The 123,656-nt window shown below is 39.7% G+C and overlaps 2 protein-coding genes across 5 annotated transcripts; one reads left to right on the top strand and one right to left on the bottom strand.

The window, feature by feature from the left end:
* Positions 1–4,958: 4,958 nt before the first annotated feature.
* Positions 4,959–39,458, top strand: LOC126184821 (uncharacterized protein C9orf85 homolog). Its single transcript, XM_049927399.1, has 4 exons — positions 4,959–5,072; positions 18,105–18,250; positions 37,811–38,261; positions 38,690–39,458. Exons 3-4 carry the CDS (start codon positions 37,811–37,813, stop codon positions 38,824–38,826), a joined length of 588 nt encoding a protein of 195 aa, XP_049783356.1. The 5' UTR covers positions 4,959–5,072; positions 18,105–18,250; the 3' UTR covers positions 38,827–39,458.
* A 10,330-nt stretch (positions 39,459–49,788) lies between these two features.
* LOC126183670 (thioredoxin-like protein 1) lies at positions 49,789–112,857 on the bottom strand. Of its 4 annotated transcripts, none has more exons than XM_049925826.1 (5): positions 112,755–112,857; positions 93,892–94,002; positions 88,191–88,313; positions 87,871–88,031; positions 49,789–50,288 (listed from the first exon to the last, which is right to left on the bottom strand). In XM_049925826.1, the coding sequence occupies exons 2-5, from the start codon at positions 93,925–93,927 to the stop codon at positions 50,078–50,080; spliced, it is 531 nt and encodes a 176-aa protein (XP_049781783.1). In that variant the 5' UTR covers positions 93,928–94,002; positions 112,755–112,857; the 3' UTR covers positions 49,789–50,077. The 4 variants fall into 4 exon arrangements, with proteins under 4 accessions (XP_049781783.1, XP_049781781.1, XP_049781782.1 ...); XM_049925824.1 differs by lacking the exon at positions 112,755–112,857 and adding an exon at positions 112,580–112,748; XM_049925825.1 differs by lacking the exon at positions 112,755–112,857 and adding an exon at positions 112,584–112,748.
* Between the last annotated feature and the right edge of the window lie 10,799 nt (positions 112,858–123,656).

Genomic DNA, 123,656 nt, shown 5'->3' with positions numbered 1-123,656 from the left:
GAATGGCCCAGGGAAGAAAAGTGTAGTACAAAAAGTATTGGATAAAATAAAAAGGCACCAGCAAACACCTGCAGCACCATCAACGACAGTAACAGTAACACCACAAAAATCAATAACAGCAGGTTCATCACAAGTAGCAACAACAACAGAAGCAACAGCAACAACAAAATCATCACCATTAGCAGCAGTAAAATTACCACAAATGGTTAAACCACAATCAGTAACTGCAACTAAACCTTCGGCGGAAACAACAGCAAAACCAACAGATACTACAACAACAGATCCACCATCAACAGAAATAGTGCCAATAAAAGAATCAAAGGCAGCAACAGCACGAAGAATCCTGTCAGCACCACCACGACAACCACTATCACTACCACCACCACCACCTCCGGCCACAGAAACAGCAGCAGCAACAACAGCAGCAGCAACTGAACCAACAACAACAGTAGCAGCAGCAATAAAACCATCAACAACAGTTGCAGCAACTCAACACTGCCTAAGGAGGAGTCAAAGACAAGGTACATCTACATCATTAAATAAGGATTTTTTATGGCTTCAGACAAAGAAAAGGAAAAGATTGTGACAAATCAGCAAGAAAATTTGCAGATAAGTCACAACTACTATGGAAAAAGCAGCACATTACCAGGTAATGACAAAAGAAAAAATACTTGCAAAACAGTCAGGATAATATGTTAGAATATTCAATGCCTCAGAAACAAAGTACTAGATCTAGAAGTAGCTTTAAATAATCTTGCTGATGTCTCTTGTATTCGTTTATCTGAACACTGGTGCAAGGCTAGTGAATTAAGTCTCATAAATATAAGCAAGTTTAATTTAGCATCACATTATTGCTGAAGTGTTTTTAAAAATGGTGGGGTATGCATTTACTCTAGAGTAGGACTGCAGTTCAAAGTGAAAACAGAATTGGACCATCTAAATATAGAAAAACATTTTGAATCATGTGCCATAGAGTTAAAAACTAAGGAGAAGAGTGAAAAACTAGTTGTCATTACAATATATAGAGCTCCACTGGATGACAAAAACATATTCTTAAAAAAAATAGAAACAGCACTAAATACTTTTTATAGTAATTATTTTTATGTGGAGATTGTAATATTAACCTGTTAATTGAAAGTGATGAAAAAAGACAACTTTTGAGTATACTCAGCAGCTTCCACATGAAACCACTCTTTACAGATGCCACCAGAATAACAGAACTGTCATCTTCTCTTTTAGACAATATTTTCACAAATATGGAGAATGGTATCACTGAGCGACTAAATGTAAACTTAGGTCTTTCGGATCACAATACACTATTAACATACATAAATTACTCTATCCCCAAGGCAGTAAAATATAAGTGGGGATACAAAAGGCACTTCTATACAGAAAAAGTGAATACTTTCATCCGGTTGTTAGCTAATGAAACCTGGGAAGATGTCTTTGCACAAACAACAACCGAGGAATCTTTCAATGCTTTTTCTAGTACATTCATGTCCCTATTTGAGATGTGTTTCCCAAAAAAGCTCACAAAGATCAATGTCATGCCTAGGAACACAAGCCAGTGGATAACACCTGCTATTAGAGTATCTAGTCAAACACTAAAACATATCAGTCAACTCAAAAAAGATAACAAAGATGAACACTTCACAGATTATGTTAAGACATACAAGAAAATTTACAGGAAGGTGATCAAAAAAGCCAAGACAATGCACAATGATAGTGTAATTGCTGGGTGAGCAAACAAATCGAAAGCTATATGGAATGTAGTAAAAAAGGAAATAGGCCCAAGCAAAAATGTTAGAAATCCAGATGACTTTGTTTTAAAAGATGATCAAGGTGTGCTAGTCAGAAATCTTACTTTAGCAAATTACATTAATGACTACTTCATAAATAGTCCAATCAATCTGAGTAAAATTGTTCTAAGATTAGTAGAACATCAATCCCAGAAGAACAAAGTGTTAATTCATTATTGATACCTCCCACGAACAAATTGGAAGTTAATCGAATAATAAAAACAATGAAGAATAAAATGTCCTCAGGGATTGACGAGATACCTTGCTCAGTCATGATGAGATGTGCTAGTGTCATATCAGACCCACTCTCACACATCATAAACATATCATTTTCAGAAGGTGTCTTTCCACAACGATTAAAAATTGCAAAAGTAAAACCATTGTATAAAAAGGGCAATATACATGTAGTGGGAAACTATAGACCAACAGCTTTATTATCGATATTTTCAAAAGTAATAGAGACAGTCATGAAAAACAGAATTACAAATTACCTCGAGAAATTCAATCTATTGTCTGTAAACCAACACGGCTTTCGCAAAGGAATGAGTACAGAGTCAGCCATCACCCAATTCACTGAAAATATTGCAACGGGGCTAGATAAGAACAACAGTACAATAGGAATAAATTTGGACCTCTCAAAGGCATTTGATACTGTCCAACATGATATCCTGCTAGACAAATTAGAATATGTCGGTATACGAGGAGTAGCCAAAAAGTGGTTTCAGTCATATCTCCATAATAGGAAACAGGTAGTAGAAATTGCAACAACAAACAGTAAAAATCAAAGTATTGTTTACAGATCGGATATTCAGACTGTGCCAATTGGGGTACCACAGGGGAGTGTTCTAGGACCTCTCCTATTTCTTCTTTACATAAATGATATCAAGATTCGAGTAAATGGTACTCACATAACCCTGTTTGCGGATGACACAAACATTGTAGTAACTGAAACTTCCTGGCAGATTAAAACTGTGTGCCCAACCGAGACTCGAACTGGGGACCTTTGCCTTTCGCGGGCAAGTGCTCTACCATCTGAGCTACCAAAGCACGACTCACGCCCAGTACTCACAGCTTTACTTCTGCCAGTATCTCGTCTCCTACCTTCCAAACTTTACAGAAGCTCTCCTGCGAACCTTGCAGAGCTAGCACTCCTGAAAGAAAGGATATAGCGGAGACATGGCTTAGCCACAGCCTGGGGGATGTTTCGGGGTTATTGTAGTAACTGACATAAACCGGGTATTGCCAACATCTACAACCAGAGTTATAGAATATTTGCAAAATTGGTTTGAAGTGAACAAATTAACCATAAATATATCTAAAACTAATTATATCCATTACAGGAAAGCAAAGTCACACTCTGATCTAGATCTCAGAATACAAAATAAAAAAAATTGTGAGAGTTGCTACCACAGAATTCTTAGGTGTACATATGGACGAAAATTTAGACTGGAAATCCCATATCCTGTATCTCTCATATAAGTTAAGCTCTGCTTGCTTTGCTTTACGTATTATTAGCTTTGTATGTAGTAGGGAATGTAACAGAGCTGTTTACTTTGCTTATATACATTCTGCTATTACCTATGGCCTCACCTTCTGGGGTCATAGTAAGAAAAATCTCAAAACCATCTTCACTCTACAAAAACGAGCTGTTAGAATTATTACCAACAGTTCAAGGCTAACTCCTTCAAAGCAATTATTTAAACAGCTGAATATTCTACTCCTACCGTGCCTCTATATACAGAAAAGTGTAATTAATGTAAAAAGAAATATTAACAATTTCCAATCCAACTCGGATCTACATACTTACAACACAAGAAAGTGCTGTGACATTCATATAAAAAGAGTTAACAAGGCTTTGGCGCAGAAACAAACAAACATACAAGGAAGCAGATTGTATAACAAACTACCAGTAAAGATAAAAGAAATAAAAAAAATTGTCTTCATTTAAAGAAGCAGTATTCAAATTTTTAATGACCAACTGCTATTATAGTGTAAAAGAATACCTGGAATAGCTTCATACTAAACAATTCTATTTATGTACTCTGTGCCAATAGTAATTTTTATCTGACTGTTGCTATGATCTAAATAAATAATATGTACAAAAGTACTAGAATTGTATGTGTTATATCTAAATATCAACTGTGTATTCCATGTAAAAAGTCTTTCTCATACATCAATGTATATAATCAAAGTTGTACATGCTATTTCAATGTGGTCTGCTGTTATGTAGTCTACTATGCACATCTGTATTTTGTATATATTGTATTTTTTGACGAAATCCATGCAATGTACATTGTCTCTGGATGAATAAACTACTACTACTACTACTACTACTACTACTACTATTTCGAACTGGAGAAATTTGTGGAAATGAAGGCTAAAGGTTCACAGATAAAAAAGAATAGTTGTCTTGATAATGTAGATTCGCTGCTCAAAAACGCTCTCGGCTTGCTTAAGCCACAAATCTGGGCTCGTCGTCCAGAACGGCGACAACTTTACTTGGCTGAGGTTCCTGTCTTGTGCTGTTGTGGGTAAATTCCCAGCGGTCAGTGCAAGAGTGCTGCGTAGTTGCGGGAGACATGTGGACCTTCTTACTTAATTGTGAAGTCGAAGTTAACGTTATCTATTGTACCAGTTCAGATAATGTTTACTGTTTGTGGGGTCACAACTATAAGACTTTATGAGTAGCTAGGAATGTGAGAGGTAATCCAAACTGAAATCCCCTGATTCAGAAAACACATGTTTGTTTTACATATAAAAGCACCTCCTACAACGAACTATTTACACGAGCAGAGCATAAGATCAAACAAGTGTATTTAGATATCGTGTCCTCTTTGTCTCGCAGATCGATAACCGCCGTGGCTGCAGAACAGTTACTAAATAAAACCGATTCTTCGTTCCATTTTTACTTTAGTGTGAAAAATACAGTAAGGTTATTAAACATTGTGAATTTACATGTAACATTTAAGATAAAGTATCTATAGAGAGCGAGATGTATCTCGTAGTTGATCTGTTGGTAAATTGATTCTGTCCGAAACTTCTTTCAGTTTCCTTTACAGTTCTTGTCTTTGTCCCCTCTGTTATAATAATACTAAATGAAAAATTCATTTAATAAAGACGGTGTCACGAAATGTGGGGAAAGGTATATTTTTCTTTTCAGATTGTTCAGTGATGCTTCTTTGGATTCCCTGTCAACATACCAAAGATGAAATGTCAACGACAGTGTAAATTGTTTAGGCTGGGTTGTGTGTATAGTTCAATTATTGTGGTGTGGTAAGTATTTCTTTATTTGCTTCCTTAAACGGAACAGAAATTCTTGTGATGTCCGATTTTCTAGTAACTGCATGCATCACACTGTTGTAAAACAACGTGCTATTGTTTGTAAGCTACCTAAACGGAAAGGAAAAGAGAAATCTGCCGATGTTTCATGGACAGACGCCAGGCACTAAGTAATGGGGAGTTTTGGAAAATTTGCGGCATCAAATCAAGTGGGGCGAAGAAATAAAACGTTAATGAGCTGAAAACGTGACTTACATTGTGTATATGGCTGTAATTGCTTCAAGTTGGTGGTATTGATTTTATTTCTTTTACTTTGTTGTGCAAGTGAGATGCCATTATTCGGTGAGCGAGTACTGTAATTTCCTGCATTCTGCTTATGAGTATCGGTTTAGCCAATTTGCGTAGGAACTCCTAGTAAGCAGAGATTACTAATAACGAAAATTAAATACGTGTAGTCTTGCGTGTTTTCATTAGTGTTGACTTGCAGTGAGACTTGAACAGTTTTAATTTTCGCATTGTTTTCAGTGTAGTAAATGTTGCATCTCGCGCTGCTGATAACTTTGGAAATTTGGTACAAACATTAATGCAAACCTACATCTTTTACCAGATGTTGGCCTTGTGCCGAGGCATAATAGTGTATCGTGTGGAGTCGTACAAGTACAAACAAATAGAACAGAATGCAGAAACTTTGTATTTTGCTTCCAAATTATTTTCTGACATATATCGTAGGTAGTGCTGACATACTACCCTCAACTTCTCCCCCCACCCCCCTGTTCGCCCATAAATCTTAGGCGTGGTGACAGACTGATCTGTAACGTAGCGCTTGGCTTAGGCACAAAGGTGATGATAAAGTTGGGAGTTGACCGAAGTCAACGAATATGTTCGTGATAACAATTTAATCTGTGCCGCGACATGTTTAAACTCACTTTTCGTCATAAAAACTACTGCTGTAATGTAGAGCGAGAAAACTAATATATATTATTATGGACAAGTATTATGCGAGCACTTTGATGCTCCCGCTAGTATTTCGATGCTTATTATTCATATATCGTACCTAAACCACGGAAGATGGAGAGGGATGACCACTACGTAACTTTTACTCTACTTTGGTTGCGATTGGGCGAAGTAAACAAGATAACAAGAATTCTATAATTCTTGTAATGGCTTGAAGTTACACCTATTGGATTTTAATGGGCGTTATTTCTGGTTTAATTGCAGGTGGCTACACAGCTATCATGAGTAAGATGCCTGGAAAATTCAGAGAATTATTCTGTTGCTCCCCATTTGTATGTAACTTTAAAAGATTTTTTTTTGTTATTGTTGACTGCTTCTTGTCAATTCTGAAGCATTTGGTGGAACTGATGAGCCTCCCTGTTCCGTTGTTTCACCTACTCCTATTACCATAAGGAATAAGATGTCACTGTTTTTTTTTAAGGTACTTGATATATATATATATATATATATATATATATATATATATATATATATATATATATATATATATATATATATATTAAATGGACTTCACTTACTTTTGCTTTTCCTGTAGAGTAGTGTGTAATGCTCCATTCATTAGTGATTTCTGTTCTGTGAGCAAGTCCTTGTTGCTTGCAGCTTCCTTATTTGGGTGTTTGTCAACGGGCGCTGATAACCTCGCTGTTGTGCGCCCTAAAACACTAATCATCATCTTGGGTGTTTGTAACACTATCCATTGAGCATATTTATCAGTATCTGAGTCCCCTTCCATCCAAGTTTTCTCTTTCCCCTTGCATGCCCTTCTAAAACTGTTTCAATAATACCTCAGTATACAGTATGTAATAAATCAAATTTCTTGTTTGACATTCACCAATGTCTAGTAATTGCCATTCATCCCCATCCTCCTCAGCATCTCTTTGTTTGTCTAGCCATTTAATTTTTTCTGTTCTCTGCCATGACAACATTTCAGAAGCTCCCAGCCTCTTCCTGCACTCCCTCATTGTGTTTCATGTTTTAGTGCTGTACAGTGCATTAGGCCTACTTGATTAATATGTAACTTTTAGGATATGCAGCATTCCACTTCATGATATGTTCTGAGACATTTAAGACCCAAGCTGAGTCTTCATAATTGTACTTTACATTTGTGTTTCTATATAAAGTGATAATTTTCCAGTCCTTTTATAATTGGCGGAAAAGGGGGGCAGATTGGTTCAGTAATGGATGGAAAGATTTTTTAACTGAATTTTACCTAATTTTCCCACCCCCCACCACCATGGACCTTGCCGTTGGTGCAGTGGCGTGCGTGTCTCAGTGATACAGGTAGCTGTACCAAAGGTGCAACCACACTGGAGGGCTATCTGTGGAGGGGCTAGACAAACACGTAGTTCTTCCTGAAGAGGGGCAGCACCCTTTTCAGCTGTTGCAAGTGCGACAGTGGATGATCTGGCCTTGTAAGATGAACCATAGTGTTCTTGCGGTGCTGGTACTGTGAATGACTGAAAGCAAAGGGAAACTACAACACTAATTTTTCCTGAGGGCATGCAGCTTTACTGTGTGGTTAAATAATGATGGCATCCTCTTGAGTAAAATATTGTTCCCCATTCAGATCTCCAAGCAGGGACTTCTCATGAGGATGTCGTCATCAGTAGAAACAAAACAGGCATTCTCCATAAGAAAATAGAAATACAGGTGAGCTACTATGAACGGCAGAGTGAACACATTCTCGGAGCCAAGAGAGATGTGAAGCCCACAGGTACCACAGTAGTACAAATTTATATGCCAACTAATTCTGCAGGTGAGGAAGAGATTGAATGAATTTTCTCATTTTGAGAGAACTGAAGGGCCATCTGTTTCATTGTCATAAACCATTCACCAGCCAAGATCACATAAAGTAACGTTTTTATTTAAGACAATTGGTTTCATCACACTATACTGTCATCTTTGGGTTGTAAGAAGGTGCATATACATGGAATATGTCTCAAAATTAAGATGTAACATTTGATGTAAAAGTTTTAGATTGGTTTTATAAAAAACTGGGAGTGGGCCTGTACATTTACATACCTTAAAATCTTTTGTTGTTAAACATGTTTTATTTTACACTGACCTCGTGCACAAGACATCAAGTGGATAGAAATAGGACATTATAAAAGGTTTGTCATCACTAAAATATTTAAAAACATAAAGCATCTTGTGCAGTAGGCTATGTCCATAAATATATTGCTCACAGTTCCTTGTTGCATCACACAAACACAGCACATAATAGCACAACTGTTTACATATGCTGGACATCTTCTAAACTGTGTGAATGGGTTGACAGAAGCGTCCGATCCCACGCGTCGGCTTTGACCCTTGACGTAAGGGTGTTGTGTGTGACGTCATGACGGCGCGGAGTTTGGTTTGAGTGTGGCTGTCTCCAGTTCTGTTTTATCTTATTTTATTTACTTTTCTGATCTGTTCGTTCTATCTCGTGAGATTTTTTTTAAAATTTAAAAACACTTATTACTTATTTTAATTGTCTGTTTCCTCCAATTTCTGTTTTAGTTTATTATATTTATCTTTCTGATCTGTTTGTTCTATCCCGTGAGATTTTTTTTTTTGAGAAAGACAAAAAACACTAATCGGCTACTGAAGCATCTTTATCTTTTATGGGTTGCAGGGGTTACGACCCTTGGGGAGGTGGGTGGGTATTCATGCATGGCTGTCTTCACTTACACGTTGTAGCTACGCAAGGCGTCTAAATTTATTTATATTTAGTTTTCCCCCACCCAAAACACCCCATTTCCCGCGCTTGTCCCGTTAGTGTCATTAGGCTTCTTGTGGAAAGTGTGTGTTTTTGTTTCCGCCATATTTGTGACGTCATGGGTCAAAGCAGACGGGCGGGATCGGACGCTTCCGTATTTCCGTGTGAATCTACTTTAAATGGTGTGTAAGGTACTAAATTAACTACTTGAGTGAGTGGTCTTTAAGAATAGTAAAGAGTACAAAATTGTACTTTACGAACAACTGAAACACATTTAATTCTGACAGTCGCCTTTACATATTCTTATTATTACATGCCTAATAGGAAAATTACAGTATTTACTCTGCAATAGTTTACAACATTGTTGTTGTGGCACTTACCCGCCGCAAACTCGACAGGCACACAAGCGCACCACTTCAGGGAGTAGGGAGGCCCCAGAGAACCCGCACCCCAGACAACAAAAGAGTAAAACTTAGAGTGCCAACCCTCAGCAGACACCAACATACCGTAAAGCTCACAGAACCTATCCCAAGCATTTCGTACCAATATGCAACTGCAGCAGCCTTTGTAAAGCATTTTAACTTTCTAAATTAGCCTTGTAGGTACATTTTTCTTTGTTAGGTATTCCTGTATGGACTTCCATGGAACACTATCAAACACTTTTGTGAGATCTATGTCTGCCTTTCTTCCATTGCTTTTCCAGCTGCATTCTAAGTGTAGATATGAAATATATAGTTGCGCAGGGTTCCCTGAATCTGTACTGCTCTTTCTGTAGTTGTGGTTCTGATATTTACCTTAGTCTTTATCAAGTATTTCCTCAAATATTTTCCAAGCATGAGACAGTGGGGTGATTCCTCTATAATTGCTCCATTTCTTTCAGCTTCCTTCATTGAAGAGGTGCTACCTTTCCATTTTTCCAATCAACTGTAATATTGAATGTGATACTCGTTGAAGCTACAGTATTCTTAGTAGATCAGCTGCTTTGATCATGTCTCCACCAACTTAATAAAATTGATAGTGAAATATGCCATTGTTAAACTACTCTATAAGATAGGTGATAGGAGAAATGCCAATAATTGCTGACCTGTTTCAGTGCTGACATTTTCCAAAATTTTTGAGGTGGTGATGTATACTTGATTAATATCCCACCAGAGCAACAGTAACAATCACAGTTTGGATTTCAGAAGAGTTCCTTTTCTGAGAATACCATTTACACACACACTCCAAATTTTACAATTATTTAGTAACAAAATAGTGCCAGTTGTTATTTTCTGTGACCTGTCTAAGGTATTTAACTGTATGAATCACATTATGCTCCTAGATAGATAAACTGAGGTTTATGAAATTGATGGTATAGCCAACCAGTGGGCGGGGGGGGGGGGGGGGGGGGGGGGGGAGAATGTCACGTGTAACCAAAAGAATGCAGGAAGTTGTACTTAGTGATTCAATCAATGTAATCAGGTGAGATTCTTCTGACTGGTGACAAGTCACACATGGGGTTCCTAAAGGCTCTATCTTGGTCCACCATTGTTCCTCATGTGTAAATAATTGTGTGTATAATATACAACTATCAGAATTAGTTTCTTTTGCAGATGACACTAATACTATAATCAATCCAAGCATATATACTATGCAACCATGATGTTATTGCACTTGGCCTCCTGCAGCCAATATCAGAAACATGGGGGCATTATGTTAAACAAGTACAGATGAGTAAGGAAAGTGCATCACATTGTCAGTGATTTAAAGACAGTTGTGCATATATTGTCAAGTGGTTCAGCTTGTCCAAGTTCTCTCTCCCAGGTGCAATAACATTGTGGTCAAGTAATACAACAGTGGGAGAAATGGTAAAAAAAATTCTTAACAGTGTCATTGACTGATTTTCTGTGAATGGTGTCTCTCCTTCAGTTTTATAAGAGACAACATATTCAGTTCTGCACATCTAGAGGTACTACACCAGTGATAAGTGTAACATATGGAGAAGGAATAATAAATAGGGTGAAAACTTCAAAATTTTCATATGTCTGTATTGATAAAAATTTAAATTGGAAAAGGCACATTTTGAAACTCCTAAAATTTTTTAGTTAAACCATATTTGCACTTAGAATCATTGGAAATCTCAGGGAGAGAGAAGTCAGTTCCATTTAGTGATGTCATATGGATTAATTTTTCTGTGGTAACTCATCTTTAAGAAGGGTAGTCTTCATTGCTGTAAAAAGTACAGTAAGAATAATATGTAGTGCCCACCCATGCTCATCTTGTAGACATCTGTTTCAGAAGTTGGGCATTTCGAATACTGCTTCATAGTGTATTTAGTCTCTCATGTAGTTCGTTGTAAGTAATCTACTGCAGTTCAAACGGAATGTTGATATACCGGGTGATCAAAAAGTCAGTATAAATTTGAAAACTGAATAAATCATGGAATAAGGCAGATAGAGAGGTACAAATTGACACACGTGCTTGGAATGACATGAGGTTTTATTAGAACCAAAAAAAAAAAAATACAAAAGTTAAAAAAATGTCCGACAGATGGTGCTTCATTTGATCAGAATAGCAATGATTAGCATAACAAACTAAGACAAAGCAAAGATGATGTTCTTTACAGGAAATGCTCAATATGTCCACCATCATTGCTCAACAATATCTGTAGTTGAGGAATAATGTTGTTAACAGCACTGTAAAGCATGTCCGGAGTTATGGTGAGGCATTGGCGTCGGATGTTGTCTTTCAGCATCCCTAGAGATGTCGGTCGATCACGATACACTTGCAACTTCAGGTAACCCCAAAGCCAATAATCACACGGGCTGAGGTCTGGGGACCTGGGAGGCCAAGCATGACGAAAGTGGCGGCTGAGCACACAATCATCACCAAACGAAGTGCGCAAGAGATCTTTCACGCATCTAGCAATATGGGGTGGAGCACCATCCTAATAAAACCCCATGTCATTCCAAGCATGTATGTCAATTTTTACCTCTCTATCTACATTAGTCCGTGGTTTATTAAGTTTTCAAATTTATACTGACTTTTCGATCACACGGTACATAATTACAATGGCAAAATAAAAAAAAAATGACATTTATTACTCTACATCATTAAGGTTGTTTTTAGCACAAAAGGGGTACACAATGCTGCAACGAAAATTTTTGATCACTTACCCAGTGATGTTAAATGTCTTGACAGACAGCAAACTAAAGTTTGAGAACAAACTGAAAAAAATTTTCCTTTGCAACTCCTTAGATCTTCCATAGAAGAATTTCTGTTTAAGAAACACCTTATAACTGTTCAGCATGTTGCCATATTTACAAATTAATTTGCTATGTGAATGGAAAATGGCTTGTTCCACATCATTGTGATTCATTGTCCAAATGATCCATGGAACATGTAACTAACTCTTGTTTTGTTGATATTTCTTTGGGCATGCTGTTAAAGGCCCTTTTCTACTTTCTTCCATATTGGTGGACACTCTTGATCAGGCTCACCACTACCGTACTATTTGGGGGTCGACAAAAGCGTCCGATCCCACGTGTCGGCTTTGACCCGTGACGTAAGGGTGTTGTCGTGTGTGACGTCATGACGGCGCGGAGTTTGGTTTGAGTGTGGCTGTCTCCAGTTCTGTTTTATCTTATTTTGTTTACTTTTCTGATCTGTTCGTTCTATCTCGTGAGATTTTTTTTTAAATTTAAAAACGCTTATTACTTATTTTAATAATCTGTTTCCTCCTATTTCTGTTTTAGTTTATTATATTTATCTTTCTGATCTGTTCGTTCTATCCCGTGAGATTTTTTTTAAAAAAAGACAAAAAACACTAATCAGCTACTGAAGCATCTTTATCTTCTATGGGTTGCAGGGGTTACGACCCCTGGGGAGGTGGGTGGGTATTCATGCATGGCTGTCTTCACTTACACGTTGTAGCTACGCAAGGCGTCTAAATTTGTTTATATTTAGTTTGCCCCCCACCCCAAAACACCCCATTTCCCGCGCTTGTCCCGTTAGTGTCATTAGGCTTCTTGTGGAAAGTGTGTGTGTTTGTTTTTGTTTCCGCCATATTTGTGACGTCATGGGTCAAAGCAGACAGGCGGGATCGGACGCTTCCGTATTTCCCTATTTGGTACAGTAGCTTAGAATTATCTTTGTTGTACTGTTCAGGTATATCTGTGAAACCTATTTAGTATACCTACATTTATATTCTGCAAATCACTCTGAAGTGTATAGCAGAGGCTATTTCCTATTGTATCACATGTAAGTGTTTCTTTTCAGTCCAGTCACATATGGAGTACGAGTAGAATAATTGCTTAAATACCTGTGTGCTTGCTGCGATTAGTTAATCTTGTATTCATGGTGCCTATGGGAGCAATATGTAGGATGTTGTAGTATATTTCTAGATTCCTCACTTAATGCTGGTGCTTGAAACCTAGTAAGCAGGGTTGTTGGTGTTTATCTTAAAATGTGTGCCATTTTAGGTTTTTCGGTATCTCCATGACACACTCCCATGGCTCAAACAAACGAATGACCATACTTGCTGCCTTTCTTTGTATACAGGGTGAAGTGAAATTCGCGCACTCGAGCTTTGCAGCACGACTCCTCACATGCCAGCGATAAAAAAATGTCTGTCACAAGATTTTGTCCAGCGAGAACATCCGGCAGAAAAAGGATGTTAAAGAGTGGCAATCTGGCAACACTGTAACCACATGTATAGTAACTAGCTCTGTCAACATGTTGTAGTTGTGCTGTACAGTTGGTGCAGTGGATAGAGTTTTTGGTTAGCATGCAGGAGGCTGAGGATTTGATCCTGGGTTCAAGCATATGTTTTTTATTTGGTAAATGTAGTCCAAGTGGTACAGTATCTGACATCTTAATCATCAATAGTGATAGCAGCGGGTCCTCTGGAAAACATTTGCACTTACATACAACAATTGTAGAAATGGAACAGTGGTCAGCTTTGAAAGATGCCCTTTCCACGTCATGGGCTCGAATTTATTCGCACCACTTCCTCCACTAGAAGCAAAACTTCTTTTCTTAGTACCCTCCTTTAATGTTAACATAGATTAGTACCAACTATTATTCTTGCCTCGTTCAGGTCCACTACATTTCGTTAGGGCCTTACGTTATCAGTAGGACTAGCAACGTGCTTTGCGAATAACGTCCAAACTCTGTTACTATTTGTATGTGTTATCACCATGGTTTGATTAATTGTTTCAACTGGCTATTTCTTATTTGTCTAACCACGTATTTGTTATGTTCAGCATTACAAAATGTTGTAAATTTAGGGTACATGTGACATAAGAAATGGTGTATATTACAGTATCAAATGTCAGGATGAAATTAGCAAATAAAAAAAAATAAAAAAAAATGCACCCCAACCCAGGATAGAACCCTCGACCTCCTGCATGGTAACCCAAAACTCTATCCACTGTGCAGCAAGATTAAAATGTCCTGTCAGATGTAGTTACCATATGTGTTGTTACAGTGTTGCCAGATTGTCACTCTGTAATGTCCTTTTTCTGCCAGATATACTCACCAGATGAAATTTGGGAACAGACATTTTTTTATCGCATGCATGTGAGGAGTTGTGCTGCGAAGCCCGAGTGTGCGATTTTTGCTGCATCCTGTATAGTGTATGTAGTCCTATTTGGAATGGGTTCCACATGCTTGAGTAATATTCTAAGAGTTGCACAATTGTTTTGCAATCAATCTTCTTTGTAGCCTGATTAAGTGTTTCCAGTATCTACAGATGAACTGAAGTCTGTCACCTTCTTTACCTGTGACTGAGTGTATATGATCATTCTCTTTAATATATCTACAGAGTGTATCTGCGTGTGAACTTCATGGCAAGTTATGATGGATGCTGTTCCTTGCACAAAATTCATCAGTAAAGCTTATTGTCATCGCTTGGATATTATGTTCCTTGCACAAAATTCATCAGTAAAGCTTATTGTCATCGCTTGGATATTATGGTATATCCACTACTCATTTCCTGGACTGAATTGGAAGTGCCATGTTTGCTGTACTCTAATCATCCCATGGGATTATACAAGCAATGCTGATGCTTCACTTTAGGCATGTTACTGAATGTTAAATGGCATGAAGTTTATTGACAGTTGTGAATATGAACCACCTCCAGCTGTATAATGGAATGACAACAATGAAAATTTGTGCCGAATTGTGACTCAAACCTGTATTTCTCACTTTATGCAAGCAGTTGTCTTTACTGCTTTGGCTATCTGAGCATGACTCAAGGCCAGATCCAAACTTCCATATGTCATCATTCATGTGCCACACCTGTACTTTTACATCCCATTAATGTTATTCCCGTACGGGGGAGACATCTTATTTGTAAGTCACAGGCCCAGTATGACTTTTAAATGGTTTATCATGTACCACATGAACTCCAATTGCCTTGGAAGTGCTATTGGATCTGATACAAAATTTTCAGTACACTTCTTTGACCTGGATTCTGACATAGGCCATGCACTGGTACAAAATTTTATTAAATAAACACTTTTTGAAGTGATGCAAATTTCAACAAAGTACCTAGCTTGAAAAATTTATATTACATACTCGCATACTGTGCTTCATATTTTATTGTGAATTCTGTTGGCTTTGTTGACAAATCACATTAATATAGTAGTGTCCAATCCTTAAATAACATACAGTTTCATTGTCATATATTTTTAAAATGGCAGCTGGGAGGTAGGAGGGGCAGTGCTGACACTTAGTCCCTGATCACCAAGTTCTATAGCATGCCCAGATCTAAATTTGAAACCTCTCCACTATATCTGAAAAAGTGAGATTATTAAATATGTGCTGTAACGTTTACATTCTCCAACTTAACACCACACCATTACCAAAACTGCTCACATGTATGTAACTATCATTCAGTTCAGTGGTAAAGTCAGATAAAAAGACTGTTACCAGTGTACAAATTAAATTTTTCTCTCCACTTCCTCATGTAAGTACCATCCGAAGGAACATTTGCATGTGTTCCAGTTTCATGGTACTGTTGGATCTTTTTTATGGTTGTACATGTTTATACTTTGTTGCCTACCCACAACCAATCTGTTACTTTCCAATCTAATATAGACCTTCAGCTATGAAACAGGTCTGTGTGTTACGGCAAGCTTATTCTAAGAAAGTAGTGAAAAAATATTGAAACTAACCTATCATCATCCACTCTAATCAAAAATACTCTGTGAAGAATATTGAATAGTTTCGATTCGCAAAATACATAATCTCTTTTCTCACCTCCCACTAATTACATGGAATTATTAGGTCAAGACAAATGTTCAGTACGAGTGATTGGCATTGGCCAGTGATATAATGTTAATGGTTACCGTCACATCACCTTTTGGTGAATATAGTCACAGTTTTGTTGTTGGCAAAGACAATAAACTGGTTGTGGTGATACAATGATCTGCAGCTTAGCCTGAGGTATAGGCTAGGTTGGAAGATAGCAGTTTGGTTGTGAGTTGACGAAGCCAACGAAGGTGATACTAAAAAAAAACTTGGTTTCTCTTGACAGACTCACTGGTCACAGCACAATTCACATTGAACATTCCTCTGTATCCAAATTATCGTCCCATCGTCTATGAAACTGATTTGCTGTTTAACTATACACTGGTCAGCCAGAACATTATGACCACCTGCCTAATAGCCGATAAGTCCACCTTTGGCATGGATAACAGCTGTGGCACATCATGACATGGCAGCAGAGAGGCCTTGGTAGGTCGCTGGAGGGAATTTGTACGTGGTCTGCAACCAGTGTACGATACTCCTTGGCCGTCATGGTGCCTTGCACGAACTCCACTGGACACTGGATGCCCATGTGAATGTTCCCCAGACCATAATGGAGCTGCCTCCAGCTTGTCTCTGTCTCGCAGTACAGGTGTCGAGGAGCTGTTTTCCTGGAAGAGGACAGATTCTCACCCTCGCATGGGCATGATGAAGAAGGTATCCAGATTTATCAGACCATGTAATGCTCTGTCTCTGCACCAACATCAGCGCCTAGGGTCACGTGCCCATTTCAGTCATAGATGCCAATGTCATGGCATTATCATGGCACATTCACAGGTCTTTGTCTGCAGAGGCCCATTGTTAGGAGTGTTCAGTGTTCACACACATTTGTACTTTGCTCAGCATTGAGGTCTGATGTTAGTTCTAACGTTTGTCCTGTTGTTTTACCAGTATGCCCAGCCTACAACGCCGACATCTGTAATAAAGGGTAGCTGCCCAACTCCACGATGTCAGTATGTGGTTTCACCTTTGTTTTGCCACATGTTGAACACACTTGCCCCAGCATGTCTTGAACACCCAACAAGTCGTGCAGTTTCGAAAATGCTCGTGCGGAGCATGTGGGCCTTCACAATCTACCCTCAGTCAAAGTTAGGTAGATCAGGAGCCTTTCCCATTCTGCACACGGAAGCACTCTCACTGATACTACATACACTGTGCGTGTGTGTGACTAGCAGTCATTCCCTGCCAGGTGACTCTGCTATCGCCTGGACGGGTTAATATCGACGGTAGGTTGGTGGTCATAATGTTTGGCTGATCAGTGTATATCGTATGGGGTGAGTGGCGGGCACTGCCCCTATAGTAAACTTTGACTTCTTATGATAGTGATTTTTATCAATATTTTGCAATATTTACGTTTCATCTGGTTGCTAAATTCTTTTATTCAACTATCACAATTTATTTGTCGTATATATATGCACCTTATAGATGAAATAAGCATTATTTCTGCATTACTCCAGTAAGTGACACTATTGATTTAGACCATATAATTTATTCTATTCTCAGTTTTACACATTGCTTAAAATTGTGTTCACAGTGGCAGTTAACTCTTTGATCCTCACAGTTGTGAAGTTAATATCTTCAGTAGCAGTAAATGTCTTTGCATCACAATCTGTCTCCAAAAACTGGTTTGGTACACTACATTTTAACTGAAATTGATTTTATAGCTGAATCTTTGATTATAAAATGAGTTGCTTCATTTAATTTTAATAAGCACCACCAAACCATTACAGTAACATTGCAAAACAAATACCAATGTGAGATGGATATAAAAGACTTACCAGAGGAGATTTTTAAGCTTTGGAAAGAAGCTTATATTATAACATGAGACTGGGTTCTGTAGAATCAATTTTTTTATCCATATTCTTCACATTGAGTCTTGTCAGTGTCCTTTTCTTTCCTCTTACAAAAATGTCATAATAGCAAATAAAAGGCATGGGTAACAAAAAGGACAGTAACAAGTGGTAGGTACACATTCAAACTTTTGTCTACATTATTGCAGTTAATATTACTTTATGTTTCAGATTATACTGGCAGCCCTCATATTTTGATCGTGTTGATCACTGTAGTAGTGGTGAAGTATATCAGCTGGAAAGCAAGTTTCTAATGTGTGCATAGCTGCCAACATAGCATCTGTCTGGAGCTATCTCATCAAGGTTTTTGTGTGAAGGTAAACATTATTGTTGGACATTTATTCAGGAATTCTAAAGTTAGTTTTAGAATTTTATTGAAAAGCTGTGTGGGAATGTACATTATCATTGTGTGTATAGATGTGAGGAATGTCAATGGGAAATATAAAGAGATGTGGCTGAAAAATCATGATTATTCTTCCTCTGTGCTGTCTCCATGCTCTTCAGAAATGCCATCCTGTTCCCAGGGATCTTTAGACTTTCTTGTGAGCATGTGCTTCCAAGCCTAGGACCCTGATCCACTGTAGGATTTCTTTTTTTCCATTGCTGCAATCCTAGTCTCAGACTTACAATTTAATCCTAGATCATGAAAGAAACAGATTGATCATCCTTACGGCAGAACAGGCAAATAGTTTTTTACACTGGACAGCAGATGTCACAGGCAATGCTATGATGCTCGTTGACTTACACATGCCATGGAATTGGCAGTTCTGTTTCTTCAGTGAAATGTGTGAGGGTAGGTAGGTTTGCTACTGATTAGCAGAAGGCCAGAGCGCTAGACACCATGTGTGTTTGCCCCACAGCTGACTGCAGCTGGAGGTCATACACTGATTAATTCCTGTAATTTTATAAATGAAACAAATGAAAAGTAACCTTTGTAAACATTCCTCATGACTTAGAGTTTGAATACAAACTGTACTGTCATAAAAGCTTTGTGATAAATTGTCGGGTTTATGCAGTCGCATAGTTAAAAATTCATTGCCCTCCATGGTCTCTTTCCTGCAGCTTGTTTGATATAGATGACGCGGGTACAAAAAATCTCCACATGCATATATAGCACTAGGAAGCATTCAAATTCTTGCCAGTGTCACTGAATTTTATCAATTAGTTTACTGACAAATGTTGCAAGAATGCAACTATAAACAAACAATTGTGAACTGTCGGAAGCTTTTTGTTTTAGAGAGGGAAGTCTTATAGAAAATTCAACTACCGCTGTCTCAGTGATTTGTTTCCTGCTTTGCTCTTTACAGTTTCCAATAAGATTATGGTGATTGTCTGTAGTTCCTGATTATCAGACAGTAGCAACAATATGAATAAATGTATCCAAATGTAAGAAATCACCTGTGAGCTCCAGTGATACACAATAGTTGTGGATGGCACAAGTAGACAAGCAGCTACTACTCTTTCATTTACTGTTATTCTTAAATCTGACTACTCTGGCTTGACATTAAAATGAACATGTACAATAAAACACACAGATTTCACTGCAGCAAATAAAAACTTAACTGGTGGATAACGGGTGTAGAAAGTTCATTACAACCACTGATCAAGTAAATGATTTGATCAGAGTTCCTGTTACATATTTGGGCTTCTTTTGTGAGTATTTCTGTAGGCATTCGTAACCAGAACCCCAACCATATTTTGCATCTGATTACAGTTAGTTGTAAGTGAATGTCATTTCACCTATGCACTGAACAACTATATATTCAAGAATGTTATTAAAAAAAAAAATTGTGAGACTGTAAAAATCTCCAAAATGCTGTCAGCACATCTACCACTGCCACAAACAGTACTGTTTTGCTCAGATTTAAATGGTACAAAGTGATGAAGGAAAGACAAATCAATTAGTGTAACAGATTTTTTAATTCATCATTCAGCACAGTATAAATAAACTACATATTTTTAGTAGCTTAAGTTTTGGGAGAGTTTTACAAAACTTATCTTCGAATATAGTTCTGCAACTATAACATAATTTGCCTTTAGCATGGTGATTTAAAATATAAAATCTACCTGCTCTACATTCCTCATAATCCATACAGTGAAAATTTTCAGTTATGGATTTCATGTAAGGATCCTAAACGTACGAAACAGGACCAGTCTGCATGGAACGACATTTCAATAACATTGCTGAACTAAATGGTTGGAGCGCTGAGCCCAGCTGAAGAGTCACAGAGGGACCAGAAATGTTAGGGATTACCATGTTTCCAAAGATCTCCAACAGCTGAGGTTCATTGTCTTCCTTTTGCAACTCTCAGTTGTTCATTAACAGCATCGTATCAGTATCCTCTTCACAGTTCGAAATGTCACTAGGTTTCATTAGTGAATTAATAGTGCTGTTTCAGAACAAGCACCATAGTGTTCTTGCTGTGGGGTTCCAGTTGTTGCAGCCTTTCTTATGGCCACTGAAAGTAAATATTCTAGGGCATCTTGAGTCAGTCTGCTAGTCAGTAAAAACTTAATGCTAACAATTTGTTCCTCTACAGAAATAGAACAATAACATTAACAGTCCTTGTAATACATGGCAATTTGTGATTTTACCTGTCTGTTTGTCAGTTTTATGTACAGTACGTAAAATTTCTTTTGCAGTGGAAAATGTTGTCCTACTATTCAAAATGTCAAACAGTTGTTCATAAATTCTATAAGACAAGCTGTGTTTGCAGCTGTATCACTCTGCAATTCTGTAGTTGCTGTACAAGTTCTGACAGTTGCAGCAGTAGAATGGCTGAGGACCTCAACTGCTGTTTTTACATTCATTATAGGGAATGAATCAGGTTCTAAATGAGTGTTGTTTCAACAACATTCTACTTTTTTTGTGCTCCTTGTCAAATCGTATGTCATCCTAACATCTTCAAATCACAGATAACTTGCAAATTTCAATACGTTTATATGTGTGTTCTGCTGCTGCTGCTGCTGCTTGCTGTGTAGATCTATCCAATTACAATAGGTCAGAAAAAATGTGATAGATACAGGGTGAGCAATGTGAGATATACAGGGTGTATACAAACCGGGACAACCGGGAGATCCGGGAAAAACCTGGGAATTTTTTCATCTGGGAGAAAACCCGGAAAAACCTGGGATATTTTGAGAATTCCGGGAATTATTCATTGTTTTAGTTTTCAGTTAAATTTTTGTAGTTTTGACTGGTAAGAACTGATACTCTAACAAAGGATATTACTGTATCCCGCTACTGCAATATAATACTCAAACAATAAAACATAAACGAGAGAAAAAACGAAAATAAGGAAATGCGCCATATACAACAACGACACACAGTGCTCATGCAAGCATCTGCCAATTGAAAATGTGTCAAAGCTTTAGGAACACTATGCAGTGCTTCATAACAAGTTGCCTCCAATGAGTGTGAAGTCGCAATGTTTACATTCGATTTGTTTTAGCAGTTACGCGTGGGCTCATGCGCATGCACAGTTGAGTCACGTTTGAGTAGTAGATTCTCCCACTTCTGGCAATAGGAATGTGGCTGTTGGCTGTGCAAGCAGTCGCAGCAAGCAGCTAGATGCTACCGGGAAAAGGGAGCGCCAAATTCATATTCTTGAGGGGAAAAAAAACTTGTTTCACAAAGCACCTAGCATCCAGCGCACGTTTGTTTATTGATTATTCATATGATTTTGAAACACTTCCCTGTTGGTTTTTGAAGATTTTTGAACACATTTTAAGTTGATTTCAGAATGAGCCGTAAGTTGACTTTTGAATGCATGCATAGTGTGCGCGATATCTCTGTCAGGAGAATCCTCATCCCATCTAGAAATATACTTTCCGCAGACAAAAGGGGACGGGACTATACGAGCTGAGGGAGTAAAGCAGAACGGATGAGTGCCAATCGCTGTCTGATTATTTGGTTGATTGGGTTTGCAAATGATCAGCATTGTTATAATTACTAGCAAAATCCACAGATTCAGACTACCAGAATGGAAATAAACGACTGACAGGAATAACAGGTGAGAAAGATTACGTATTATCTTCTTGGTGTATCCAAGAAAATGAAATTTTGACAGAAAATTTTTGGCCAGGTCGCTACACTAGTAAGGACCAATAGTACAGTCCCCGGCTAGCAGCCGCTTCAGTTATGTTGTGGAAGTAACACACAAAATTAACCGGAAAATATTCACTGGATAACTAAACCTGTGATTCTGGCAGGGTTAGTGAAGTTAATCGTCAAACAAATTTTGACAGTGACAGCAATAGCTACAGAATTGGTGATGACAAGATTGTTTGTTAGAATGAGGAAGGAGAAGAAATGGGGACATCACACAAATTATGGAAGAATAAGACGATTCCAAATTTATATAAAAATTTCGTAATACTACTTTTCGATCTCATGCTTGAGAAGCTGGTGCATATGAATGAAATGTGAAATTATTTCTTAACATAGAGCTTTTTGCTTGTAGTAGGCTTAATAGGCATTTGATATTGATACTTACTGGATTATATTCTGTCGTGTTATAAAAATGGCCATTTGTGCCAAAACAGTCTCGTTTATTTGGTGTGTTACAAAATTGCTGCCATATTAGAAAGGCCTGTTTTGTTTTATCTAGCAGACAGTGACAAAATAGACGTAATCGATCAAGAAACCACACCAGTCTTGGGTATTATTTGTATTAACAGCTTTTTCAGTATTAGATAACGACATTTCGATTTTTCATGTAACAAAATGTTTGACGACCTTTGATGACGTAATAGATTCTTTTGCAGAAAAGAAAGCATGCCATGTAAAGCTGTAGCGAGATTGGAGAAAAAAAAAATGCTTGGAGCTAAGAATTGAAGAAATGCATAATTTCTTGCTTATCTCTTGTCTTTATTGGTTTTATGTAGCCTATATTTAATTTTATGTCACACAAAACAGTAATTTATTAACTAATAGGCAATAAAGAGTTCAGATTTTCTGAAGAGTTCTTGTTCTCTAGATTACAGATAGTCCCATCCGCTAGAGATTTTTGCGAGATTTTTTTAAAAGAGGGGCAGGCTGTCAAACCGGCCGACTGGGAGCAGGAGAGGCACCAAAGTACATTTCAATTTCCACTCTCCTGAATATAGTTTGGACGTGCGGTAGAAAAATGCTTGATGAATAGGCGTGGCACTGCACTTTTGCATACTTATGACCAAATAATATGTCTTACTTTTCCTCGAATACATATGTTTTCTGTTTCAGACTTTTCGGAGAAATGTGCGCTGCAAGATGAACATATTTTGAAAATTCGATTTTTTTTAGTATCGACCCGGTTTGCAAATGTAGATCCGAGGCTGATGCGCAGAGCAGTCTGAGCTATAGTGAATAGTCTCCACGTGACCCGTGTTTACATTTAGTGATTTTGCTGTTTCCCCTTTGTTTACTCTCACGTCAAATGAAAACAAAACGTATATCTGTGGCTGGGAGCTATCAAGTGAATTAAAACACATTCACATAATTATGAAGGCTGAAATATGTCATTAGTTTCAGATTTTATTTTATTTTCACCTTTCTGGCAGTCAAGCATTAATCGCCTTGCAGAACAATGAAGTTATTTTTGTCTGTTTGCTAAAGAAATTTGACTTTTGTTAACCTTTTCCGCAGAGGCAGTCAATGTATTTGAAACGAAATGTTTAATTCCACAGTACTGGCTAGTTTCAACTGTTCGCTGCATTTCAAGTGCACGTTTTCATTTTCTAGCATGTATGGCATTATGCCATAATAAAGTACCAAACATGATATAATACAGTACTGGTGCTTCAAGAAAATTTACAACCCAAAAACCACACTGAAAAGCTTAATATCAGGCCGAGGTCTACTTCATTGGGAATCTGGACATACAAATGTGTCCTGTATGCACTTAAAATGTGCACATTTTAATATGGTTCACGAAATTCCGATGCTCTTGCTGTATCCTCTGATGTCTTGTTTCTTTTATGACATAATGTGTGAACTTTCAATGTTTTACACGTACGTACATAGGGGCTTCCTACGTTATGAGAGCATACATGTTGCTGCATGTCAAAGATATTTCCAAAGCGTGTCTTTTTCCCTGAGTTTCATTTTCTAAAGTGCTGGGAAATTGTACTCCCGTGTATAAAACCATAACCATTCAAAGGATTGATAAAGGAAAATTAACTGTCACTCGGGAGAAAGTGTATTTTTAACCGGGAAATCCGGGGGAAAAATCCGGAATTTTTTTCCTTGTCCACGTATACACCCTGGATATAACACCCCTTTTACTTCATAAACGATTCCAGATATTGAAACAAGGTTTTCTGCAATTGATAGTGTGTTGAGGTGCACATAATTTTTTGTAGGGATGATGTTCTGAAGTCTGGTATCAGTCGAACTACTGAAACAAATATGGTTGTTTGAGCCCATTGACTTAATGGTTTGTTAAAAATTATGTTCCAAAAAATAATTTTTATTAATGAAAAATCCTATAATGGATGACATTACATATAGGCATATAAAGCCAGCTTTTAGAACTCAAAATAATGAGTTACAAAATTTTAGAGATCACCAATAATAAAATCCCAAGTATACATGTGCACTGGACTTTGACTAAAATATTTTGAAACATGAAGTAATTTTGTAGTTTCTGTGTAGCTATAAAGTCTAACCATGTACTTCACAGTGGTTTCCTGTGAACATAAATCTTGGAGGAGCTGGCTGGAGCACAGTGGATGTATTGATATCGTAGCACTGACGAAATGTCGTCTCTTTCAGTCTCTAATGAAGTAACATCACATTTACCATCACTTTCTGAGCTGCTACATTCAGTATCAAACTCAGGATCACTGAAATCATCGCGTTTTGGAAGCATTGCCTAAACAACGATACAGGAAAGTGTTTGAAATCATGTATTTTGTTGTCAAGTATCCAAAGCTGCACACAGTAAAGACAATATCTAGTGGAAACCGCCTCAACCAAAACATGACAGCCAGGCTACAAATGTAGTACCAGGTGCTCTATAGTGGCCGAACACTTACCTATCAATGCTGAAATGGATACAAGTGAGGTTTTATTGTTTTTGAAGATCTTTCCTTGAGTTGCCCGAGTATACTTGGGATTTTAAGTTTCTGTTAAAATAATAAATATGAAATAACTCAGTGTTTTAAGTTAAGGTGTTAAGTGGAACCATATACTTTTCGCCTCCTGCAAAAGAATTGGAGAAATGTACTAAAATAGAAAAGCAGTGTAGCTTGAGTTGATACGGTGGTGGAAACGCCACAAGCCAAGCAGTGCTCTCATGGCAAGCTCCATTGCTATATGCAGCAAGACAGCGTTGGGCTACTAAGATAAAACCTCTTTCTTTTTATTTGGAACTACAGCATATGCTTGCTTCCAGCTCATCGGATGGGGCTTAGGAAAACTATTGCAGTCCCGCTCACCCTCTATCTATTGAGCGAGGACACCTTCCTGGGTGGGTTTTCCTCCACCCACTATGCATTGTCGTTTTCTGTGCCGACGAGGACCATGGAATTCTTTGCACCTCACATCCAGCATGGTAGACAGTCCATTGTGGTGGGGCCGCCATGTACTCTTTTGGTTGTAGCCTCCTGACTACACAGGGATCGCTCTGCTGATGGCTACGCCGTTAACTCCCCACGTATGCCAAGGAGGAGATGCCCGTCACCCTAGGGCATGGACTCCCGGCAATGGCCATCATGCCAGGTGGCCTTTGCTGCGGCTGGGTGGCGCCTGTGGAGAGGAACCCTGATTGGATGGAGTGGGTGGCATCAGGGCGGATGACGCGCAACACGACATCACTTGCTGGTGATCAAACGCCAGCAGTCTCTAAGCGTTCCAAGTCTCGGTACAATGCAAGGAAGTAAGATCCTAAATCGTTCCCCTCACTGGCCACACCATGGGAGGAACGCCAGGCTAAGAATGGCAGTGAGCCTTATTTGCCCCGGTACCTCGTATGTACGAGAGCTGATGGGGACTCCATCTCGACGAAGCCTCAGTTTTTAGTAGAGTATTTAGAGGACAAGTTATCATCACGGCTCGTAAGAGCTGAAATATGGTCCAGGGTATTATATTCCACAGGGACCTTCTTTTGCAGTCTGACGACGAGCTGTCTGCCAATGTTCTTAAAGATTAAAAGTGGTTCCATGACATCCTGCCACAATGTAAAACAATCAGTAAGGAATACTGCTTACAAGTTCAATGCCATTGTTTGTTGTCCTCCCAAGTTTTGTCGATATAAGAGAACTTACCGTCCTGCTCTCTTAATTTCCTTACTTGTATGAAATATTTGGATCGCTAGTCAATTACATCAGTTCCCTCTACCAGAATCTTTCTTTTATTTAGTGGTCTCTTTTATTTAAATACCTTTTATGTGGTGTCTTGTGCAAAATATCGTTCTGCCAAGGAAAATGGATATTTTGTTTTACAGCAGTAATTTGTATAATGTCAGCACTATCTTACTATCTTTTTATCTCTATAAAAGTCCTCCATTGTTTCTTGAATGACCAATTTTGGAAGGCTGATTACAACGATTAATTTCTTCTCAAAGTTCTTAGTGCTCTTTCTTGGCGATTCTAGTGAACTGTGTGGTTTATTTTTACATTCCTTTCTGATGTGTTCTATTGAGCCAAGACTGACTTTTGTATAAACTGCAGCCCTTTGATTGAGACTGGAAATATTAGCCCCCAGTTCTTTTTGTGCCAGTACCGGCTATAATTACATTAGAGATGACAGACTGCTCTTTACTCCAAAGATACCTCTCATTTGTATTTTGCACATTTCTGTTCTGAGTAACTAAATATATCAACTGATCTGACTGATGCTGGTAACTAAAATGACATGAACAGAATCAGAGTGAATTGTCACTCGATGCACTACACTGCTGGACTAGTAATGGACAACTGATTTTGGGAGTACGTGTAGTGCAGTCACAGGGTTCTTCCGGGAAGGGTCATTTTCCCCACAAAGACCGCTGCCTACTTATGGTTGTACAGACAGACTATAATGTCCAACCAAAAACATTGTATTGTATCTACTACTGTTTCAAAACATTCAGTGTTTCAGTATACAGTTTATATGTTGCACAAGAATGAATAAAAAAGCAACATCATTATTACCAACAGCTGTGCTACAGTGAGTTCAGTAGTTGGCCTATGAACACCATTAAAGTTATTCATATACGGCATAGCACACTGTCTCTCATAAGTATTTAATGCCACATTTCTAAAAATTGCTATTTAATAACACTCACAAGACAAATCATTGGTTACTAAATTCAAATAGATTCAGAACATTGTAAATAAAACAAATGAACCTTAATCTGATCAATTCCAGTTATTTTCAGAATGTCAAGAAAACTGTAGTAAAGCTAATATGTCATTGTCTGTTGTGTTTGTACATCTTACATGTTGCTGTACACTGGACTGTTTAGTGTATTCGACATTAAGTATTTAGCCATATAGGAATGGTATTAATTTTAGCCACATACCAAATAATAAGTTAAAAGTGCTGCTCTTGGGTCTCTTGTCAGATTGATACCCTGTTATAGCTGATGGGAACCTTATTTTATGATGTGATGCTACCAATTGTGCATCCCTTGCACAGTATGAAAAGACGTGGTCATCTACCTGATGATTGACCACTATCTTTATGTATAGCATTCTTTTCCCTTGCCCTATGATGGGTACTGCTCCTTTGTGACAAGTTTGACACCCCAGTGAGAATGTCAGTATAGTTCAGGGCATTATATTTCACCCAGACTTAACCTTGCACACAAAGAACTATGCAGTTAACTTGGAATGTTAGGACATTAGTTGTGTTTTCTGTATCCAAGAGGGACCAAAATATAATAGCTGATTCTGATGTCTTCATGTTGGCCTTTGTAAGAGGCATGCATCCTGAAAAGTACACTCCTATAATGTAACACTGTATGACCCACTCCCCACTTCATCCATTGCTTTAAATGTATGCATATTTATATATTTTTTGGTACTGCACACACAAATCTACCTGTGGAAATCGTGGACAGCTGCTGGACATAAGCACCCCATCAAACAAAAACTGATGTGTGTAAACTACAGTGAGTACCATTCATCCTGATCACTAGCTCATGCAGGTTTTAACAAAAAATTTAAAAGCACATCACAAAGGAGAAGTACCAATGACTACAACTCATTGAGATGCCTAAAGTTTGCTAAAACAGGGAACATCTCCTTGTCTAGTGACAGTGCTTACACTGTCAGTCCCTAAAGTCTGGCCTATGTGGCCACCTGAGTGTGTGCATTCAAATGGGATACAGATGTTCCCCTCCCACTAAATGCTGGAATGGTTTCTATGAAAAGGTCATGACCTATTTCCTTCCACAACTGGAGTATGTGTGACCGTACTGGTACATCCAATACACATATTGATAGTCCCCGCAGCAGGCTCGCCGCTCTTTGGCACATTCGTGGTTGGCTACCACGGGCCCCCAGCCTTTGCATCATCTTTTCCCTTCTGTGCTGCATGTCTATCCTCTTGTTAATCCTTTTCCCCCTCCCTTGGGGAACGTGTTCCGCATTTTCAGTAGTTGACATAAGAACAGTCTCACCACTGTTTTTTCCTTCCTTTTTTTCCTTTCCTTGTTCACCATCTCCTATCCTTCCTTTGCTTTGGCATTTGAGTCTCCTTTTTTCCATCTTCCTCCCTGTGCACTCCTGAAGGCCACACCACGCATCTGACACATAACTGGTGGCTGGTACAGACCAGGCCCAGCGAGGGGTGATTAACTGAGCTGCTACCTTCCCAAATTGCCGATTGGTCCCTCTGTCAGGTGTTTGGGAGGTGTGAACAATCACCTAAGGTGGGTGAGCCCCCCCCCCCCCCCTCTGAGGAGGGGGGGCCTCACGTCTACCACACATAAATGGAATGAAGCTTCCGATTCAAAGACCCTCCCAGCTGCACCACGGTGACTCGTGGTTTCACGTACTGAAGACCGTCTGTCCTTTGCAACGGTAAATCCATTTCTTATTTAGAAAAGTGTTGATGCAATTGCCAGCCCTGTGAAATCCTGCTCTCATTTACGCAATGGCATTTTGCTTTTGGAGACTACTTCTGATTCTCAAGCACAACAACTGCTTGTGGCGTCGCTTCGTCAAGGCCCACAGAACTCTGAATTTTTCCTGTGGTGTTACTTACACTAGGCTGCTTGATGGTCTGATTGAGGTACACTAGGCTGCTTGATGGTCTGACTGAGGCAGAAATCCAAACGTACCACTCTGATCAGGGTGACATTGCCCTCCATCAGGTGATCAAAAAGGTAGATGCATCCTTAGTGCCCACATTCACTCTTTTTCTCACCTTTGATAGAGTGGTGCTTTCGTCCAAGGTCAAAGTAGGGAATGAAGTTATCACAGTCTGACCATACATTACAAACCCGATGTGCTGCTACCAGTGTCATCATTTCAACCACACTCAAATGTCTTGTCAACACTTGGCCAAATGTGTAACCTGTGGTAGGGTTGTGCACCATGGTGACTGTCGGCCTCCTCCTCCTCCCTGCTGTATCAACTGCAGTGGCGACCATCCACCTCTTGAAATTGTCCCGTTATCTCGATGAGTGGCCTGTCCAGGAGGTCCACGTAAAGGAAAAAGTGCCTACCTGGTCCCTCACAAGTTATTGGCTAGTCACAAACCCTGCATTCTACCATTTGCCACTTACAGTACTGTTCTTGCTACATCTCACTCTGTGAAGGACACGGCCATGCAGACAAATGACCTCATATTCAGCACTGTGGTTGTAAAATTGCCCAGTGCCCAGTAGCATCGCTGTCTCCTCGTCCAGCTGTGCAACAAGCCACCGAACATTCATCTCCTGAGGCAAGTCACCTGTGACATGTCCGGCAACACGGAAGGAATACTTCCGCGAAGACTTCTTATGCCCTCCAGGCAAAAAACATTGTCGCCATGTGGTACCCTCACCCGACTGACCCCTGTGTCGCCGGTGCACACCACCGACCGTTTTTCTGCCCTGGACTCCACAGATCGACAGAGGAAAAATGCTGATGCCTCTGTCAATCTCGTGAAGCAGTATCCTCCAGCCTCTACGCCCTGTAGCAGGGAGTCTTTGGAGGCTGGCACTCGGCAGCCGCCGAGATGACACCCCTTCATTTTTTTCCTCCTCCCCTTTCCTCATTAAGACTCTCCTTCAATGGAACATTTGTGGCCTTCAATCAAACAAAGAGGATTTACGGCTGCTCTTAGAATTGTAGGGTCCACTTGTTCTCTGCCTCCAGGAAACAAAATTGCATTCTCATGACCGCTTTCAGCTCTGGCATTTCTTCCCTGTCCATTTTAGCCCTCCCCCTGAGGACAGCATTCCATCTTGTGGGGAAGTCATACGGGATGAACTTCATAGGTAACCCATCTCCCTGACTACCTGTCTTCAAGCAGTTGCAGTTCGCCTTTTCCTTCCTCACTTGACCTTTCCCCTTTGTACCGTTTACATCCCTCCATTGTTCAGTGTCACCAGAGCAGACATCCTCCAGCTTATTGGGCAGCTACCTCACGCCATTCTGCTGCTCAGTGACTTTAATACACGCCATTCACTTTGGAGTTCTCCCAGGACCTGTCCGAGAGGTGCCATCTTGGCTGATCTTTTCAGTCAACTTAACCACCTCTGCCTTAACACACGAGCACCCACATTCCTTTCAGACCCCACACACACCTATTCCCATTTGAACCTATCCTTCTGCACTGCCCAGCTTGCCCATCATCTCAAGTGATCCGTGCTCTCTGGCATATACTGGAGCGACCATTTCCCATGTGCTACCCATTTTCTGACTCTTATCCCACCTACGTTCGCACCCAAATGGCAGCTTAGAAAGGCCAACTGGAGGCTTTACTCTTCCCTGGTGACCTTCGACAAACATTTCCCCAGTTGTGATGACCAGGTAGAATATCTTACAAACATTATCCTTACAGCCGCAGACTGTTACGTTCCTCACACTTCGTCTTTGCCACACTGTGTCCTGGTCCCTTGGTGGATAGATGCATGCCGCGATACAATTCGTGTGTGACGTGCTCTTCATGTTTTTAACAGTTATCCTGTGATGATGGCAGATTGCATTCATTATAAACAGTTGCGTGCACAGTGTCATTGTGTTCTTCGGAATAGCAAAAAAAGCTAGCTGGATTTCTTTCAGTAGTTCTTTTAACAGTTCCACTCCCTCTTCTGTCATGTGGGCCAACCTCCAACAGCTCTCTGGGACCAAGATCCATTCCCAATTTCTGGCTTGACAGTAGCAGGTGAAGTCATAGTGGACCCCATTGCTATTGCCAACAGCTTGGGCTGCCATTTTTGCAGAGATTTTGAGCTCCTCCCACTATCACCCTTCCTTCCTCCATTGGTACAAAGAGGAGGGGGCTCGGGCAATACCCTTCTCTTCTCAGAATCATGGGTTCTACAGTGCCGCCTTTATTTACTATGAGGGAGCTAGATCACGCCCTTGTTTCATCCTGATCCTCTGCGCGCTTTCTGCTTCATACGTACAACCGCATCTGGGCAGAGGGCACATTTCCCAGACGCTGACATGAAGCCACTGTCATACCCCTACTTAAGCCTGGTAAGGATAAACACCCTCCTTCTAGCTACTGTCCCATTTCTCTCACCAGCTGTGTTTGCAAGGTGATGGAACGTATGATTCGTGCCCAGCTGGTATGGTGGCTTGAGTCTCGCAATTTACTAACCACTGCACAGTGTGGATTTTGAGTGTGCCGTTCTGCAGTTGACCATCTCATCACTTTGTCCACCCATGTCGTGAATGGTTTTCTGTGGATATCCCAGACTGTGGGCATGTTTTTTGATTTGGAGAAAGCCTAAGACACCTGCTGGAGGAATGGTATTCTCCGTACTCTCTACATGTGGGGCTTCCGTGGCTACATGCCTTGTTTCCCCTCAGGAATTTTTAAAAGACTGATATTCCAAGTTACGTGTTGGTTCTGCCTTGTCAGACACCTTTATTCAGGAAAACAGCATGCCTACGGTTTCTGCCCTGAGTGTTGTCTTCTTTGCTATAGCCATTAACCCTGTAATGGCCTGTCTGGCACCTCCGGCACTCCGTTTTGTTGATGATTTTGCCATCTATTGCAGTTCTCCATGTATTTGTCTCATTGTACGGTACCTTCAGCGATGTCTCGATCGTCTTGACTCGTGTGGGGCATCGACAGTGGCTTTCGTTTTTCCACTGATGAAACTGTTTAAATGAATTTCTGGTGGTACAGTTGGTTTCTTCCACCATCTTTACATCTTAGGCCTGTTCCTCTTCTGTACATTGAAACTATGAAATTCCTGGGACTCCTGCTCGATAGGAAACTTTCTTGGTCCTCCTATGTGTCTTACCTGACAGCCCGCTGTATGCAGTCCGTCAATGTCCTACGTGTCCTCAGTGGCACTTCCTGTGGAGAAGATCGAACCACCCTCCTCCGTTTGTGCCGGTTCCTTTTCCGTTCGAAACTAGACTATGGGTGCTTCGTTTATGCATCTGTACGTCTGTCCCTCTTACGCCGTCACAATACTATCCACCATTGTGGCATCCGTTTGGCTACTGGTGCCATTTACACTAGCACAGTTTACAGCCTGTATGCAGAAGCTGCTGAACTACCGCTGCCCAAAAACAGTGACTTCCTCCTCAGCAGATACACATGCTGTTTGTCTGCTATGCATGGCCACCCATCCTATGCCTCCTTCTTCAATGTCTCCTTTCATCACCAGTATGTGACGTGTCCCTCTTCTCTTCTCTGTTACCTCCTGGAGATCGCTTTTGGCTCTTGCTCTGGCAGCTTAACTTCATGCCACCTGCAACTGTCCTGGTGGGTGTGAACCGTTCACCACTTTGGTTTCGTGTGACGGCCTGTGTTCACATTGGCCTTCATTTGCTTCCAAAGGACACTACTCCAGCCTTGCTCTATCACCTTCAGTTTCATGACCTTCGCATGGAACTTCTCGATAATACCTTTGTGTACACTAATGGCTCTCAGACTGACCAAGGTGTCGTGTGTGCCGTCATCATTGGCTTCGACGTTTTTCAGTATCGGCTTCCAGAACACTGCTCACTATTTACTGCACAGATCTTTGCTCCCTGTATCAGGCCACACAGTACATCTGGTGACACAGGCTTTTTAATTACATCATCCGCTCCGACTCTCGGTGCCCTTCAAAGCCTCTGTGTACTGTACACCGTTCATCCCTTAGTGCAATGGGTCCAGGAAAGCTGTCACTTGCTCACTGTTGATGGAGCCACTGTTATGTTTATGTGGGTCCCTGGTCATGTCGGTCTGACAGAAAACGAGGCCACTGACGCTGCTGCCAAGGATGCAGTCCTTGTACCTCAGCCCGCTAGTTCTTACATTCCCCCCGATGATCTCTGAGTTGCCTTTTGTCAGTAGTTGGTGTCACTTTGGCATCACCACTGGTTCTTCCTTCATGGGGACAAACTCCAGGTTATTAAGCCTCTCCCAGCGGCTTGGATGACCATCTCTCGGCCCTCTCACCGCGAGGAGATCATTTTAACTAGGTTGCCATAGCCATTTGTTAAGTGGTGCTCCCCCACCACTTTGTGCACATTTCGCTCGACTTTTGATGGTCCACCATTTCCTGACGTAATGCCCCCCCCCCCCCCCCCCCAAATTTTTTTTGTTTCTTTAACCGCTTATGTTCTCATCATATCTGTTTGCTGTCTGGGTTATTGGGCGTTTTATTGAACAACGTGCAAACTGTCGACCACATTTTACTTTTTATCTGTCATACCAATATGGTGAAAGCCATTTAATTTTTAGTTCTGAACTCTCATTTCTCCATTACATATTTTATAGACCTTTCTCCATTTCCCTGTTTTAAGCTGTCCTCTCTTCCGTCGATTGGTGCTGACATGTAGTTGTTTTGAGGTCCTCTCTTTGTCTTTGTGTTCTACGTTTTGAGATGGGTGTATATGACCCTAGTTGTTTTTGTGCCCTAAAACAAAAGAAACAAACATGCATACATCTTGACTGTGTCTGCAATGGCATGTGTCCACATACCCATCATTTGTTTTGCTATTAACGTCATGTCACTATATTCATCAACTTGCCTTTCGATTGATGTTCCCACTAAACTGGGGGCTCTTGCCAACTTAGTAAGCTTTCAGAAGCATGAAGAGATGAAAATCAGACGGAATGAAGTCTAAAACAGCACCATATCTCAACATACAGCAGTGCTTGTTTTGGATTGCATTAAGCAGTTTTTGTACACATTAGTACTTGGGGTTGCATTTCACATCATAATGTTAATATGTGGTACAAATTGTCTCTTTATACCATGTGTTGGAGCCACCGAGTGGTCAGCACCAGTCTATCTTTGGTCTTCGGTGATTATGATGTGTACTTCCACTACAGGGACAGGGACTGCATTGTTTCCAGAAATTCATCCAGTGCCAGCATTTTGCTTCCAGTCACTGTGTGATTCAAAAAGTCATCGAGTGATTCAAATAGTTGTCACCTTCCTCATAGAATTGTGCAATAAACTAATAATCTTCATAATCACTACTTTGTGTAGCCTTCTCTTTGTAAACATAGAGTCCAACAGGCAGACAATTAGCTGAAATTTGAGTCCGTAGGAGGTAATTTCCTGCTGCAGATATCCTGTGGGAAATGACAGGACTGAGTTGTCATTTTTAATGTTTGGTTCTCTCAGTCTTCTTTTCCACAGTGTCGATCAGTTTCTGTCCCCAAAGAGAACCGTTCCGTACTTTTCAAATTATGCATGTTTGTATTACCCAACAGTGAACCATTGTTGCATTCATGAGCTGTTCACTGTGAACTTCATGAATTAAGTATTGAATGTCCATGAGACAGGTACGCAGCATTCATAAACCATATAAGAAACTGCACTTTATGTAGAATTAGCATATTCTTTTACTTGAACATTATTGTAGCCTACTAGAGCATTGCATACATGTGATGGAACTGCTTGAGCAGCACTCATTACCCACCATTTGCTTCGCATGCATTGTGGAAGAACATGCCCAGCAGTTTTCTCTATCGGTATCATGTGGCGTGCACTCACTGAGTGCTGGGCTACAGGTGCGTGGCCCTGCCACATGGATAAGGAAACATACACTCTATTCAGCTTTGCCACAATGGGCCTGGAAAATATTGCACTTAGAATTAGGATTTCTTTTTAGCTATCAATTTTGCATGTTTTCTTGGGAAAAAGTGTATGCTGTGTACCTGATATTCAACAAGTATTACCACAGTGACTGAGTATGATCACGTATAATGAATATTAAAGTGATAATGAAATATTGGATTGAATTGAAGATCATTGATTTAGCTGTGGAAATGTAAATTTGTGTGAAAGAGTAGCTGATGAACTAATGCTCATATTGCAGTGACATTGAGACACATTTTGGACAGAACAAATGGAAAAGATTTATGTTGAGGACCTTGACAACAGGTTGTAATTGTCAACTTTGTGTATAATTAACAGATAAAGCTTTTTCCATCTCCACTATAGGCTATCAAGAGTAAATTGAGAAAATGAACTAATGGGACTTATTACAGTTTATAGTATTAACTGCAAGTAATGGTAGGAGGAAGGAAGTGCAAGTTTACTAGTAAGCAGAGATGGGCATTATTTGAATAAGTATATCATTCAAAAAAAAAGTTATTCATAACGTGAATAATACAGAATGCCACTATATTTTTTTTTATATTGTTTATTTCTTGTAACAAATTCTGTGACTAGTGTTTCTTCCCTTATGTCAGTACAGTTTCTATTTTTTGTAAATAAATTATTAATGGATTGTACATAAATGCGCCTCAGTGGATTAAGTTCTGGACTAAAAAAATCTAGAGGTTTTGTATTCAATCTTCCATTGGTTTTTGTATTACTTGTCACTTCTTTTGTCTCAAACAATGAGAAAAATGCCGAGTCAAGTTGCACTGTGTTTCAGAGTACATGTTGTACTGTAGGATGTGAAAGTCAGTTCAGAGGTGGCAGGAAGTCAAGGGCGCACCACCATGCCTAGTAAAGCACTGCAGTGTCCAAACCGATCTTTGGAATGAGCACAGCTTTACAGTGTAACAAATGCAACACAAAAATACTTCATAGGCACACAGCCGTAGCAGTTGCATGGTCAACACGGCTCAATTCAGCCAACTTTTCACGTGCCAATACTTCACCCCTCTCGTTGTCAACGTGCGGAAGTATTGTAAGTAAGTAGCCAAAGATGAGAATGCAGCCAGTGGGAACTGTTGATCTGCAGTACCTTCCTTCGTTGTACCAATATAGCTAATGCCACCAGCGATGGGTGTCTCGTTAATATAATTAAGCAATTCGATCATGGCTGTTGTGCTATAGAATGAGTGCACAAGTAAGAATTCGGTTTCTAATGACTAACATAATAGACTCTAAACCTAAAGAACTCCTAAAATGTTTGTGGAATGCTGCTGGATGTCCAAAGTCATCTGAAAGTGTATTAGTATTAACACTGAGTAAGATTTCTGTTAGAATATGGAATAGTTCTTCAATCTGACGTGTCAGTGCAGTTAAATGGAGCTTTAAAATTAATTAGTTTGAGTACATAAGACATCAAAATATTGCAGCACGCTAACAACTTTTTTATCGTGAAAGTGCAAGAGACAATCTGAAGGTGTTTTTCGCCTTTCTATAACAACTGCAATTATTGCAGTAGTGTCCTGCCCACAATTTTAAAAACAAGTAGTTCACCTGTATTGCTGTCCATAACCGGTGTAGGTGTACAACAAACTGCAGACATATAATAGCCCAAGAAATCAGGTCAAGAGTTTTGAATGATGATATGATGTATAAAGAAAATTGTATTTTGAATTTGAAGCTAACATGGAATCGCAGCACAATATTTGCCAAAAACTACAGTGGGATTAATGGTTTCTCAATTTTTGTTGAAGAAAATTGAGAATTGAAAATCCTATATTGTTATCATAAAATAAAGCCAACTTCAGGAGATCGAATGCACCAATATCCTCCTTGCTTGTGTATAATGTATTTTCTTTAGCAGCCATAATGGAAAATCTTGAAAAAATAAAGTGAAGTTTCTAATGAGATGTTTGAAAAACAGTTTAAAGGCAACACACAGTACATTCATTTAATAAATGACAAATGCCATTGGATTTCAAATTTATCTTTTATGCTTAACATCTTTATTCAATGATGAAGAATAAATGATTTTATTCATGTAAGTGAATATTTTGAATACTACTTGTCATTCATGAATAATGAACAATAATGTTTATCTGTATTTATTATTTGAATAAATTTCACCCAACTCAGGTGGTAGGCAAAGTGCACACTGCAAATTCGCAGCCTGCGTGCAAGCAAATACAGGTGTGTGACATCCGCATAGCTGTGAACAATTGCTTACTCGGCTGTGTCATCCCCATGTCCGTGTACAGGTGCTCGCTCGGCTGTCATTAAGTGAGACAGCATCAGTAACCTTCAGCAAGTTCCACCAAATATGTGAAGTGTATTCACGCACACTCTCGCACACTGTAGTAATGTGAATGCCACACAGGTCAGTCACATATTTGCAGTGCTTTGTGTTCTACCATGAAGCAACTGTACAGCTATTATAACACTGATGGCCTTGCCATACAGATGAACATCCTGTAGTTGTTGGCACATATTTGTGCTCTTTGCATTGCAACACAACTTGGAATAAATAGCAAATGGAAGGTAGTCTGGCTGCATTTGTGTAATACCTATTACTGTTGAATATTACATTTCAGGAGGTGGGGAACAATGGTTATAGTGGATAGGCAGTGCATCTAACATAACTGTTGCTTATTTTGTCATATTCATACATCCCATTTTCTTTCTGTTTCACAGATGAGCACTCAACGGGGAAATACACAGAGAACCAGGCCACAGGCACACCAAAATACAAAAGCATTTAAAAATGACCTACATGATACCTCTTCTCAGACAAAGCTTATAAATAATATTGATCTGTCTGGTGTGTGTGAAAGATGCAAGAGCATCTTGGAATGGAAAATTAAATACAAAAAGTACAAGCCCCTAAAGGCTCCAAAAAAATGCGTGAAATGTGAACAGAAAAGTGTAAAAAAGGCTTACCATACAGTCTGTTTCCCTTGTGCCAAATTACTGAATGTATGCCCAAAATGTGGTAAAAATGAGAAAGTGATTGAAAAACTCATTTCTATTGAAGAACAACTGAAAAAGGATGCTGAACTCCAGAGACAAATAAAGCTGCTGTCATTGCGAAGACGACGAACACTTCTACGTTACATTGCTAGCCTTACCAAGGGTACAAATTCAGGTAATATTTACTTGATACTTTTTATGGGTAGCAATGCATTGTGTTGATTACTGTTATAAAGAAAATCAGGGAATGAATCAAACTTTATTATGTTTATTCTTTACGGACTGTAAGATAAGTGTTTTTGAGTTAGGCCTATTTGTGACAGAAAATTTATAATTTAGAGCGAGAGATTGCAGATCTTTGGGTTAAATAATTTTCCAGTCACAGTCATTACTGTGAACGTAAAATTGGAGTTCTGGAAATCTCACTTTTACATGTTCACCACATTTTCTCAGCGAAAAACCTGTAACTGTCATATTGTTATTATATTCTCATTTTGTGTGTGTGTGTGTGTGTGTGTGTGTGTGTGTGTGTTTTTTTTTTTTTATTAAACTTAATGTTTTTTAATGTATAAATGGATTATTTTGTTTTCTTGCATACTCCAGGCTTTGCTGTGGGAGAAGATGAAATGAGGAAACTGCAGGAAGAAGTTACAAAAAAACTGGAATCACTGAAAATAAACAAAGATGATGTTTTGGATGACTTATTAGATGATCTTACTGATGAAAGTGATGATGATTGATTACTCTATCTCAAAGATTTTACCAAAGAATATAACTTATTTCAGTAATATCCTTCATATATTCCCAAAACATGTAGAGTACATAATGTGTTTTCTTGCTAGTAGTGCATGTGCAGCTTTAGAATACGCTTCAGAAGGAACAAACCTATTTTTACTATTTTCTCTTACATAGAGTAGATATAGCATAGCTGTTTCTTATACTATACTTTCATGTTAACTGGAAATAAATATATTTGTCCCAAAGTTAGCTACAATTCACATGTTATCCTTATTCCTGTGTAAATTTTCCATGCAATTTAGATGTGCTCAGCAAATATTGTATCTGATTCATGCAGCTTTTGTCTTCTTTCATATAGAATTTTATGTTGTGGTGTTGTAGGGCCTGTATTGGGATGCTGAACCAGTGCTTTAACCAGTAAACGTACTTCCCAACATTTACAAATAACTATTTAGAATTTTGTCTTGCATTGTTAGACAGTATGTGAATGAAGATACCTAGCAAATGGACAAACTTGCATTTAAGTTAAAATTTAACAAGAATTCGTGCAGCACATAGTGTAATACAATGAATTTTTTTCCTCTGATGGTGACATTTTATCAAATATTACAGAAAATAAATCTTATGATTTTTTTACAACTGAACATGCTTTTCACTTTCGATGCAACACGAATCTGTAAATTCATAATAAATCTGAGGACAGTGAATTAGTTTCTGCTCATCATTATGAAGTGTCCACTATGACAACAGATCCACTGCTGTTGCACATTGACAGTGCAGTATTAGTAATACATTTTACAGATTTTTTTCTATGTTAGAAAGTAAATTTGTAGCTACACTTAATTAACAGGAGCCATTATATTAATTTCTGAAGACACCCTCACCACTGTGGCCGATAATTAGTGCTGTAATGACTGGTATTATCGGGAAGGAAACAAGTAAAAAAAAAAAGCTAGAATAGTAAATAATAGAGCAAAAGGAAACTGTTTAAAAGTCGATGCTTGGAACAGTTTTGGATTTGTATTGATTGTTATTCAGTTGAAGCCTTTGCTGTGTATGTCTTACGACCCCAGTGTTGTAACTTGCCCCAGATGCTGTGGATGTCTTCATCCATGCCAAACTGCCGTTGGCATAGAGCTGTAGACGAGCATATTCATGGTATCTGGTAGCACTCCCAAGTGCTAGAAATTCATTCAGGTGCACTTAGGCACCTGTGAAACAATGTAAAAGGTTCATTTTCCTTGTTGTGAACCTATCATTTTAATATATTTCTTCTGAAATAATGTTTTATCTATCTTCGGTGAGAAAATCTTTAGAAGCGTATGCAATAAAATGGAAACAATCCAAGATATGTCTGCTAATGCATAGGTTCCCAAGTATGCTAAGAAATCAAATAAAAATGCAAAACATGCAAACTATCATTGTGTGTTGCACTCTGCCTCGTGTCTTCCCACACAAAGAAAAATTCCTAACACCATCAGCTATACAGGACAGTAATACTTTTTCAAAACATTGTCAAAAAACACAGGTTGATGGCCCCCAACAAAAACAGAGATTGACAATACATCTGCTGTGTGTGAATATCATTCTGACAACAAAGACCTTGATTTTGAACGTTTTCACCAATAAATTCGTGCACAGAAAAACTTAGATCGGAATTTTATTAGACAGTATGGTACTTATATTTAGTAAAATACTCACGCACACATGAACAAAAAGTACTCACTTTTCGTACCTTTTAGCACTGGAACAATTTGTTGTGCTTATGCACAAAAAATATGTAGGTACACTTCTAGTAACTGTTCCAACAGACAAATGTACTGGTTTTGAAGATGGTCTGTGGGTGAATTATTGTGCTTATCACAGGAGTGGTTGGGCATTTCAGATTATACAGCAGTTTTCTTGAAAGTTATTTAAAAAAATAAAATTAAAATTCAGAACAAAATATGTTCCACATCCACGAGGATCTCCTCAACACGGATCTATGGAACGAAAAACTAATCTAATCTAATCTAATCTGCTACAGAAGCAAGCATCAGAGGGTGACATAACACGCTTTACCAACACTGCTGCATGCTGTTCATGTTTAGTGCACAATACATTATTCAAAACATAAGCTACGAAACAGGATGACAGAATCTTTGCCATAGTTATGTTATAAATAATGTTCTTATTACAGATAATTAATGTGCCCTTCTGTTACTAATTGCTCAGATTGTTACAGTGTAAGGACCATATCTTAGATGAAGTTACTAAAGAGCTCACATCCAACAAAAATGAAGCAAACTAGTTATTACTGAAGATGCAGTGATTGTCACTGTGATAGAGTGAAAGCATAAATGGTCTTTATCTCCCATTCGTTGTATAACAAAATGGGATACTTCTTGCTACATGAACACTCTAGTGTAAGCCAAGATATGGTTGTTCTCTGTCCTCTACTGGAAACATAGAGAACATTTGTTCTGGATACAGGTGTTCCAAAACTACGCAAAAGCTAAATAGAACACAAATACGTAGCTGACGAAAGATTTTTTATTTAAGGAAAAAAAAAATAAGCCCACAGACCTGCTAATAAAACTCTCCTGCGAAAGTAATGGAGATGATCATGAAAAACAGCACACAGCTTAATTTGCTCTCCATCAAATAGCGACCTATAATGAATTATCCATGTAACTGTTGACACTTTACTTTTCTGAAAGAAAAGTCACATAGCAAACAACCAATAAACATGTAATTCATAGTAAAAAATGAGTGTGTTTTTTGGCTTTTGACACTGTTCCTCACAAGGGTTTCTAATCAAATTGCTTGCCTACAGAGTATTGTCTCAGTTGTGTAACTGGATTTGTGATTTCTTGTCAGATAGATCACATTCCACAGTAACTGACAAAGTCATTGACTAGAACAAAAGTGATAATTGACACTCCCCAAAGATGGGTTACAGGCTCTGTACTGTTCCTCATCTATATAAATAATTTAGGAGACAATGTGAGCAGCCATCTTAGATTGTTTGCAGAACATTTACCATCTAATAAAGTCATCAGAGGATTGAAACCAATTGCAAAATGATTTAGACAGGACCAATTGAACCTAAATAATTAAAGTGTGAGGTCATCCAAATGAGTACTAAAAGGAATGAGTTAAATTTTGGTTACACGATAAATCACACAAAATCGAAGGCTGTCAATTCAACTAAATACCTAGGGGACAATTAAGAACAACTTAAATTGGAATTATCACATACACCAGGGGTGTACAGACTTGCGAGTACCACTGTGCAACAAACCACTTAGTGTGGCTACATAAGGGTTACAAGTTCAAAAATATTGTGCCATGAGACAAGATGTTATTCTGCATTAGGATCCCCATACCCCAGTGTCAGCTAGACAGGGCTCAAAAGAAGTTCTACAAGGGCCCCTTTCCCTTCATTTTAGGAGGCAATGAAAGATGATTAAAAAGAAAAAAACTAAAAAATTACAAGAACAAACAGTGAGGGGCCTGCAGTTCGAGGTCTGTGCATCCCTGACTGGGATAATGTTGGGGAAGGTGAACCAGAGACAGCATTTTATTGACACAATACTTAGAAGATGCAACACACCACTAAAGACAGCACCTACACCACACTTGTCCATACTTCGCTAGAGTATCGCTGTGCGGTATGGTATCCTTACCAGGTATGATTGGTGGAGGACATTGGAAAAGTACAAAGAAGAAAAGCTCATTTTGCATAATCGTGAAATAGGGGAGACTATGTCTTGGATCTGATACATGACAGTGCCAGCCATTAAAACAAAGGCTTTTTTCATTACATGAAATTTCAATCTCCAACCTTCTCCGAATGTGAAAATATTCAATAGACAACCACCTACATAGAGGGAAACAGTCGTCATAATAAAATAAGAGAAATCAGCTTTTATGAAAAGTCTTAAGTGTTTGTTTTTCAAAGTCAAAAATTAATTGTCTGAATAATTTGTAAAGTCACTGTATTTAGTTTAACTTGGCAGTGACAAAACTTGAGTGACAAGACCGGTTGCTAATGCTCCAGATGTATTCAGCATAGGATGACGCTGGCCATCAAAGTAACTTGGTACCTTATAAGGCCAAAGTGCAAGGCACTAAACACAGGTAGCAGAATTTTACGATAATGACAGAAACTCAAGATGGCATGTAGGAAGCAAGTCTACATCAGTTGGAGTGTTAAAGAAAGCATATGTTCAGCAGCAGACACAGAAAGGCATAAGTGGGATGACTATAACAAGGACACACACACTTGTCTTCTGGAGAGTGATTCTAGTTAAAGATCCCAAATTTCTTTATTCAAATATCTTATACGGTTGATGGCGTACAAGTAGGTACTTAATTACAGTGATTCAGAACAATAGATATCCCTATTAATCCATTCAATAACTAATATGTATTTTAAATTTTAACTGTATCTATGATATATGTATCTACATGAGGTCTGTGACTTATGAATTTGATAAACGGAGAAGCGGCAAATTGTATTGTTCATATAATTTGTTTTGCATTTCAATATCTTGATAGTTATGACTTCTTACTAACAATTTATGTAGTCAAACAGCATTTTTTTCTTTGGATAGTAGTGAGACAGGTTTGTTTCAAAGAATACAATATGGCATTACCAACTATATTAGACGAAGATGTGTATCATAGTGTTGTATACAGCTGTTGGATGTTGATCAGAAAATACCAAAAAACTACAGGGTTACGTGAGTAATTATTGCCACTGCCTTAAAAATCATTAGAATACAGTTTCCTGTGTAACTTCAGAAAATGAACACACTTGCTACTGAAAAGCCTTTGGCACCTAAGTCTCACAATTTAAGCCTGCCCGACTACTCAACAATATGGCTGACTGGAAGTATTTCACTGTATAGAAATAATCACCCCTCTGTTTCTACCAATGTAGTCCAACAACTGTTTCACACAGATGGAGATTAAAGCTGTTGAGATTGACCTGTCTTAAAGTTGTAAAAATCACATTTAAATGTCTTCATGCCAATAGAGACAATTTGCAGTGTCACTTATGATGTGATCCTAATTTTGTACCACAGAAGGTAAGAGTAGATATATTTTCACATCTGCAGTTTACCAGCTTTTTATAGGCAACAGGTATTAGTAGTCATCCACAGGCCCATCCTTTTTAATTAGTGTAACTTGGCTGAAAAAATTATAAACAAAAGTGAGAGAGATTCCAAAATCCCAATGTATAATACATCATACTTTTTTTGGGATGGGCATGTGGAATGTTGGTGAGTAAGATACAACTGCTTTAGATAAGAAATTTCTATGGTAAAATGGGACTCCCAGTGAGATGTTTCTTCTGAACAATGGGGACTTGGTAATACAGGTAAGTGTATAGATCCAGATTCTTCCAAATGTCCCAACAGATTCTCTCATCACTCTGCATGTGCTGATGGATCAATGCACTGACAACAGTAGAAAGGTTTTGTCTAAATTATGAATAAGAACTTCTATAATAAATGCATGTGATGAGCCAAATAACCACATCGGTGGTTTGCATAATGATATCCAAGTGTGTGCATTGTAGGAAATTGTAGAATACGAAACTGTTGTGTGGGCATAATTTCAAGTGCACTGGGTCCTTTGAGTCATTACCAAAGAAATATTTAGGATTAAGTTACAAGAATTAGATGTGCTGGTGATGCTGGAATTTTGATCTTGAGCACTTATGTAGTAGGACTTGGTATTTCCCACAGTTATTTGCAGAAAATTGATGAAAATCTTAGTGAACCCACTAACATGGTGTACCAAGAAGTGGTTAATAACTTCATACTGAAGTCTGAACGGTTTCTGGAATAACTACACCATCAGTAATAAGTATGGATGATGCAATGAGGAAGCTGCACTTTAATCTGTACTACAATATAAAGACCAAAATGTTTATGATTGTTACCAAATTTGTCAAGAAGTTCTTGCCCAATTTACTTCAAATTTTGAAGCAATACTTTAATGTTTGGACAGACATAGCCTACATATTTATGTAAAGCACTTGCTCCGACACCTACAAAGGTCACTTTTGCCAGTTCCGTCTTCAAGAAGAGCTTTCGCTGTGCTATTATCTGCATGCTTCTTGCCAGCCTAATTGCAGTATTAGCAAATTTCTGTCCACTGATGAAAACTGGCAGATGCAAAAGTGCTGTAATATCATTGCCAACACAGCTGGAACATCTCAGCCTAGTGTCCATCACACTGCTCACTCATTCCTTCAGTGAAACCGTACACAAGAGGCCAGCCAGCTCTTCATCAGTGAAACTTCCCACAACACGGCATATCACTTTTAATGTATTAATAATGATGGAGAGGGGAGAGAAAAAAAGAAAAAAAAAAGGGAAAAACCAGACCTAAGGCAGAACAATACTGAATGGAAGCCTGTGGGCTAAGAGTAAAGTGGGCATTATTATTGTCAACAAGTACCGTGTGTGAATTGAGTATTTTAGTGTAATTCAAAGATAAATGGGTAGAAATTAAATGAAATGCAGTTACTGTAACAAGCTACCTGGTACCAAAATATTTCTTAACAACATTGGAAATTTTGTCAGTGGAATTTAGGTATATCCTTTATGTTTGAATGACATACTTTTTGTGAGTATTTGTAAACTTTGTAAGGTCCATATTACGGAAATGAAGATGCTGTTGCTAATAGGATACACACGAGCAAGATACAGGCTGTAACAAAATCTACTGATAAAGTTGAAGGCATTGTAGAGAATGTTTTGAGGGACAACTGAGGATAGGAATCCATATCTGAAATCATCTGACGGAGGTACACAGTGCTGAAACTTTAGGAGCCACTGCCTGTCATGAGGTAAATGTTTTGGTGGGAACTGTGAGTCGGTAAATTGCCATGCTATACATAGTGGTCTCTCTTTGTGTTGTGACAGGTGAAGATGTGTTGGATGCCATCTGGCATCCTGAATACTTTCAGGCCCGTTGTGAGTTCTGATTTCATTCATCAGCAAACAAACTCTGCTGCCAAAGGGGTGACCTAGTGGGAGATATTGACTCCTTTTACTTCCATGCTCTGTAGCATTCTTGGGTGATGCTTCTGGAAATGGGTTCCTGTAGTCAACTCGTCTCTTAAGAGACCTTATACAACTCCTTTACGTTTCTCAGCACCATTTTGTTATGTCCCTTTTACAGGGCGAGTCAAAAAAGACTTAAAAATTTGGATTATATAGAAATTTGAGATACCTTACAGTATTGGTAGTGTGGTGTCACCGCCAGACACCACACTTGCTAGGTGGTAGCTTTAAATCGGCCGCGGTCCATTAGTACATGTCGGACCCGCGTGTCGCCACTGTCAGTAATTGCAGATCGAGCGCCACCACACGGCAGGTCTAGAGAGACGTACGAGCACTCGGCCCCAGTTGTACGAAGACTTTGCTAGCGACTACACTGACGAAGCCTTTCTCTCATTTGCCGAGAGATAGTTAGAATAGCCTTCAGCTAAGTCCATGGCTACGACCTAGCAAGGCGCCATTAACCATTTCGATAGAGTGTCTCACTTGTATCATCAAGAATGCTGTATACAAATGATGGATTAAAAGTTAAGTACTTCAGCAGCTACGTACTTTTCTTTATAGCATTCATTACATATCCTGTTCCAGACCTCACGCCCGTCTGCGTTAGATTATAGCGTGCATTTCGGCCTCCTCTATCTACAAGGTGTTGGCACATTTGCCAACACATCAGGTAGAGGTATCGTTTTGTAGCAAACAACCTCAAGTTCCACATAAAAGTGTCGAGTGTCATTTTGGTTCGATGTGATTACCATTCATGATGCAGCGAACGTCCCACCAGTAATCAATTTCTTCCCACACCCGTTCCAGCAAATCTGGTATAACTTGTGTAATGGCAGCAAATATTCAAATTTTCAGGTTGGCTATGTTATTTGGTAGTGGGGAACATACACATGATCAGAGAAAGAAATCCAGTGGTGTCAAGTCTGGGGTGCGAGGTGGCCATGCAATTGGCCCAAGACCAATCCAACTATTGAGAAAGCCTCGAACTTCCATGAGGAAATTAGATAGTTCACCATCTTGTCACTAGTAAACCACCCCACCTCTGTCATCTTCATCGATACGCGGAATTAAAGTTTTCAAACATATCCATATACACAACACCGGTGACAGTTTTCTTCACGAAGAAATATTTCTTGGGCCAAGAGTAAGTTGTAGGCTTTCTTGGAGGTTCTTTAGTGTATTTGGTGTGAAATTTATGCCAAAAAGTTGTTGCAGAGTTCGTTTCAAGGAAGGATGGGGGTTGATGCATTGTGAATAAAACTTGAGGTTCTTTGCTACAAAATGACGTCTACTGTTTATGTAAGTTACCTCAATAAATTCTCTATCATTCCAAAGTTGTTAAGTCCTTTCTGACTCACCCTGTATAAATAAATCAGACTAATGCTTGCTAACATTTATTACTTCCGACAAGTGATAATCTCTGTGTGAATGTTGCACTAGTGTATTTTAAGGCTGCGGTAAAAAAAAAATTAAAATTAAAATCTTTAAAAAGACAGTGTGAAACCTGTTGGCATGTTCTCCGCGATGAGTTCTTTGACTTACCTAGAAGACACTCGTTACAGTCAATTACAGCATTTTCATTTTAGAATCATATTTATGTCATCTTCAGCTATCATCTTATGAAACTAAGAGAATCAGTTTTTGGGTAGTGTTGGTTGGGGTAAGTTGGGTGTAAATGACAATGTTTTTCATAATTCTTAATCTAACCTTCTCACATATTCGAATTATATATATTTAATAATTTGTGTTCACACAGTGATACTGCCCTTTTGAAATAAGTGTTTTTCCTAACAAAGCAGTGAATATTTACAATTGAAAAGGTGCTGTTGAGAAACCAGCTGTGATACAATAACAAGACAGAAATATGAGTCACATTTGCTGCAGCTCCTTCTATAGGCTGTTCCTTATTGTCCTCACCCAAAGCTCTATTTCCATTTGGAAGCACTTTTCTGCAGTTATTTGCTTTGTTTCAGGATTATGGGAATGGAATATAAGAGTGTACTTTCTATAATTAGTATAGCCAGGCCTGAAAGATTTGAACTTGATAGATCATCCTTGACATGATGACTGCAACTCAGCCTTCTCGTTAATGCACAGAAAAGGCCATCCTTTCAATAAACAGCTTACATTTTACAAAGCTATTTAGTGTCTTTCCTTCAGCATATACTGAATGCTCATTTCCCTTGCTCTTCCATTCTAACAAATAATCAACAGTACTTACACTGATGCAAACCAATATCTTCAGAGCCTGAATTTGGATTTCTGATAGTAAATAACTATCACTCTTGGCTTCATACAGAAACGTGGTATTTGAATGTGGAAATATTTTACTGTTTTACATGACCAGTTCATGAATGCTTACATAGAAGGGATACCAACATGCATTACAAAGACCTGACACTGGATGTGGTCATACCATTCACAGTTCTGAGACAAATGATAGTGATAGTCTGAAATATACTTACAATGTGGCCTATAACACAATGACAGTGTCTGTGCTATTCTTTTTTTATGACTGCTTGATGGCAGTTTAATAAGAAACTGAACATTTAATTTTTGAGTCTTAACATAGGTAACATAATACACTACCCAAACAGCCAGCTTATGTAATAGATTATACTGTATCAACAATCACTGAGATTTGCACTCTTTTTAGAGATTACTATAAGCATTGATTAAATATGTTCATTTCACACAAGTAATATCCAAGAAATCGTAAACAAGAACAATCTCGCATCAATAAATACAATATCAAGCAACAAATTTGGTAGAAAGTCAGTTTTCTCCATGATTCACTGGAAAATACAAGTTATTGAAAGCACCTGCACAACAACTGTTACAGGTGCTCATGATATTCAATAAATTTAACTATGCACAGTAAATGAGGGAGATGGTTATAGAGGGCGTAAACCAAATGTAAACAGACCACAGCAATAACAGCCAGAATACCAGATCCAATTACACACCTAATCATTAAAGATTTGGGTTCTGTTGGCAAAGGGTCAGCTTCATTCAACACAAACAAAACACTATGCAGTAGCATCCACAAAATTTATTAGCCATATTAATGCATTATGATTCTCAAAAGCTTTAAAACAAAAAAGTGACATGACTGAATTCATTGAGGACATGGCTGTTCTGTCCATGGTTACTCGGCATACAACACAAGAAAAGGATCTGATACAGAAACAGAAACAGAAACACACACACACACACACACACACACACACACACACACACACACACACACACACTGTAAAGCTGCTAGTTCATTTCAGTTAGTGATTATGTGGTGTATCAACATATACACAGATGCCGGTGAGATGACTAATAATATACAAATTTAAATCAATTACATTTGTCGCTACATGTAAGGCTAATGACATTTACTTCTGTCTGCATTTTCATATTCCTTCAACACATCTGTTTCAGATACATCAAGCTGACAGATCAAATATACGAATTAGTTTATAGTAGTTAAATGCAAAGACATCTGTCTTTCAGTGAATTTAACAATTTTCTGAATGAGATTATAGAAGGTGGTTTAATCTAACCTCTGCTGAGGAAAGTAATTGGAACTACAACAGTAATAATAACTCTGAAGTGTATATCTCACTTGGATTCTTTTTTTACTTTGTTAAATAACTTGAACTAATATCCTGAAGTAATTATACATCATTCTTTATGTGTAGTCAGATTAAATTTCATTGTCACTGTGCCTTTAAACAATTTCAGATAAAAATGCACATCACCTTTCACATGTAGAGCGAAACTAATAATACTGTATTATGGAACCTTAAATACATGAGTTTATACCACTGTATCTTACATGTAAGACATGCCATCTCAATCATACAAGCTGTTTACATGAAGAATGCAAATTAATCAACAGTGCAATAAACAATTGAGGTACTGCATGTACTATGTTGAATGGGTAACATGTTTGTCCTTTCCTCATCTGTGTAGAAATTTAGTACTGATCACAGAAATGTGAAACACCCAAATGTTGAAAATGCTACTCAAGATCGTGTCACACAAACCAGACATTCTTGTTGAATAAACAAATGATTTTCAGCAGTAAACATTATTTCTCCATCATGTTGCCAAACTGTACGAAAAGGTGTGAAATGCTGATTTAGCATTACGTAAGTATTGTCATTTTTAGGCAGATGATAATATAATTGTGTTTCTAATGACTTTCACCTTTCTTCCCAGCGACTCTCTTAAAGTCACCCATTTTTGTAGTCGATATAGCTGAACCAATAAATGAAAGATATTCAATTTGAGTCGCTTCACTTCCAGATTGATTGTCTTTGATGAATAGTTGAATATTTTGAACATTCTGGAACTTTACAAACTTTAAGTTTATAGGCTTCCCTTCGAGGTCACTTGGTGTAAGTCTGAAACAATTAACACGAAATTACTTTAAATATTTTCATCAAACATACACTAAGACTTAATTACAGTGGGTCCAGTTTCAAATGAGCCTATTTAGAATAAATTGGAGTTACAAAAATGTAATTGCTATTTTAAAAAATGTCATTAATGACAGTTGAAAAGTGAGAGCTTCAACTGTAATACCTTGTTCTTCAGAAACAATCGAACCCCCCCCCCCCCCCACACACACACACACACAAATAGACGGAAACTCAGAAATACTTGGATGGCAGCAAACCTTTCAGTGCACCTCATTTGTTCATGACCTGTATCAAAACAATATTGTAATATTTTTTGTGTGACCACCAGAGCGAGCGAGGGAGAGAGAGAGAGAGAGAGAGAGAGAGAGAGAGAGAGAGAGAGAGATGCTTGTGGATGGAAATAAGTAAATATCAACAATTTCAAAAGACTCGATATCATGCAAATCTTCCACATTAGCACCACCGTGGAAAAATTTATATCTGAACTGATGGATGCATTGGGGCTATACAGGGTGAGCCTGAACTGTGATAAAATTTCAGTGTTGTTCAGGGATATTTTCTGAGTATTTTGGTCTAAGGAATCCATAATATTTAATGGCTCAATACAGAGTAATTGAATTTGGTTTTATTTCTTGTCCCTATTTATCCTTATATCTGTATTGCAATGGAAATATTTGCCCAACATTGCAAATGTCAACAATATGCACTGTATGTCTTTTTTTTGTAAACAAACTCGTTCTATTTGCTCTCAGTACTTGCTGCTGACAACACTAACGCTCATTTTACTCCTCACCCTCAAGCTTTTATTCAATATTGCTTGGTAATATAACAACACATCATCATGGCTCTAATTAAATTTAAGAAGACTACTTGTACAGTATACATTCACTAACAATGCCAACATTGTTCTGAAGTAGCTGGCCAGATGTATGTGTGATCACCTGGACAGACACACATTAGACACTTCTTTGAAAAAGAGAGAGAATTTTGTGAAGTCCACTTCACTGCAATTATCTATGGACTAATACAATAGAATGATGTGAAGAACCTGTCACCACAGTGTGTGTCAGGTTATTCTCCATTCACAGTTCACTCATTACAACAGGTTTGGTGGCTGCAACTATTCTGAGTGGTTTACTTGAGTACCTGGACAGACACACATTAGACACTTCTTTGAAAAAGAGAGAGAATTTTGTGAAGTCCACTTCACTGCAATTATCTATGGACTAATACAATAGAATGATGTGAAGAACCTGTCACCACAGTGTGTGTCAGGTTATTCTCCATTCACAGTTCACTCATTACAACAGGTTTGGTGGCTGCAACTATTCTGAGTGGTTTACTTGAGTATCAGCAAAAGATATCAAGAAGTGAGGTTGCATGACTTGTAATATCATGCAGTTGTGAGCCCCAGAACAATGATGTACAAGGGTACATGCAAATAAGCTATGAAAAGCGCTATGATGATAATGGAAGCTGAAGAAAAGGATTAAAATTTGTGCCATGGCTGGGACTCGAATCCAGGTCTCCTTTCTTACTAGGCAGGAATAGGAATGCTGACTCTTACACCACCACAGCACTATGGACATCATTGCTGCAGGAACTGCCAACTCCAGTGTCCTCCCCAACAGTAACTTCAATTCATATTGGGGAAGATTTAATTATATATGAAAACTTCTGTTCATTTCTTCATACAACAGGGAGAGTGTCAGCTATCTCTGAGATGTTAACAAATTGCTTCAGATTTGTCATCCACTGACAACACTTTGTCATCTGATAAGATGACTTCTTCAACCAACATCAAACAAAGGAGAGATCAAGTGCTAACTGCAACAGTTATGGCAAAACACTCCTTAGGAGGTCATATACCTACTGTGCCTGCATTCACATAGATCACTGACCACTTTCCACTGACCAATCTATACTAGGGATGGAGAGCATAAAGAAATATCATGGCAGAGAATGATCTTGAGACAAAACTGTTGCGTGTTCACAAGACACAAACCTGTTAACAAGTGCCTCTCCAGAACAAGAGCCTGGAACAATCGATTGGACAGCCCCAAAGCACTTCATATACATTAAAATCCTCACAAAGGAAAAAGGATGGGGAAGTTAAGTGGTAAGGTTAGTAGGAATCTCTACATCAACTCGTTCATTGTGAGACAAACGGAACACACACTAATGATATGATGCATGTATATTATAATAGTAACTGCTTGTAGGCTAGTGTTGGCAGGAAAACACAGTGGTTTTTATAAAAACAAGCCCGAAGTTCTGCCCAGTGCTAGAAGTCCGATTTCCTCTACATGTGGCCTGAATTCATTTGTTTTCCACTAATAAAATGGGAGCCATTTTATTTGTGAGTATTTTATTTTCTTTGCTCCTATCATATCATCAGTGGGGTGGTGACATGAGAGAAAAAGAGGGAGGGTTTGAGGGACTTGCTGGTTCCCTCTGGCAGATTTTGTTGTCAATAATGACTAGACCTCTATTTTAATTGGATTCGGTATCCAACCTTCATGCAGCATTGCCTGATGGTTATGGTCCATTTATTTTCATTTGCAAACTGTTCAGAACATAGTCATGGTTCAGTACTGTGAACACACTACTTAACTTGGTCTCTGTGCCAGTAGGACTGAATGTTCAGCTTATGAGCACAGCATGCTTACCATAGCATTTTTTAAAAATTATTTATTTACTTCTCTATACCTGTTATCACTGCACAGGCATAGTATTACAGTGCACCAGCCAAATCTGTAACCACTGATAAACAATATGAGCTATTTTCAGAGTCTAACAATGATGGCTGCACAAAGTATATGCTGGGCACATATAGACAGCGTGCAGTTGCTGCCTAGCTGACAGTCAGTATGGATCATTCTTGCATTTTTTAATGTTATACTGACGTTAAACTAATAGAAGTTCACACAGGGTATCAATTACAAAAATTAATACTTGCATGTTGTTTTGTCAAAGGATGATTTTTATTCAAGTTTTTCACCTATTAAACCAATATATATAAGCTGCAATTTGTCACTACTCAAGTAGAATGATCTAATAGTTATCACCCAGATTCTTCAGCTTCAGTTAAAAGCTATTAGAATGTATACACAACTTAAGTGATAAGATGTACACTAACCATGATTTTGGTCACAAGATAAGTTACAGCTGACTGGGTGGGAGTGCTACATAGTGACAGACACTCTAGGACATGGTCTTCTACACAATCTATGGATGTGACCAATGACCTCTCAATCAAACTGAATTTTATTGTATTTGATTGTGTAGGATTAGTGTGTGTACATTAAATCTACATGTTGGTTGCTTGGGTGATATGGGGGAGGGGACCAAACAGCGCAGTCATTGATCCCATCAGATTAGGGAAGGCTGGAGAAGGAAGTTGGCTGTGCCCTTTCAAAGGAACCATCCCAGCATTTTCCAGAAGCGATTTAGGGAAATCACGGAAAACCTAAACCGGGATGGCCAGACATGGGTTTGAATCGTCATCTTCCCGAATGTGAATCTAGTGTGCTAACCACTGCGCCACCTCGCTTGGTAAATGTGAATGTAATTCAGGACATGTCAAAAACAGAAAACATCCATTATCATGTACGTCCTAACCATTTTTATTACATTCTAAATAATTGATTATACACTGAAGAGTCAAAGAAACTGGTACACCCACCTAATATTGTTTAGGACCCCTGCAAGCATGCAGAAGTGCCAGAGCATGAAGTGAAATGGACTCTACTAATGTCTGAAGCAGTGTTGGAGTGAACTGACACCCTGAATCCTGCATGGCTGTCCAGATATCTGTAAGATTATGAGGGGGTGGAGATCCCTTCTGAACAGCAAGTTGCAAGGCATCCCAGATATGCTCAATGACATTCATGTCCGGGGAGTTTGGTTGCGAGCGGAAGTGTTTAAAGTCAGAAGACTGTTCCTGGAGCCACTCTGTAGCAATTCTGGATGTGTGTGGTGTTGCATTGTTTTGTTGGAATTGCCCAAGTCCCTCGGAATGCATAATGGACATGAATGGATGTACGTGATTGGACAGGATGCTTACGTGCATGTCACCTGTCAGAGTCTTATCTAGACATATCAGGGGTCCCATGTAACTCCAACTGCCCCCCCCCCCCCCATCACATCATTACAAAGTCTCCACCAGCTTAAAGAGTCCCCTGCCGACATGCAGGGTCCATAGATTCCTGAGGTTGTCTCCACACCCATACATGTCCATCTGCTTGATACAATTTGAAACGAGACTCTTATGACCAGGCAAAATGTTTCCAACCATCAACAGTCCGATGTTGGTGTTGACGGTCCCAGGTGAGGTGTAAAGCTTTGTGTCATGCAGTGATCAAGGGTACACAAGAGGGCCTTTGGCTTTGAAAGCCCATATCAGTGATGTTTCGCTGAATGGCTCGCACATTGACACTTGTTGATTGCCCAGCATTGAAATCTGCAGCAATTTGCAGAAGAGTTGCACTTCTGCCACACTGAACGATTCTCTTCAGTCGTCGTCAGTCCTGTTCTTGCAGGATCTTTTTCTGGCCGCAACGATGTCTGAGATTTGATGTTTTACTGGATTCCTAATATTTACGGTACACATGTGAAATGATCATACAGAAAACTGACTATAACACCACGTTCTAACTCATTTAAATCTTGATAACCTGCCATTGTAGCAGCAGTAACCAATGTAACAACAATACCAGACACTTGTAGTCTCATATAGGCGTTGCTGACCGAAGTGCCGTATTCTGCCTGTTTACATATCTCTGTATATGAATACGCATGCCTAAATCACTTTCTTTGGTGCTTCATTCTCAATAACAATATATACAAATTTAATGTTAAACGTACTCTTCAATACTGCAAAATTCCCCTTCCACCAGTGTCTTTGAGGTTCTTTGGAAAGTTAGTGTCATATAGGAATTTAGGCACAAGGTGGACGCATATAAACAAGGTGCAGTTGCTGTGTAATCAGGTCATCCTCCAAGCATTGTCAGTCGATGGTGTATGCTTCATATATCATTCTTCTTCCGTGTTTAGTGGGTGTGTACACTAGCATTTTAAATCCATTCTGTGCTACCTTTTTTTACATATATTATTGTTTTATATACATACAAAGATGTAGAAGTTAAGATGCTTACATTTTTTAAGCAGTTTCTGCGTGTTTCAGAAATCTCTTCTTAAAATGATCCTAATTGCTTTTTTTGTAATGTGAACACACTTTTTATTTCTTGAATGTTAGAGTTTCCCCACTCTGCTACTTAATACTGCATGTATGGTTCGAACAGTCCGTGGTATACAGAGCACAGAATCCATTTCTGTGCATACTGTGATAGCTGCTTCATTATGAATATGACGGATCTGAGTTTCTTATGGACAGAATTAATATGCTGTTTTCATTTCAGTGCATTATCCATAACAGTACCCAAGAATCTGAAGGATTCTACTTCTTCCAGCATTGTTTTATCCAGTCTAATACCCATGCGTGCACTCTTCTCTCTGTTTTTGAACATGGTGCACACACATGCTTTTTTAGGTTTATAACCAGTCCATTTTGCAAGAGCCATCAAGATGTGATATTTGCAGAAGCATATGCTCTTTTCTCAAGCTGTTCACACTTTGGTAACTGTTTAGTATAGTCATCTCGTGCATACATTCTCCCCCCCCCCCCCTATGATTACATCTTTAACAAACAGATTAAATAGCAATGGCCCCATTACTGATCCCTGTGGCACTCCATGTCTGGTGGCTTTGGTTTCTGATAAATGTGTGTTCCCTTACTGATATATATCGTTTCCTGTTGCATACATATGATTCCATCCACTCCCCCACTTTCCATTGAATATCCTTGTTTTCCAATTTTTTGCATCAGTATTTAATGGTCAATCTTGGTGAATGCTTTGAAGAGATCCAGAAACATTGCAGAAACAACTTTTTTTCTGTCAGATTTGCAACTGCTGATTCTAAGAATTTACCATTTGTGAAACTGTGCTGCAATGGTTCAAGAAAGTTATGTTTATCCAGATAATCAGCTAATCCATTATACGTCAGCATTTCCATGATTTTTAAGAGGCCTGATTCTGTTGGGATCATTCTTTCTTGTATAATACTGGCACCATCCTGTTTATCTCCAGTTTTTCCAAAAAAAGTTCACTTATGATAGAGTTGTTCACTATATCCAGCAATGGTGTAATTATTAGATTTGCACTCATACTAGCTTTATCATGTGATTTGATATTTCATCAGCTGATTTTTTATACTTCAGTTCCTGTACAGTTCTTAGGCAAATTATTCGAAGTAAATGGTTCTGCCTCCTTTTTTATATACCTTTGTAACCTTTTTTCCAATCTTTAGTTATGTAGTTATCACTGAATATATTACCTACCTCTCTACCATCTGTAACCACTGTGTTGTCTATTTTCATTGACCTAATCTATGTTTGATCCACTTTTTCCTTTCTGTCAACATTAATTATATTTCAACTGCCTTTAACTTTTTTTGAGTTCATTATGGCATTAATTGCTCTTACTTCTGTTGGTTGGTTTTGGAGGAGGAGACCAGACAGCGAGGTCATCGGCCTCATAGGATTAGGGAAGGACGGGGAAGGAAGTCGGCCGTGCCCTTTCAAAGGAACCATCCTGGCATTTGCCTGGAGTGATTTAGGGAAATCACGGAAAACCTAAATCAGGATGGCCGGACGCGGGATTGAACCGTCGTCCTCCCGAATGCGAGTCCAGTGTGCTAGCCACTGCGCCACCTCGCTCGGTCTTACCTTTGTTCTCTTATTATTTTTCCATATTATTTTTGTAATATTTTATGATTTTCAGCTTTGCCCCCGTCTCTGAGCCTGCAGCCCTTATATAGTTCTATTATTTAACTGGCGATCCACTGTATTAGATGCCGCGGCTTTTCTCGTCTCTTTACTTCAGGGAACACTACATTAAAATAGTGTTTAATGGTTGTAATAAAGAAATCATACTTTTTATTTACATTCTGCATCTGTAGGGCTTCGTCCAGGTTTCTCTACTTAACATTGTTCAACACATGTTAACATTTTGCTCATTGATGATTTTGATTTCTTTGGTTGTTCGTTCCGAGTCTGACACTATGTCATTACTACAGCAGAAGCCAATCAACTGCCCATGATAATAGGATATTTCTGTTTGGACTACATGAAACAATTACACCTACTAATATTAGTAATGATGTTGTCAATAGCAGTCTCACTTCAATCACTCTTGTCCATGCAGGTGGTGTTGCCTCATTATACTGTGTTAATAATTTGAAATCTTGTTTTGTTCTTGCTCCTTTTCTGATATCAATATTGAAGTCTCCACATAAATTTTTTTTTCTTAATTTTAATTCTTAGCAAGCTGGATTTTTTCCCTTCAGATGCTTATCTTGCCACCCAGTAATACGTCCACACAAAACACACTTAAGTCATCTGTCACTGTAACAGAAATTTCAAAGTCTTTTCTCAGCTACAGGTAACCTCACATATTTATTGTTTAGTGTTTAGAGGCTTTCCTGTTTTAATGCACACTAAAGCGCTAAAGAAACAGGTATAGGCATGCATATTCAAATACAGAGATATGTAAACAAGCAGAATACTGCGCTGTGGTTTGCAATGGCTAAATAAGACAAAAAGTGTCTGGCGCGGTTGTTAGATTGGTTACTGCTGCTACAATGGCAGGTTATCAAGATTTAAGTGAGTTTGAACGTGGTGTTATAGTCGGCACACAAAGCGATGGGACACAGCATGTAACGGGACATCTTCCCCTCGTATTACTTTTCCTCAATAATAGTTGTCGATACCAGTATTATTTTTCGAATTTTGGTCCGGTCAATATTATTTCAGTTGCTTTGCTGAAAACTTTCATATAATTTTATACACAGAAAGTTATGTTTCAAGTTAAAATTTATGAAAACTAATTACATTATAAAATATTTTTATTTTAATGTTATAATCGATAAGTACTAGTTCTGAATGGACAGTGTAATGGATCTGGGAGACGTTATTTTTTTACCGTATTTGTCGATACCGAATTGTAAATGTTTTCTTATATTTTTGTCAGGATTTATTATAATTTGTCTTATTATATGTTAATTTACTTCTGTTTTTGAGAGTAAAAGCATATTGATTACTATTAGAAAATGTATCGAAGAATAGCAAAGAGACTGATTACAAGTGGAAGCTTGTGAATTGTGTAAAATATCTTTGACGCTAGAGTCGTCTTTGACTATAGTCAGTCGGCAACTAACTCTTGGTGTGTGTTGACGGAAGAACAATTTGAAGGTTGCCGTCATAAATAATTTTGAAGTATGTTACTATTATTTTTGTATTAACTAAAAAGAAGAACCTACATTTGAAGAAACTGTATTTGAAACACCAAAATGAGAGAAACACGTTGAACCACGTCAATTCTGCAACCAACAAAGATGCATTGTGGAATCATACTTAGACAACTGAAGCCAAGACTATATCGCCGTGTAAACGTTTAATGGAAAAGGTACTGTCACGAAATATGGCAAATTTAAGTAAATAAAAATTAGTGAGCATATTTTCAACTTGTGTCTCAGCCGGGATACAATATTTCAATTGGCCGTATTTCAATTGGGGGCTCAGCCGGGATATTGTGTTCACGAGATCTTCAACAGTGCTACGAGGAAGAAAATTTTTGTGTGTTAATACCAGTTTCTTCAGATTGTGTGTTACAGTATTTGTGTTCATCGGGAAGTAAAAGTTTTGGAGAAGAAATGTTTCGGCAAAAAATATAATTTTTGACAGAAGAAAATACTTCAAGAATTTTGGTCAACAATCACATGGATGGAAAAAGTGGTTTTGCAACAGTAGAAGAGTGTTCCAGATAAGTCACGAAACCCTCGTATTTTGTTAAAACAATCTTTTTATCTTGTTCTGTATTGTTGTGTATACATTTTTGTTCTTCACAATGACTTATGAAATTTTCGAGAGTAAGTAGAAACTAGTAATTTAATAGACTTCGAACATCAGGACAGGTCAAATGAAAGAGAAAGAACCGATAACTTTGATTTAACAAGTTTTCTTGTAAATTTCACGAAAGAAATTAAACAAACACTTGACGACAATAAGACTTACTGGGATGAAAAAATTGATAACATTTTGTTGCAAGTGCAAGCAGTCAATACCCAAGTGGGTGATCTTTCGAACAGAGTTGGCAGTGTTGAGGAAAAAATTGAATCTGTGGAAGCAAAAGTAGATGAAATTGATGCTAAATTGAGCGGTGAAATTAATACTGTAAAAAATGAGTTACTGGCAGATAGGGAAATAAATTTAATTGATTTTAATGACATCAAAGGGGAAATTAAAAATTTGGATGAGAACACGAAAGTTTTAGTAAAAAATGTAGAACAAAAAACTGACAATCGTTTGGTTACTCTAGAAGAAAAAGTTGAGTGCAATGATTTAGAAAACAAAAAATCTGTCAAAGAACTTAGTGAAAAAATTGAAAGTTTTAACACTGAATTTCAAAGCAAAAATTACAATGTCAACACATGTAATCTTGTATCTAATATTCCAGTGAAGCACTTTTCGGTAGATGGACCCTTACATCCCATTGATTTTATGCAGTATTGTAAGGATTGTTTTTTACCTCACTTACCAGATGATATGAAAATTAAAAATTCTTGGAAGGGGAAGCTTTGACTTGGGCAAACCAGATTGTAACTTTGGGGATGACCTTTTCAGAATTTGAATCAAAATTCCTGGAAAATTTTTGGGATGATCTTAAACAAACTAGAATCAAAAGTGAATTTTTGAATGGGAGAAACTATAGAGAATCAGATGGGGGCGTGAAACAATTTTGCAAAAGTGAACTTCAAAAACTTATTCATTTAACAAAACCTTTGGATGACTTGATCAAAATTGATACCTTAAAGAGAAGATTGCCATCAGCAATGCAGTTGAGTTTAGTTCATTGTCCTGATAGTAATGTAGAGCAGTTTCTCAATTATATTGAAAAGTTGGATAGGGTAACAACAACAACACACAGTGGGTTTACTCAGAAAGGTAATGGTCAAAATTGGGGAAATGATAACTTTCAAAAAAGGGAACAAAACAATTATCATGGTGTCAGTCAAAATTCAGGGGGATATAACAATTTTCAAAAGAAGAACCATAATTTTTATCCAAAACAAGAACATGATTTTTGTGTTAATAATCAACAAAATAGAGAACACTTTAGGGATCGAAATCACAGAAATTTTGATAGAGGTCAGTACGATAGAAACCACCAACAATCAGGTAATGTTTGGCATAGGAATGGGAACAGAAATGTTGATCAGAGACATTGGCAGAACCACAATCAGCAGTTCAAGCAGGAACAAGTTGTAATTCAGGAAACAAAAAACGAGTAGACGCCCCCTTGAAGGTCCGCAAGGTTGAGGCAGAAGGTGAGCATGATGAAAGGACCAATGGATGTGACTATCATAAACCCAAATATGACAGACCCAAACCTAAGCTATCACATGAGGTCATTAGTTGTTACCTATTGAAGAAATTTCAAGAGGAAAATGATGATATTGATAAAGATAAAATTTTCAGTACACAAGAACATACAGTAGATAAAAGTAATTGTGATTCATTTAATTTAACAGAGTTTTACACTTGGGCAGAAAAGAACAACACTTTGTCAGATGATGTAATTTGTAGTAGTTCAGAGATGTGTGTGAATGAAAGAGAGAATGCATGCTGTGAGAATGAAAATGTTTGTGAAAGGGACCTGGTAACTTTAGAAAGGGGAAATAATATTTTAGGGGATAATTTGAATATGTATGACCTGAATATGTATAATGATAATGATGTTGATGATAAAGTTGATAATGATAGTAATGGTATTGATGATGATGAGGAAAGGCGTTTCATTAGTTTACATAGGGAGTTGGGTATACACATGGTTGAAAATGGATTAAATAGTGAGAATATTATAGAAATTCCCAGGGATGTTACCAGGATGAATAAAGCTCACAAGCTGGATGTATGTGAAAGTGTGAATTTTGATGTTGTTGGTAAAGAATCTGACTACACAAATAACGATGACACATGTATAACTTCTAACCTAAGTGAAACTTTTACAGATACTAATGACACACACATTTCTTATGAATCTATGGCTGAACAGTGAAACTATTTCTTTTGACAAGAACTTTAGAAAGATGCTTATTAATGTATGTGAAACTGTATGTCCTGAGTGGTGGAAAAAGATGAGATATTTTATTTTTGAAAAGCTGAAGGATAAGTACTTCAATAGTTTACAACGTGATTTGGATGAAAATTCTTGGCTATTTGAGATAATAGAGAGTACTAATGACAATTTTGTATCTTGTGCAAATTTTATAACTGTGACAAATAATACATGTAATGATGTACCATATGATTCTGATAAGTATAGGTTTGGGGAAATTGAAAGTTATTTATTACATGAGGATACAGGTTCTGAGAAAAGTGATCAATTTTGCAGTCCTTATATAAAAGTTCAAATTGGGTCATGGATTGGTAAATGTTTAATTGATACAGGAAGTGAGATCTCGGGAATATCTGAAAGGTTAAGCAAGAAATTGAAAGCAGGGAAAGATTTTGTTGAAATGCCAGTTGTTGGGGTAAAGATAAAAGGTGCTACTGGGAAGAGCAGTAAATTGGTAAAAAGCCAGGCTTTGGTGACATTTTTAATTGAAGGCAAGTTGTTCACACATGGATGTTTTGTAATTCAGGAATTTAATGAGGATTTTCTTTTGGGTATGAATTGGATAGTAAAAGTAGATACAGCATTTGATTGGGTTGGAAGAAAACTTTTGATAGAAACTAGTGAAAGGGAATACATTCAGACAAATTTTGTGAACACACTTGGTGATCAGAGTAATGGAAATTTTGACAGTATCAATTTACTAAAAGAAAATAGATTGGAGAACATTGAAACTCATAGATTTGATACTGATGAAGTTGAATTTGGGAATTTAGTAAATTTGAAAATTTCAGAAACACAAAATTTATCTGGGGAGCAAAAACAACAGTTAGAAAATCTGCTGTGGGAATACAGTGATGTTTTCAGTGACATACCTGGTAGGGTAAAGGGTTATCAGTGTGAGCTTCAGGTAAAACCTCATGAACCATTTTTCATAAAACCATACAGTATTGCAATATCAAAAAGACCTGCTGTTGAGAAAGAGTTGAAAAAGATGGAAGGATGTAATATAATAGAAAGGAGTATCCGTGCATATAATAATCCTCTAGTAGTGGTTTCGAAAAAAAAGATGGAGTAAAAATGTATAAACAGAAATCATAATTTCAAAATTTAAATAACCTATTATCATCTAAAACAAAAGTCCTCCACTGGAATATGCTTGTTTGAACAAAACTACCTGTACAACCAAGTATGTATATTTGCATCTATAAATTAATAATTTGAAGTCACATGTTAATTGAAACTGATGAAAAAACACTGTTGTAACAAAGAATGAGAGAAAGATTTATTTTTACTTTTTTACAAAAAAAAAGTCTCCATAGTGAGCATTTCTTAATTTTTCTAATTTTTGGAAGCTAAGTCTTCCCTGTGGGTGAAGGCATGCATGTGAGGACATGCATGCAAAGGTATAAGTTTCAAAACCAATTTTAGATAAAGCCTCATGATATATGAGCAATTTATTGCTGTTTATACTGATGTTGTGGGGAGCAAAAGTACTCTTCACAAGAATGTGACTTATAGTAATATCGTAGTAGAGAGGCAAGTGTACATAAATAATTGCAAAAAGTTAGATAATACTGATGTATCTTTAGCTGTACTAAAAGAAGAAAATCATAAGCAAAAAAATATACAAAAGAAAAAAAAACATGAGTAAAAAATATAAAAAAAAATTTAAATCTTATTGTAGGAAATGAGTTTTACCTTTCTATTATTTTCAATCTGTATGCTGTGTGTTAGAATATTTCTCATGTATGTTTTATACCATGTATATTTGTCATGTTAAATAATTTCTTTACTTGAATTTTTGTGTATGAGATTGATGGGGAAGTATCATTGCAACAACAGCCAGTAACAAGTCCACAGATTCAAAGAGTCCAAATTTGGAAGAGGTTATCAGACTGCATCATTAATGTACTAATTGTGTAATACAGATCCATTACTGAGTGTGGTCGGGATTTTGTTGTATATGTCCATAACAACAAAAGCCCTGGGGAGCAGTTGTAATGGATCTGGGAGACGTTATTTTTTTACCGTATTTGTCGATACCGAATTGTAAATGTTTTCTTATATTTTTGTCAGGATTTATTATAATTTGTCTTATTATATGTTAATTTACTTCTGTTTTTGAGAGTAAAAGCATATTGATTACTATTAGAAAATGTATCGAAGAATAGCAAAGAGACTGATTACAAGTGGAAGCTTGTGAATTGTGTAAAATATCTTTGACGCTAGAGTCGTCTTTGACTATAGTCAGTCGGCAACTAACTCTTGGTGTGTGTTGACGGAAGAACAATTTGAAGGTTGCCGTCATAAATAATTTTGAAGTATGTTACTATTATTTTTGTATTAACTAAAAAGAAGAATCTACATTTGAAGAAACTGTATTTGAAACACCAAAATGAGAGAAACACGTTGAACCACGTCAATTCTGCAACCAACAAAGATGCATTGTGGAATCATACTTAGACAACTGAAGCCAAGACTATATCGCCGTGTAAACGTTTAATGGAAAAGGTACTGTCATGAAATATGGCAAATTTAAGTAAATAAAAAATAGTGAGCATATTTTCAACTTGTGTCTCAGCCGGGATACAATATTTCAATTGTGGACTGTAGTCGGATTGCCGTATTTCAATTGTGGGCGTCAGCCGGGAAAAGATTTGCCGTATTTCAATTGCAGGAGGTCCCGGTATAACATTTGCCGTATTTCAATTGGGGGCTCAGCCGGGATAACATTTGCCGTATTTCAATTGTGGGCGTCAGCCGGGATAACATTTGCCGTATTTCAACAGTTAAAATTATTTTTTTAGAAACATTTCAAATTACTAATTATTTGCACACTTAAAATTTCTATTATTAATTACGCAATCCTGTACTGTTTACTTTGTTTATTTCTGGATTCATTTATGAAATAATCAAATTTAATAATGTAACGAAAACTAGTAGGAACTCATTTGTTAAGAAAAATTGTAAACCCTTTGGGATCTTGTTATTTTCGCAGAGTGTGGGAGTCGTATGCTTGCCTCTGATGTGATCGGACATTTCTCTGTATAATAGGTGCGAACAATGTAATTTTGGCTTTGTTAATGTGAAAAATCAAAATACTGTATGATACACTAAAAGTGAGAAAATCAATGGAAAGTATATTTATGTAAAAAATTCTGCAACAACAATTTCCAATTTATTTAGTTCAAACCAACCGTGAGGACCTGATGTTAGATTCTCAGCTTCAAGAATCAGACACCTAGACAAGAAGAACAGGAGCCATCTCGATACAAGCTAACTAAACTTTAAAGTTTATTGTAATCTTCGCTCCTCTTAAATCTTCATAAAAGACTGTTTATTAATTGCTTGGCTTGGGCATTGTTCAATGTGGACAATAGTTGGAAGAAGGAAGGATATTACAAGCATCTCCAAGTAGCAATGAAGTGGGGATTTTCCCATACGACTATTTCGTGAGTAAACCCTGAATATCATGAAACCAGTAAAACATCAAATCTCCGACGATGCTCTGGCCAGAAAAAAATCCTGCAAGAACAGGGCCAATGACGACTGAAGAGAATCGTTCAACATGACAGAAGTGCAACCCTTCCACAAATTGCTGTAGATTTTCATGCTGGCCATAAAAAAGTGTCAGTGCATGAGCCACTCAATGAAAAATCATTGATATGGGCTTTCGGAGCCGAAGACCCACTCTTGTACCCTTTATGACTGCACGACACAAAGCCTAACGCCTCCCCTGGACACCTGTCAATATGGACATTGAACTGTTGATGACTGGAAACATGTTGCCTGGTCGTACAAGACGTGTTTCAAATTGTATCGAGTGGATGGAGACAACCTCATGACTCCATGGGCCCTGCGTGTCAGCTGGGGACTGTTCAAGCTGGTGGAGGCTCTGTAATGGTGTGGGGTGTGTGCAGTTGGAGTGATATGGGACCCCTCATAAGTCTATATATGACTCTGACACGTACGTAAGCATCCTGTCTGATCACTTGCATCCATTCATGTCTATTGTGCACTCCAGCGGACTTGGGCAATTCCAGCAGGACAATGAGACACCCCAGACGTCCAGAATTGGTACAGAGTGGCTCCAGCAACACTCTTGAGTTTAAACACTTCTGCTGTCATCAAACTCCCCAGATATGAACATTATTGAGCATATCAGGAATACCTGGCAACATGCTGTTCAGAAGAGATCTCCACCACCTCGTACTCTTACAGATTTATCGACAGCCCTGCAGGATTCATGGTGTCAGTTCCCTCCAGCACTTCTTCAGACACTGGTCGTGTCCATAATACATACTGTTGTGGCACTTCTGTGTGCTCGCAGGGGCCCTACATGATGATATGCAGGTGTACCAATTTCCTTGGCTCTTCAGTCTATATGTAGAAACTTCATCACCTTTTGGTTAGATCTACAGAAGTAACTGGATAAGACATAGTCCTTTTGTGGTGTCACCGCCAGACACCACACTTGCTAGGTGGTAGCTTTAAATCGGCCGCGGTCCATTAGTACATGTCGGACCCGCGTGTCGCCACTGTCAGTGATCGCAGACCGAGCGCCACCACACGGCAGGTCTTGAGAGACTTACTAGCACTCGCCCCAGTTGTACGGACGACTTGCTAGCGACTACACTGACGAAGCCTTTCTCTCATTTGCCGAGAGAGAGAGTTAGAATAGCCTTCAGCTAAGTCCATGGCTACGACCTAGCAAGGCGCCATTAACCGTTTCTAGAGAGAGTCTCACTTGTATCATCAAGAACGCTGTAGACAAATGATGGATTAAAGTTAAGTATTCCAGCAGCTACGTACTTTTCTTTATAGCATTCATTACGTATCCTGTTTCAGACCTAACGCCAGCCTGCGTGAGTTGACGGCCTCCTCTAAATTAGTGTGCGTTGTGTTGGCTAATCTACCGACACAACACCTTTGTTAGGTTAGCCCACGTTCACTGATACATGGTCTGGCTGTATCTCACTTATAAATATTTCTACTGCATGTTTCTTGTTATTACTGTATTTAATATTTTAATGTAGTGCTGTTACGTTTTTTTTTATTTTGCTGACTTACATGTTGTGGGCTGCTTTCTTATAACACATTCTACAGCCCCTACTTTTTGTGTGGTGGTGATATTTTTTTTCCTTTTTCCCCAGCTGTAGCACCTGATTTCACCCCCCCCCCCCCTCCCCGTCATGCCATATTAGTTCCCCTTGCTTCTGAGTATATTGCAGACATTTGTAGACATTCTGCTGGGTGTTACTGACCCCAATCTACTCAAATTCATGCCATCCTTTCCTAGGCAGTTTTCACATAGAAATTTGCTAGAGCCAATGAAAACTGCCCCAAGATGGTAACACTGTAATTTGATGGCACAGTTTATTTTGGAGATATATTTATTACTCACTCACCAGATTCACGAGGTGGTCAGCATCAGCTAGAATCCCGCATAGATACTTCTTCCCAAACAAATTCGTTCCGATGTGTATAACGACACCTCTGTAATTACGCTTTGTTTCAGAATCCGATTTCATAGTTACTTGTTTTCCATTTACCATATTTTTAAAATGTTTATCCAATTGTTGCTTTCTAATTCCCGGCCTCATTTCCATTTTGCAGTTTGTGACAGCGATATCTCTTTTAGCATCAAGTCGCCAATTATTAGAGTCATGCCCTTGCGTGGCTGTGGTCTTGTCTTTTCTTTTACTCTATGTCACTACCTTCCAGTTCCATTATTTATCTACAGATTTCAGGCTTGCTGAGTTTATCGCCATTTGATAGAGTTCTCTCTCTCTCTCTCTCTCTCTCTCTCTCTCTCTCTCTCTCTCTCTCACCCCCCCCCCCCCCCGACACACACCCACACACACACACACACACACACACACACACACACACACACACACACACACACACCCACCACCTCTCATCACTCGCCTTTCACAGTCATTTTTTGCCTTTTTAACGACACACTTCACTTGCCTATCAGCTAGGGATGGGACGGCGAGGCGCGCCGACTTGAGCACACTGAGAATTCCTTCACTTCTGCTTCTCCAGCAGTTCTCGAGAAACGGCGTGGCGGCGCATGTCGCTGCCTGCTCGTTCACCGAGACAACATGCACCGGAGCGGTTATTTGAACTAACTGCCGACACAAGACAAACACGCTCGTGGCTCGCTGTGCTCGTAACTTCTACGTCTCGCGTTTCACTAAATAAAGTTGTGATTCAAATCAATAAGGATACGCGAAAACGACAGTCAAGCAGCTGGCAATACTTTATGGAGAATACGCATCTTTGTTACAACACTTGCTTTAAAAAGCTCCATAATGTTCAAAAAATACAACAGGCATGATTAGACTTCTTACATTACACAATTTATCGAACAATAAACACCGACATCCTCTGGTACAGGGACTCAGTTCTTCTCACAATGTGAGGCAGACAAAATAACTAGGTATGTATGGCATCCATTAAAATTGCACAAAATGGGAATTTCGTGCAAAAGGTCAGATAGTACCTGAAGCAGTCCACCGTGGTTGGAAAGCTTATTTTTAAATCAGGCTCCGACATACAACCCTAACCCAAATTCAAAACTATCTGAACTTTTGTACGGAGCGATAAGTAATTTTACTGGACTAGTTTCTGAGCAAATCGTATCTCCTTGCAGGAGCACTGATCTACATTTTGTGTTTCTATTCACAGACGGACATAAAAGGCAACAAAAACTAGATGCAACACTAGTGGCCATTATAATAGACGATTTTCAACCGCTCTCAGTCGTAGAAGTCCCTGGTTTATGACGTTTTGTTGCGCTGTTGGACCCAAAACATTTAACATCAAAAAGGGAAAAAATTATGCCATATGACTGAGGGGAAATAAAGTTTTAACTTTGAAGTTCCTTTAACGACTTATATCAGTGCCTTGCTGAATTGTGAGGTGTATATGGCTGTAACTGGTCAGTTCTTTAACAGTAATTTGTGTCTGAAAGCTTTGGCTCTCAAGGCATTCTGTTTCCCAGAAAAGCATATAGCGCCAAATATTAGTGAGTGGTTTCTAAATGGAACATCGAAAACAAAGTTGTAAGCATCACAATTGACAATGTCAGTAACATGTCTTCAGCTGCACAGTGCATTCGCAGAGGCTACATAGATATGCAACAGATGTCTAGTTTAGCACACGCAGTCAATTTAGTTGTGGATAGTTCTTTGAACAGCAACAGTGAGCTCTGTATAATGTCGGAAATCGCCAGAAAACTGGTTAGTTATTTTAAAACAAGTTGCAATGCTAATGAAAAACTCCACAAGATACTTGATCTAATGAAGAAACCTCTACATAAATTAATTCAGGAAATTGAAAATTGGAACAGTACATTTTATGTGCTACAATTCCTACTAGAGCAAAAGGAACGCATTGCAGCCTGTTTATCATCTTTGTGTTCCGATCTTCAGATTCTCACAGCTGGTAAGTGGCGAATTTTGAACGAATGTTGAAGTGCACTGCAGCCATTACAATTGGTAACAAGTGACATCTGTTCTGAAACATATTCCAGCAATGAGACAGCTAATTAAAACGGTGTGCAATAGAAAATGGCCTACCATGAAAGTGCAAGAGTTACGACGACATCTGCACAACTCACTAATAGCTAGGCTAGGATTAACAGAAACAAGGCAAATTGGAGAAGTTACATTTTTAAAGTAACTATGTTATAGTAAGGTTACTATACATCAAAAGTAATGATCATTACAGTTACTTTTAAAATGATAGTTGTAACTCAACTGTAAATAACCTCCCCCTCACTGCCCTCTACTTGATACCCCCTTATATGAAAATTCTCTCTTCACATGCACTAGTTGATATGGCTGTATGTATACTTAATAGAGGGTCTTGACTGAAGGAAACACATGGAGTGTCTGTATATCTGTTGTAGTTAGTAAAAATGTTCAAGATCCTGTTGAGTGCATTAGCTAAGTGTATTTTGTCTCTCAAAGCAGAAAAATCTTCCTCTTTGCCATCAAGTACTTCTGCTTCTTCCTGTCTGTGTCTCGTACAGTTGTTTGAAGTGTGGCTTCCAGCAGATGTCCCTTGTTCACACAGGCATGTCGTCGATAAATCCAGTTGGTGTTGACTTTTGGATGGAAGCATGCAAGCAGGATTAGATCTTTAAAATAAAGTGTCAAACCTCTTCTTCAAACTCAGAACTGCATCTAGCAGAGATCTGCATTGTGTCAGCTTAGTGGATAACACTCAGCTCTTGTTTCAGAGCGCTCAATGTTGGGGGAAGGAAACCAATGAACATGTGTTCACATTGTGGGAAGTTGATAGCCTGCACCAGTGGCAATGGCGTAGCTACTATAGAGCTAAGTGGATCAGTGCCTCAAGGTTCCCAAGCTCAAGGAGCCCCTCGGCCTCCATGAACGACGTTCTAAACGTTATATCTTAGCAGAATCAAAAATTTTCGACTTTTTAACTTTTTGGACCATGACCAACAAGCCTCTAACAGCACGAACTGAAATCAAAACAATTTCTCCCACCTCCAGAACATAAACGCAACAGGTGTATTGCTTGTCCGCTAAGACGTGGAGCCTGCCGCCGTTCAGGTGTTGTCGGTCATAGTCGGATTTGCCATGGCTGCCAACCTTTGCAAATTAACAATGAGTGGCTCTGAATTACTAGGGGTGTGTCTGACAATGCACTGTGTGACCACATTTGAATTCAAGTCTCTATGATCATTGTTGCTGCTGCACGTCATTTATTGTGGGGTTTTAGGGCGCAAAACATCTAAGGTCATAAGCGCCAGTATGGGACCATAGAAAGCTGGGACTGCGAGGGTAAAAAATCGTTGTAAGGTCCAATACAAAAAAGAAAAACACATCTAAAACATCAAGACATTACGGAAGAGTATCTAAAAGACGTCGACAAGACACTGAGTCACCAGGTAGAAATCAAATTTCTCTTGCCATATTACTGCTTTTAAAAAAACTTAAAACACGAGCCACAGCTTGCACGTCATCCGCTAAAATGTCCGGAAAAGCAGGCAAAACAGCCCGACCATGAGACGTAATTGGCTAAAATAGGGGCAGAGGATCAGGAAATGTCTGACTGTTAATGGCTGGCTACAGAAAGGACAGCTAGATGCAGGGTTGCCACTCACCAAGTGGCGATGACTAAAGCGGCAGTGCCCTATTCGCAACCAAGCTAACATTACTTCCTCATGGCGAGACGGCCAGGAGGAAGTCTACCAGGCTGTTGGGAGAGGTTTGACTGCTCCAAGTTTGTTCCCATGAAGGGAGCACCAATGGTCGTGCCAAAGTGACATGATACGCTGATAGAGAAAAGTACAAATATCTTGCAAGGGAACAGAGTAAGAGGTGGGCCGACCGAGATGGACTGCGGCCTTGACTGCAGCATCAGCAGCGTCATTCCCAGGCACACTAACATGGCCAGGAACCCACATGAACATCACTTGGGCTCCCCCATCCGGGAACAAATGGAGGCAGTCCTGGATCCGTTGAACGATGGGGTGGACCAGATTGGGATCATCTAGACTCTGAAGGGCACTGAGGGAGTCAGAGCAGATCACACAGCAAGTGAGCTGCTGCCTCCGGACGTAGTGAACAGCCCGACAGAGGGCAAAAAGCTCTGGTATAAAAATTGTGCACTGGTCGAGAAGCCAGTATTGAAACTTATCAGCCCCGACAAAAAAAGCACAGCCAACACATTGAGAGGCCTTGGAACCATCAGTGTACAAGAATACGCTACCGGCAAGTTGTGAGCGAAGTTTGAGAAATTTGCAGCAATAGGTCAGCTCGGGAGTTGAATCCTTCGGGAATGAGCTGTGTCTGAAGCCAAGGTGGTGAAGGGCTCTCTCCTTTCGGAAAGTGGCAGGAAGTGTGAACTGCAGCTGCTGAAGCAGGAGACGAAAGCGGACACCGGGATGCCACAGAAAAGAAACGTACATCTCGTACTGGCGGTCAAGAATGTCATCAAAAAGGGGTCAAAGGTTGGGTGGCCTAGCACGGAAGAAAGCTGACACGCATACCTGCTGAGTAGGATGTCGCGCTGGTATGACAGTGGTAGTTCACTGGCTTCTGGGTAGAGACTCTCAACAGGGTTAGTACGGAAGGCACCAGTGGCGAGATGGAACCCCAAATGACGTATTGTATTTAGAAGGCGTGAGATAGACAGCCATGCATAGGAGTAGACAATGCATCCATAATCCACCTTGGAGCAGACAAGAGACAGAGGCGGAGGAGGAGAGTCCGATCAGCTCCCCAAGAGGTACCACTCAATACACGAAGGACATTTAGGGACCAGGTGCGGCGTACAACCAGGTAGGACACATGGGGAGACCAACTGAGTTTCCTAATGAACAGAGCCCTAAGAACTTTGATGCATCCAGGAACGGGAGAGCATTTTGGCCCAGTCGCAAGGATGGTGGAAGAAACGTCTTGTACCGCCAGAAGTTGACGCAAACGGATTTGGTGGCAGAAAAGCAGAAACCATTTGTGATACTCCACGAATAGAGACAGTCCAGACAACGCTGAAGACAGCGTTGCAGGAGACACGACTGCTGGGAGCTGAAATAAATAGCAAAGTTGTCAACAAAAAGAGAGCCGGAAATGCCAGCTGGAAGGCAGTCCATAATGGTGTCGATGGCTATGGCGAAGAGGACGACACTCTGTACAGAGCCCTGAGGCACCCCGTTATCCTGTGAAAAGGTGTGGGGTAAGGAGGAACCCACACATACCCGATGGCGTGATCCTTAGAGCAGGGGCCCTCCAAGGGGGAGCCCCCCTTGGGAGAGATTAAAATAGCTTCCTACCATGATGTGGTAACTTGTGTTTCCCATATTAAGTTAAAATGGTCAAGTAGGAATTCCTTTGCATTTTGGTGAAGTGCCATAACACACAATCACAGATTTTGCCATGACTTGTTGATAAGTCATGTACAACATTGCTGACTCCAGCTCTCACATAGAGAAGTGGGATTTATAAGCTTCAGTGCTGATGGAACTGATATCCGAACTGTGCCTCTCGGTAATTGCTTGGAGGCGACAGGAAGCTGAATTCTGGGCGGCAGTGATTCAAGCAAAGTGCTTGATATTATGGTCTGGACAAGGTCTCATCTGGTCAGGAGACTCATTTCTCATTATAGCAGTAACAGGGCAGTTCCTAACTCATCTTGAAATCACCCTCCATTTGTTACAAAAGTTTAACTGAACTGGTGTTTTAACTTTTCTTGCTCACCTTTATATAACAGCATTTTGCCCTCACTACCCAAAAGGCTGAAAGGTTCTCAGCAGGTGGTGCCTGTCCTTGATCACACAGTGGCATTCTTCATTCAAGTGGTGAACGGATTACCTTCTAATACATGCTAAAGACTTTTGGCATGGGTACATCTGCAGAAATGTGGATCATGTTGGTAATGTCTTTACATTCAAACACAGTCAGCTGTACAGTATCTACTTTGCCTTGCTGAGCACCCATTGAGACAGATTTCTTTCGGGCACTGTTCATACTGGAAGATGAATCCACATCGAGGACTGGTCACTGGAGTGCAAGTTATCAACCACCTCATGTTGAGCAGAATATCTAACAGCTGGAGAGCATATCAAGAGACTGATAACAGTGAACAACCCTACTGAATTGATTAAGTGCATGCTCCACCCCCTGTCCAAGAGACATGTCAATGGTGACATTAGGGCACTCTCAATGGCTCTACCCCTGGAGAGAGTAGTTGCTGAGCCCCATGGCACAGAGTGTGTGTGTGTGTGTGTGTGTGTGTGTGTGTCAATTCCATAATAGGAGGAACTGCTTAATGAGTACAACTCCGCATGAGGGCAAATATAGCAAACGTATTGTATTGGCCTTCCATTTGCTACAATTCACAGTTCATCCACGTGTTGCACAAGAGAAATCTTTACTGTCTTTCATCCTGTTGTTCCTCCATGGTGGGGAGTTTCATCAGACGGGAGTGGGGGTGTTCTTGAGAGATTTGCTGGTTCCCTCAAGCTGACAGTGACATCTGTACTATTGTACGAATGGTCACCACTATCTGATCTATCAGACAGGGACAAGGTTACATGGTGTGATAGTTTTGTACCACATCTTTTTCGCTTGTTGTTTGCGTTCCATTGCGTGGATTTAGGGGATGTTGCTAAGGCTGTTTTAGCAGAAACATACAGTCTTATTGCTTTTCTTTTTTACTACTTGCCTTGAATGCATATTTTTGCTCTCAAGAATAGGTATTGGTACCATTATTGTTTCAGCATATAGTTGTTGGTTTAGTCAGCGGTGCAGGTTTGCAGCTACATTCACAGGGGCAATAGATCAGATGTCAAGGCCTTGATGCTAACATTAGGCAGCTTCATTGCTGATGCAAATGAAATTGTGAAAGTAACCAGCTGCATGGCCTTAAATGTGTTCCTCACTTAAGTACAAAGTGCCTTGTATAACCTTTGTTTCCTGGATTTTCTTTGTTTTTATGAAGACTTGACATTCTTTGTTCCCAACTGCATGGTTCTGAAAGAAACTAACACACAGGCCAGAGCAATGAATAGAACATGCGATTTGTAGGCAGCTGAACTGCATCTCCAACACAGCCTGTCCTTCACATAAGATGGCAGTGTGACTTAAGTGTTGAACTTCAGTAGCCACATACAACCTAATTTTATGATTGGTAAAACTGCTGCAAAGTGCACTGACAACTTTTGCACAGTGTAAACCAGAGTGAGTCTGCTTTCTTTTCAAGGTTACTGATTACTCTCTTCACTATGTGCTTTACTTTCAGTGACATTTGGATTCCCATTCCTGTTACAGTTCTTTGGTATCAATATTAATGATGTCCCCAGGACATTACTACAACTTTACTGTAATTTAGCACAGTGTGAAGCTCACTGTTTGTATCACACTCACCAAGCAATTTGCAATTTGGTAGTTTGGTATTTGGGTAGACGGACTGTCTCTGCAAGGAGTGTACCTTTACACAGCCTCTTGACAGATTTAAGTATCCTTCAAAGTCCCTGTTACACTGCGTACATCGAGGGATACATTTTTCAAAAGTGCTGTGTATGTGCATAATTACAATAAATATGCTGTTATTTACTGCAGGATGTGGTCTGTTACTGACAGTGCTTCCTCTACCATTGACTGACTTCTCAGGTGCGCAAGCCTCAGAAGGTCTCTGTTAGTTGGGTGGTACACAGCCCAATCAACACCGATATAGCTGTGAGTGTTCATGGTGCTTGTAGGATCCACTGGTGTCCCATTCTGTTGACCTGTAAAGATCCACCCAGAGTGAGATCCACTATACAACTAGCATGCAGAAGATTCTTCAGAGGTTCCCCACCAACTACTGTTTTGCCTCAACAGCCACAGGCATGAGGCACAACTTGAGGTTTTAAGGTTCATACCAGATTGGCAACCCAAGATACCTGTGACAGACATTGTTCCATCACCACATGGCCACAAATGCATGCACAAAGATTCAGGTTATAGTGTGTTGGTAAACTGAAGAGCACACAGGAGAGTCGAGGCTCTTTCTACTATGCTATATCCCAAAGAGGGGCCACAAAGTTTCAAAAAATTATACCGCCACTACAACAGCATGCCTTTTAATGAGTGGTGATACACTGTGCCGCAATGTTCAGGCAGTGCTTATTTTTCACTAAATGTTTAACACTATACAAAATATAAAACATGGGATATTCTGAAATCACAACATTACAGAATAATCTACACTGATGTCCAGATTCAGCAACAAATGGAAATTTTACATGGTTGTGTGTATTTTGCCACAAAAAGTATAAACAGGCGATAGTAAAGTAGAAACAATGTAAAGAATACAGAATGTAAACAACTGCAATATGCATAACGGTAGACAAAAATGTTCTTTGTTTTTCCCAACTTAACTGATTTGCACACGCATTCCAACAACTAGTTAATGTGCTCAGTATGGGGTGTGACCATCTCTAGCAGCAATACAGGCCTGACAATGAGAGGGCATGCTGTGAATGATATCATTATTCTCACGTTGAGGCAATAACACTCATTCTTCCGGGAGAGCTTTTCGCACGTCTTAGAGAGTGGTTGGTGGATGCTGCAGCCGATCTCCTTAGTGCACTCCCTGGACATACTCTATGTGATTCAAATGGGAAGAGTGAGCAGGCCAGGCCATGCATGCAATATCTTCCATTTCCAAGAAAACATCAACCATTCTTGCTCTATGAGGTCAACCATTATCATCCATCAATACAAAGTCTGGCCCGCATTGCCTCGCAACAACCGCATAGGAGGACCCAAAATCTCATCACGATACCTGGCAACAGTTAAACCTTGCCAATCCACCCATACAATTTTATGTGGTCAATCAACATAATCCCTACCAACAACATTCCTCTTGGATATCTGTCTCTTCCATAATGTTTGGGTCCCGAAATCATGTCCCATGTTCCCTCCAGGTGCAAATGCATCGAGAATCACTCTCCAGACAAAGTCGGGATTCATCTGTGAAAGAAACATTGGCCCACTGTTAGACTGCCCACGTCACATGTTGATGACTACACTCTAAACGTTCCCTCCCGTGAAGACACATCAGATCTACACATACAGTAGATCTCCAACAATAAATGCCACTCTGCCAAAGCCTTCTGTACTCTGCCTTGATACAACACATCCAGTGAATGCTGTGACATCAGATGCCAGGTGCCACGCAGTACTAAGGCGGTACTGTTGTGCCATTATATCCAAATAATCGCCCTCTGTTTCTGATATCACACACATGGTCGGTGCTGCCCTGACCTTTAGGATACTGTTTCGTCTCTATAAATTGTTGCCACATCCGAGAAACAGAACAATTCACATTAAGCCATCGGGCCTCATCAGTATGCAACTGTCCTGCTTCCATTCTTCTTATGGCTCTCCATCACAGATAATCTGGTAGGCACCTTCTCTGTGCCATACTGCACCATTGGATTTGGGACTACCTGGAAAACACTACGCCGTTTTACAGGTGACCTGACATCATTGTTGACGTCGTCGTCCACTGACGGCAATGCCTGTATGATTATATGGTCAATTAGACACAAGACAGGGAAATAGTGGTTCGTTCCTTTAATTTGACACACCAGTGTACATTATCTTGAGAAAAAATATTAAAAGACTAGACAGGATTTACGTATCTACTACTAATATAGACCATAATACCTGTCAATCTGAAAGCATAAAAAAATTCTGGTTTTCTTTAATTTTCTTATTTGTATCAAGCATTTACATCACCACTACACTATATTAGCCCTCTGTACCAGATTTTTTTTGTTTGCTTTCAAGTTACTTCCACACTTCACAAAAAATTTTGGGCACATCTTTCTGCGAAGGCAAATAAAGCCTTTGTTTCACAACAAGTAGTGCATAGTGTTATGTTGGCAGTTGTTTTTGATTTATATGAAAGTCCTCCACTGTATATCTAATTACTGATTTGTCAAAGCTTCTATAAAAACTGGTTTCCTGCAACATCCTCAGCATTCTTCCTTGGCAATTCCACAAAACTATGTAGTTTACTTTGGCGTTCTTTTCTGATATGGCCTATTGTGGCTAGGTTGTGTACAGGTCGCTGGGTACTTGCAATATGTGATGTATCAAGGAAGCTTGACACATTAGGATGTGGTAATGCTTACCTGCACCATCTATGGCTATGGTGATGTGACTTTCAGGTGTGCGTGAGTGACAGGAGTTCTAGCAATCAAATGCGCATATATATATATATATATATATATATATATATATATATATATATATATATATATATATATATGCGCATTTGATTGCTAGAACTCCTGTCACTCACGCACATATATGTGTGGATGGATATGTGTGTGTGTGCGAGTGTATACCCGTCCTTTTTTCCCCCTAAGGTAAGTCTTTCCGCTCCCGGGACTGGAATGACTCCTTACCCTCTCCCTTAAAACCCACATCCTTTCGTCTTTCCCTCTCCTTCCCTCTTTCCTGATGAGGCAACAGTTTGTTGCGAAAACTTGAATTTAGTGTGTATGTTTGTGTTCGTTTGTGTGTCTGTCGACCTGCCAGCACTTTCATTTGGTAAGTCACATCATCTTTGTTTTTAAGTATATATATATATATATATATATATATATATATATATATATATATATATATATATATATAAAACGGTCATTTCAAAAGATGTGCAGATTATACAGGGTGATTCAAAAAGAATACCACAACTTTAAAAATGTGTATTTAATGAAAGAAAAATAATATAACCTTCTGTTATACATCATTACAAAGAGTATTTAAAAAAGTTTTTTTTTCACTCAAAAACAAGTTCAAAGATGTTCAATATGGCCCCCTCCAGACACTCAAGTAATATCAACCCGATACTCCAACTCGTTCCACACTCTCTGTAGCATATCAGGTGTAACAGTTTGGATAGCTGCTATTATTTCTCGTTTCAAATCATCAATGGTGGCTGGGAGAGGTGGCCGAAACACCATATCCTTAACATACCCCCATAAGAAAAAATCGCAGGGGGTAAGAACAGGGCTTCTTGGAGGCCAGTGATGAAGTGCTCTGTCACGGGCTGCCTGGCGGCCGATCCATCGCCTCGGGTAGTTGACGTTCAGGTAGTTACGGACAGATAAGTGCCAATGTGGTGGCGCTCCCTCCTGCTGAAATATGAATTGTTGTGCTTCTTGCTCGAGCTGAGGGAACAGCCAATTCTCTAACATCTCCAGATACTGTAGTCAAGTTACAGTAGCACCTTCGAAGAAAAAGGGACCAAAAACTTTATTGGCTGAAATGGCACAGAAAACGTTCACCTTAGGCGAGTCACGTTCATACTGAGTTGTTTCCCGCGGATTCTCGTCGATTCACTTCTGCCGTACTCAATAACACAAAAAGCTTTCTGTTGAGCGGTCGCCATCTTAGCATCAACTGACGCTGACGCCTAGTCAACAGCACCTCAAGAGAACAAATGTACAACTAAATGAAACTTTATTGCTCCCTTAATTCGCCGACAGATAGTGCTTAGCTCTGCCTTTTGTCATTGCAGAGTTTTAAATTCCTAAAGTTGTGGTATTCTTTTTGAATCACCCTGTATTTGGTTATGTTACTTGTATGTGATGTATCTCGTAAAATTGTAATTTAAATCTGCAGTCCAGCCAATGACGGAAAATTATGAGAAAAAATTCATAATTTCTCAAATTTTTGTACAATGGTAGGGGGAATGAAACAAATAGCCTGACCGATGGAGCATGAGTGCGTGGTCTAAAAGTTTCCATGATGCACAGAATGGAAAACTTCATATTATTAAAAATAATGTTTAAATGGCATAAAATTAATGTATATTGTTAAACTAGCTGATTAACCCAGCATTTTCCAGGTATTAGTTTTGCCAATTTTCTATTAGAAATGAAAAAAAAAAATGGATTGAGCTTGTAATGAAGTATTGAAAAATTTCATTTCCATATGTTTCTGAAAACACCTTTGAAATTACGAAACTGTCATACAAAGAAATATGCATAATATACAAATGTATACAGTATCTATATTAAGAAACATGATCCCAGACAGTTTTTGTATGATGGGCACAGCTGCTTCACGTGTCTACAATGCAATTTTGTAAATGTCTCTATGGCAACGCCTGTTCATAGCTCTATAGACAGCTACTGTCTTTACCTACAGCTGTTCGCATTTGGTGGTTGAAAACTGTCAAAAGTGCTGCCAGGTGTCAGATATTTCATTAATTTGACTTTACTGTACAAATGTGTTAGTAATAAAGAGCAAATGTATTAAAACCTCAGGCACGATGTGGCAAGTTTCCATGCACCTTATTGTTTGTGACGTCATACGAGGGTTGCCCAGAAAGTAACATACCACACTTTTTCCTCAGCCAAAAACAATGTTACGGATGCAAAACGATATGTATGTATTATCTGAAGTCTCTTTATTGAGCATGCCAAGTTTCCTTCACTTCTGACACATAGCATAGCTGCAGGACAGTTTCAAAATGGCGTCTGTTGGTGATTTACATTATAAGCAATGTGCCGTCATTGAATTTCTCACTGCAGACAAAGAAACTGTGGGGAATATTCACAAAAAAAGCTAGTGCAAAGTCTATGGAGCATCTGCTGTTGACAAAAGTACAGTTAGTGGTTGGACATGGAGGGTGAGGTTATCGGAAGGTGGCTCGGCAGAGCTCCACTATTTGCAGTGGTCGGGGAGACCATCCGTGGCTGTCACACCTGACTTTTTGCAGCAAGCTGATGATGTCATTCACTTGGACAGACATAATGGCTCGGCATCTGGTGCTACATCTGTCAATCAGCAAAGGAAATGTGGATGCAATTATCTTCATTCTTGGATATTCAAAAGTGTGTGCAAGATGGGTCCCGCAGCGTCTAACGGTGGATCACAAATCGCATAGAAAAAACATTTGTCTTGATCTGTTGCAACATTTTGAAGTTGAGGGGGGAGGCCTTCTTGTCCCGGATTGTGACAGTTGATGAAACCTGGGTTCACCATCTTCAGCCCGAAACAAAATGACTGTCTATGGAATGGTGCCATTCCCACTCCTCACAGAAGAAAAAATTTAAAGCAACTGCTTCCACCAGTAAAGTCATGAGCACCGTGTTCTGGGACTGTGAAGTTGTGACTCTCATTGATACGATGCCAAGAGGCAGTACCATAATTCAGCAGCATATGTCAACACATCAACAAAACTAGAGACACGCTCCTGGCGACTTTGGCGCCACATCAACCCAGGAAATGTTTTGCTCCAACATTATAACGCTCGGCCCCACAGAAGTCTGAGGACTGCTGAACACAATGCGAAACAAGGTTAGACAGTGTTACCCCATCCACCTTACAGTCCTGACCTACCCCCCAAGGACTTCCATTTGTTAGGGCTGTTAAAGGATGCCATTTCTGAAAGACATTTTGAGGACAATGAGGAGGTGATTCACACAGTGAAGCACTGGCTCTGCCACCAGGACAAGGACTGGTACTGACAGGGCACACATGCCCTTGTTTCGCACTGGAGGAAGGTCATAGAACAGGATGGAGATTACAGGGAAAATCGAGTGTGTAGATAAAACACCATTCTTTCATGTGTGTAATTCTCATTATGTTCGATAAAGATTTGTTGAAGAAAATAATGCAGTGCATTACTTTCTGGGCAACCTCTATATCTCTTGAACTGTGAGTCATACACTTATGCATACAGTGGCAAATGTGGATACTATCTGTGAAATATGTTGTAAATAGAGTTAGTTGTGAAGGAGTAATAATTTAAATATCAAGCACGATGTGGCAGTTTTCATGCCTCTCAGTGTTTATGATGTCATTATCTCCTGAGTTATATTATGTCAGTGGTTCTTACCCCCACGGCAATTGACGTCTGACAGTCACTGCAAACTGACCAAGCCTATTACAATTAAGTTACATCAGAAATTTCTTGTTAGCAAATATTTCATCTAAACAGTTGTCAACTACATATCAACATTGGACAACTGATACTTAAAAAAAGTCTGACGCCCACAGGTAATAATGACTAATGATGACTAGCACTCCAAACTTAGTTTTGTAACCAACCTCAAAAATACATTAAATATAAGCAAAAGCAGTAAACATAATAACATTAATTCCTGAACTGGGACATAAGAATTTGCTGAGTCAAAATCAAGGATCTACATGCAGTTCATGAAGAGTTATATGGTTTTTGGTCCTTTTTCCTTATCAGCTTTAAGATAATGTCACAAAAAGCGACTATAGGGTGTTTCAGAAAGTTATACCGACCCTTCCACAGCTCGTCTTATGAACCACTGATGATGCAACTGTAGACATATCTGAGGGTGTGTATTTTTCACAATGTGTAATACATATATGAATTACTAACACAAAGAAACACATATGGAAAGATTATACTGAAAACTCTATAGACTGTTCTACAATATTAGAGGGAAACTGAATCTTAACCCTGCTGTATGGTAGCTATAGCGTTCTTCCACGAAAAGCGGTTTCCCCAGCCATGAGTGCTGCTTGCTTTTCAGTTTACAGACTATACCTCCCCAGCATTTCCTGTCCAGTTCTCTCATATGAGTAGAACAAAATAACATTACTGCACTCATTTCTACACAGTGGAATTATTTTCAGTTTATTAAGTTACACAGCCAATCCTTTCCCGCCAAAATTACGTAGGTTACTGACAACACCACTTACAAATTAAGTTCTTCTCAGCCATTGTTTATAGGAATGTTTTAGATGAAAACTAACTCAGTTGCAAATAAATACTTACTTAATAACTCCATTCCATTAACATGAGCTCAGTGAAGTTGCTTTGTCTACTTACATAAAAGAACTGGACAGGAAATACTGGGGCAATATAGTCTGTCTGTAAACTTGAAAGTGAGCTGCACTCACTGTAGAAGAAGTCACCTTTTCTGGAAGAATGCCACAATCGGCCAGGAATAGTAGTACGTTGTTCACGACACTTCACTGTACCACAGTGGCAGAGTTAATGGAAGGAGTGACACAGAATCATAATTCAAGCTTGTTTATATCATATAAGTGCTATTTAACTGCAGAATTACCAATACCCTGAGCTACAAATTTAAATACAGTAAATATACAATTAGTACATTTTTCACAGCACACAAACTTTGTTTTAATTTTTTTTTTTTTAAATCAAGAAGTCGTCTTTGTTTTGTCCTTTTGACATCTTGTAGTAAAGGAATTTGTTGCTCCAGCTAGTTGATATAAGTTAAAATTGATTTATCTACATTAAAAGAGGGGGAAAAATCTTAACAGTATCAGTTCCTTGCACAGCAACAGCAAAACTTGATGCAACGGCCACCTTCTTTTTCCTACTTCTAGCTCAATGTCACTGCCAGCTCCACCCTATGTTCCCTTACAAGCATTTCACTTGTTTCAATCTCAGGTATAGAAGTCATCACATCATCATCACAACTGTCTCCTGGAATGTTGCATTTTCAGAAATATAAATTTTGCTACTCCTTCCTTCTCTTTGAGCAATGTTGTTTTCATCAGCAACTCATGTATCACAGCCACCATTTCTGAAGCAATTTAACACTGTCTATTGTTTTACAGAATTGCAGGGAGCAACAAACATATGCATAGCCTGTAGAAGGCCGAGTCTCATCACTTCCTTCCTCTCAAAGAATGAAACTGACTTCTGTATAACTGATACTCTGTAGCTGGATTTAATAATGTGTATTATGGCCAGGTCCAGATGTTGCAGATGGCTTGTACAGAAGAAAGAACACAACATTTACATTCCTCAGAAATTATGGTTCCTTCGGATGTACAGGGCATAAATCAAGAATACGTCCGATTTATTCATGCTGCACCCATCTTGGCATTTACATGCATGAAAAAGTCCTGAAGACTTCTGATGTTTCCAGGTACTCATAAGTACAAAGTAGCATTTCAGCTTTTGGAAACATCTGGGAATTAACAGAAGATGCAACTTTGGACTCCCATCACTATCTACATACAATAGTGTTGTCACACTTACTTTACCTTCTTTACCTCTGAGGCATTTTTCTCCCATAATGGAATATGATTTTTCATTAACTTATAAAAGACGCCAGTTTCATCAGTGTTGAAAATGTATCTGGGCTGACAACCCTGTATCAATCGTAGCAATATAATGTTCCTCTAATAGTTTACATTTTCTATGACCAGAGCCACACTTTCTCCACACACACTTTGAAACAACAGATTATAATGTTTTTCAAAATGATTCAACCAGTCATTTGATGCACTGGGGTTTTCAATGTTGATAATCTGAGAGATTTCACATTGCAGTACATTTCTGTTTACAGGAAAGCTTCCACTCCTCAAGTCATTGAAACTACTTTAGAAGAATATTTTCCACATCACTGAACATAGGCTTACAGATATTCATGCTCTTTGGACCCATGGGAATCATTAGCTTTGGCATTTAAGAACACTTCCTTATTTCTGAATATGCTGCACATGTAGATGATACAAAATTACATTTCTTTGCCATGTCGGAAATATTTACTTTAAGATTGTCATTGACGTCAGCTTTTGCTGCACTGTAAGTTTTCAATGTTAGCAGGCCATAACTGCATAAAAGTAAAACTGGTAACTTCAAAACTTCAGTAAACAAACAACCACACTTTTCGTGCTTCGTAAATTTAGTGTGAGGCCCACGAGTATTTCTGGTGCAGTGACTACGACGTCAACCATGTGACCTGAGTCACAAGGGAGTCTATTTCCCATTCTGTCAACGTATCTGGTGGTATTGCTACAAGGTAAGTCGAGTTATTGATGACTAAGCGTGTGTCAACCAGATGAATCAATCATCATTTATTGCAGCACACAACAAAATATACGACCTGTATGAAATGAAAGAAATCAGAAACACTCAAACTTGTTGGGAATCACGTAAAAAAACTGGATTTCAATTTGCAAAATGTTGTGTGTTTATTCCGTAAAAGCAGACTTTTTATTACAGTGTGGTTCCTTAAAGGCAGGGAGAAATAACATTGTACTCACGGGAGTTTTGCCATGACTGACTGAAATTTTTGTTAAAAGTGAGATTTCCTTAAAAGTGGGTTCGTTAATTTGGGATTTTACTGTAAACATGTTAGAGGTTTGCTCAGTTACAGTTGGCAATACAGCTGAGAATAACTAAGATGAATTCAGACTCTGAAGTTGGTTTTGGGGTGTTTTAACACTTGGCGCTTGTAAGGACACAGTGGCGTGAAGTGATATTTTACTGGAAGACTTGGATACTGACAATGTTGTGAATCGTTACTGTTTAAAGACAATAGTGCGAGGTATCAATTTTTAAAGACAATGTTCCAATGTATCACAGCTGAAAGACAGCAAAACAAAGTGTTAATATGTGGAGACAATGAAGTGTGCAACTTAACTACAATGTATGTCTTAATATGGATTGATGCTTAAAGTGTGGCTTCCAATTATGTGGGTTTATAAACAAGTTTTGTGGGTGGAATGAAGTTGACAGGACACTGTGAAGAGTTTTTAGATCACACCTAAAGGTATTAGCCCTAAACACCTATGGGAATGAAGTATTTAGCCACATATGAAATGAGCCATACTTGTGGCATGCTGCCTTTCAAAACATTCACCAGTCACATCCAATAGAACAATGTCAAATGTTTACCAAAATGTCTAAAGTAGTTTAACTCTGTCTTAGGAAACCAAAATTAAAAATTGCACAATAAATGTTATTCATATAAAGTGGATTTCAAATGTTGTGGTGACCTGCCACTAATATACAGACACCATCTTTGTTTACAAAATATGAAAATTTACATATGATGTGTCATGACAGAGAAAGGAACTTTTGACGATTGGACACAGTGCCACAAGTTAACCCAAAATCTTAACACAACACATGTTGTACTAAAACATGTAAATCTACCTGATGGACGTTTAAATCTTCAAAATGCACCGTGGATATAAATAAACAATGACTGGTAACAGTAAACTAGTTGTTTTACGTGAATAACAATCTGTTTCAGGTTTTCCTTTGCGATAAAAAGAATTACTTTAATTGTGTGTAATGAAGCAATATCATCAGAGAGCTCAATGTTTTATTCTGTTTACTTAACAAGTTTATCACATGGCTTGATTACCATGAAGTATGGACTGCAAAGAAGTGCTTATTACTTTATTTCGAAGCGACTGCGACTGCACATTCTAGAAAGGTTTATTGTTACTGGATTGCTGTTCATGAGATAATTAGCAGAACACATGCATGTAGTGACTAAATGTGTGAGATCCGATCTGAAATAAATACTGTTTATTACGAAGTGTGTGGCTGAGTTACAACTTTACCTATTTTACTGTCCGATTACTTAATGCTTTACATGGATAACTTTTTATACGGAAGCTGCACTTATGGTAACAACACAATTTTGAATCATATTGAGTAACCTTCATTTTCTGAATCTTTAACAACAGAAGAGGGGTAGGATCATTGCAGATATCTTTTTTTGTATTGAGAACACTGTCTTGCAGTCTAGTAAGTTTATTCACTGTTTTCCCTCACTAAATCGCTAAGTTTGCCACTAAATATATAAACAGAAATAAACAGTGGTTAACAGATACAATCACAAACAAACAGAATCTATGTAAATCATCACACAATGCACTACACTTCACTGTCAGAAGGGTAATGAGGAAAGTATTCTCAATGTGCCAGCATGGCAGCTGTGGCATTCTTCCAGGAGAGGACATTTCTCCCACTATAAGCACCGTTTGCTTTTCAGTTAACAGACTATACAGAGGATTGGCAGTGGTCACCAGTCCCTAGCTCAGGAACCCAAAGGGGTTTTCTAAACTCATAACCCGCCCAAGAACGACTGAGCTTCATGACGTGAGGTGCTCACTATTTAATGCGACCCGCCTGACACAAGTGGCTTATTGAATACATGGGACAATGCTATTAATCTCCCTTCCTCCAGCCTTAAACACAAGGAATGGATGGGGAAACTGTGTGGTGTGAATAGTGAAAGTTTCTTGTTGATGATGGGGAGGGAGGGAGCAGTGACATTATAAACACATACAGTCCGGGAACACTTTCAATTATTTATTGCACAAGAACTAAACATTATACAGATGTCATACATATTGCATTTTGAAGAGAAACGCTGAATTTTTAAATTTTTTTTTTTATACAAACATTTGATATGTGAACCATGAGTGACCCAACAGATGTCAAAACGGTAATTGGATTCTTGCTATATCCATCCCAGCATGGCATCATCGACTGTGGCAGTCGCTTCTCGTATTCTCTCCCGGAGCTCTGCTACATCACGTGGTAGAGTTGGTACATACACCAGGTCTTTAATGTGTCTACACAGAACAAAGTCACACGGAGTGAGATCTGGTGATTGGGGAGGTCATTTCATGAAACAGCTGTCCGCACCTGAACTTTCCACGTTTGTGACTAGCACTGACTATCGGCAAATTACCAAACTATGCTGTGGTAGTACACACGAAAAAAACTTTCAGGGCTTCTCTTCAAAATGACATATGCGTGATATCTGTACAATGTTTGGTTCTTGTGCAATAAATAACTGAAAGTGTTCCCGGACTTTATGTACACCCTGTACAGTGTTGTAACAACTGTGTGTGTGTGTGTGTGTGTGTGTGTGTGTGTGTGTGTGTGTGTGTGTGTGTGTGCGCGCGCGCGCGCGCCAGGAGTAAGTGGGAGGGAGAGGCGTGAGGGGGTGTTGCATTATTTACAAAGAGAGCTTCTTTTCTTTAGCATTCTCACAATGATGACCACCTTTCTGTGGAGGCGCTAACTTCTTAGCGCATAGGTGTCCGACACTAAAATGTGTCTCTTGTACAAACAAGTATAGGAGCCCATTCTGTACTAACAGTTGAACTACTACACATGTATCCTCAGCCAATTTACATTCTATTGTAGGATTGGAACTGTCGTAACAGTTTGCATTATCCTTCCTCCTATTAAATTTCTGTCACAGTATACCCACATTCGTGGGGTGCTAACAGAGGAACTGGTTTGTTTTCTCAAGCAGACTTTAAAGTCCTTGTCATCTATCGGTTGGTCTTCTTCAGACTCTGACGAGACCAGTCGAATGACTTTGAACATGACTTTTCGGTACACAGTGCTTTTCAGTGTGTTTTTCATGTGTTAGAGATGACATCTTTATAAATGTGGTTAGCTGGTTTGCTTGCTTTGTTTATCTGGATGATAAATATGGGGCTGTGTTGAGACAATGCCCACCACTTTATCTGACAGCACAGGGAACATAGTTTCAGATCAGGTCAACCATTGTATTAACACTTGCAGGTAATTTTACTCATATTAGTTTCTGATAAGGTTTGTGTTAAGAAATCTCTTACAACGCTGCTATTAGGGAGACATTTGTGTGTTATCAGTTCCCAACCAGTACACTCCCAAGATCCTTATTTTTGAAAAATATTTGAAACCACTGTTTTCACACATCATCAGGGCAATTAAAAGTCACTGCAAACTTCATTCAGTGATAGTCAGATGGTCCAAAAAGTAAAAATTATCAATATACTGTAAAATGACCAAGCCTATTACAATTAAAGTATGTCAGAAATTTCTTGTTAGCAAATATTTCATCAAAACACTTGTCAGCCCCATCTCAACACTGCAAACTGATAATGATTAAAAAAAAAAAAAAAAAAAGGCTGAGGCCCACATGTATGAATGGCTAATGATGACTAGCACTCCAAATTTAGTTTGTAACTAACCTCATAAATACATCAAATACAAGCAAAAGCAGTAAACATACTTACATTAATTCCTGAACTGGGGCATAAGAATTTGCCGAGTCAAAATCAAGGGTCTGTGTGCGATTAATGAAGAGTTTTATGGTTTTTGGTCCTTTTTCTTTATCAGCTTTAAGTTTTATTGAATGGATTTTCACAGGTTGCATGAATGAAATTGATATTATAAGCTGCAAAGATAAGGGATGGGAAGAATAAATATGTAACATATTTCTTCATTTACAAATGATGATAATACAGTTGATATTCTTCATATCAGTACATGAAAATAACTTTTATAATCTACAAATGTGTAGACAGTCTTTTTCATAGTGTGTTTTGATACTAACCTGTTCATCACAGTCAGACTCCAGATAACTTGGAGAATTTGTGAGGCAATTTTTAAATCCATTTTCGTCAGATTCATTCAAACATTCACACTGCTTTTTATCATAAAAACTGGCCAGATCCACCTGAAAAAGCATATGGCATATATCAGCTGGTGACAAGAATTTGTGTTGGTAAAAATGTGCACACACATAGTACTTAACATATGGTTTGAACAGTTACACTCATGCAAAAATATTTCACTTATCACAAACACAGAATTCATTTTGCTTCTCATTAACAACACGCCTATTCCTAATGTAATTTCATCTGCACATTGAGTGAGCAGTAGAGGAATCGAAGGATAAACTTTGAAAGGGAATTAAAGTTCAGGGAAAGAAATAAAAACTTTTAATTTTGGTGAATGCATTGTAATTCTGTCAGAGGTGGCAAAACAGTTGGAATATCAGTTGAATGGAATGGATAGCGTCCTGCAAAGAGGTTGTAAGAAGAACAACAAAAGTAAAGAAAAGGGTCAGTAGGAAGCAATCACTTTAAATCGGGTGCTGATGAAAGAGTTATATTATGAAATGAGACACTAAAATTAGTAGATGAATTTTGCTAACTGGGCAGCAAGTTACAATGGTAAAGATGATGTAAAATACAGGTTGGTGACAGCAACAGTAGCCATTCTGAAACACTGAAAATAAGATTAAATGTTAGCATCTATTTTTTGAATGTATTCATCTGGAGTGTAGCTTTCTATGGCAGTGAAACATTGATGATACAGAGTACACATAAGAAGATAATAGACCATTTTTAAATGTGGTGCTACAGGAGAGTGCTGAAGATTACTAGGGTAGATCAAATAACAAATGGGGAGAGGTACTGAAACAAATTACGACAGAAAAGAAATTTATGGTGCAACTTGACTAATTGTCAAAATATAAATCAATTACAACTTCCCATGGAACAAAGTGTGCCTGTGTACCTAAGGTAACAAAATAATGTTGGTTAAGGACCACATAACAGCGTTCAAGCAAAATTCTAGTATGGGTCAATTAATAGCTCAAAGCCTGAATCAGATGATACTTCTGATGAATTTTATATTGAGCAATATTATGTATGAATTGAGAAACTGCTGTTGCTGAAGAAATTTATGTTTTAAGAGTCATATAGGGATTTTTGTCTTTAGAATAAAACTTCTGTTTCATGATTTGTTCAGTTTTTATTCTCATAAATAATTTCTCGAAAGCTTACACTTCAGGTTGCCTACTAACCAAAACAATTCACATCTTCTTGTGTGAGTGAACATAGTGTTTCTATATTCTGTAGCTTTACAGCATTTATTTATTTATATATCCAGGGTTCATCTCACAATGATACAAGCTTCATCATCATAAAATAATTGTTATGAGAACAGGTGGCAGGCCATTGACTCAATGAAGGAACCATCCTGCCATTTTCCTTACGTGATTTAGGTAAACCACAGAAAGCCTAAATCAAGATGGCCTCATTCAGTTGCCCCTTATTGTACAATGTTCTTCAATTTACATACAATTTGCTCCAGTTAACTTTTAATATAAAAATATAGTTTTGCACCTCATCACTGCACATGCTACGGACAACCACTGGTGACTCCTGGACCAAGAACTTGTTCCTACGCCCTTAGCACTGACTCCAAGCCTGTAAACATACAATTATACCTCATAAATGTCTTCGCATTCTTCCCTCAATCCACCTGAAAAACTGAGTCAGCATCTTCCAATGATTAGTGAGATGTTGAGCTCAGGAGAGTGACGAGGCTACACCAGTGGGCTGGAGATGAAGTCTCACCTTAGACAACATGAACCATTCCTGTGTGTTGTGTGCGCAGAAGGAAAAAACTGACCACTGTATGTAGCACATCTATCATGTTGATAGCCTTACTTTTCTCAGACTTGAGTGATTTTTCCTCCTGAACAATTACAATAATACTTCCTGGGCTTAGCTGAAGATTCACAGCAGTTGCACAGAGAAAAGCTTGAAAGTCAGTTAACTTTAGTTTGACAAGGTTCCATAGATATCTCTACCTCCACTGAATTATAAATAGAGAAAAGTACTTGGGGAAAAACAAATTTCCACTGTTGTGTCCCATGGTAGACACTGGAACATGCACAAAGCTCACAGTGGTATATAGTTAGTGGGAATAAACCACTTCCTAGATCAGTAACCCAGGTATGCCAAACTGAGCGAGTTCCATAAGGGCTAATCATTTGAAATTACCTCTAAGGTCACACACGGTCAATGAAAAGGTGCCTGTCATCAAAAATCATCATTTCTAGTATGATCATCAGAGGGAAATGCAGATGGCACCCACTCTGCAACTTTCAAATTTCTGAGCAATAATGCAACTTCTGTATCATTGCGAAACACCCTTCCTAGCAGACTTCACAACCCTAGCAAGGCAGGTCAGTATACTGCCTGTGAAATTCCACCCCCTTACATGACCAATGGCATGGCCCCAGTCATAACAAAGCTGGGCAAGTTTGCCATAAATACTCACCGTATGGGCCTAGCGGGATTTGTTTTTGTCTGTTGTCTATGCCGAGAACTACTATGCACTAGCCCTGTTGGCCACATGTGGATCACCCAACCTCATCTCCAACTAGCTGCTGCCTCTGTTAACTGCTGGCTTATGGGTTGCTTCTGGATTTAATTGTGCTGGTGTTCTGCTGAGGTCTCTTTCAGGTAATCATCAGGCTCCTGGGCATCTCTGAGGGGTCCTGGGTTCACAATCCTCAACTAGGTGTCTCTTGAACTTTACCTTCCGTCAGAGCTGCTATCTTTCCAGCACATTGCATCTTGCTGCCAGAGGAATGCCTAATGCAGCCACACGCTTCAAGGTTGCTGATGTTGCGATTACCATGGCCACCTTCCGGCCAGCATTCTCACCAACTTCCACCAAACACACCACCTTGTGTTTTTCTGAGGTGAACTCTGCTGCCTGGCAACATCACACACCATTGAGTCGCCACCTGCATCTTCTGTACAAGTTCTTGCTAGATAATGTATGATGATGATATCGGTGCATTCCTGATAACACGAGTATCAAAGAATTGGTTCTTCACACCCAACCCCCTGTTCATCATTCTGAGTTTATATCCTGGCATTTGACAGTGTCATTGACCTATGGACTATATTGGCATTTTAACAGTATGACAATGTCTTATGTTAGAAAACCTAACACTTCAACCCAGTGAATAGCACTTGAATACGAAAATCACCTTTCAAATTTCCACAAAAACAATGAAAGAAAAGCAATTTTTGGTACTCATTTTACTTTTTCTCAAAATCTGGATCTTTAAAATTTATTCCCTTTGGAATGCATCAAGTTCTGGAAACATTATTTCCACTATGATGTTGGAACTTAAAAAAAAACATTGTTTTGGAGGGATTCAACAGCTTCTTTAAGAGTAAAAAAATTGCTGTTTTTGAATTTTGTGTCTGACATAAGGGAACAAAAAGAAGTTGTTAGTAAATACATCAGGTGCATAGGGGCAATGAGACATTTATTCAATGTTTTTCTCTATCAAATAATCAACTGTTTGACATGCTATTGGATAGCTGACATTATTCTGCTTTAGAACACAAAATTTTTATTTGTTTTGCCTGATTTCATTGAGGACTTGTGGCAAACAAATCACTGTATACCACTCACTGTCAACCATTCGTCAATATTCTGAAAGAATGGTAATGCCACATCCAATGTAACCTGATTAAAGAGTGACAATATTGTGAAAAGAATATATTGCTACTCACCATCTAGCAGAGATTTTGAGTTGCAGACAGGGTCTACAAAAAGACTTAAGAAGTAAGGTTTCAGCCAAACAGCCAATCTATCCTTTTGATAACATTGTCATCATTCCATCCTGGATTTTCCATTGTTTGATAAGAAAAGTGATATTTCTTGGAAGTGCTTTGTTAATGAACCACTTTTGTTGGCTTCATTTCACCTGAGAACACTGAAAGAGTTGATTGCTGCTTATTTCTCCAATTCTATCGAAGTTTTGTCTCCTGTTAAATGTTGTCTACATATTTTGCCTTTCCTCAGTCAAATTTTTGAGTATTTCCTTACACCAATTGACGCAGCCCATTTTTGAGCTTTGGTCAAATTGTGCAGAGTCCATCATGAAGAGATGTTTTCACAGCTAAACGTTCATGCAAAGTGAGATGAATGCAGTCTTTAATATGGCTAAGGACGCCTAGCTATCTCACAGTGGGCCATATGCCAATCGCCCTCAATCACATGCATGATATTGCCTATTTTTGGGAAGAACAACAACTGATTTTGACTGACCTTCACAAAACTTATCACTGATTGAAGCCTTGAAGAAATACTGTGAACCATTTTTTTCTAATACTGATTGATTACCAAAAGTTAAGCAAAGTTATATAAGGCACTGTTGTTAAGCTTTTACACAAATAATAATCATAATAATAAGTCACTGAACAAGTACCTTCACATTAAATTCCCATTTAAAAAAAATGCTGTTCCTTTAAATGCTCACGGTAAATAAAATACTCTGCCAATTTCTGACCTGCCATTCTTTCACTAACACAAATTGCAATTTTGAAACAATAAAATTCTTTGAAACATGGTTTTAAGTAATGTCAGTGGTCATAAAATTCCATTAAAAATATAACAAAAATAGCCTAGCCCATTTTATTACATTTTTAATTTGAAACAATAGTAATCTTACATCTCAACCACATGACCTCGTGCCTGTTTGTTAAATCTTGGCACCCTCGTATGACACATTTGACTATTTGTAAAGGATATTGAAACTTACAGTTCCTTCTGAAAGCCATTAAACATTTAGAATAATTAACATCTAAAATTTCAGTCACAGATCTCTTGTTACAAACTATCATGCTATTTGCCTTTTGTGAGTTTGGAAAGTTGAATATTGGTAGAATTCAAGTTAATTCTTGTTAAGAAAAACAAATCACATTGTTATTTGACATTGTTAATTGGAAGATAGTTGATCTGTTATGTTAAAATGTGTGGGAAAAAAAAAATCCTAAGTCAAGATCACTAAAATTCCTTTATTGATTACTAGTTTCAGGTGATTGGTGAGCCATCTTCAGATCAACAAAAATTATTACTTCATTCAGTGTGTATCAGTATCATAACTCACCAGTCAGTTGAAACTAGTTATCAATGAAGGAATTTTAGCAATATTGACCTAGGATTTTTATCCACACGTTTTAAAAACAAATCACTCGCCAGGACAGAGAGAGACAGAAGTTAAACTTCTATAGTATCTACAAAAAAGATACATATTTCCTGAGTTCATTTGGCACTCTGTGAAGTAATTAAGATTTCCATCTAGAGCAAAAAGTTTGTATACACACATTTTAAAAAGTACAACATTCAAACACTGAGTAAAATCTTCAGTGTGAAAAAGAGATGGAAATCCTACAGGTCATATTATAAGTGTAGATAATTTATTTATTTGAGTTTCTGGCCACGTGCAGATAACAAAAGACTGGAAAAAGATCTTGGCACAGAGATAACAACATCAGAGAAAGTGACAAACTAATAACTCAGAAGATTTCACTTTCAATTTTCTTTTCCCAGTCCTGACACTGTATACAACATACAAAAAGCATAAGAAAATGTTAGGTGTGAAATATTTCAGGTTCTCGTATCATGACTTAAACTTGGTCAACACAACTTACGTGGCCCTGTACACTAGGCTCCCCTTCACCCGACATTCCTGCTGAGATGGGCTGCTGTATTTTCCTTTATAGGCCTGCTGGGTCTGCACCTCTCACTGTATTAATTTTTACCTGGCGTACAAACAAACATTTAACACATTAATTCATAAATGTATATATACACACACACACACTTACGAGAGAGAGAGAGAGAGAGAGAGAGAGAGAGAGAGAGAGAGAGTGTACACTGAAAGTAGGTTACCAAAATAGAATAGCTCCACTGTGACATCATCCAGTCTGTATGCATATCATCATTAATTATGTAAATAACTACTTCCCATGATTAATATTTATAACGGCTAGTAACACACATTAACAGTACAACCATGATAATATGTCCAAGATTTGATGATACTAACTAACTTCAGTATATGGCCACACATGCAGAGTACAAAACTATTAGTTAACACTGTCAGACAACAAAAACTAGCTCATGACACATACAAAGCAATACTAGCACCTCTATAATTGAAAGGGACCATATAACCAGCTGTAATAGGGCTGGGTAGGTGAATTTCACACTATTCAGGTTTGTTAGGCAGTATATGTCACAGTGTTCAGATACTGAACCTAGTAATATATGTAACCACCCGGAATTTTGGTGATTTTATTACTGTTTAAATCTGATCACATCAAAGGAGGGTCACATGTGCTGTACCACAATATACACTATCCCGTTATCTTTGCACTTGCAGTCCAGATGTGGAGACAAAACATTCTGCAGTCCTGTACAGTATCACACCATTGATTGGCAAATGGCACCGGTCTCACTACTACTTCAGAGATTTGAGTTTAAACTAACCACCTTTGAGTTACACTATCTGATCAAAGTGTATGGACACTTATTAGAGCAGTTTGTCAACCCTTCACCTTCAGCATGGCTTGAACTATGCTGGGGGCGCTTTCAATGGCGTGTCAATGTCTGAAGAAATGGCAGCACATTCTTCTTCAAGAGCTGAAACAAGAGAAGGTGTCGACATTGGATACTGGGATGTTCTAATTCATCCCACAAGTGTTCCATTGAGTTCAGGTCAGGACTCTGAGGAGGCCAGTCTACTTCATGAATGATGTCATCCACAAACCATTGTCTCGCAGATGCTCTATGGCAGGGTGCATTGCCCCGCTAGTACAATCAATCACTGTCTCCACACTGTGCCTCTACTGTATGCAGTACATAATACTGTAAAATGTGTTCATATCCTTCCATATTTAGCATTTTATTAAGGGCAATAAGGGGATCATGAAAAACACCTTCCATACTGTAACACCACCTTTTCCATATTTCACTGTTGGCGCTACACATCATGGCAGATAAAGTTCTCCAGACATTTGCCAAACCCTAACCCTTCATTCAGATTGCAACATGGTACAGCATAATTCAACACTCCAAGTAACTCCTTTCCAGTAATGTACTGTCCAGCTCCTTACACCAACTCAAGCATTGCTCAGCATTAGCCGAAATGCATGGATTATGAGGAATTGCTGCACCAATGTACCCCATTCTTTTTAACTCCCTATGCACAGTGAGCACTGCTGGTAGCACTTTGAAACTCTTGAGTGATTCCTTCCACTAATTTCATGGGATCTCTTACAACACCCTCCTTGATGCTCTACAGTCCACACCTGTCAATACATGAGATCTTCCTGGTTCAGCTGTGGAACTCTTTCACCTGCACCACTCTCATCAAAATTTCACCTTCTCTGTTGTTACATACCAGAGACATAACTTTATGCCTCTGTAAGTGAGGGGTTCTGAGGAGCAAGATAAGTGTGACGTTCTAGATCAGAGTTATGTCACACTTCACTTCCAGAAGTACTTTCGAAAGAGCAAGTTAAAGGCTCATTTTCTCATGCTGCAGCAAGTCTCACCTCACAATCTTCATTGAGTTCTTGTGGCCGCATACTCCTCAGTCTTAATTGTTCTAATGTTTTCAGAAACACTTGACTTTATCACAGCATTTTTATTTGTAAACAAAACTAAATCTAAATGTAATGAGTACCCACCCAAATCACAACACAAACTTAATAAATCCCTTGTTCATAGCAAAGAACGTACATAAAACCTTTCAAAAGAGGCAAAGCAATGTCATTAAGTTTTTAATACACAAAGCGAAAGTAGTAAATTTGTACATCCTAGCCAAGTAAATTCAATTTTAGTTTTTATTTGTGAAAATAAGATTGTGGCGCTTAATTCTGTCACTATGTATTGGTTCTTTGGTATACTACAAAACTAACAGTGCCAACTATTGCTTCTTTGGTGTACTAAACCATGGTGATTAAACATTTGAACTACTGCACTAAGCAGACGATTTTAGATAAAACTCTCAATGACAGTATCTTTTTCCTCTGTGTTCTGTTTTTCATGAAATAAAGCACGTCGGCCTAAGCTATGACAAATTACCTGTGAAAACCCCACGAAAATTCATCTAGTAGTTTTGGAGAATAGCAAGTTCAGACAGACATTTAAGGATCTACGGATCCTCGCAGTATGTACAGGGTTATTACAAATGATTGAAGCAATTTCACAGCTCTACAATAACTTTATTATTTGAGATATTTTCACAATGCTTTGCACACACATACAAAAACTCAAAAAGTTTTTTTAGGCATTCACAAATGTTCGATATGTGCCCCTTTAGTGATTCGGCAGACATCAAGCCGATAATCAAGTTCCTCCCACACTTGGCGCAGCATGTCCCCATCAATGAGTTCGAAAGCATCGTTGATGCGAGCTCGCAGTTCTGGCACGTTTCTTGGTAGAGGAGGTTTAAACACTGAATCTTTCACATAACCCCACAGAAAGAAATCACATGGGATTAAGTTGGGAGGGTGTGGAGGCCATGACATGAACTGCTGATCATGATCTCCACCACGACCGATCCATCGGTTTTCCAATCTCCTGTTTAAGAAATGGCGAACATCATGATGGAAGTGCGGTGGAGCACCATCCTGTTGAAAGATGAAGTCGGCGCTTTCGGTCTCCAGTTGTGGCATGAGCCAATTTTCCAGCATGTCCAGATACACGTGTCCTGTGACGTTTTTTTCGCAGAAGAAAAAGGGGCCGTAAACTTTAAACCGTGAGATTGAACAAAACACGTTAACTTTTGGTGAATTGCGAATTTGCTGCACGAATGCGTGAGGATTCTCTTCCGCCCAGATTCGCACATTGTGTCTGTTCACTTCACCATTAAGAAAAAATGTTGCTGAAAACAAGATTCGCACTGAACGCATCCTCTTCCATGAGCTGTTGTAACTGCGCCGAAAATTCAAAGCGTTTGACTTTGTCATCGGGTCAGGGCTTGTAGCAATTGTAAACGGTAAGGCTTGTGCTTCAGCCTTTTCCGTAAGATTTTCCAAACCGTTGGCTGTGGTACGTTTAGCTCCCAGCTTGCTTTACTTGTCAACTTCCGCGGGCTACACGTGAAACTTGCCCGCACGCGTTCAACCGTTTCTTCGCTCACTGCAGGCCGACCCGTTGATTTTCCCTTACAGAGGCATCCAGAAGCTTTAAACTGCGCATACCATCGCCGAATGGAGGTAGCAGTTGGTGGATCTTTGTTGAACTTCGTCCTGAAATGTCGTTGCACTGTTATGACTGACTGTTGTGAGTGCATTTCAAGCACGACATACGCTTTCTCGGCTCCTGTCGCCATTTTGTCTCACTGCCCTCTCGAGCGCTCTGGCGGCAGAAACCTGAAGTGCGGCTTCAGTCGAACAAAACTTTATGAGTTTTTCTACGTATCTGTAGTGTGTCGTGACCATATGTCAATGAATGGAGCTACAGTGAATTTATGAAATCGCTTCAATCATTTGTAATAGCCCTGTATATTCACTTATGAAATTTGTTGTTAATAATCCAACCCAATTCAAAAGTAATAGCAGTGTGCATAGCTACAACACCAGGAGAAAGGATGATCTTCACTATGCAGGGTTAAATCTGACTTTGGCACAGAAAGGGGTAAATTATGCTGCCACTCAAGCCTTTGGTCACCTACCAAACAGCATCAAAAGCCTGACAGATAGCCAACTAACATTTAAAAATAAATTAAAATAATTTCTAGATGACAACTCCTTCCACTCATTGGCTGAATTTTTAGATCTAAAAAAATAAAATCTTAAACATTAGTGTCATGCAATATTTTGTGTAATGTAATATCTTGTACAGACATCTTTTATTAACCTGACACATTCCACTTCATTACAAAGTGTCGTATTCATGATCTATGGAACAAGTATTAATCTAATCTAATCATGACAGTTTTACAGTTTAATTATTAGTATAGATATGGGTATTTGCTGTAAACTAAAATGTGCAGTGATCTGTATCACGATGGGTAGTAGACAAAAGTGCTAGGGATGGAAGCAGTGTTTGAAAACATACTGTTCATAACACACTGCAGAAAATGGGGCTCTACACAAGGTAACCTGTACATGTATTCTTGTTAACCATTACACCAGAAAACATTGCAAACAGTTCCTTAGTCAGATCAATCTACTTTCTGTTTCAGCCTGTCAATGGCCACATTAGCATCCAGTGTCTCCAAGGAGAATACCTGTGACACACTAAGATATATGTCTGCAGAGGGGGGAGCAGTAATGACAGTTTTTTGCTATAGTAAATGTACACGTAGGCCTCATACAGAGCTGCTGTTTCTACCTTTAGACTCTAGAAAATCTGAAGTACTTTTTATTGCTAACGATATGTATCAATCCACGTTTAAAAGTCTTCTGTAACAAACACAACAACAGAAAACTGTCAATGATAGCCAGTCAGATTCATTCCTGTTGATATTCTGCCACCCAGATTCTTAAGAACTGACTTTGCATTATATTTATGTGATGTTTTTGGGTAAGAGTTCAGATATCACAAATCATGTCCTTGTATCTTAACAGGGATTATTGTTGATAATGATGCCAACTGTGGATGTGTGGTGCTCAGAATTGTGGTCATGAATGCCCTGACAAAAAGTCAACATGCCATTCTCATGGTGGGGAGGAGAGGAAAGGGGGATGGACTGATGAAGGCTGTCCCCGCATGCATAGTAGTTTACAATCCTTTGAAGTCCAATATTCCTATTCAGCACTTTATGGAAAAGGCCAAACAGTTCACATAATTTTAGAACTCATGTACCACTGGTGTCAGTGTCAGCAAGGATGGTGAACAGATCTCCAGCCAAACTGAGAGCTATCCAGTCTGTAAGACACACATAGCCAAAACATGCTGAACCAAAAGTGGTTTTTGCATGTGGCACAGCTCCCACTCGGTACCCTCAGCTAAAGCCAGCTCCAAGCTGCCATCTGACAGGTATCTTCTTGGACCCTTTTCCATGATTTCCAATTCTCTCCTGAAAAAACGTGAGTTGTGCATTTCTTGTTGTACCGTGGTCCATCCTGGCCCAGAACTCTGATACACAACATTTGGACATTGTTACACAGTCCTGATTTTTAGTACTGCTCTTTGACAAGAAGAATACTTTTGGCTGCCACATATTTGTAAACTAAAACTAACTGCATGCAAAAGATCATGTTATCTTCTTCCTTGCCCATACCTCATTGGTCATGGATCACGCCACATTCCTTCATAACTGCTGGGCCCTAGTCCAGTCCTACTTCAACTATGGTAATCAGGTTTACAGCCCCATGGTGCCCTCAGCTTTGAAATTGTTAGACCCATTCCATCATTGTGGAGTTTGACCTGCCACCGGCGTCTTCCAGACTAGCCCCATTGACAGCCTCCTTGCTAGAGTGGGGATCTTCTGTTTTGAGTTCCGACAGTACCAATTCTTCCTCAGCTTTGCAATCACCATTCGACAATTTCCTGAGATCCGACATATCCTATCCTGCTTACAAGGTTCTCAGATGTACTGCCAGATCCAATCATTGAAGGTGCACAATATTTTGGCGAATAACTGTTCTGTCATTGTAACGTGGTGCTGATGGAATGAGCGTCTGCTGCGTGCCTATGGTATTTATGCCTGCTGGTCCAGAGTTTGGGCTTCACCAGCCCCGCGCTGTGCTCAGTGGTGGGGTGTGTGCAGCCGCATTATTGGGGGGAGAGTATCAGTTGTCTTCTGCCCACCATCCCTGTTGCACCTTTCATTCTGAATCTTGCTTTCTGCTTTGATGGAGGATAGTATTGGCACCCTTGCCTTGCCCAGTTGGAAGCCTGTGTGCCTGTTGATTAAATTATCAGTAACACAGAATTCAATTACTTCTTTGAAAATAGAGTCCCATCGCTAGTAACCAGGATTTTTGTTCGTTGCTAATTCATTTTATGTCTGAAGATAGTAACTGTTATCGAAAGAAGAAATACCATTGATGACCGTGGAGCTTCTCTAGAATAAATGATAATTAATTGAAACCCTTAGCTGCTGACAGCTGCTGTTAACGTACCTTGATGGGGACAGCTGAAAATGTGTACCCCGACCGGGACTCGAACCTCTACTTACATGGCAGACGCTCTATCCATCTGAGCCACCAAGGACACAGATGAATAGCGCGACTGCACGGAATTACCCCTTGCACGCTTTCCGTGAGACCCGCAATCCCAACTGTCCACAATCTACATACGTAATGTTCCTAATAGTCTGGGCACACGTTTTCAGCTGTCCCCATCAAGGTATGTCAACAACACCTGTCGGCAGCTGAGGGTTTCAATTAATTATTGGTATCGTCAGAACTCAAAACAGAAGATCCCCACTCCAGCAAGGAGGCTGTCAATGGGGCTAGTCTGGAAGATGCCGGTGGCAAGTCAAACTCCACAATGATGGAATGGGTCTAACAATTTCAAAGCTGAGGGCACCATGGAGCTGTAAACCTGATTACCATAGTTGAAGCAGGACTGGACTAGGGCCCAGCAGTTATGAAGGAATGTGGCGTGATCCATGACCAATGAGGTATGGGCAAGGAAGAAGATAACATGATCTTTTGCATGCAGTTAGTTTTAGTTTACAAATATGTGGCAGCCAAAAGTATTCTTCTTGTCAAAGAGCAGTACCAAAAATCAGGACTGTGTAACAATGTCCAAATGTTGTGCATCCGAGTTCTGGGCCAGGATGGACCACAGTACAACAAGAAATGCACAACCCACGTTTTTTCAGGAGAGAATTGGAAATCATGGAAAAGGGTCCAAGAAGATACCTGTCAGATGGCAGCTTGGAGCTGGATTTTAGCTGAGGGTACCGAGTGGGAGCTGTGCCACATGCAAAAGTCAACATATGGTGCAGGGTGACTGATGGCGCGACAGAGGTCACTAGCCTGCTGATGGCAATGAGGAAGAGAGCAAACTCAGTACAGAGCCCTGAGGGATGACATTCTCTTCGACCTATGGCAAGCTGATTGAAGGACCAACTCTAACTGGAACAACTGACAGGATAAAAATTGGCAGGGAGCCTTGAATGTCCTAGTTTTGGGAGTTAAGTAAAATGTGATGGTGCCACATGGTGTCATATGCATTATGTAGGTCAAGAAAGACTCGCGTTTAGAAAAAGCCTGTCTAGCTGCTGTTTGCAACCTCACCAGATGGTCAGTTGTGGATCATCCCTCCCTGAAAACCACATTGAAAGGGGGACAAAAGGCCCTGATATTCGAGAACCCAGCATAAACGGTGGACAACCATCATTCCAAGCAGGTTGCAGAGCGCATTTTTCAGGCTAATGGGTTGGTAACTGCCAACAGATGTTTAGTCTTTATTGGGCTTAAGGATTGGAATGATGAGACTGTTTCACCATTTCGAAGGGAAGAGACAATCGAGCCAAATATGGTTGAAGACCCTGAGGAGATGGAGCTGTTAAGCAACAGTCACATGTTGAATCATCTGACTGTGAATGGACTCAGCCGGGGGCCATATTGTGAGACTAGGCCAGAGCCTGAAGCAGTTCTCATACAATGAATAGGTCATGATATAATTCGGAGTGCTAAAGGGACAAAAGAGAGGAGGACATCTTCAGTTTGTCACTTGATGCATGTGGAAGACAGGTGTGTAAGAAGAGGATGCGAAACCATTGCAAAGTGTTCAGCAAAAGCTGATGCATCAGTACAGAGACCCTCTTGAAGAAAGAGATCCGGCAGAGTTTTGGATCTTTGGTGGCCTAGAAGACTATGGAGCTCGGCCCACACGCAGGATAAAAAGGCATTCATTCCCTGGGAGGAGACATAGCACTCCCAACATTCCTTCTTACTGATTTAATTACATAATGAGCCTTAGCACAAAGTCACTTAAAAAGTGATGAGGTTGGTCTGTGAAGGGTGTGTCTTGAAATGCTGCTGAACCTGAACAGCTACTGCAATTTCTCTGATCCACAATGGCACCAGCTGGTGATGAACAGGACCTGTTGAAAGAAGAATAGCAGTTCCAGTGATGTGGTTGATTGCGTTGGAGATGCCTTGCACAACCTCGTTGACACAGTCTGACATGGGCGGAGTGGGGGGAAGGTAACAGCAGACTCATACAACTGCCAGTAAGCTCTTTGAAGCTGCCAACATGGTAGTCGGTTCACCTGTAGCAAGGAAGTGACAGCATCACGAGAAAGTGGACACTGCCAGAAAGGTCATCATGTAGTGACCAATGTAGCAAAGCCACGAGATCGGGGGATGAGTGTTAGATCGCCAGCAGGAAAGGAGCCATGGACACCACTGAAGTGGGACCCCATTACGTCAGATGGGCTACTGAGTTGACTTAAGTGTATACAAGAGCCTATGCACGTAGTGCGCACAGACGATCTTTAACACTACATACAGTGGACGCTATTCAAGGTGTTCTTCCTTGGTAAGTCCACTCCATAGAAAAAACTTGGAAAATGAAAGTCAGACCTAGAAAATGACCAAAAATTACTTAAGCCAAAATGTGATGCAAAGTACGCGAATGAATGTCCTGAGAAAGGAATGCAAAAGCCAGGGAGTAGCTGGGTTGGCATCGAAGGCTGCCACCATGAGAAAGAGAGTAAGAGAAGGAGGGATATTCAGAGATGAGTGACTGCAGCACAGGAAAGGAAGTAGATGTTGCAATAGCTTGGGCTCTCTGAGGGGAAGATCTTGATATGTATCAACTCTTTTACAAAGTTCAAAGTGTTCCATAACTCCATATTTTTACAGAACAAGTTTTGTAACTCCATATCTCTTCAGAGCAAGTAGGTACATTGGTAAAAGACATGACACACATCTGGGGGCCCAGTGTTCAAATCCCCGTCCACCAATCCAGACATGTATGAGTACATCTACATGACTACTCTGCAATTCACACTTAAGTACCTGAATATTGAACCACAACAGAACAGATGCAGTTTTTCCATTGTTTCCCTAAATTCTTAATGCAAATGCCAAGAAGATTCCTTTGAAATTGACTTTATCGATTTCCTTCCTTTCCTTCCCAAATCTTTGCTTGTTCTGTCTCTAATCACCTTGTTATTGATGGCAAATTAACTCCTAATCCTCCTTCGCCACATTATTCTTACAAAGTTTCTTCCCCTAAATGCATTACAACTAGGTGAGGACTGTTAAGAAGCCTCTTTACATTTTTCAAAGTACCCACTAAGCCTCCTAGTCCCTTAGGAAAGTGGACAGAACACACATTCTCAACAAACAGCATCTGACATACAAGCTGGATCATCTTACTATTATGATTTGCTGCAAACTGTACAGGAATAGCCAAGGATATGATACGATTGGTGTTTTATGGTGCTATGTAGTAACGTCATCAGTGCCCTAGCCACAAAATCTATCTTTGTAAGTTGGTAGCTGGTACAAATCAATGGCTCACACAATCCATAAGAAGTCACTTACTTAATTTCTGGGATTCATTGCAGTTCAACAACAGTAAAGGTCCTCTTAGACATAGGCATAAAATATTTGAAAGCCTAACACAATATATGGGTGGTAGGGACCTCAGTGATCATTTAGAACTATTGAAGAATACAACACAAAGTTCAATTCTGACCAGTATGGTGAGTGATGGTCATACAATCACGTGTACTTTAACTACCAAAATATCAAGACCCCAGCAGGAAACTGAGTTTTGGGAGGGGGACATTTTAGTTATTTAAGTCTTCAATAATATTAAAAATTTTGGGGGTGTAAATGGCATTACAGAATGGCACTTTATACATAAAAAAGGTTCCTGACATTTGTATGCATGACACAAAAAAACGGCGAAAGTTACGTACTGGCGCCCTTTTCCATCTTTTCTAGTTACTTATGATATCTGTAAAAAGCATACATCAAAATACTTGCTGGAGACTTGTCCACAATCTAATATAGACTGCTTTAAATTTACCTTGCAGTTCAAGTTTAAGGGATGACACAGAATAAGAAAGACATACACAAAGACCAGAAAAGACGAATTAAAACACACAGAGTGTTACAGTGGTTGGCCGACCATGGAAACAAAAGAAAGCAAAAGCCAACCACCAAGAGACACACTAAAAAGCCCAATCTCACACTGTAGGCCAAAGGCCAGACTCAACACAAAAGAAAGAGACAAACCCTCAGATCCAGCGATAAAAGCCCCCTGCATGAATAAAATTCAAAACTAAGCCTGCCATGGCAGCGTCATCTGTTAAAAGGGCAGGGAGCGTATCAGGCAGCACAAACGTCTGCCTGAGCGCAGTTAAAAGCGGACAGTCCAACAAAATGTGGACCACTGTCAATGCTGAACCACAGCAACAGAGAGGTTGGTCCTTGCAGCGCAATAAATAACCATGGGTCATCCAGGTGTCGTCAATGTGCAGCCGGCAGAGTACAACAGAGTCCTTGCGAGACGCCCACAAGGAGGAGCGCCACACACCGGTGGTCTCCTTGACGATCCAAAGTTTGTTGGGTGAAGGCAGGGTGCACCATTCATCATCCCAGGTACCAAGAACCTCCTGCCGCAAAACTGAACGGAGATCACACTCTGAAAGGCCAATCTCCAAAGCCAGTGCACCGACAGCCTGTTTGGCCAGCGTGTGACCCAAGGTCCACATAAAAACCACGGAGTGCCTGCAAGGGGCACGAATATGGATGGACTCCTGGATAGCCATCACCACACGAGAGTGAGGAAAACAATGGTCAATAACTCGTAAAGCACTAAGGGAGTCACTACAGATAATGAAGGACTCACCTGAGCAGGAGCGGATATACTCTAGGGCACGAGAGATGGTGACCAGCCTGGCAGTGAAAACACTGCATCGAGCCGGCAATGAGTGTTGTTCAGAATGATCCCCAAGAGTAAGAGCATAACCAACTTGACCAGCAACCATCGAACCGTCAGTATAGACCACGTCAGAGCTGTGAAATGCAGTAAGGATGGAAAGAACGCAGTGGCAGAGGGCCTCAGGAGGGACTGAGTCCTTCGGGCCCTCTGCCAAATCCAGCCGAAGGCATGGGTGGGGCACACACCACAGGGGTATATGTATATGAGCCCGGAAAAGAGGTGGGAGAGGGAAAACTCAAGCCCAGAGAGAAGAGCCCGGACGAGAACTGCGATTGTACACCCTGACCAGGGTCACCATTCTGGAAGATGGGCAACCGAGGTGGGGAACAGGAGACAGTAATTTGGATGCCTGGGAAAGCTACAAACATGTGCAGCTTAAGCAGCCAGTAGTCGTTGGCGCCAGATCCACAATGGAGGGACACCAGCCTCCACAAGTAGACTGTCTACAGGGCTTGTGCGGAAAGCTCCAGTTGCGAGTCGGGTCCCGCTGTGAAGTATGGGGTCAAGCAACCACAATGAGGAAGGTGACACCGAGCTGTAAGCCAGGCTCCCATAATCGAGACGGGACTGAATCAACACCTGATCCAGTCGTAGAAGGGTAGACCGATCGGCACCCCAGCTGGTGTGACTCAAGCAACAAAGAGCGTTAAGATGGTACCATGTTTGTTTAAGCTGCCGGATATTAGGGAGCTACGTCAACCAGGCATAAAAAAGCAAGCCCAAAAACTAATGCATATTCACTATGGCAAGAGGTTCGCCGTCAAGATGAAGCCGTGGCTCAGGGTGAACAGTGCAATGCCAGCAGAAATGAATGACGCAGGTCTTGGCAGCTGAGAACTGGAAACCGTACGCAATGGCCTAAGACTGCGCCCTGTAGCCTCTGCAACTGGAATGCCAGTGGAGCTATAGTACAGACAAAAGTCATCAGCATACAAAGAAGCCGATACGGACATTCCCACAGCTGCAGCTAGTCCATTGATAGCAACTAAACAGAGGCAGACACTCGAGGCCGAGCCTTGCAGGACCCCATTCTCCTGGACTCGGGAGGAACTATGGGACAAAGGAACTTGCATGCGGAAGGAATGAAGCGACAGAAAATTTTGAATAAAAATGATGGACATCTGCAATCTCTACATGTGAGTCTGGAAGAACAGCGGGAAGACTTATGGCCGAACTTCCAGCACCATATCGGGGGAGGGATATAGGGCTTGACATCACAGTGGCAGACCATCACCTAGACCTTATCAGGCAATGTATCACCCTCGAAGGCCAAGATGAAGGTACCGGTGGCAACCTGATTATCCCTCAGACCCCGATGAACGTGCCGGACGAAATGCACACCTTGCCGCTCTAAGTTGGCGAGCAGCTCATCATCAGACGGCAAAAGAAGGTCCCTGTGGAATATAATATGCTGGACCATATTTAAACACTTATGGGGCGTGATGGTGACTGAAACAGCCCCCAACTTGTCACAAGCGAGTAATGCCCGTGACTGGGCCGAGGAAGCTGTTTTTATCAAAACTGACCCAAAGCACATTTTGGAGAAGCCTTCCACCTCTCCAAACTTGTCCTCTAAATGCTCTACAAAGAACTAAGGCTTCATGGACACAAAGGATTCCCCATCAGCTCTTGTACATACTAGGCAGCACGGCGAATAAGCTTCACTGCCATTCTTAGCCTTTCGTTCCTCCCATGATGTGGCCAGAAAGGGAAACGATTTGGGGGTCATACATTTTTGCATTAAATTGAGTCCTGGAACGCTTAGAGGCTGCTGGTGGCTGGCCACTAGCAAGAGAAGATGTGCCACGCTTAATTGCGTGCCATCCGCCCTGATGCCACCCACTCCAACCAAGGGCCTTCCCCAGGGGCACTACCCCGCCGCAGCAAGGGCCATCTGGCAGGAAGGCCGTTGCTGAGAGTCCCAATGCCCCAGGGAGACAGGCATTTACTCCTTGGCATACATGGGGAGTTAACGGCATAGGCATCAGCAGAGCGATCCCTGTGTTGTCAGGGGGCCACAACCAACAGGGTACACGGCGACCCCACTACAATGGACTGGCTACTGTGATGGATATCAGGTGCAAAGAAGTCCATGGTCATCGTCGGCGCAGAAAGCGACATAGCATATTGGATGGCAGAAACTGCACCCAAGTATGTATCCCCACCCAAGAGATGGAGAGTGAGCGAGACTGCAATGCGATGATGAGAAAGAGGGCTAAAGATCTCCATGCACGATGGACACACTGCATCATGTAAGGCGCTCTTCCTCAATTGACTCGCTCTTTGGAAAAATTTATGGTATGGAGGTCAAACCCTACAGGGGACCATGACATAAAGGTCAAAATGTGAGAGACTCTTGTAAGTCACCTCTTACGACAGGCAGAAATACTGCGGGCCTATTCTAACCCACAGATCCGTATGGATCGGGGGTAGGAAGCTCCAGCTATCTCACATGTCTGTAGTTTCCTTGTTTCCTTATTCTCCAAATGCGGCAACCTATTTCTTCCAATTATTGACTTTTCTTTTTTTTGACCAATTTTGTGCAAGACAACAAAATGGTTCAAATGGCTCTGAGCACTATCGGACTCAACTTCTGAGGTCATCAGTCCCCTACAACTTAGAACTAGTTAAACGTAACTAAGCTAAGGACATCACACACATCCATGCCCGGGGCAGGATTCGAACCTGCGACCGTAGCGGTCTTGCCGTTCCAGACTGCAGTGCCTAGAACCGCAAGGCCACTTCGGCCGGCTGCAAGACAACACAAAACTTTTTATTATACACTGTCCACAGATATTGCACTCTGTCTATGACACCACAGCAAACAGGAATTTAAGACGAGTAATTACGACAATTGCATACGGTCAATGGTAATCTAATTAGTGTTACTGTAGGAGTATAATTAGTAATCTACCACGCTCACTTTAAACTGGTGCCACAAAATTATTAGCACTCAAAAACCTAGTCCTTAGTTCTTGTCTTACATCATGCTGTCTTTGCATTTGTAAGCTGTATACATACTGGAAAAAAAAGAGAGAGAGAAGGAAGAAGAAGATCAAATGAACCATGCTGTGGAGGTAAAGCTTATAAGATTATTCAATGAAGAGCATTGTTTTCAGAAGAGTGGGTCCTTTAAACATTTGACACTGTGCCACACCGCAGGCTGTTAACGAAGGTATGATCATATGGAAGAAGTTCACACATATGTGAGTGGCTCAAAGGCTTCTTAAATAATAGAACCCAGTATGTTATCCTCGACAGTGAGTGTTAATCAGAGACAAGGATACCATCATCAGCAGTGCCCCAGGGAAGTGTGATAAGACCACTGTTGTTCTCTATATATATAAATAAATGGTTTGATGGACAAGGTGGGCACGCATCAGTGGTCATTTGCTGTGGTGTACGGCAAGGTGTCGAAGTTGAGTGACTGTAGGAGGATACAAGATGACTTAAACAAAATTTCCATCTGGTGTGATGAATGTTGAAAAATTTAAGTCGGTGTGGATGAGTATGAACATCAAACCTGTAATGTCTGTATACAGTACTACTGTGTCCTGATTGACACAGTCACGTTGTTTGAATATGTGGGTGTAAAGTTGCAAAGAGATAAGAGATGGAACAAGCATGTGACAACTGTTGTAGCGAAGGCGAATGGTCGACTTGGGTTGTTGGGAGAATTTCAGGAAAGAGTGGTTCACTTGTAAAGGAGACTGCATATAGGGTGCTGGTGTGATCTGTTCTTGAGTACTGCTTGGGTGTTAGGGATCCATGCCAGGTCAGAATGAAGGAAGACATTGAAGCAATCCAGAGGCGGGCTGTTAGATTTGTTACCCGTAGGTTTGAACAACACATGTTTCGGAGATGCTTCGGGAACTCAAATGGGAATCCCTGGAGACTTTTTTTTTTTAAGGAGAAACAATATTGAGAAAATTTAGAAAACCGGCATTTGAAGCCGATTGCCGAATGATTCTACTACTGCCAACATACGTTGCGCGTAAGGGCCATGGAGACAAGAAATGAGAAATTTGGGCCCATATGGAGGTATACAGACAGTCTTTTTCCCTCCCTCTATTTGCAAGTGGAACAGGAAAGGAAATGACTAGTAGTGATACAGGAAACCCTCTGGCACACACACCATACGGTGGCTTGCAGAGTATCTATGTAGATGCACTGCTTTCGTCCATTGCAAGTAGCCATTAGCAGAACATTTAAGAGATTTCAGTGACCCAATGATTTTCTCAAAACCCTCATGGTGTGGAATGTTGACATACTTTCAAGGAAGGATCCTACTTCTCATTTCTATGAAAAGTTTAATGGCACATTGTATGTGATTGCACTAGTTTCAGAGGCATTCATATTTCTGGTAAATAACTTGTCACACTTGGAATTTTGATTATTTCAACTGTAGATGCCACATTTGTCACATCAGTATCTAGGTGATGATGGAAACCATCCTGGCAATCCCAGGTTTTTTTTTTTTTTTTTTTTTTAAATAAGACAGTACTTGACAAATAGACCAATATAATTAAGATGGGACACATATGAGTCTTAATAAATGACAGATGATTTATAATTGATAATATAAAACATTAGCAAAATAAAATTTGACTACGGGACCTCCATGCGGCTAGAACCTGTTGCTGAAGCCTCATTATAAAATACATATACAGGTGCAGTATACAACACAAAATACTGTCCCCCTCAATGGATCACCATCTCTGTTAGACCTATATAGGTCTAGGAAACATAACAACCTTACCCTCCACTCACAAGCAATAGTCTAATCAAAATATTCTAAACAAAACACACAAGTGATACATAAAATTAAAGTTTACAAATGAATATGTCTCAGATGCCATCTAAGAAACATATGTAACCTTAATAACAAAGGAAATAAATATCCTGAATAAATCTGTGACCAATGTGGTTATTTTGTGAGTTAAGTGATATAGACAGTTTTATTCACAAAATATGGCATCACATTTTGAGAAGATACCTATGACTAGTGTTCTTTACCAGCCTTGGAATCTTTTATCTTCTTATCGATTATGAATTGAAAGTAACACCCATAGTCCATGAAAAAGGTAATTGATAGACTGACATGCTTGTACACAGCTAGTATGGGCTGAGAATTCTGATAGAAGATCCGAGTGTGGTTCAGTTAACTATAGCAAGTTAGAAGAAAGTCCATTGTTGTTAAAATTTAAAACCATACAACAATAAACCTTTACTTTGAGGTGGGGCATACACACTTATGGTACCCCATAAGTGTGGGCCTTCTAAAACACACTATGATCCTCCTAAATACCCAAGGTTATGATTTACTCCAATTCCACAAGACAAATCTCTTTCCAAATCACAAACAGGGTTATCTAAATTTACATCTGTACTCTACAAACCACCCTGAAGTGCCTGGCAGAGGGTATGTCCTATTGTACCATTTATTGTTTGAATGCCCCTGTGTGTGCTGTAATCATTTTCAGCAAATGATTACCTCACGAGTAAGTGTGCAATGATACAACATGCATGTATAAAGAACAGACAAAATATTGTTTACTGCTCATATTATTGTAAATTGCTACATGATAACTAGTGACCAACTACAAACAATATACTGGAGTTGGTCCTATACCACTGCAGCCACCCTCATGTTCTCATAATTTGATGCAACCCAAATTTTTTGGCATGGAAGAATAAACATTAGGGGTAAGAAATCTTATGTGGCAAGTGTCTTTGGGTAAAAAGTTCTTGGTTAACTAATCACATAAAATTCGGATAAAATCCGAAGCTTTAGGCTATTGCTTGCATTATCATTGCCAGGCATGCAGTTTGCCTGCCATGAAACTGGCAAGACTCCACCTTATATGTCCAAAGGATGGCATCTGATTGGCTTAATTATGTCACAGAGATGTCCTTTTCACATAAAAGTGCAAGCCTTCTGACTTTCACAACTGACGGACTCAGCCCGTGACGACGATGATGGCGGCAATAATCTAAAGCTAGTGATTTTATCCAAATCTGATGCTGCAGGTAATCAAAGAACTTTTTATGCAAGGTACATTACGGTTTACCTTGCCATAAGCATCAATATGATCAAATGCATAGCTTAAGCTCAGATAGGACAACACAGGAAATCCGTCTTACCCTCTATCTAAGACTCAAACTGTTATTTGCCTTAATTTATGAAATGTGTGGAAAATCTAAACCAACAAAGCTAAATTGGGATTTGGAACAACTGCACTACATTGTTCTATTTTCTGGTATGAAGGTCTTGCACTGCTCTCCATTATTAGGCCTACTGGTAGCTAACAAACTAAATTATACCAGTAACTTGGCATATTAAGCTGTTAATAGCAACAGCAAAAGCAGTCAGATTTTAACACTAATTTGAGAAAAATTTTCTTGTGTTGTAACTGCCTGAAAATATAGCATTAACTAAACATAATCAGTGTGTATATAGGAAAAAAATTATAATAGTTGACTGTTTGAGAATATCACAGCCTACACCTTTACATTGTATTGCTGGCATTCTCAGGGATGAAAAAGATATTTGTGTGTGCATAGTAAATCCACATGCATAGCTACCTCCGCCAGGTCTGTCTATGAAGAGAGGAATGATACTTTGTGTACCTACACTGACTGTAACAAAGTTCCTTCCTCGATTACAGTATCAATACAAGGTAGTGACTGACAATCCACAACAAGGTCCTTAATATGTAGCTCGTATGGGGATTAATACGTACTTACACAACCAGGTACAGTACCCTCTGATTTTATAGAGGACTGTAATTGGTGTCTCCCCATAAGTTTGTAACTGATCTGGCAGTCAAACTTCATTAGCCAGTTCTACCAAAATAATATTGGCATGCTATAACTGATCCCTCATCCAAGTTCGGATTTAAGGTTTGCGAATATCAGAACTGTAACCGTATTACATTGCTGACACCAATAGCTTCGTTACACTTCTATGGTCGAAATTTTGCTACTGAATTGAATACAGTAGTCAATTAGATTTCAATATGTCTCAATCAAAGTTGACTGGATACTGCTAACCCCAGTGATAACGTAACTAATATACTTAAGTTCGTTGAACTGCTTAGTAAAATTAGACAATACCGGTTTCATTTCAAGTATCTTATGATGGAATGACATTCCTCACTACCAGACACCGGACAGCTTCTAAATACTTGAAAATTAGAAGCATTTTTTTGTTGGCATTTAACTTGATCATTAATTTAAGCCTACTAGCGATTATCTACTTCAGCCACTATAATTCCTACGTTACTGAAGTTATTGTCCCAACGCACTATTGTGTGTGGCCTACATGACGATTTGTGACTAAACTCTTTATTTATGTATATGTATTTTCTTGTCCATAACGATGTTCATGCTCGTAACATACGTTTCCCACGCCAATACTAAAAATTTACTTTGTTACAAAAATGCATTTAATTTGTTTACCAACTCGCTGTGAAATCCACAACAAGTTTGTTGGAAGACGACGACGACGACAATTCCGACCACAATATGCTATCACTCTCTACAACTGTGACACACATGTTCTTCGTCCACAAATAAATTCACCAAATTCATAACAGATGCAATTTCAACACATTCTAGCCCTACGCTGACTCACCGGATACTATTGCGCCAAAGAGTCTTCGGAGTCTACAGACGTTACCAAAGAAGATTTTGCGCGGAAGTCTCGCGCAAGAATGAACCCGGTACGTTGACGTTTGTGACAGGAAATTGACATCACGTGGGCATCCCTTTTGTGTCTAACCGGAATGTTGCGAATTTCATTTACATGACTTACGGGTTGTTACTTCATTGTCGCTGTTTAGTTTGCTTTTTCGTGGCAACGTTTATTTTTGTTGCTGATTTAAATGAAGAATTTTCTTTCTTTCAGGAAAAAGAAGTAGATAGATCGGCAAGGTTGAATCTTTGTCTACTTTTTTTCTACAAAAGGGAAAAAAAAGTTAAAAAAATTGTTAAGGTTAATTCAACAGACTAACTGATTTCTTCTTACACCCTTGGCCATTTACATTGCTATTTAGAATAAAATAATTTTGCATATTGGGCCGCGTCGTTACAAACTACTAAAGACACTAAATTCCCGACGTTGCGACCGATTTTGTGCGGTTCTTTTCGTGTCAGTTCACGGCTGGACACCAGTGAATGTATTCGCTTATATACTGTCTAGTTTGGTTATCTGATAGTTACTGACGTCACATGACTGGGGTGCCATTGGACGATTTGAAGAGAGGTCATTATGGAAGGGGTGACTGTACAGTAGGCTACAGACTTTGTTACTTGGGTGACTTACTGGAAGGCAGCTCAAGTAGATGATCGGTAGGAAGTACTGTATAAGCTCGCTGTGGCCTGTGGCACTTTGGTAATTGATAGGCAATCTCTCGTTGGCGATTGGAAGGCAATAGCAAATCGACAGCTTGTATCCAGGCCATAGTGTTTTCTTGCAGTGAAGCATTAAGGTCGCACAGTAGTTCTCTTGCAGCCGCTGCATATAGTGTTAAACCTGGGTCAAGTGGTGTTGCAGGCTGGCGAACAGATGTGATCTGCTTGGCTGGAATGGCTGGCAACCAGACCATGGGTAACTTGTAGCCACCCTCCCTGTTCATATTGTTATGCAATTTAATTATTTCATAACCTCTTTTATTGTCGGTTGCTGCATCCATGGTTGCCAAGCAAGCATACTAATTTCTTGAAAACTGATAGAACGGCCACATTCCTGGCGGTGTTCCACTACAGCTGATTTGTTGTTCTGTTCCAGTCATACATAGCATTTGTGCTCCAATAGACGAGTGCTAATGGGTCTCCAGGTTTCGCCTTCAACACATTCGCTCCGAAGTTCGTAGATGCCTGCAGTGTGGAGAGCATTCACTGGATCCTTATGGTAGTGGGCCTCAACAAATCTCGGATACTGCGGCCACTATGAAATATAGATTTGATTCCTTGTCTATACCATCGCTAACGCCTCTTACATAAGGTAAGTGACGAACAGGAAGAGTATCTTTTGTACCGTTGTCTATATTGTCTTCACTGTACCTCATAGCTCATTGTATGTCTCTGTTACTGTACCAATTTGCAAGGAATGTTGCCTTGAGCTCGTTCAGTTCATGTCGTATGTGGCTGGCGATCATATGTACATTCCTCAAGCCTATCTCCATGACATTCCCTCATCTCCTGCCCTGGACTTTAATGTCTTGATCCACACCCCTTCCTCCCACCATTTAGTAATAGTGTAGCCAGGAGCTTTGTCCATACCGGTTTTTGGTTCGTTCACCTCCAAAAATAACCAAATGCACTCAAAATCTGTGGATAAAGTGTGTTCTGTGTGAGCACTGTGTACTATTGGCACTAATCTCTGTGCAGTACCTGGCAGTCTGTCTACCCAATAATATCAAACACACAAAGTTTTAATGACAATAAATAAAATGCGCCGGCCGCGGTGGCCGTGCGGTTCTGGCGCTGCAGTCCGGAACCGCGGGACTGCTACGGTCGCAGGTTCGAATCCTGCCTCGGGCATGGGTGTGTGTGATGTCCTTAGGTTAGTTAGGTTTAAGTAGTTCTAAGTTCTAGGGGACTTATGGCCTAAGATGTTGAGTCCCATAGTGCTCAGAGCCATTTGAACCATTTGAAATAAAATGCAGAGAATGAGTAAGTTGGCATCAGACTGAACTATTACGCAGAGGTGGCTCCAATTCTTCTTATCTAGAGGTCTGATGCTTGAAGCTGAAACTCTTACATTTTAGGTCCTCATGGCTGAATTGATCTAAATAAATCTGAAGACTGTTGCAGAATTTTTGTTGTTACGTTAGTACACTTCGTCACATTTTAGTATATCATACAGTCTTTTGATGTATCACATTAACAAAGCTGAAATTACATTGTTCGCACAAAATACCAAAATACGTCCGATCCCATCAGAAGCATGCTTACTACTGTCTCACTCCGCGGAAATAACAATATTCCAAAGGGTTTACAATTTTTCTTGACAAATCAATTTCTATTATTATTTCTTAAATGAATCTAGAAATAAATGTAGTAGATAGTACTAGATTGCGTAATTAATAACAGACATTTTAAGTGTGCCAAATAATTCGTAATTTCAAATGTTTCTAAAAAAAAATTAACTGTACATTCAGAACTAGTACTTATCGATTATAACATCCAAAATAAAGTAACTCCTTTTCATAAATTTTAGCTTGAAGTATGACATACTGTGTATAAAATTATATGAAAGTTTTAGAAAAGTGGCTGTGATAATACTGACCTGTCCAAAATTCGAAAAATAATACTGGTACTGACAATTACTGTTGAGGAAAAGTAATGCTAGAGCTGGATGCCCCATTACTTTGTCCACATCTGCTTTCGGTCGTAAAGAGTGAACAAGCTGTTCTGAACAAGAAAAATTCATGGATTTTTCAATCACGCTGCAGCACAAGACCACAGTTGCCGGTGTTTATAAATGCTGAACAAGCTACTCTGAATTACTTCTCAAAAGTGCACGAGATTCAGGCTACAGTGAAATGCTTTAGCACATTTACAGCAGAGTGCTGCTTACATCGATTTATGCTGTTGCGATGTGTTGGTGTTTATAAGACAAACAAGTGAGCACACGCAAGAGATAGAAAATATTAATGGCAACTAGGTAGCTACTGTATGTAGAAATTAATAACTTTTAGAAATTAATAACTCCAGGGCCTGCACTAATTTGTCAACTACACATACGCTACTGAAACAGAGGTCAGAAACGAAGAGAAAAGTAAATGAATTATGTGTCTGTATACAGGGTGTTACAAAAATGTACGGTCAAACTTTCAGGAAACATTCCTCACACACAAAGAAAGAAAATATGTTATGTGGACATGTGTCTGGAAACGCTTACTTTCCATGTTAGAGCTCATTTTATTACTTCTCTTCAAATCACATTAATCATGGAATGGAAACACACAGCAACAGAACGTACCAGCGTGACTTCAAACACTTTGTTACAGGAATTGTTCAAAATGTCCTCCGTTAACGAGGATACATGCATCCACCCTCCGTCGCATGGAATCCCTGATGCGCTGATGCAGCCCTGGAGAATGGCGTATTGTATCACAGCCGTCCACAATACGAGCACGAAGAGTCTCTACATTTGGTACCGGGGTTGCGTAGACAAGAGCTTTCAAATGCCCCCGTAAATGAAAGTCAAAAGGGTTGAGGTCAGGAGAGCGTGGAGGCCATGGAATTGGTCCACCTCTACCAATCCATCGGTCACCGAATCTGTTGTTGAGAAGCGTACGAACACTTCGACTGAAATGTGCAGGAGTTCTATCGTGCATGAATCACATGTTGTGTCGTACTTGTAAAGGCACATGTTCTAGCAGCACAGGTAGAGTATCCTGTATGAAATCATGATAACGTGCTCCATTGAGCGTAGGTGGACGTACATGGGGCCCAATCAAGACATCACCAACAATGCCTGCCCAAACGTTCACAGAAAATGAGTCACATGTCAACACAAGCACCGAAGTCAACATTACCTTCCTTCAATTGGGCCAACTGGCGGTGAATCGAGGAAGCACAGTACATACTGACGAAACTAAAATGAGCTCTAACATGGAAATTAAGCGTTTCTGGACACGTGTCCACATAACATCTTTTCTTTATTTGTGTGTGAGGAATGTTTCCTGAACGTTTGGCCGTACCTTTTTGTAACACCCTATATATGCATTTATTTTCTGTCCATGTGACAAGTTCGTGGTTGTCCAAAGTCTACAGTAACTGGAAAAACTACTGTGAGTGGTGGGACTGCAGAACCATGTCATCAGAACTATGCGCAAACTGAAGTGATGACTATGTTATGGCCGGCCGCGGTGGTCTAGCGGTTCAGGCGCTGCAGTCCGGAACCGCGGGACTGCTACGGTCGCAGGTTCGAATCCTGCCTCGGGCATGGGTGTGTGTGATGTCCTTAGGTTAGTTAGGTTTAAGTAGTTCTAAGTTCTAGGGGACTTATGACCTAAGATGTTGAGTCCCATAGTGCTCAGAGCCATTTGAACCATATTTGACTATGTGATGCAAATTTCTGGTTGCCAATCATCAGTTCAGCCACGTGCAACCTTTCACTAGATACTTCCCAAGTTTACTGTCAAGCAGGCCGTTTTGCCATCCTGTGATTCGCCCTAGCCATATATACTCCTGCATATAACTTCATATACAAAAGTGATGGCCAGACAACGATAGAGACTGAGAATGATACTACAGCAACGAATAAAACATGAATAATCCTTTATTTGAGCATCCCTGCACAAAACATAAACTTTTTCTTGGCCAGTTTTAGAGGAAGTGCATCATGAAATGTGTAATCTAGCCGACAATGCAAAATACCGTTTTCACTAGATTCTGGTCTGTTAGTCACACCTGAGTCCAGTTGCTGCTGATTTGGTGCCTACCAGTTGGAGGACCACCTGCTGGCTGACTTCCATCCTCGGCATAGTTCCTACTTCTGCGTCTGTGGTTCACTCCCGGGCCACATACAGCAGCTACCTAGCTGTCATTACCTGTACAGACAGCCTCTGCCGCTCACTGCCTTCTGTGGACACACTCCATCGCCGCAGGACTCTGCCATCCACGCTGATGCCCACTGTTCGACTCTGGACACTCTGGTGCTTTTCGCACTGACCTGTACATCAACTCCAGTTGACAAAGCTACCTTCTCCAGAGGCTGTCTGCCCCATGACGACCTGCTCGGGGCCCTGTGTCAGTACCACACTGCTGAGAAAGAGATGATGTCAGAACGCTGCCTCGCCACAGCCTGCTTACATCTTGAAAGACTGCATGCAGGAATAAACACCTTGCCACTCACTGGGGCTACCACCTGACCCTGGCCACTGGCTGTGACAACATAACTGCTGTAAACTAATGAGTAGATGTATGACGTTCTTACACTCTTGATTTATCAGTAGGCTTCAACTTTGTTCCTACCGACCACACCACTAAAACGCCAACCAGGGTCGAGAGATGAGTGCCATCCTACCCACTAGAAGTACAGCTCTACCATCTACCACAGAGGTCATTCACTCCAACCTTTACAACTGGTAAAACGAAGTGGCCAAGTAGAATTGAGGATGATGTCAGCAGCATTGACATGCAACGTCAGGAATATAGAAGGGTGAGTACACTGACTGATTTTATTCTCATGTATAGGGTACCCCCATCACTTACAACCACTAGTCAGAGCGATAGTATTGTCACATGAACGTGAAGGTGAAGTTTATTAGGCCAGAGGAACAGGGTTTGGGATTATAGTGTAGAGGACTTCAGTGGCAGGCCTTCACTGAGTTGCACCCAGTATAAACTATTACGCCACAGTGTGCCATGTACAGAATCGACACCAATTACATGTTATACATGCCAAAGGTATGGCCATTATGCTAAGCAGTGTAGTAAGACAAGTTGATGATCAGACATAAACATTAGAAGTAGTTTTTGTTTGTATTTTGTTTTCCTGTTGTGTAAAGTTCCACAATGACTGAAAGAAACACAGTGGGAGTTAGCATGCAATAGGTGGTGCATCCCTTATTAGAGCAGGTGGCTAAGCTAAAAGCAAATTATACCAAAATACAAAGAATTAAACATTCTAAGAGATTATGGAGTCTCATCCAGCTCGACCATTCCCTCATTAGCTTCAGCTGCCGTTAGCTTGCTTAGTCCCTCTTCTAGTAGAGCACCAAAGACTGTAGTAGCGTTTATAGATGACCTGTTGTCAGCCGCAAAGCACAGTTTATAGACAGATGAGAGGTTGTTGGAGATAACCAAACTGCGCTTGACATGGGAAGCTAAGATGTATGTTATTTATCATGAGTATTTGAGGAATCTATTGATAAACTTAAAGAGTCTCTGGTATAACATTATAAGACGCAATATAGCTCCAAATTTTTTTTACAAACAGTTGCATGGGGTAACGCAAAGATGTAATGAGTCCATGGAAAATTTTGTGGATAGAATACGAAAGATTAACGCAAATATCTGTAAAATGATAGGGAGTGACGCAGTAAATACACTGCTGGAAATGGAAAAAAGAACACATTGACACCGGTGTGTCAGACCCACCACACTTGCTCCGGACACTGCGAGAGGGCTGTACAAGCAATGATCACACGCACGGCACAGCGGACACACCAGGAACCGCGGTGTTGGCCGTCGAATGGCGCTAGCTGCGCAGCATTTGTGCACCGCCGCCGTCAGTGTCAGCCAGTTTGCCGTGGCATACGGAGCTCCATCGCAGTCTTTAACACTGGTAGCATGCCGCGACAGCGTGGACGTGAACCGTATGTGCAGTTGACGGACTTTGAGCGAGGGCGTATAGTGGGCATGCGGGAGGCCGGGTGGACGTACCGCCGAATTGCTCAACACGTGGGGCGTGAGGTCTCCACAGTACATCGATGTTGTCGCCAGTGGTCGGCGGAAGGTGCACGTGCCCGTCGACCTGGGACCGGACCGCAGTGACGCACGGATGTACGCCAAGACCGTAGGATCCTACGCAGTGCCGTAGGGGACCGCACCGCCACTTCCCAGCAAATTAGGGACACTGTTGCTCCTGGGGTATCGGCGAGGACCATTCGCAACCGTCTCCATGAAGCTGGGCTACGGTCCCGCACACCGTTAGGCCGTCTTCCGCTCACGCCCCAACATCGTGCAGCCCGCGTCCAGTGGTGTCGCGACAGGCGTGAATCGAGGGACGAATGGAGACGTGTCGTCTTCAGCGATGAGAGTCGCTTCTGCCTTGGTGCCAATGATGGTCGTATGCGTGTTTGGCGCCGTGCAGGTGAGCGCCACAATCAGGACTGCATACGACCGAGGCACACAGGGCCAACAGCCGGCATCATGGTGTGGGGAGCAATCTCCTACACTGGCCGTACACCACTGGTGATCGTCGAGGGGACACTGAATAGTGCACGGTACATCCAAACCGTCATCGAACCCATCGTTCTACCATTCCTAGACCGGCAAGGGAACTTGCTGTTCCAACAGGACAATGCACGTCCGCATGTATCCCGTGCCACCCAACGTGCTCTAGAAGGTGTAAGACAACTACCCTGGCCAGCAAGATCTCCGGATCTGTCCCCCATTGAGCATGTTTGGGACTGGATGAAGCGTCGTCTCACGCGGTCTGCACGTCCAGCACGAAAGCTGGTCCAACTGAGGCGCCAGGTGGAAATGGCATGGCAAGCCGTTCCACAGGACTACATCCAGCATCTCTACGATCGTCTCCATGGGAGAATAGCAGCCTGCATTGCTGCGAAAGGTGGATATACACTGTACTAGTGCCGACATTGTGCATGCTCTGTTGCCTGTGTCTATGTGCCTGTGGTTCTGTCAGTGTGATCATGTGATGTATCTGACCCCAGGAATGTGTCAATAAAGTTTCCCCTTCCTGGGACAATGAATTCACGGTGTTCTTATTTCAATTTCCAGGAGTGTAGAATTATTTTATAGGAACCAGAACATAGGGCGTTAGATATACCTTTAAAGGGAATGATGCTTAATATGTCAAGAAGGATGCAGGTAGAATTCCTGAAGGATCTGGCTGGAGCCATCAAGGTGGCCGCAGAACTTGAGTAGAAAGGTATAGTAACAAAAGTAAGAGATGGAAGGAATGTCTTCTCTACTGACATGAGGTGTTATCGGTATGGACGTACCAGTAACATTCAAAGGGAGTGTCGCCAAGCCAAGTGTAACATATGTTTAATGGTTGAAATGGCTCTGAGCACTATGGGACTTAACATATATGGTCATCAGTCCCCTAGAACTTAGAGCTACTTAAACCTAACTAACCTAACGACATCACACAACACGCAGTCATCACGAGGCAGAGAAAATCCCTGACCCCACCGGGAATCGAACCCGGGAACCCAGGCGTGGGAAACGAGAACGCTACCGCACGACCACGAGCTGTGGACAGCATATGTTTAATAGTGGATACAGGGATGAGGAATGCGAAAGTAAGGGGCGACACAGGAAAGGGTGGACTGAGAACAATCTATCGTTAAATAACAATGGGAGCATCAAACCCCAAGTAAGTTTTCATGCTAAAAAGACGTAAGTCGTTATCAAGGGCCAGTGCAAGCCCAAGGGCAAGGAGGATAGGCAACCCGCACATCTGGTGATATGATAAGACTGTAACTGATAAACATGCCTGTTCTAGATGGACTGGGCACTACTGACGAGATAAGGGAGGCATCAGGTTACATTTCCTGTGTCAGGTATGTATATTTGAGGTTCCTCTCCTCTCCTCTACCCCTGGGGAATCATCTGAAATTGATAAAGGTCACGAAGGGGAGCCCCAGTCTTATCCACGTAACTGAGGCAAGTTGACTAGATCATGATGTAACTTGATACCAGTCACATGATATAAAATTGGTGGGAAACCTTTGGATGAATGGTAGTAAATTAAAATGGTGAGAAACACCTCCCATTCCTCTCTGGACCAATAAGATTCGAGCTTGGGCATCATCCTTTACAAATAGTTCATTAATTCTATGGTGAAAGTGTTTGGAAATAATAACAATGATATAACAGATTAACTTATGGTTTATTATAGACAATAACTTTTTTTGAAATAAAATTATTTTACAATTTTTTGTTGTTTATTAATAGTTTTTTTCTCTTTTTTACAAAGCTATTTGTTTCACTCGTTTTTTCAAAAGCTACTTTTTTACACAAAATAAATTTCGATGCTTCCTTTACAATTTCTTTGTTGGCGTAGTGACACCGCCTTTTTTCCCTTACCTATATACAGTAGTTTTATTTACAAAATTATTATTTTTCTCTGAAGACTTGTATACATTACTAATATTATCAGGTGCTCTAAAACTTAGATACTATATTTTCCTATCTAATTTGTTGTTTTTTATTCATATACAAGATTTACATTTTCTTTCTGATCATTTTATATACAATATTTACATTTTAATCATACCTTTCTGATGATTATTTTTCTTTATACAATATGTATGAGAAACGAGGACTACTAGCAGCAGTTGAAGGAAGACCACATATACACACAAATACATACAATATTTACATGCACACATAGCGAGCACACTATATATATATATATATATATATATATATATATATATATATATATATATATATATATATATATATATATATATATATATGCACATACATTGTGCAATCAGGCACGCAATTATGACAAGTGGTTCATCCATCTACTTTGCACACACATCCACTATTTACAAACAAATCAAACATCCACACACTCAGTCACTTAATGAATGGTGTGAGTATGGGAGGGCCCAATCCCATCTCCAAAGATGAACCATTTGTCATCATGACGCAACAGCCCTACTTTTTGCACCACATATGTTGCACCGCCAGAGCTCTCGATCAGGCACCTCTTGTAATCCTCTATTGTGATAGCCTTTGGGGCTGCATGACGCACGCCCTTAGCTTGCCTTTGGGTGGCACCTGTATCTATATGGTATGCGCACATTTTGATCTGAGCTGTACAAACTCCACAATCTACTAACTATTCGTCTCGTCTCTCATCTGGACGATAATCCTCTTGTTTTATGATGTTATTCCAAAAAGATTATCAACTAAATATCCAGGAGTGTCGAATTCTTCGTGATTGAACCCAATTACGTCATATGGATTGCAGCCTATCACCCAGTAGATGAAACTGTGTGCACCCGTATAAGATAATTTGAGATCAGGGGCCAGCCGGTTTGGCCGAGCTGTTCTAGGCACTTCAGTTTGGAACCGCATGACTGCTACGGTCGCAGGTTCGAATCCTGCCTCGGGCATGGATGTGTGTGATGTCCTTAGGTTAGTTAGGTTCAAGTAGTTCTAAGTTCTAGGGGACTGATGACCTCAGAAGTTAAGTCCCATAGTGCTCAGAGCCATTTGAGATCAGGGAAGTTTCACTTTGCAAACTCATAGTGGGATCGGTACATGTGGAGTTTGGAGAGGTCCAGAGCATACATAGCGATGCAGATGGGCTTCATGAACTGCATTGAAACCTTGGCCGTCTTCACAGCGATTAGTTCTTCATTGAAGGTGGTGACCTCTTCGAAATTTGGTCTGGCGATGAAATTTGGTCTGGCGATGAAATATATTGAGCCATAACGACCCACCACCCACAGGTAAACTAAATGAGTTTCGCGATATTCTTTAACGTTTTCCGTGTTTTTTTTCCGAAAATTGAATTCTTCACTAAGTTGTAAAAATCATTTTCAAAGTCTTCTCTTCAGTGTTGACATGAATGTACTCCTTAAGCCATTAATGATGCTTGAAGCGCATGCTGCAAGTGATTCTAACAAGTTTCATTCACAATCTGAGACATTGCTGGAGGTTTCTGTAGTGCAGAATATGTCACTGCTTGTTCCTAAGATTTGTCAGCAGCTCGGGGTCAGACAGATTTCGAGGGACTAGGAGGCACTTCAGACACAGCGAAAAGCCACAAGCGCAAGTGGAAGTGGGCAGGATATGCCAGTTCTACCTT

Source organism: Schistocerca cancellata, chromosome 4 (genome assembly GCF_023864275.1).
Source record: "Schistocerca cancellata isolate TAMUIC-IGC-003103 chromosome 4, iqSchCanc2.1, whole genome shotgun sequence".
Lineage (NCBI taxonomy): Eukaryota > Metazoa > Arthropoda > Insecta > Orthoptera > Acrididae > Schistocerca > Schistocerca cancellata.
The sequence above is the reverse complement of the archived record's forward strand: the minus strand, read 5'-3'. Positions and strand labels throughout refer to the sequence as shown.

Excerpts from the sequence above, each read along its gene's own strand:
- LOC126183670 (XM_049925826.1), bottom strand. The coding sequence starts at position 93,927 with ATGTCGGGTGAAGGGGAGCCTAGTGTACAGGGCCAC. Across the intron at positions 88,314-93,891 it reads AGCCTAGTGTACAGGGCCAC|GTGGATCTGGCCAGTTTTTA; the intron begins GTAAGTTGTGTT and ends ATGCTTTTTCAG. Across the intron at positions 50,289-87,870 it reads GCCCCAGTTCAGGAATTAAT|ACTTACACCAAGTGACCTCG; the intron begins GTAAGTATGTTT and ends TAATTGTTTCAG.
- LOC126184821 (XM_049927399.1), top strand. The coding sequence starts at position 37,811 with ATGAGCACTCAACGGGGAAATACACAGAGAACCAGGCCACAGGCACAC. Across the intron at positions 38,262-38,689 it reads TACCAAGGGTACAAATTCAG|GCTTTGCTGTGGGAGAAGAT; the intron begins GTAATATTTACT and ends TGCATACTCCAG.